The sequence below is a fragment of the Nycticebus coucang genome, chromosome 11 (genome assembly GCF_027406575.1).
Source record: "Nycticebus coucang isolate mNycCou1 chromosome 11, mNycCou1.pri, whole genome shotgun sequence".
Classification (NCBI taxonomy): Eukaryota; Metazoa; Chordata; class Mammalia; order Primates; family Lorisidae; genus Nycticebus; species Nycticebus coucang.
Genome location: NC_069790.1, coordinates 101,336,020 through 101,480,198, shown reverse-complemented (window position 1 = coordinate 101,480,198; position 144,179 = coordinate 101,336,020). Strand labels below are relative to the sequence as shown.

Here is a 144,179-nt window from a genome sequence, read left to right as displayed (position 1 = left end):
AAATAGAAAAACTAGCCAGGCATTGTGGCAGGTGCCCATAGTCCCAGCTACTTAGGAAGCTGAGGCAAGGGGATCACTTGAGTTCAAGAGTTTGAGGTTGCCATGAGCTAGGACACCATGGCACTCTCCCCAGGGCACAGAATGAGATTCTGTCTCAAATGAATGAATGAATAAAAACAGAAAAATTAGGTATGGTGACAAATGTGTATAGTCTCAAGCTACTTGGGAGGCTGAGGCAGGAGAATTGCTTAAGCCCAGGAGTTGGAGGTTGCTGTGAGCTATGATGACACCACTGTACCCTAGTGGGGATGACAAAAAAAGAATAATTTATAATACTCAATATATCTCAAATATCTCAATTATCTTCACTAGCTTCCCCAATCTACAGAGGCTCTCTTACCACCCATCACTTTCCTGACAGCAGCCTGTTTTCTTTTATTTATAGCAGCTCTTGTTACTCAAATTCATTTTTTAATTTAGTTGTTTACTTGAGGATTTCCTGTCTGTTCAACTACAACGAAATCCCACACAAGAAGGGATTTTATCTTCTCTGCCATTGCATTTCCAGTTTCTAAAACTGTCTTTGGTGCATAGTAGGTACTCAACCAATGCATGTTGAATAGTAAAATTTTTTATTAAAATTTGTATGTTTATAAACATTTTAAAAATTGGATTTCAGGTCCACAGAAATAGATTAATCCTAATTCTTGGTTAATAGCACACTCATCGTTGATCCACCCATGTCCCTCTTTTAATTATTTCTGTAGCTATTTAAATTAGATTTTTTTTTAAAGTCACTTAATAAATACTTTTTCATTTTAAAGCTAAAATGAAAGCGAGGGTACTTCATCCAAACACAGCACATTCCCCCCACCCCCATCTGCTGCCTCTCCCCATCCGAGGGAACCAGCGCTCAGAAGCCCAGGTCCTTCATTTCCTGTTGTCTAAAGTTCATCTCTCTAGAAGCAGAGCCTGAGCTTCAGATCCTTACTTATTCAAGTGGCACACTGAGGAGTGAAGAGTGAAGGAAACAGAGTGTGCCAGGAAAAAAAAGCAAGGATGATTCACCAGAATTATTTGGAAACTGTGTTCAGCCTGACACTACAGGGAAATCTGGGGCATAACTACCAATGCGTTGATCCCACCTTGAGGCAAAGAGCTAGATTTGTAGCCCTGAGCCAGTGTGTCATGGGCTGACATTTGGGGAGGTAGCGTATGGGGAAAACAGGTGCACAGCCGTCTGGGTGAGGCAGCCCCCATTTGGCCAAGGGCAATTTTCTGGATAGGACAAAACCTGGAACCCTCAGCAGAACACTCAACAGCAGCTGGAGATCCATGCATTCAACCAGGAGGGGGTCTAGGCATGGCCATTATGTCTTGCTTTCTTTTTTATATAGTTTTATCAAAAATTGTATGTCTTTCTTAAAGGCTCATTTGTATAATATATATTTTTTCAGTTGTTTGGCACTTTCTAGAAAGGAAATCAGACTAAATGTTATTTTGACTGTTATATAATAATTTAGTTTGTGACTATACCATGTTTTATTCACCCATTCTCCCACCCACAGTCTTTGTTTTTAGGTTTCACTATTTTGAACAACTGTTGCTATGAACATTCTCATAGACGTCTCCCGTTGTATAATTGCAAAAGTTTCTTGGGTTTATGCCTGAGTGGAAAAGCTGAATCATAAGGTATGAAATTTAGAAGATAATGTCAAACTGTTTTCCAAAGTGTTTTACTAATTCACCTGCTCGCCAATAATGTATAAGAGAGCCAACCAGCTACATTCTCTTCAATTTTCTGATTTTTGTAAATTGAACGAGTAGAAATTAGCATCTCATTGCAGTCTTGATTAGCATGTCCTCAATCACTAATCATTCTTTCATATGTTTATCAGGTATCCCTGCTTCCTCTTATAAAAAATGCTTGCTTGTATCTTGGCCCATTTTTCTATCAGGTTATTTGTGCTTTCTTTATTGATTTGTGGAAGTTCTTTACACAGTCTTTGTTGTGTGTACTATGAATTGTGAATATTGTTAACATCTTCTCCTAGCCTCACTTTCTAAAGGTGTCTTTTTAATGAATAAAAGTTCTTAATTTTCTTGTAGTCACAGTATCAGTCTTTCTTTTTATTGATTTTTATGTCCCATTTAAGAAATCTTCCCCTTAAGGAATATGAAGGATAATCTCCAGCTGACAGAGTGGCCACAAATGTAGCCAGGTGACAGGCAAGTCACGGCGGCAAGCATCATCGTGCCCTCGAATGCATGTCCTCTCTGCAGAGCCCTGACTAGCCAGCACAATGACCAGCTGGCCAGCTGGCAGGTGTGTTCTGGTTATAGAACTAGATATATCATCCTATTAGAGCTGGGTGCTATTAAAAATTCTAATCATAGACTTTAATTAACTTTCCTTGCTCTGACGCCCGCTCACTAAGCAACCTTCTGATTATAATTTGGCTTCCCATGTATCTTGCCTACAGGGAGAGAATGTACTGTTCAGGCCGACGTGAGGATCCAATCTACTAAACAGTTACATGCCATGATGTAAATTAATAAATTCGTATTCTCATTTTATAGCCTCATCTGAGCTCCGTAGGCGTGAGTCAGCATCCCCGAGTCTAATCAACACAGTCACTGAGAATATCAAGCTTCTGAGCTGAAAAATGAAGAACTAGACCCAAGACCAGAATGAAATCACCAGGGTAACATTGCCCTGGAGGCCTCTTGGCCTGATGAACAAGGCCTTCCTACGTGCCATGCGATTCAGACAGGGATTAAAATTGACTTTTGATTTTATATAGAGCTGCATATTCAAAACCATGGCTGGGTTCCATTCAGGTGGAGGCAAAGAATAGGAGATATGATGATCATGAGACTCGTACTGAATATTTATTGGTTTGTCAGTACACAACAGATGCTATACAAATCCTGGGCAGAAGGTTAAGATTTACAGACGTGTTTTGGGGAAAAAAGCAAAAACAAAAACAAAAAAAAACCCAAAAGGACAGATGGTACATGCTCAGAAGAAATGGAACAAGAGGCATCTGACTGGTGAATTCTTGCTCCGCTTAGGTGCTCGTGGTCCAAGATACAAAATAGAAGACAGTAACTTCAAACATACACACACCCCCACCAGGAGAGCAAACACTCAGGGAACAAGCAGAGCACAGGCAGGAATGTGCCAAGGCAGTGAGATTATCCAGGCCAGGGGAATGATTTAGGACCTGTAGGGTGGGGGCAAGGTCTTTGAAGTGAGTTCAAAAGGCAAAGAGGAGGTGAGTCCCTCAGGACAGATGGGGATAATTTAGCCAGCCTGAGACTTCCATCACCTCTTCATCCAGCCTTCCTGGGTGAGCATCCCCTAGAGGGACACAGATCCCCTCCTGTTATCCCAGTTACACTGAATCAGAAAGGCAAGACAAAGATAAGAGCTGGTATCTAGGAATTCTTAGTCCAGTGATGGGGAGTGATCCTCTACTTTGTATTCAGACCAAAAAAAAAGGGAACTGTTGAGATTCACACTGATGACCCTACAGGATTCATTGCTCTGGCAGAAGTGACAGAAATTAAAGTAAGTTCTCTGTCATCTTTCAGACCCACCTAAAGACAAGCATTGTCTCCTACAGCACCTCCCATGGGGTTTGGTTAGAGAACCATCTGCGTTGTTCCTCTGGCCTAAAAATGAGGTAGAGCCATGCTCCCAGGGAAGGGATGATCCTGAGTGTGGCTGGCCAGCCAGCCATGTGGACCGAGAGGCAGACAAAAGGCTCAGCAGCCCCCAAACCCAGCAGCTGGCACAGCACCTGTCATAGCATCTGTCACAGGGACACGCCAAGACGTACAACTCCAGGGCGTGGGCCAGAGAGGGGCAGGCCTGTGAGCTCTGCAAACCCAGAGGGTTCTGACTCACTGGGGAAGGAATGCACCCCTTTGTGGCCCCGGTATGCACACACATATGGTACAAACAAAGGTGGATAGAGTGGGGTCCTCGCCTAGTAGGGGTGGTCCCGCACGTGCTCCATGATGGTCCTCAGCCCCAGCCAGGTCTCCTCCGCAGTGGGGATGATCTGGTTGGCTGGCAGGAGGAAGCCATAGTGCCCCGTATCTCTCAGCTCAAACGTGAATGCGTACTTGATGCCACTGTCATAAGCCCAGTCAATGCTACTCCCACTGGCTGGATCTGTAAGTCAGAAAAGGAAACACTCTAGAAGCCCAGTTCCCTTCAGGCTCAGATGGGAAGGCACAGGGGCTCTGCCTGCCTGGGGCTCGGTATGGATCCAGCATTCTTTCTGCAAGTCAGCAGGCATAGAACACAAAAACATCCCTGTGGCTCAGGCCATCCTACCCCATGAGGGTCTGCTCCAGTCTCAAACCACAAGATTTGAAATTCTCATTCTCATCCTGCACTAACTCACCGTGTCCAGTCCTATAGGTCACTCAAAACCAGTCTTTAGGGTGGTGCCTGTGGCTCAGTCCATAGGGCGCCGGCCCCATATACAGAGGGTGGAGGATTCAAACCTGGCCCCAGCCAAACTGCAACAACAACAAAAAAAATAGCCGGGTGTTGTGGCAGGTGCCTGTAGTCCCAGCTACTCTTGAGGCCGAGGCAAGAGAATCGCTTAAGCCCAGGAGTTGGAGGTTGCTATGAGCTGTGTGATACCATGGCACTCTACCGAGGATGATAAAGTGAGACTCTGTCTCTACAAAAAAAAAAAAAAAAGTCTTTACAGAGACAGGGTGTGGTAGGCAGCCTCCGAGACAGCCCCAATCATCTTTGTGTCCTAGAAGTTGTCATACCTTGTGTAGGACTCTCCTACCTCACCTGCGAAACTAACAGTTTGCAGAAATGAAGCTGTGTGACCCTCAAGGCGGGCTTGTAAAAGATACTGTGGCTTCTGCCTTGTACTCTCTGGATGCCTCACACTGGGGAAAGACAGCTGTCATGCTAGAAGGACACTCAAGCACCCTATACAGAAGCCCGTGTAGTGAGGAACCAAGGCCTCCTGCCAGTGGCCAGCACAGACTGTCCAGGCACCCACGGGAGCCGCCCTGGAGCAGACCCTGACAGCAGCCCTGGCAGACGCCCAGCTGCAACCTCACCAGAGACCATGCGCCAGAGCCACCTGGCTGCGCTACTTTTGAATTCCTGCCCCACAGAAACCATGTAAGAAAAATAAATGTTTATTATTTTAAGCTGCTGAGTTTTAGAATTTTTTTCACATGGCAAGTGATAACAGACACACGGAGAAAAGAAAGCACAGCCCTTGGGATGTCCCTTTGCCAAAAGCCTCAAGAAAGGCAAGAGGGCTATTTATCTGCTTCCTTTCAGTCAAACTCTACTAGAGCAAAAACTGTTTTGAAGTGCAAAGTGTAGATGCTATGACTAAAAAGCAGCTGGCATTTACTGAGCATCTGCTGTGAGCCAGGCATTGTACTAGAAACTTTACATTTATGACCTCGTAATCGTTAAGAACCCAGTGAGATGGGTTTTATTGTCTCTGTTTCACAGAGGAAGAAATCCAGGCTCAGAATGGCCACTTCATCTTACCTAGGAAACAGGCAGAAAAGGCAGAGCTGGAACTTTTTTTTTTTTTGAGACAGAGTCTCTGTCACCCTGGGTTGAGTGCTGTGGCGTCATAGCTCACAGCAACCTCAAACTCTTGAGCTCCAGCAATTCTCTGGTCTCAGCTTCCTGAGTAGCTGAGACTACAGGCGCTCACCACAATGCCCAGTAGAAAAGATCTACTACTATCTTTTAGTAGAGATGGGGTCTCACTTTGCTCAGGCTGGTCTCCATCTAAGCTCAGACGATCCACCCACATTGGACTCCCACAGTGCTAGGATTACAGGCGTGAGTCACCACAATCAACTGGCAGAGCTGGGATTTAAAGGCAGGTCCATCTGACGTGGAAGCCTGGGTTCCTGAAGTGCTTCAAACCCATTTGGTTATTAACATGCCTGTTAAATGGAAATATGGGTTCTTTTGTTTTTCCATTGTTCCTGAGAGGGGTAGTTTGCCCTTGGGCCCCACATGAGCAACTATTGGGTCATGCTTTCCACGAACATCCTTAATACTCACCGTCTATCCATGACCCAGATGGGCCCAGAGAACTTGCTCCTAAGCAGAATCAGTGAGGAGGCAGGGAAAGGGATGCCAGAGGCAGTTTGCCTAAAAGCAGCACAAGCTACTGCTCATGGTCAGACAGGAGACAGGAAAACTTTGAAAAGCAGACACAGAATTAAAGAAGCAAAACAGCAGATGGGGCCCAATAGTCCAGTAGAGCACAGAAGGCCTTCAGGGTGTAATAACTGATGCCCACAAGACCAATTAGCCATGGAGAAAGGGGTCAAATCTCTTCTACCTGCTCTGAGAAGGCAGGAAAGTGTGAAATCCATTTTAGCGTTATCTCCATCTAAAAGGGTGAATCTAAGAAGTTTGAGGACTTGAAGGAATCAATGCCAACTGTTCATGTAGCACATGCCCAAACCCCTGGGGTTAGAGTGCTATTATGCAAACATTGATTGTTTTTTTCGGAAAGCAAGAAGGATAGACAATTCTACAAAGAATGCAGAAGATGATGGGCCCTTGAAAGAGGTAGGAAACTTTCTGTCTCCTGGACAGCCCTCAGGAAAGCCTTCATCCTCTTCTGTTGGGGGGATCTGATGAGTATTTCTTGGTTTTGGCACAGCTTATGCTGGGGAGAAGGATGCATCTGATGGGGAGGACACAACCATTATTTAAATTGCTGTTTGACCCAAAAGCCAGAACCCTGGTGACCCACGAAGATCTTTGGAGAGGACCTCCTCAGAGGGTTCCTACCAAGTCTTTTTTAACTCTCTTTGGTCCCTGACTCAGTTCTGACTCATTAAGCAGAACGTGGAGAAACTGCCCTATGGCTCCCCTGATGCGTTCTCTGAAGAGTTTTCATTTAACAACACTAATAACAATAAACCATGAATAATTAATGGGCTGTTGCTGCAATTAGCAACATAAACACCAACATCAGGCTAAATACTTTATACAGCTCAGTGAAATCCGAAACAGAGACAAGAGTGTAGAGGTTGGAGTCCAGACGAGGGCTGGGCAATCTTCCTGAACAAGCAGGTCTGCAAGGAAAGCCAGATGAGTGACTTGACCAGGACAGGACAGTGAGGTACATCATGAAGAGGAAAGAAAATAGCAGCAAGTTTGCAAGGGCTCCAAGGGTGGATCACCTGTGGGAACTCCATTAATAAAGAGGCACTCGAGGGAAAAACAAGGGAATTACCATTAAAAGAGTCACAGTTGTGCCTCCCGTATTTATACAGTCATGTGTTGCTGAAAGAGGGGGACCTGTTCTAGGAAATGTATGCATAGATGACTTCATGATTGGGTGTACATCACATGGTGCTGCCCTCATATAACCCCAGAAGGTAGCGCCTACCACTCCCAGGCTGTATGGTGTAGCCTACTGTTTTGGGCTGCAAACCCCGGCAGCACCTGACTGTACTGAATACTGCAGTCAGTCATAACACAGTGGTAAGTATTTGTGTATCTGAACATAGAAGAGGTACAATAAAAATATAATGTTGGGTGGTGCCTATGGCTCAAGGAGTAGGGCGCCAACCCCATATACCGGAGGTGGCGGGTTCAAACCTGGCCACAGCCAAAAACCAAAAAAAAAAAAAAAATAATAATAATGTTACAATTTTATGGGAGGACTGTCCTATGTGCAGTCTCTTGTTGGCCAAAACAAGGTTATGCGGCTATGCAGACACAAGAATGTGTTTATTTCCCATTTATAGCTAGAGTCTTGAGTATGATTTTTTTTCCAATAGGAACATTTAAAGACAGACTCACAGACTAAGGAAATGGGAAAGAGTTCAACAATAACTGAGTGAATTACTCAGATGAAACATTTCAGTGAGAAACCAAAATAAAGGTATTTCCTTAAAAGGAAGTTGTGGGTAATGAGCCTGAAGCCCAAGTTCAGGTATGGGGCTTGGTAGATATTTTGGCTAGATGCTAACTATCATGGGAGGGACCCCCTAACTCAGTCCCCCACCACCACCAATATGCTCCAAGGCTAACTTATCTCCCCAGCCCCACTACCAAGCACCATCCTTCTGCCAGCCCAAAGGTGAGTGTCCTCTAAAATTATGACAGGCTTGAAGAATTTATGATAAACAGTCAGGATCTTTAATGCAAGATAGAGAATGCAGACTCTACCCCTCTGACAAGACTTAACTCATCATAGGCACGTGATAAATAGGTTGATGGTGGTGGCGATGTTGAGGAAGGTGACTGCCAGCAACAGCTATCATAACGCAGGCTTAGCATAAGTTCAGACCATTAACAAAAACAATCACACAACAACATTGCGAGTCTAACTTGCAGCTCTCTTCCTACTCCAATTCAAGGTTCCTCTCCAAGTGCTTTCTAAATAACAAGTAAATTCAGAGAGTACTTACAGACAGTGGTGCAGGTGGGACCCACTTGGTACTCAGTGCCCGACAGAGAAGCCAGAGCCTTGGCCGCATGCCTGGCCACTGTGTCCTGGGAGTGGAGAATCAGTGGAATGAGAAAGAATGGATCTGGGGGCCTGCCATTCCTCAGCTGCTCCACACTGGGATGGTTTGGAAGGTTCTCGGCCCGTCCCCGGATTTCCCTCCTCGTCTCCTCTTTCCCGTCCACCCAGAGCCAAGGTGCAATAGGGAACTGAGGGATGTGGCATGGTTCTTCCAACTCCTCCCGCCATGGCCCCAGTTTAGGTAAAAAGGTAAAGGGGAGTGGAAGAAGCCTCAGCAGCATCTAGAAAGCCCGTGTGGGGTGCACCCAGGCTGGAGGAGTGGCACCTGCACTCTCCAAAGTCCTGGAGAGCTACACTCATCCTGAGGGAGGGGATGTCATATGCATGACCATGAGAGAAGGCCAAATTCAAGAGAAACCCCTTGAAGGGCTGGGTGTTCTAGTGTGCAGGGGAGACAGGACCACCGTGTATGCATGTGCCCTGCACAGAATGCCTGCCCCGAAGGGCTGGGGGTCAGGATCCAGTCCACACCCAGCCACAAGCTCAGGAGTAGCTGCATCTGTCTGGGGGATTGTGGCCCTGGCAGCGGGGTGCACTCAGGCAGACCACCACAGAGACAGCGGGCTGCAGTCACTTCACAGATGCAGCTCAGCTCCTGCCAGTGCACCCCTAATGCCTCTCGACATTCTAGGGTGAGTCACCACACATGACACAGAACACTGAGGGCCATGGCCTACATCCCCCATAACTATTCCTTAGCTAGAGTAGTCAGGAGCACCTCCCCTTGGCCATCACAGTGCCAGCCACAGTCCTGCAACATGGTAAGCAGTGGGTCTGCAACATGCTTCGGTCAGAAGAACAAAAGAGGAGAAAAGACTGGGTCAGGCGTGGTGCTGTGAACTCACGATGGGCACAGAAACAAGAGCCACTGTCTTCTTTCTGTCCCCAGCACATCCCAAAGGGCAAGAAGAGAACACTGGGCCCTTAGTGAAACCTGCCCAGGACCCTAGACTTTCCCTGCAAACTATGGAGCCTCGACATGGGCAGTGCCTGAGGGGCCCAGCAGCCCCGGGCTGGATGGGAGGCACCTGTGACTCACTAGCTCCTCGGCGTCTGGGGCCTGCTTGACCGTGTACCCATATGGGTACATCAGCAGCTGTGAGTAGCTGTGCAGGTCGATGAAGCATTTGAAATTCCCATGTTTTTGGATGAAATCTACCACCGATTTCACCTCCACTTCTGAATTGGGGTAGGGTCCGTGGTATACTTCAGAGCAAGGGTTGTCACTGGCTCCCTTTCCTGTTGGGGACAGGCCAAGAAAACAGAAATGCAGGACGCTCAACCAAGAGGAGAGGGTGAAGGTTTTCACAAGGGACAGCCCCCTGCAGGGGTGGGGGGAGAACCTAGCCTGGGTTGTATGGGGTCCGCAGGGTGGGCACAAAAGAGGCTGAGGTGTTGAGTCTGCCACCGCTGAGGAGGAAAATTGTTAGGACTCCTTTAAATGGACACAGTTGGCCTTGTATTATACTAATAGCAGTTGTCATAGGTAATTAATATCACACTTTAGAACGAGCTGTAATTAATAAGTATTCTAGATAATTAATATGAATATCAATAAATAATGAAAATGACTCCATTTATCCTGGTGTCAACTTTTTCTCTTGGTTCAGATTTTAATGGCCAAATGCTGCCAAAAATAATCTATTGTTGTGGCTAAAATCCCTCAATTATTTGACAGGTATTTAGAAATATTGCCTTCTGTATTACTTCACAGTATAGCTCCCTGAGGTATCTGGGGTGCGTGTGTGTAAAACCACCCACTTATGGGACTTGACTCTGTTGCCCTAAGTTCCCACATTGGTAGCAGCTCCTTTCCCACAGTCATTATTTTCCCCCGATGATTTTTCTGGTATTTCTAGGCAACTAAAGGAAGTCATTAAAATCAAAACATCACTACAGCCGTGGAATAGTAAAAGCGAACTCTCTGGATTTGGCATTGGAAGGTGAGTTTAAATTTGAACTCTGAGCAGCCAGATGATCTTCAGATTGTCTTCGAGTTTCAATTGTCTCATTTCAGATAATAAAATTTACCACCAGGTAAGAAGAATAAATATAACATGTATGGGAAAGTACTTGGCACGCAGTTGCCACTTTTGTGAAGATGGATTTTTAATATTTGGAACTCAGAACCCAGGTCACCTAATTCTCATTCTCCTTCTATGACAGAAGCTGCAGAGGTTCATATTTACACATCTAATAAGGGTAAACTGCTGGTGGGAATCAGTGGCTCACACCTGTAATCCTAGCACTCCAATAGGCTGTGGCAAGTGGATTGCTTGAGCTCAGGAGTTCAAGACCAGCCTGAGCAAGAGCAAGACTCTGTCTCTACCAAAAATTGAAAAGCTAGCTGGACATCGTGATGGGCGCCTGTAGTCTCAGCTACTCGGGAGGCTGAGGCAAGAAGATTGCTCAAACCCAAGAGTTGGAGCTTGCTGTGAGCTATGATGATGCCATGGCATTCTACCCAAGGCAACAGAGTGAGAGTCTGCCAAAAAAAAAGAGTAAATGGCTGGAGTTTAATTTTCACAGCATGATCCTGCCTATTTGGGTAACGATGCTAAATGGTCTCTTTTGAGTTGTCCACTGCAGTCCTTCTCTACCTGCTCATAGCTAGCCCAGCCAGAGCTGGAATGGCCAGGGATAAGGGAAGTTCTTGGGTTTGTATATCTAAGATAATAGTGGTTTTTAAAATATCAGAGTAGATTTTAATCTCGATGTAAACATGCTCTGTCCCATCATTCTCTCAGTGCAGGGCAGGAGTCCCTGAATCATTCCCTTTCAAAATTCCTTAAAAAACAAACTAGACTAAGCACCCTGGGAGGGAGAGATGAGAGGGTTGCTTTAGATCAGGAGTTAGAGACCAGCTTGAACAAGAGTGCGACTCCATATCTAGTAAAAATAGAACAATTAGCTGGGCATTGTGACATGCTCCTGTAGTCCCACAGCTCAATAGGCTGAGGAAGGAGGATCGCTTGAACCCAGGAGTTTGAGGTTGCTTTGATCTAGGCTGATGCCATTGTACTCTACCCCGGGGCAACAGAGCAAGACTCTGTCTCAAAACAAACAAAACAAGATAGACAAAGCCCTGAGGCAGAGAGAGCCTAAGGGATGTGCCTCTGTCTCTCGTGAATCCACAGTGTAACCAAAGTGGAAACTGGCCCCATCCCAGCCAGTTCAGAGCCCTGGTAGACCAAGTTATACCAGGGGGAGCAGCATTTGAAAAGTGTCTCCCCGACCTACCTGCAAAACTAGCATTCCAATTTCTATTTGGGTCTGTGCCAATGCAGGGGCTTCCAGGATTTAGGGACCGTGTCTTCCTCCATAATCGATTCTGAAAAAGCCACCAAGGAAGGAACAAATATTCAGAAGCAGATCATGGCACAGGAGAGACCTAAGATAGGGGTGACACCACAGGTGGGGAGGCTGCTTGTGGCTCTGCCTGAAGGGTCCTCTGGGCTCCAGTCCTCACTCACTGAGCAGTCAATTTGCCTCTCCAGAGAAGGGAGACTTTTCCCTTGTGACTCTAAGAGAGCAACGCCCCCAAAATTCCCAGATGAGAAATGTATATGCTAGGACCAGTCTGATATCACCTGAACCCATCAAATAATTTTTGGCTTTGGCAAAGTGGTATGAAGGGAGGTTATGGGCCTCAGTGATCATTGATGCAACTGGAAGTACATCTGTTTTAGTCTTACACAAAACCCTCACCTGCATTCAATCAAGCTCTAGCTCTGACATCAGTGAACAGAAAATTTGGGTGGATAAGGGAACAAACTAAATGGCACAACAAAGGAGCCATTTGCCAAATCTAGAATGTGAGACATTGCACAGAACAAATGACTTGGTTTCTCTACGAATGACATTTTATAAAGGTGTGTGGAGTTGCTATTGTATGATAAAAGAAACTGCTGAGATACAGCCCCAGATGCAGTGTGCAGATCTTGTTACATCCTGACTTGAACAAACTGACTTCTAAAAGGCACTTTTAAGACAACCGGGGGTGTTAGATGATATTAAAGAATTTTTGTTAATTTTTAAAGTGTCATGGGTTTAGTGGTGTCATGGGGGTTTGCAGTGTTTTTTAAATCAACATCTAGAGATGTATACTCAAGTAGTTTTGGGTGAAATAATGTGATGTCTGGGATTTACTTAAAATAGGTCAGGAAAATATGTGTGGGAGAGAAAGCAATGAAAAGAAAATTGGTAAAATGTTGATAATTGTTAAGACCCATGATAGGGAGTTCGACTAGTCTCTCTAAGGAAAAATATACCCAGTGATTCTTAGTTCTGAGAATGAATGGAAAATGCAATACCAAAGAAGTTTATAACATGTGCATTTGTGGAAGTTCTCCCCAAGGTTAGATAATTAGGTTCATGGCAAAGCCAGGAATACAATAACGTCTTAACTCCACGCCCAGCCCATTTGGGATTACTCACGTGAGTTTGAGTGTACACATATCCATCAGGATTGGCCACAGGCAACAAGAAAATATCCATTTTCTCCAAGATGGAGGTGATAGCTGGATCCTTCTGGTAATCAGATACAATCTAAGCAGAGACAACATGTTTGTCAGTTACCCTCTCACAGGCAGGTCTAGGCCATGCACCTTCCCGAGATGCTCAACATCACTAGAAGAGCACCTGCCCTCGGAAGCCTCCCTGCCACCCTGATGGGGTCAGCCCTCTGCAAGGCCCCCAGACCCCTTCAAAACCTGGGGGAACAATAGCAACTTCAATGAGCGCTGGGATGCCCACTTTATTCATTCCAGGAGGAGGGAGCCACACATCATAAGTTTTTAGGGTTAGGGACGATGCACCCTCCACATGCAGCACCCTTCCTCTCCTAGCTTGGGCTTTATTAAAACAGACTTTCTAGAAGGAGATGAGACAGCACAAGGTCACTGGAGAGCCTGCAGAGCCTCGTTTTGCTGCTGAGTTTTGCTCTGCTCCCTTTCTGCAGGTGGACTGTGGGTCAGGGCCTCGGGTCCACCTCTGCTGCTTGCCAGCTTGCTCACCTCCATGAACACACACTTTGTCATTTAGCCCCCATGGAGTGACTAAGAAGCTTCGACCATTCACTCCTGCAATCTGAAAAGTCCCCTCCCTCCCCCCCCACCAGCCTCACAGGGCCCAGCCACATGGGACACTGCAGGGGCTACCAAGGCCCACCAGAATTCTTGGCTAATACCAGGCGACATGACCTTCCTCGCCGTCCAGAGTGCCGTGGCCTGGGAGATCCACTCTCGGGAATGAATGCCCGCGTTCAGCCAGATGGCTGGCCTCTTGCCTTCCCCAGTGCTGAACTGCAGGAGGGAGAATAGGCCAGAAAGTGACCCGCCTGCCCGCTGTCCCACTCACCTCTCCTCTCCCCAGCTCACTCCTATTCATTTAATTCATTTAAGATAATTCAGAGACCAAATGTTCCAGAGGGCACCATCTATTTATCGAGCTTATCCGTGATCAGGGAGCTTAATTGGTTGGTGGGGCCAAGCTGCAGCTCCGGGCGGCCTGAACCTCTCCAGCATTCAGAGAGAATGGGAAGGGGAAACAATTGTTATCATGGATTATAATGTCAGAGCGATTAGAGATAATATTATGTCTCTTTAAAGACCTCAAGTGGTATCCCAACAGAGAGATACATAAGGGTTCACGAACTGGGCTGTTCTCGTTGATGCAGTAAATGAATTCCGTTTTAAATTAGGAAGAGGGGAGGTTCACTATAGCTCTTTGTAAATGGCACTAATGAATTCTGGCTCCTGCCTTTGCCATAGTGTCAAGCCCCCTTGGGTCAGAGCTTGGTGCTTAATGAAGCCAGGGTCTCCATCAGATTGGCAAATAATCTAAATGTAATTATTTTAGAGCAAGCAGCTCAGCGGCAGGTCTCCCCTCCCATTGGTAATTTGCCTGGTACTACAAACCTGAGTTCTTTGGGGCTTATATGAAACTAAAGCTTTGGCAAATTCTTAGCACCATCAGTTGTTCCATAGTTTATATGCCCAAATTCCTTTTTATTCATTCAGCTGGATTATTATGTAATTTATGTCATTGTTATAGTTCTCTACCTCTTTTACCAATATAGACCTGAATCTGTTAGAAATATTTGGAAATGAGGCTCTGTGCAGCCAAGGATCAGATGCTGGGCTTAAAATTACATCAAACCAAAATTTAGCTTCCTAGGTTTCTTTTCTAACAAAATACCCCTACAAGCAAAATAGAGTGTGTGGGGCTATTTCAACTTGTCCTGCTATTTACAGAAGGTGAGATGAAGGCAAAAGACTCTGGCCCATCTGAGAACTTTCTGGAATAATAATTGCCTACCCCCTCCAATCCTATCTTTCAGTCAAAACTTGGAATGGGATGTGACCCTTATAATTCCTCACACACACATTAGGCAAAAGCAGAGGACCCTGTCACACTCAGTTCTAGCCCAAGTATTATGTGTACCAAACTTACTTCCTCCCTGAAGTCAAGTGGACTAAAGAACCCTGAGACCTGGGTCCTAGACCTGAGGGCCCAGAAGCCTGGGTCCAGTCAGGTCCCTTCCAAGTGCATGGGGCCTCACCTTCAGTACATATATTGGCCGGTTTTCAAATGAATGTCCAATCTTCACTCTGCTTGCCAGGTCAGGAAAATCCGTGGCAATGCTGTCCATCTCGTGGTAAATCTGAAGCATGAAAAAGTGAACCCCGGGGTATTTTCAAAATGTGTTTACCACTGGATGGGTATCTGTGAACTTAACCTTGTGGGTCTTGGTGATTTCTTCTGGGTCCCTAACTTCAAGGTTAATCACATTATTGGCACAGAATCACTTCTTATGAGGAACTGCCTGAAGAGTCCTTTTCTATAATTTTCTAGAGAATAACACATTTTATTTGTCCACAAAATTATGGTCCAAGAGTAGAGAGACTTTTGCAGAGATTGCTGCAACAGTGTAGCCCTTTGTGCTGTACTGAACTAGACAGGCAGCAATGGCCCCATTTATCCCAGACTCTTGAAAGCAATAGTCTCCAAACTTCTATGATAACTTTCTCCATCAGAAAAAAATTAGCATGAAATATATATACAGACTACCATGCATATATTACATACATTATTTTTAAAGGATTGCATTAAATAAACATAAATACATGTCAAACTACACATAAATTGAATATGTACAATAAATAGAAGTTGTAATAGTTTCTTCCTCCAACTCAGTGGACCAGCTTGCTCACACCTGGAGTTACAGGGATCCCACTTTCCAGATGATTTCTCTAAAGGCCTTGTAAGAGCAAGTGAAGAACTATAACCAGTTGCTATGAACACTCCCATTTGCTTTCAGAAAAAACAAAAAAAAAATTGATCTAAATAGAATGTGTCCATCTCAGTTGCTCAAACCATTTGAGGGCCAAAAGAAGAAAATAAACAAATTTATCCCTTTAGTCCTTAAGATTGGAAGAAGGCGCTATACAGAGGAGGAAAATGTGCAATCAATACAGGACAAAATCAGTCATCAAGGGTTTCTCAGAATTGCAATCAATACGGCAGATGGAACAGAGGCCAGAAGCCACTCCAAAGACATAGGCAAACCAGGTAAAATACAAGGAAAATGATTCACAGCCAAGTTTAAGAGCCAAAAAATGGGAACTTACAGGTTTCAGAAATGAAGACAGAATTAACTACCCGGGTGGAGGGTAGGAGGTGAAGCCACAGAAACAACGCCCGCCTTAGATGCTGCAGGTTTACACAGACCCAGAAAAGGAGCAGAGGGCACAGACACCACATGGGGCAAGGACCTGAACCTAAGAGCTAGGAATTGGCCACAAAAAGGCCTGGAAACTCTACCCACTGTGCTCACTGGCCCTAGAGAGTGGAGGAAAACCAAGATGGCCACCCCAAGCCATCAGAGTCACCCAGGAAAAGTTAAATCATCAAGCTGTGTCCAGACATGGGGTGCAAATTCACACTGCCAGCCGCCACCAGCACCACCACCACCACACACACACACACACACACACACACACACACAAGGATCTGGAACCAGACTCTGGCAGAGACAAACATGAAATCCCCACTAGAGACCAAAAAAAGTCTGACTGGTTATAGGATATGAACTCTTAAAAGCTGTTTCTAGAAAGAACTGAATGAGATCAAGTGAGGAGAGAGACAGCAACGCCCATCAGCAGCACAGGGCCTCACGGAGAGCAAGAGACAGCCGTAAGGCAGACCACAGAGAGCACCTAAAACCAGAGAAAACCAAGGTGAGTGGGTGATAAAGTGAGGCTCCCGCAGCTGGCAGGTGAGGAGGTGGCCCCTCCAGAGTCATGGGCAACATTTTCCTCTGGTTAGCTCAGCTGGGGACGGCTCCATGTTAATGGCTCTGACGTCATGGGTTCAATCCCTGTGTGGGCCCTGAGCTCTGCTTTTGTCCGTGGCCCGAGACTGAACTCCTAACTTCATCCAGCTGTTCTGCAGATGTATGTCACTAGTCACAAGAAGGATGAAGGAGCAATGCAGTTGGATGTGTACACAGTAAACAAAGCTACCAACCACCATGGGAAAGAAGTGGAAATAGCTGGTCAACCTTTGAAGTAATCTCTCATCAAGAAGAAAAACAATGCAAAGTATATACCTCATGAAAAGCATGCCAGAAACACCATGTTTGCATATAAAAAGCAGCGTATATTAAGGTATAGGAGGGCGAACACCAGTTTGGATTTGGGGGTGTGTTGCTGAGCTAGTGGAGTTTGCTGGCTAATGAAGAAGGTACCGAGGGACATCAGAGAACTGTACTGTTCATGATGCGTGCAATTCTCTTTCTTAAGTTCCAATACCATAGGAAATTATTCTGCTCCAAGTTTTCCTTTGAAGCTTTGGCTTACCTTGAAAGTCAGTCATCTATCTAAAGTGGTTTCTAACTAAACACAGCACCAAAATGCATTATGTAGTCATGACAAATGAGGGCAAAATTTGGTTAACCTTGGAAATAACCACTTGTCTACTTGCTTGGAATAAGAAGCATTGTATACCGGGTGAATATAATAGAGGGATTATGGTAGAAAGAGGTGGAGTTACAAACTGGAAATGATTACATTATTTCACGGTTTTCTTTACGGGGTTGCTTAAGGAAAGAAAGATGGATGTGGAACAAAATGTCCGCTGTGTGTTTCACTGTGCTCTTAGGAGCTGGTAGAAGTTAAACAGCCCAAGAATTAGAAAGGCACCAAAGTGTACAGATTCTAGCCCCTCAGTGAAGTGATAATGTGGTGAAGACTAATACCTCCTGGAAGTAAAGACAGAGGTTACAAAATTCAGGAGGCAGAGAATGGTGATCTTAGCCCACTCCGAAACACTTACAGCTTCCAGAGAATGGTAAGCCCCATAGTTGAAGTTATTATCACTTCTTTCTTGCCCTTCATTGTGTCGCATTTCTTCATCTTCATTATCTAAAAGGCCCTAAAACAGATAGAGCAATGTAGGGAGGTGATCCATGAGAGATGTAGGTTCGTGTTTTTTTCTACTGTACTTTGGCACATGGGCCAGCCAAGATGGCAGCACCCTCAGCACAGCAAGCAACACATCAAGGTTTAAAAGGAGGTCCAATTTCTTTTACATCTTTATCAAGTTTTACTTCTTGGTGCCCAGTTTATAGCACCCCACTCGAAGCCCACTTACTCCCCAGAAGCAGCATATGTGCTGTTTGACTAATCTACAGCAGGAATTCTCTAGACATCAGCTTGCATCTGGTATCCAGTGCCTCTGGAATACACAGCTTGGGAAACCATACAGAAACAAAGAAATTCTTACAACCACTCATACTTTGAAGGTTCCTGGCAGATGTCTGTGACATGTGAGGATGATTAATAAGCTCACAGCTGCTCACGCCATCAGGAAACTCCCGGGCCAAATCACCAATTAGTCCATAACCCACCTCAGTGAAGGGGAGAGCACGAGCCAGACACTGTCCTAATGTTCAGGTCCAGGTCGTGAGGCTGCATGATGATGTTCTCTCTGACGGGGGACAGGGGGCTACCCCCCTTCTCAAAGGGTGCCTCGATGGCTGGTCTCCAACACCCGTCCTCCCCCCCCCCACCAGCTCTTGCCTCCTGATTTCAAAGAAGGAAATGGAGAAGGACTTATTACTTAATGTATTATGTTCCAGGGACTGTCGGGTATTTTACCTACATTTAATCATTGAATCTTCTCAGTACATCACACGACAAAGGTATCATAATTGCCATTTTACAGATAAAGAAATGGAGTCTCAAGAAGTTAATAGCCTGTCCAAAGACATAGCACTTGGCACCATTAGTTAGAAAAGTCAGGATTTGGATGCAGATGTGTGTGGTTCCCTGACCCACGCATGCCCTTTTCTGCTATGTTTGCTCCCCCAGCAAGTCACTGCGCTTTGCTTCCAGGTTCCTTGATTTCTTCATCTATGAAATGGAAACAATAAGACCAGAACTAGAAAATCTCTCCAGCCCTCTCAGGACTGGCTGCTTGGTCCTATGCATGACCAATGAGGGGCCACGGCCTTCCCACCTGCAGGTCTTCAATTGTCACTGAGTACTCCAGGCCCTGGGACATCAGGAAGGCTCTGACTGGCTGTAGACTGATAGATGGGACCAGGATATCCACAGGCCGACTGAAGGTAGAGGGAGATTTCCAGACATTGAGCTGAAGGGAACAGAAGTTAAACCAGGTTAAAGGACAGTTCAGGTAAAAGGCACAATGAGCTCTTTCTTGTAGAACACTGTCAAAAAAGCCAGAGTGATCCCTCTGGGGCTGGGCTCTGCCCCAGGACAGTTTGCCTATTTCACCAACTATGTCTGGTCAGACCTGCCCAGCAAGCAGCATCTGCCAGAGTCCAAGAAGTAATAAGTCAAGGCAGCTAGAAGGATGGGGTCCACTGCTCATACCCACCTTGTCCCAGACAACACTGCTGGGATCTACAGAGCTGCTTCTCCTCTACCAAGCCAACCCTCCCAACTGTGTGAACGGTATGTGGACTCAGACAGGGTTATACACAGAGAATCTTCGGGAATAAAAATAATGCAGGTAACTCAAGAGTCTTCTCCCACCAACATCAGAAAACATTCAAGAGAACTAAGAAGAACCAGGTACCTTTAAGTTGTCTGAATGCACAAGCTGACTCAGTTTGCTGATCTCATCTCCATTTCTGACGTTAATCCGAAAAACTTGGTCCCTGGAGAAGAAGGGAAAAAAAAGGCAAAAGATCATAGTGAGCTTTCAGCTGGCCAATAAACCCCAAGCCTATTATCCCAGACGTAACTAGGCCGAAAGGGAGGAAATGGTCTAGTCCTTGGTTATAATGTATAGCCATTAAAAATAAGACTACGTGGCAAATATGAAAAAGTGCTTATGGTATAACGTTAAGGGAAATATTAAGTAAAAGAGCAGGACACAAAATTGTACCTATGCCATGATTACAAGTATGGAAAAAGCAGATGCATTGGAAGAAAAACAGACAACGGAAATATACCAAATGCTGACAGCCCTTATGCTCGGGCCGTGGGATTATGGATGACTTACTTTTTTCCCCCTTGTATCTGTTTTCTATAATGTGGTCATATTACTTTATAATGAAAAACATATATATTTTACAAGAAGGAATGTTCCTGAGTTATATGCAAAGCTAACTCAAGACATAAAGAAGCACTTCTTCATTGTCAGGGGCCAGACCTCAACCACTGGTGGGAGCGCCATGCTGGGAAGAGCTGGAAAGGAGAACCACATCTCCTTCCTAAGTGGGACAGCTGTTGTCCTCTTAGGTAAAAGGGGAGAGGCTGGTCGCTCTCGGAATCCCTCCCAGCTCCAGCACCCCAGACAAACACACATTAACCTGGAGACTGAACACGGCTCAGGCTGCTAAGGCTGAATTTGGGATCCACTCCTCCCTGCAGGACAGAGGGCCCCTGACAGGGTCCAGGAGTGCCTGCCAGTCTCAGCTCCTTTGTTGTTTATCTTCAACTTGCTTCCTGTACATTTTTGGGCTTCCGCAGGAACGAAGGGGTAGGTGTCCCCAAAGTCCTGTGTGTGGGTGGGAGAGAGCAGGCCTGAAAAGCAGCCTTTGTGCTCTCAGCCGGCTGAGGAAGTCAGGGGAGCCATTAGTCTGTTGCTAGGTGACGGCCCAAATGAATCTGTACTTGACGCTGTCACATGCGTCATCCTTTTGACATGAGTGAATGCAGGAGAGCTGCTGTGGGCTGAAGGACCTGTTGACAGAGTAAATGGCTCTGTCACAGGGAGCTGAACGTGCAGCCTCACGTGGCAGCTCCTTATCAGAAAACCACTTCTATCTGGATGGACCTTCAGGGTTTCAGGGTTCTGGAAAGTTCTAGGGGCTCACTAGGGAGTGTAGGCCAGCCCTAAAGAGGCAAGGTATTCTGCAGAGCTGTGCCTGCTGCAGGAGGCCCATCTGGAGGAGATGCCAGTGCTGAACCCTTTCTCCCAACCCACCTGGTCCCCAAAGGTCCTGGGAGTCGGCGGATAACTACATCCCACAAGGGCCTAGAGGAGAAGCCACTGGTCGAGTGAGGGTTAGTCTGAACCCAGTAAGACTGAACCCTGCCAAAAATCGGTCTGCAGCCCTGGGAAAATGGGGAGTCAAACCATTTCCCTGACCCAGGCATTGTGAAAAAGGGACAGGTTTTAAACAGAAGGGAAATCCTTACTCCTGGCTGAAGACCAGGAGCTTCTGCTGAACCCGTGCCCTTACCCTCAATGCCCCCAACTACCTACTCCAACTACCCCCAACACCTAGAGGCGTCTCCTCTACGCCCTCCTGGGATGTAGTTACCCGCCCACCCCCAGGACCTTTGGGGACCAGGTGAATTGGGAAAAAAGGTTCAGCCCTGGCATCTCCCCCAGATGGGCCTCCTGCAGCAGAAAAAAGGGCATCTTCAAAATGGATATTTTAGAAAGATTCTGTATGTTGACATCTCTTTTGGCAAAATTAGACATTTGTAAAATATAGCACAGAGAAGGTAACAGAGAACCTATGGCCATGCCACGCTGCTCGTCAGAGCTCAGAAGCTAAGTAAGGTAGGTCCTGGTTGTTACTTGGATGAGAAATTGCCTGGAAATACTGGTGACTATAGGCTTACTTTTGTTTTTAGAACATAAATGAAATGAAAAAAAAAAAGAAGAAGAACATAAGAAAGAAGAAGCTCTTTGGAATATGAAAAACTTGTTAAGCATTCACCCAGCATGTGCATTTTATTTTTTCCAAATTGCATACTCCTGGGCAAAGCCCATGACAAAAGAACACAGTGACCCTGACTGGTCCTGAAGATGAATAAATCTGTAGCCCATTTCATCACTCTAATCAGCCAACCTACAGAGGTTAAAAAAAACATCTGTAGTGTACAGAAGAGAAGGGAGAAGGCCTAGTGCTGGGTGGATCCTACAACCATCGGTCTCTCCTCCACCTCTCCCCTCCACACCCCTGCAGCCCCAGCCCATGGACGTGGCAAATTAACCATGGACTTTTGCCCGTGTATGCCTTTCTTTGCACATGCTGTTCCTTCTGCTTTCAATCCCAGTCCTTTGCCCCATCTGTCCAGCAATCTCTCACCAAGTCTTTAGGACTAACTCACATTCCCAATTAGAGTAGGCAAAGTTAGGTACAGTCTTCAGAGAGTGCTGAAAAGCAGCAGTGGTGGTAAGGGGTAGCATGGGCCTTATGAGCATAAGCCCGTGCTAGAGGGGTAGCATTATCCTTATGAACATAAGCCCATTCATGCCTGAACGCTGGGAGAGCATTCATGGGGCTGCCATGCAAAGACAGCCTTTCTCTTGCCCTCACTGTCCTTGTCTCTATTTAGAAAATGCCCTCTCCAGGTCATGACAGGGTAGAGAGTTGAGTAAATCCTATCTCCGCTGTCTGGAAACTCATTCAAAGACTTAGAGCTCTTGCTGAAGACGAAGATTGGCCTGGGAGGAGTGACAAGTTGGGATTTGCAGGTGGCCACGTGTACCACTCCTGCTCCACACGGGTGTTTCTACAGGTCCTCTCAACCCTGGCACCCTTCAGCCACAAGGCCTGTCCACCTGCTGCACTGCAATCGCTGAGGACGCCTCTCACTCACCCTCGTGCTTGTGCTGTGTTCTTGATCGCCTTAGTGACTGGGCTCCTAACCCTCGCCCCTCTACCACATCTGCAGCCACGTGCCTGTTCCTGATGCCTCTCTCACCTGCCTTCCCAGCTGCTCTGAAGAGGGTTAAGAGATAGTTTCTCAGAACCCTTCGATGCCTGCCAGCTTCTGCGGTTGTTACAACCAGTTCTGCAACTACTTCCTGTTTTCTGCCTGCCCAACTCCTCCAGACATCTGGGCCATCATCTCATCCTTAGCTGTCTGAAGATGAAGGCAGAAGACACGGGCAGAGTAAGAGATTTGGGGAGGTAGGTGAGGTGGGGGAAGGAAGGGAGACTGGGTGACAGAGAGAAATCATTATCCTCATTTTCATCAGCCAGTCTGGGTCCTGACATCCTGACCACTTGAATGCTTAGAGGCCAGCTTCCCTTGCTCTAATATTTAGGTCCCTGGGACATGTTGATAGACCTAGGAAGGATCCACCACTTTTACTGAGTTCTTTGCTATGTGATGAGAACAGATTTGGGGGTGAGGATGACACTACTGGCTGAAACCATCTGCAATCAGCTCAGGCGCACAGCCCTTTCTGTGCAAAATTCCTGCCGTGAGCACTCCAGGGCCAGCCCAGCTGTCTCAGCCCAGGTGCCCACTGCATGATAAGAGAGGTCTGTATCCTGAGAAATAGAGATTTTTCTGCCACATGAATAGCCGCAGTGGGAGCCTGACAGTTCCATTCATCAGCCCACACTGCGGCAAGTGTAGTTATTACACACCTCCTGCTGAGCTGCCTGTGGAAAAATTTCCTTCCTTGGCCACCTGCTATGCCTAACCCCTCTGAGCTATTTGGCAGTAGAGACACAGGTGTGAACAGAAGTCATCACCATAAAAATTACTCAATCTCATGTAAGTAATTACCTCAATAAACAACCCCAAAGTTCCTTTAGCCAGATAGTAGAATAGAGAGTAAACTAATAGAGACAGCTCTGTGACATATAGGATTCTATCTGTTACAGAAAAGCGTATGGCTTTTACATTCAGAGTGCCAGCTCCCCTGCTTACCAGCTAAATGGCCTTGGGTGTGTTCTTTAACCTTTCCAAGGCTGAATTTTTTCCTGTTTAAATTGAGGAAAATAACACCCTTGCCTGACAAAGTTGTTGTGTGATCCAAAAGATAATGTACATAAAAGCTCTTTGCAAATGGCAAAGCATTATGCCGTAATGAGTTATTATAATTCAGTCTGCTAGCAGGGCACGGTGTATCCCTTTCATCTCTCCTGCTTCCCAAATGTCCTCTCCTTTGCAAGCTTCAAAGCATTCTGTGTGTAATGTGAGTGTGCATGCACACACACACCCCCAATGTACAGGTGTGTGTCCCCGCATGTCAGTTTTCATAGCTGGGGCTAGGCAAGACCTAATAAATCGTCATGTCCCAGAACCCACTGAGAAGTATTAGTTCTACACAGCCTTTGTGGTAACAGAAGTGAAACCACAAAGCCTGAGACCCAGGTTTTCCCTTTAAACATGGCAGAAATTAAAGACATGTTCTGTTAATTCTAGTAATTATAAAGTCAAGTGAGAAAGTAGGCGATGCCTAGAAATGACCTTACGGATAAGAAGTAGGCAGATTGGGGAGATGAGGAGAGATTCTGGCAACTGCTAGTCCTGATGTCACAGATGAAATCGGGTGTCCAGGATGACGGGGGAAAGCTAGGACAAGAACCCAGGTCTCCTTCCACCAAGTACCTACCACTTGAGCTATCATCAGCCATTCATTTCCAATTCCATGTGGCATTCATATGTTGCAAATAACCAAATAATAATAATAAATCTAAAAGGAACTTACCCCCAAAATTTTTGTCGGCCACAGATGCTGGTCCCAATAAGGGCCCCAAAGAACAGTATCCACCTCATGTCCCAAGGATGTCGGTCATACAGTGGCTGAGTCAAGCTGTATTTATAAGGAACCTGAGGGACACTCATGTCCTCAAAAATGCTAACGTGATTCCCAAGCACCCTTGCAATTCTGACGAGGCAACAGGCCGCCCCTACTGGTGCCTCTTCCATTCCATTCAAGTGATAAAGGCTGAGCCTCTCAATTTACAAGATCAGGAACTTGTTTTGCAGGCTAGAAAAGTCTGTGCCAAAGGTACCATATTGCTCATCACTTGGCATTTAAATAGTGTTTTTTGAGTGAATAAGAAAGTCCCACAATGCTGGGTGGAATTTATACTGATAGGAGAAGCAGGACTATAAACCTGGCATGAAGTTACCTCTAGACAAGACTGTATCAAAGCAACCCCAAGTCAACTCCAAGACCACACACTTGACCAGCCCTGCCAGAGAATTTACCAGCATAGGTCATAATGATGAGAGTTTGTGGCCTCTTATCTGAGGCCTAATTCTTATGACTCCACTAAGAAATAAAAATCTATCAAGGAAGTGGTATAGGAAGAATGTGTTCATCTGAATGAATTATCAGTGCTCTTTCGGGACTGAACTACAGGGACATCTTAGTGGTAGTATTAATAACATGACCTTTTATGTCAGCTAGAGTCTGGTGCCACCGTCAAAGAAATGGAAAAAATTTATGATCTCCAGGACTTACCCAAGTACTCTGGGCCTTTGAGTTTATCCTGGGAGTCCCAATTCTCACAAGCCTTCCCTACCTTACCTTCCCTGTGGTATACACTCTTTCCAAGACGAGTGGACACAACAAGGATAATGCCTGGAAGTGGGTTTTTTTGGTCTGTTTATTTTTTGAGAAACAATCTCACTCTGTCCTCCTAGGTAGAGTGCCACAGCATCATAGTTCACAGCAACCTCAAACTCTTGGGCTTGAGCAATCCTCTTGCCTCGGCCTCCTGAGTAGCTGGGATTACAGGCACGCACCATTATGGACAGCTGGCTTTTCCTATTTTTAGTAGAGATGAGGTCTTGCTCTTGCTCAGGCTGATCTCAAACTCCTGAGGGCAAGCAATCCACCTGCTTCAGCCTCCCAAAATGCTAGGATTACAGGAGTAAACCATCACACCCGGCTGATCAGAAATATTAAATAAAAATTATCCTGACACTGTTAAAATGGTGAGGAAGATGTTATTAAAATGATTGCAATATAGGTCATGACCATTATCACAGGAGCACTAATTGTGCTCAACTCTGAATGCAGCAAAGACAGCAAAGTGAGGGTATTAGTGGGCTGGGAAATTGCTAAGAGGAGCCATCAAAGTAGAAGGTTCTCACCAGGCCAAGCATGCTGAGGACTTATCCATCAAAGGTACAGGATGAGGAACTCGATCAAATATCCAGGTCAGAGGGATGAATTCTTAGCAGGATCTTTGAGCAGACTGGCTTAGCACCAAGAACCAGCCAGTCAAAAAGAGGGCACAGAGGCTCAGCGCCCATAGCACAGTAGTTACGGCGTCAGCCACATACACCGAGGCTGGCGGGTTCAAACCCAGCCCAGGCCAGCTAAATAACAATAACTGCAACCAAAACAACAAAATAGCCGGGCATTGTGGCGGGCACCTGTAGTCTCAGCCACTTGGGGGCTGAGGCAAGAGAATTGCTTAAGCTCAAGAGTTTGAGGTTGCTGTGAGCTATGATGCCACAGCACTCTACCAAGGATGACAGAGTGAGACTCTGTCTCAAAAAAAATAATAAAAATACAAAATAAAAAAGAGGGCACAGAATTCAAGCATGGTCCAGGAGAGAGCCTCTGTCAGGAGCCTCTATCTCCTCTTCCTCCCTCAGAGCCCTCTTGTCCTCCCCAGTTTACACCCTATTCCTAACCCACCCTGTCCACCACAGTCTGGGCTCTACTTCACTCAGATTTCAGCTTTTAAGTTAGGAGTGAGAAAAACCAAGCCCCAAATCTATGAGAGATGAGAAATGAAAGAATCAAGTACCTGGAATTCTAGGCAAGCTGAAATTTAGTTTTCATCTCTTCTCTGAGAAAAAGCCATCAGTATGAAGAAAACCTAAATTCCTAACAGAAATGAATGTCCAAAAAGAAACTGTATGGAAGCTAGGACCCAGACTTGGGGGGCCACTCAGAAAGAAGGCACGTCGCTGGTTTGGTCTCCGCCAGTTTTTTTTTTTTTTTTTTTTGTAGAGACAGAGTCTCACTTTATGGCCCTCGGTAGAGTGCTGTGGCCTCACACAGCTCACAGCAACCTCCAACTCCTGGGCTGAAGCAATTCTGTTGCCTCAGCCTCCCGAGTAGCTGGGACTACAGGTGCCCACCACAACGCCTGGCTATTTTTTGGTTGCAGTTTGGCCGGGGCCCGGTTTGAACCCGCCACCCTCGGGATATGGGGCCGGCACCTTACCGACTGAGCCACAGGAGCCGCGCTCTGCCAGTTTTTACATTGCAGCATACCAGAAACAGAAAAGCCAAAGGCAACAATGGGACCTGACACAATGCCTACCACATTGTAGCTGCCTAATTAGTATTTATGAAATAAATGACCTCAAAAGTCCACTGCTTGCTCTAAAATGCTACATTATTAAGGTGAAGGGGCTGACATCCTCTACAACATTGATGAACCTTGGAAACATTATGCTAATAAGCCAGACACAAAAGGGCAAATATTGTAGGATTCCACTTATGTAAAGCACCCACATGAATAAGGCAAATTCATAGAGACAGAAGTAAAAGAGTAGTTACTAGGGGCCAGAGGGAGAGGGGAATAGGGAGCTATTGCTTAATGGGTACAGAGTTTCAGCTTGGGATAAGAAAGTTCTAAAGATGGACAGTGGTGGCCAGACACAGTAGTTAACACCACTCTGGGAGGCCGAGGCAGATGGATTGCCTGAGCTCAGGAGTTCGAGACCAGCCCAAGCAAGAATGAGACCCCATCTCTACTAAAAATAGAAAACCTAGCCAGGTGTAGTAGCAGGCACCTGTAGTCCCAGCTATTTGGGAGGCTGAGGCAAGAGGATCACTTGAGCCCAAGAGTTTGAGGTTGCTGTGAGCTATGCTGCTACCACATTCTACCCAGGGCAACAAAGTGAGACTCTGTCTCAAAAAAAAAGATGGATAATGGTAATAGTGGCATAACACTGCGAATGTATTTAATGCTACTAAATTGTACACTTAAAACTAATCCAGGCTCAGCTCCTGCAGCTCAAGCTAAGACGCCAGCCACGTACACCAGAGCTGGTGGGTTCGAATTCAGCCCAGGCCTGCCAAACAACAATGACAACTACAACCACAAAATAGCCGAGCATTGTGGCAGTTACCTGTAGTCCCAGTTACTTGGAAGGCTGAGGCAAGAGAATCATTTAAGCCCAGGAGTTGGAGGTTGCTGTGAGCTGTGATGCTATGGTACTCTACCCAGGGCAACAGCTTGAGGCTCTGTCTCAAAAAAAAAAAAAAATAAATAATCCAAATGGTAAATTTTATTAATATCTAATTTGTTGAGTCACATGTAGACTCATCACAAGTCTTAAACATTTGTAAGACTTATCACAAGTTTTAAACTTTATTTTGTTTTTAATTAATTTTTTTTTTTGAGACAGAGTCTCACTATGTCACCCTGAGTAGAGTGCTATGGTGTCACAGCTCACAGCAACCTCAAACTCTTGGGCTCAAGAAATTCTCCTGCCTTAAGTCTCCCAAGTAGCTGGGACCACAGGCACCCATCACAATGCTTGGCTAATTTTTGTTGTTGTAGTTATCATTGTTGTTCAGCTGGCCTGGGCTAGGTTCAAACCCACCAGCCTCCGTGCATGTGGCTAGGGCCGTAACCACTATGCCACGGGCGCTGAGCCACTTTAAACATTTTTTAAAGGATGTTGGGAGCATTCCGCTCAGGATAGATCTTTTTTTCTTTTTTTTTAAGACAAAAGGGTACAGTGCAGGACTTGATGTGCTCTAGGGCAGCAGAAACCAAAGAACTGGTACTCCCAGATCAGAGTAAGAAAAAGGAATAATCACAACTCAATTTGCTTGGAACCGAAGAGATTTATTTAATGGAGTTTGTTTCCTCCTCAGGCCCCTAGTAGGGATGGTCCCTCACATGCTCCATGATTGTCTTCAGGCCAAGCCAGGTCTCTTCGGCCGTGGGCAAGATCTGACTGGCCGGCAGGAGGAAGCCATGGCGCCCTGTGTCTCTCAGTTCAAAGGCAAATGAGTACTTGATGCCAAAATCATAGGACCAATCAATGCTTCCTCCGCTGGCTTGGTCTGAAAGGCAAATGAGAATATAGTTCAATTAAGCTCTTCCCACTACTCTCACAACAATATAATCTCCCTCTAAATTCTACTGTTATCAAAGGTACAGTGAACTGTGAGAAGGGGGATAGTTTAGTAGAGGGTCATACTTACGAAAAAATAGGTTATAATTTGGAAAGCAAATGGTTACTCAAATAGACACTATACTTTTCTTTCCTTTAGTGTTCTTAGGAACCTCTAGCTTTATCCACCCACTTGGAATCCCGCCTCTTGTTCAAACTGGCATCTTCTCCACCTTATGGAAGCCACACCACTTAACAGGCACAGACATGGTTTTCTGTAGTGGGAAAGAAGGATCTCTTACAAATGGTGTAAGAGATTTGGTTCCAGCCCTCAAGGGACTTTCAGCCCTCAGGGTGGAGCAGGCTCTGCTCTGCTATCAGACAGCACACCTGGCGCCTCTGTGTGATGGGTTTAGTCAATACAGTAACGTGCGCCTGAGATATGAGTACCACTGACGTGACAGATAATGAAGGAAGATGGCATTGGCCTATGAGACAATCATGACTCAAAAGAGCTAAGCAATGAACAGCCCTGAGGCCTCTCCTGGGAAGGGCAGGTAAAGGTCACATGGAGGACATAGCTGGAGCAGAGATGGCAGAAGCCACCTACTGCCTACGAATGGGGTTGGGAAGACCAGGGAGGCTGTATCAGAAAGCAGTAGGATTAGAGATTAATACTGTGAATTAATGCTGTGAATTCCTATGACTATTGTCTTTGCCTTGATCCAGAGCAGCCATGGAGCACCTGGTAAATAACAAATCCTAAATGGGTGCCAACGTGAACTGAATCTTCCCTGGGTACCAAAATTACTAACCCATCTCTTTGGTGTGGCTAAAGGCCATAGCCAGTCCCACTAAAAGGTCCATGAGCAACAGAATACTGGCTTCAGATAGAGTCCTGCTTCCACAAATAATTAGCTAGGAGAGACTCAGCACCCATAGTGCAGTGGGTAGGGTGCCGGCCACATGCATCAGGGCTGATGGGTTTCGAACCTGGCCTGGGCAAGCTAAACAACAAAAAAATAGCCGGGTGTTGTGGCGGGCGCCTGTAGTCCCAGCTACTTGGGAGGCTGAGGCAAGAGAATCGCTTAAGCCCAAGAGTTTGAGGTTGCTGTGAGCTGTGACACCACAGCACTCTACCAAGGGCAACATAGTGAGACTCTGTCTCAAAAAAAAAAAAAAAAAAAAAATCAGCTAGGAGACCTAGGACAAGTCCCTTCTCTCTCTGAGTCCCAGATGATTCATCTGCCAATTGGGGATGTTACTGCTGCCTTGTTCCCAGGGCACTGAGAATCAAATGGGATAATACGATGGTTATGATTAGAACACTAGTTGAGTGTTTACTAAATGTGTGCAGCACTACAGTACATTGGTTCACTTAATCTGAAGGTAGTTACTAGGGATCATTTTCATTTTCAGAAGAAGAAACTGAGATTCTGAGAATTTAAGTGAAGGAGCTAGGAAAATAAGGTATGTAGATTAAGCAGTCAATAAATGTCAGTTTATGACAATGTAACCTAATCATTTGTGCCCTTATATTAATCTGAAATTTTAAAAAAGACTTCAGAAAATGTCAGTTATGATTATGACTATCATTATCAACAAATGACCAGGATGCTGTCAGAAGTCAGTCCACAGTAAGGATCAGAGGTATTGGGAGGAGAGTTCACCAGGAAACTAACAATCAGCATTTATACAGCGCTTTAGAATTAGTGAGCACTTTTATTCCACATGCGAGCTTGTGAGCCTCTCAACAACCCATTGCACAAATAAAGACACCAAGGGAGGAGAAGGGGCCAGCCCAAGGATACCTCATTCTAAAGTGGCAGTGCTACAACTCAAACCCAGGCCTGTCACCGAGATCTGTTTTCTTTCCCTTGCACCTCCCTAAGAAAGAACGCAAAGAACAACTTCTCCTGGACTAAACACCTCTTGTAGTGCAGCGCCTCAAAGCCCTTTCCAGATGGAAAGCTGCCCAGGAAATGTCTCACCTGCCACAGACGTACAGACACCTCTTGGGTGGAGTGAAGCAGGTGTTCAGCCCAGGTGCATACCAACCTGGGGCAGCAGGCAAAAGGTACTTAATTAGGACTAGTCCTTAAAGGCAGTGCTTGTCCAAGCTGGAATGGGGCCAGGATAACAGAGTCAGCTCAGCTCTGGGCAATGATGCAGCCAGAACTTGCTTGGCCATTAACAGGTTTTAAAAGATCATAAAGCAAACACTATACTTGTCTTTGTTCATTGGAAATATCTTCAATATCTGTGACACCAGCAAAGAAAACAAACTGAACCTCAGCCTTCCAAGGTCTATCTTATTTGTAAATATTTCCAGATGAGGTGGGTGAAAAACAAGATTCCTTATAATAGAAATGCTGAGATCCACATGCGGTCTCAGGGGTTGACGATACCATTCTGCTGACATTGTGAACTCCAACCTCCACTGAAAAGCTGCCAACCAGACAAAAGCACGTGTTCCTCTGTCTTGAGTAGTCATCACAGTCTCAAGCTAGAGCCACTCCTCTGTCACCCCTGCCACCACTCAGAGGGCCCCTGATGAAAGTGAAACAACTCCATGTAGAACATGGATAAAAAGGTCTCAGCAACTGTGAGATCAGTCTTCTCAGAGAACATCTAAAAAATATGTAACAAGAGCTCCAAAGCTCTTCATTCCATTTGATTTGGTAATCTTACCTTGGGAATATACTCCCAGAAGATCATCTAACAGAAAAAGGAGTTCATGGCCAGGCATGGTGGCTCATGCCTGCAATCCTAGCACTCTGGGAGGCCAAGACAGGTGGATTACTTGAGCTCATAAGTTTGAGACCAGCTGGAGCAAAAGCGAGACACCGTCTCTATTAAAAATGAAAAACTGAGGGCGGCACCTGTGGCTCAGTCGGTGGGGCACCGGCCCCATATGCTGAGGGTGACGGGTTCGAACCCGGCCCCGGCCAAACTGCAACAACAACAAAAAATAGCCGGACGTTGTGGCGGGCGCCTGTAGTCCCAGCTGCTCGGGAGGCTGAGGCAAGAGAATCGCTTAGGCCCAGGAGTTGGAGGTTGCTGTGAGCTGTGTGAGGCCACGGCACTCTACTGAGGGCCATAAAGTGAGACTCTGTCTCTACAAAAAAAAAAAAAAAAAAAAGAAAAACTGAGGCAAGAGATTCACTTGAGACCTAGTTGGAGGTTGCTGTGAGCTATGACACCCTGGCACTGTATCCAGGGTGACAGCTTGAGACTCTGTCTCAAAAAAAGAAAAGAAAAGAAGAGTTTGTATAAACATGTTCAAAGTAGCACTATATTTAGCAAAAAAGTTGAAACTATCCAAAGACTTAGTAACTGTGATATTACAATATAACGGAATAACAAATACCTAGACTGTAAATACATAAAACTACATAGAAAATGTTAACTTTAAAAAGCTGAGCACAAAATAGAACACAGACTGATGACAACTACATAAATATATTTGCACTCATTGACAAAAATCATTAATGAACTTAAAATGATAATAAAACATGATAATTGAGTTCTTTTTTCCTAAAAAGTTTTTTAAATGTATGATAAATACCAAAAAGAACAACAAAATAAAAATAAAAAAAAGACACCACCTGGGTAAAAAGAAACTTTGATGAAATGTAATATTATCAGATAAGAATTGTTTTTTTGTTTTTGTAATTTTTTTTTTTTTTTTTGCATTTCAATTAAGCATTCTGGATATAGTGAGTAAAACATCACTCCTCTCGGCGGCGGTGCCTGTGGCTCAGTGAGTAGGGCACCAGCCCCATATACCGAGGGTGGCGGGTTCAAACCCAGCCCCGGCCAAACTGCAACAAAAAAATAGCCGGGTGTTGTGGCAGGCGCCTGTGGTCCCAGCTGCTCGGGAGGCTGAGGCAAGAGAATCGCGTAAGCCCAGGAGTTAGAGGTTGCTGTGAGCCGCGTGACTCCACGGCACTCTACCCAAGGGCGGTACAGTGAGACTCTGTCTCTACAAAAAAAAAAAAACACAAAACATCACTCCTCTCCTCTCCAAGATTCCCATTAAGGAAACCATGCCTGGGGTCCTGGGGGCATGGTTCATGCCTGTAATCCTAGCACTCTGGGAGGCTGAGGCAGGTGGATTGAATGAGTTCACCAGTTGGAGACCAGCCTGAGCCAGAGCAAGACCCCGGCTCTTAAAAAATAGCTGGGCCTTGTGGCGGTGCCTGTAGTCCCAGCTCCTCGGGAGACTGAGGCAAGAGGAGTTGAGCCCAGGAGTTTAAGGTTGCTATGAGCTATGATGCCATGGCACTCTACCTAGGGCAACAGAGTGAGACTCTATCTCAAAAAAAAAGAAAGAAAGAAAAAGATAACCATGACTAACACGCGTGCATTTCTACAAATTCCCATGACTGCCCCTCCTGTGACTACAGGACTACAGCTATATCCATGCTCCACTTGTCCCAGGCTGACTGGCCACCTCTGCCTGCCTATGCCCCATGTTCTCCCCTACTCTGCCACTGTCCCCTGCACTGGTCATTTCTTCTCCCTCCTGTACCTTTCACCTCTCCCTCTCTATTGGTTCTTCTCTCACAGTCAATAAATATAACCTTGTAATACTCACTATATGCCAATAACAGAAGACAAATACTACATACAAATCATGTTTGAGCACCACTTGTAATTGCAGAAGTCAAATGTGACTTGAGTATTATAATTTTCATACAGTTTTTTTCCTTTTGAAAATGTGTGTATATTTTTTGGGCACCCTCTATGTTTAGAAAGTTCTTTGTACTAAGTATCACACAGCAAGAGTCTCACGGAAGAGACTAGACTAGACTGAGTAAGGTTGGTTCCACGCATGAAGGCCTATCCCTTTCACATCAAGGTATTTAAAAGCTTTGGCCCAAACTCACCTTCCACTTTAGTCACTCATGTGTAAAAAATTCCAGCACATCATATACTTACAGATAACTGAGCAGATTGGTCCCACTCTGTACTTGGTGCCATGCAAGCCTGTCACAGATTGGGCAGCCTTTTGGGCCACTTCATTCTAGAATGAGAGAACCAAAGAAAAGTGGATGGATGATAACTCTTGGGAGATCAGTTGCCCAACAGCAGAATATAGAATGGAAGTTCGGGTTAACTAGACTCTGGTTAATTGAGGTGGAAGCACAATACCCTTTTTGTTTTAACCATTTTCACTGAGTAGTAAGCACAACTTCACTTCTGTTGGCTTTGAAAATACAACATGAAGTCCCTCACTGTTTGATTATCCAGTTGTTTGCAGAACTCTAGGGTTCATGATTTTGCTACGAGCTGTCCCTGGTCAGTAGTGTGGATGGAAATAGAATGGGTGTAAGGGGGATAAAGAGAACATGTAGTGACCCCAGGACATACCTGGAACATTGATTTGGGGGGATTTTTTTAAGCTAGATCCCTACATTGGCTTATTTCTCTGAATTGTCTCTTTTTCTGAAAAGTAGAGCTCGGCAAAACATTTTCTGTTATTTGACAGTTTCAATTTTGACTTTACTGAGGCTTTATCATGCTTGTTAGGGATAAACATAAGGTCCTGAACTTGGGTTCAGGAAAGCAACTGTACAATTACCAGATGGGGGAAACCTGGCTGGTAGAATCCTCAGAGAGCCTGGGGGTTTCTGTCAATGAGCCCAACATGAGTCAATGGCACAGTGCCACTGCCAAAAAACTAACATGACCCTCAACCGCATTAGCAGAAGTGCACTGTCTGGATGAAGGCGTTATGATCACACTGTGCTCTGTGCTGGGGAACCCACAGCACAGGTTTTCCATTCACTTCTGAAAGCTACCTTTGAAGAACACAAACCAAAGCATGCTCAGGAAACAGCTACCAGAATAGAGAGGGAACCTAATCCTAATAACATGAGTACTTGAGGGAACTGAGGTTATTTAGGAGAAGTAGGCTGTGGTCTTTAGGTAATTAATGGATTTCCCTCTCAAAGGGAAATAAACTTGCTCAATGGAGCAGAGATAAACTTGGGCTGGTAGGTAAAAACCATAGGGAGGAGGTTTGGGCTCTCTACAAGGAACTCTTAAAAAAAAAAATGAAAATGTGTCAAACGGTCTATGAAACTAGTGTATGGTGCCCCATGATCACATTAAATGTACACAGCTATGATTTAATAAAAAATAAATAAATAAGAAAGAACTCTAACAATCAAACCCACCCAACGCTGACAGGCTCCATTGGTGGCAGGAAGCCATCCAATCACAGGCCAGATGACCATCTGGTACCAAGTTGAGATAACTTAATGACGTCTAGGTCTACTAGAAGTCTGTTTTAGGTTCCTTCCAAGCCTTATATGCTTTTCCCCTGATTTGACCTTGAAGACTAATACCATCAAAACCCTAAACCCTGAACCCCATAAATGCATCAATGTACAAAGTTATAGTTTAATAAAAAATTAATTAAAAAAAAAGAAAGAAACCTGAAAACAGGCTGAGCGTGATGGCTCATGCCTGGCATTCTGGGAGGTCAAGAGAAGCAGATTGCTTGAACTCAGGAGTTCCAGACCAGCCAATGCAAGAGGCAGACCCTGTCTCTACTAAAAATATAAAAATTAGCTGGACGTTGTGGCAGGAGCCTATAGTCCCAGCTACTCATGAGGCTGAGGCAAGAGGATCGCTTTAACCCAAGAGTTTGCCATGAGCTAAGCTGATCCCATGGCACTCTAGCCTAGGCAACAGAGTGAGAGTCTCTCTCAAAAAACAAACAAACAAGAAAAACCCCGAAAACAGGTCTACAGGGCTAAAATACAACTGATGAGATGAAGAATACCTGTGAGTTAGAATAATCTATAGCACTTCTGCCTGGGGCTGCTGACAATAATCTATTTGAAGGTAAATTGACAAAAAGGTCCCAATGTAGGCCTTATCCCTAACAAATGGGTTTCAAAAACCAAGCTTAAAAGCCAGACTGGAAATACCTGCACATTCTTTTCAGCTGGGGATAGCTCTTACTCAATTGGGAATAGCCTCCTAAGATGTCTCCATCTGAACTAAGGCTACCATCAGTTTGCTAATTTCTGAAATAGGAAAGGAAGATGGAAAGTATCGAGTTGGGGGAGCCTCTAGCCTCTAATTCTTACCCCCAACATCACACACCAGTGTGTTATCATAGGAGGTCATAGAAGGCCAAAGACCCCTGGAAAGCATGAGGTAAGTTTTGGGAAGCAGCACTGGATAGCACAGAGCATTTGACCACCCATGCAAGAACCTCAGATCTAAATCCAAAGGGTTTTTTTTTTCCTCCTTAAGAAACGAAAAGCAGGCGGCACCTGTGGCTCAGTGAGTAGGGTGCCGGTCCCATATACAGAGGGTGGTGGGTTCAAACCCAGCCCCGGCCAAACTGCAACAACAAAAAAAATAGCCGAGTGTTGTGGCAGGCGCCTGTAGTCCCAGCTGCTCAGGAGGCTGAGGCAAGAGAATCACATAAGCCCAAGAGCTGGAGGTTACTGTGAGCCGTGTGATGCCACGGCACTCTTCCGAGGGCAGTAAAGTGAGACTCTGTCTCTACAAAAAAAAGATAAAAAAAAAAGAAACAAAAAGCACATCCTGGGAATTTATGGTCAAATCCAGCTCCCACTCATCTAGATTAAGGTAACGCTAATTTCATGAATTCTATTTCCCAAGGAAACTTAATTTAGAAAAGTTTGTAACCTGTTTTTCAAACCTTTGGCTGCAGCATCACAATCTTCTCAGTGACTGAACTTAATGTCTCATTTTTTTTTTTTTTAATTTTTAGAGATGGGATCTCACTATGTTGCCTTGGCTGAACTCAAACTCATGGCCTCAAGCAATCCTCCTGCCTCAGCCTCCTGAGTAGCTGGGACTACAGGTACATACCACCAATGAACACTGGTATACAAGTATCTGAGTCTTTGCTTTTGATTCTTTTGAGTATATACTTAGAAGCCGAATTACTAAATCATGTGGTAATCGTGTGCTTGTTTTTGTTATTGTTTTGGGTTTTTTTTTTTTCAAGACAAAGTCTCACTATGTTGCCCCAGGCTATAATGCAGCCTCAGCCTACCTTGCAGTGGCCTCAGCCTACCTTGCAGCAGCCTCTAATTCTTAGGTTCAAGCTATCCTCCTGCCAGCCTCCCAAATAGCTGGTACTATAGGCACTCACCACAATGCTGAGCTAATTTTTTCTATTTTCTATTTTTAGTAGAGACAGGGTCTCATTTTGCTCAGACCACAAATGATCCCCCTGCCTCAGCTTCCCAGAGTGCTCAGTGCCTAACTTTATGACTGAAACTTTCAACACAATGGATGTTTGTTAAGCTGAAATTAAGTTTCAGAAACTCACCAGCTCATCAAAGTGATATGACTTGGTACATTTATACCCATAGGGGAACATCAGCAGCTGGGAATAGCTATGGAGGGTAATGAAGGCCTTGACTTTCCCATGGCTCTTGATGAAGTCCACTATGGATTTCACTTCAACCTCAGAGTTGGCACTGGGTCCATGGTAAGAATCAGAGCAAGGGTTGTTACTGGCTCCGGGTCCTGAGGAGATGAAGAAGTCCAGTGAGAACAATGAGCTTTAAGAAGACACTATCAGGAGAAGGCTATGATGAATTGCTAAGTTTCTCCTCTAAAAATCAGAGCAAGATTGTCATTGTGTTAGATCAAGTCTCTTCTAAGGAAATAGGGAGGCTAACCAAAGTGACTCTCTGGATACATATATTGTTAAAAAATAGGTTCTTTCTGCCATACAGAATGGCAGAAAGAACTATCAAATCATATCATCTCCTCTCTGTGGAGGCTGTTAGAAGAAAAGCTAGATTTACTATTATAGATGGAATTCCTGCATTGGGTGGGAGTGTAGCAAGTTCATTTTCTGGGATCTCATCCAATTCTTAGAGTCCAAGAGTAGAAGATTCTATGCATCTGTATTTTTTTTTTTTTTAGTAGAGACAGAGTCTCACTTTATCACCCTCAGTGGAGTACCATGGTGTCACAGCTCATAGCAACCTCCAGCTCTTGAGCTTAGGCGATTCTCTTGCCTCAGCCTCCAGAGTAACCGGGATTACAGGCGCCTGTCACAACACCCAGCTATTTTGTTGTTGTTGCAATTTGGCCGGGGCTGGGTTTGAACCTGCCATCCTCAGTATACGGGGCCAGCGCCCTACCCACTGAGCCACATGAGCTGCCCAGCATCTGTATTTCTAAATAACAAAGCCACAAATGCAAGGAACCTCTGACACCCTTTTTACAGTGAGGAAATCACAATTACATTTGACAACGATGCCACCTTTGGCCTTGATTATCTCAGCAATTAGAATGGCTCAAGACCACTGAATGGGGTCCACTGTAGGCCTGGGCTGAGTGTCTGAAAACTAGACAGAGAACCTCTGAGGGGATGGGGAGGGCTGAGATTTCCCCAGCCTGTCTAAGTGATATAGACAAAATGTCACCTTATTTTAAAATTATTTAATAAAAGTAACATTCTGGGGGGGAAAAATGTGACATTGAATTACAGGGCATTGTTCAATATTTAAGATCTAGTGTTTTGATTTTTTTTCCCTACATAAAAAAAAAAAAAAAGAAAAAATTGTAAAAACAATGAACACTGTTACCACACATCCATATCCTGTCACAATTCCCTAGCGTCCTATCTCAGTTCTGTAACTCTCTTAATTCATTTGTTTTACAAATATTTAGTGATTGCCTTCCACCATGCAGACTCTGTGCTAGGTGTTAGGAATACAGCAGCAAAAAATACGCAGCTCCTAACCTCACTACTATTGTAGCCTACTAAGGGGGAAAAAAAAAATCAAAGCATTTCAATTCTATGATTAGTGAAACATAAGTGGTTTTAACTGGTGGCTGAAAGCATAAAGCAGTCTCTAACTAGCGTGCCACTGAACTCCAAAACGTAACAGCTGCAAGTCAACATAACCAGAGCAGCAAGCTAATATTTTACCTTTGAATCGATATGGAAAATCAATTGCTTAATCCTATTTGCACTTTTTCCTTTTCTTTCTCGAAGCATCCATAGATGATGTAATGCTTCTCCTCAAAATAGATCCTAGCCCCCTCTAGTGGTCGGTTCAGGGCTTCCTGACGCCTCCCACCATCGTAAGCCCCACCAGCTCGTGGAAAAACTGAGAAGTGAGACAAAATATATTAAATGCTGTTCAGAGCTCTGTGACGGCACTATGCCCCTGTGAAGGGAATTTAGTTAAGCGTTTTTCAAATAGGTTTTTAAATGGCTTGCATCCTGAATGTGTTTAGCCCCGGCTGACGCACTCCAGAGCCAGACGGTGTCTGACAAGTCCCTGCGCTCACCTCCAAAACCCGCATCCCAGTTCCGGTTAGGATCCACACCCACACAGAAGCTTCCAGATACCTTGGACCGGGTCTTCCGCCACATGCGATTCTTCAAAATCACACACAAAAAGAATATGGAAAAAAGAAAGACCATCATTTAGCCTGGCAGGAGGGTCCCTTTAAAATTCTGTTAATTTCCCCTGCCCCTCCCGGAAAGGCCCCTTTGGAATTGCATTCATTTCCCTTGCCCCAGAGGTGTCAAACAGTCCCCAAACAGGGTTCTGCTCACAGCCTCTCTGCCATCTCACCCAGGTGAGAAGTGGATGTTCCTCCATCTCCTCAAGTGAGTGCCTTCCACACAAACCAACTCTGTTAATTGCTCACAACAAAAAGTGGGTAGAGGGGGGTTCTGTGATCTAATTTTAGAAAATAAGGGGGCTAAAGTGGTAAATGTACTTCAGATCTTTGAAGGATTTTTAATGCTTCGATGTTTTTTATAAACCCCTAAGAAAGGGATATAGTGGGTGGCATTTCCTAGACTTGACTGTGGAACCCTTTATTCATTTGGTATCTCATGAGATATCGTTAATTAGCTCTCTCCAAAAATAAATTTGAAGTTCTGATTCATTTTGAATACATGTGGGGTCACAGTTACCACAACAGTGCTTTGTAATGAGATTTTTAAAGGAAAAAAAAAGCTACATAACTCCTTTTAGTGATATTACAGGGGATTTCTTCCGCAGATTGTAAGGAAAATGCTAGACACATTGTACTGCCTACCTAAATCCTACTGCAATCTAATTGTCAGCAGGTAACATCCGCCTCCTCTTTTCTATCAATCCTACCACAAAAAAACGCAGAGATAATTGGAACAAATCTCTTAGGTGACTCACTGTGAACACAGAGCTCTAATAGCCCAGCCTAACAGCTGAAATGGGCTCTGGCTGAGGCGACATGTAAAGACATCGTGCGTCAGAATAAGAAGTGATTAGAAACACTTCTCTATGCCTCATTTTTCAGGGCCACTACTGAGAGATTAGGCATTCCTTTTAGCGGAAATCAAGAAAAGAAAGATTACTTTTGTTTTTGATGTTCCCACACATCTCCTTAGGTACTTGTTGAAGAAAAAGTCTAGACTTACTGTGGTTTGAGAGAATACGTATCCATCGGGGTTTGTGACTGGTAGTAGGAAGATGTCCATAGCGTCCAGAATGGAAGTGATGGATGGATCGTTTCCGTAATCAGAAGCAATCTAAGCAGAGACAATATACATGTCAACCTCATGCTCCCCTTTCACCGGAGAACACAAGACAAAATACTAAGGCAGTGTGTTTTTCCCAAATGTGAAGTAGGGATCACTTTGGTCAGTGAGTCTTCCAGGTGTACTGCAGTCCAGCCTCCTGCAGTGTTAATGTGTTTAATATGTCAGCGTCTATACTCTTATTCCTTGTCAGAATAATTTATTTATATTAAGTAAAAATCAAATATCACATATCCATTCTCTCTCAAGACCAGTAGCATTCTTCCTATTAATTCTGGGGAGGCATTTTGCAATGGTGGGCAATGGTATATGTGGTTATGTTAGATCAATAAACCAAAGTAATTGTTTTTAGTACTCCTTAATCCCCAACATGGGGTAGTTTTCCATAAACATTCATGAGCAACATCAGATTACTTGAATATGTGGAGACTTTGCTACAGATACGGAGAACTAGTTAAATTCCATTTTGGGAATTACATTTTTACTTGCCATCAAGAGCAGGAGAGTTGAAGTTTCTGCTGGGTTAAAATTTATTCATTTCCTGTGCTCAGCCATCCTAAAGCATTATTATTCAACTGTTAAATATCCATTTCATAATACCCTAAAGGTAACCACATTTTAATTGAAGGGAAAAATGTATCAGACGGTATGCACGTGGTTGCACATGCTTGAATGATCTGATGTGGATTGATTTCCTTTGCTCATGAATTAACACTGATTTATAGCATGTCATTTTTGAATTACTTAAGAAATACCAGACTAGGTCACACTCAGCCCCGTGTCCTGACTCTCAGGCTAGCCGACATGTGGAAAAGAGGTATTGCTACACCCTGACTTCAAAATCAGATTTGGGAAATTTTAAGAACAACCCAAACACCCTTAAATAATTCCACTTTGGAAGTGTAGGTCACAGTACACTCTTCTTGCACCTGTTCATTATTTTCTCTCTGTCCCTTTCATGGATTTTATCAATTTCTAGTACATCACGCCTCAGCCCTTAGAGTTCCAGGTAGCAAAGCGATTTTTCTCTAGTCAGTTCTTATGCTGAAATCTGACTTCCAGAGTCCTTACTTGCCACCCTTTCTAGCTCCCTGTGTCTTTTAACACAGCATGCAGCAGCCAGCCCAAGGGGAGAGGGCCAGGGTGCTGGATGGGACAATACCAAAAAAGGCTGAATGGGTCTGTTTCCTGCCTGTGTGGCAAGAGAAGGGTGCAGGCCGAGAGCACCAGCCGTCAGGACCGGAGGAACCATTGTGTGCGTAGGTGGGACTGACTCTACAAAGACAAAACACACAAGGAGTTTTAGGCAAAATAACCTTATTTGCTGTCCACAACGCAGTAGCTTGTGTAACCCACTCTCGAGCATGGATCCCGGCATCCAGCCAGATAGCTGGCTTGTCTCCTCCGGTGCTGAACTGCAAAGCAAGCATGGCAATATGAAAGGCTGGCGGCACCTCCGCCCTTCCTTCCCCCACCTCCGTCCTTCTCTGTCCCCCTTTCTGTTCTTGATGTGATTGAGACAAGAGACACAGACAATGATGCAATCGATTACCTTTACGCATTTAAGCTGGATTTTCTTTTGTTCCCTTCTTAAAATGTAAGCTTAAATGCAGGCTAATGAGAGGGACATAGACTTTTTCTCCTTTGATGTTTATAAAAAAAATTGCTGCAGATAATGTAATAACATAAAAATGTGTTCATAAATTGGAAAAAATAGGGTACAGAAATTTGTCATTTTTTTATCAGATTTTGTTCTAAATACTAAAGAAAAGACTGTTCATGCAATTATACACACACATAAATAATGAGAAATAAAGAGAGGAGGAAGAAGAAAGAAAAGGAGAGAGAAAGAAGTAAAACAACGTACAGTTGTTAATAGCTGTTATCGCATAGTTGTAAAATTAGAATTACTAGAAAGTTTTTCCTTTTTTTCTTTTTTTGGGGTCTACTTTCTAAATTTATGCAATGATAATGTTATTTTGTTATAAAAATGCTATAAAATGTTATAAAATATAAAATTATAAAAATGTTATTAAAATATAACCTTTTGAGACCTTCATAAAAGCAGCATGGAAGGCTCTGGAGGTGCTTTCCAGAGTTTAAATTTTATGATCTAAGTTGAGTTTTATTTGGAACAGTGGCTTTGCCAATTGGATCAGTAAATGGGGAGGAAAAGATTATTTTTGCACCATCAGCTTCTATCTCTGTGCAGCACTCTAAACATAGCAGATAAGGTAAATGAGAAATGCAAATCCTTGCTAAAAATTACTACATTTCACGGGTTTTGAGAGTTTTAGTTGAAATGTTTTGTGCCTTTTCCTCTAAAGTGCTCAAATGAAAAAAGTGGAGAACTTTCAAAAACACTTAAAATCTTCAACTACGAAATCACCCTGGGAAAGGAAAAGCCAGCCAGGAAAGTCTAAGGAGGGGGGGAGAATCTCGGGTTTCCCCTGTTTGGGGGTGAGGGGGGTGGAGAAAATCAAAAGAAATGAAAATAATAAACATTAGCAAATGTACCCCGGTGTTATAAAGTAGGCAAACCACTCCTTTCAGGCCTGCTTTGGGAAAAAATGCTCTGGAGAAATCATCTGTCCCAGTTAGTCAGTGGCTCCCAGCCATAAGGTTTCCAAATTTAGCAGGGAGTTGTGACATTACCTCTTCTTTATTATTATTATTTTTTTTAAACCAACTTTCTAGGAAATCTGGGGAAGTAATTTTCACTCTTTTCAGGGCAAAGTGCAAACGCTTGAAATTAACAGCACTAAGACAGGGTTACAACTGGAGCAAACCCCTAAACTAAGAAACTATCACCTAAAAGAAAAAGAGCCTTCATTCGGGACATTTGTCTTTGCGCGCTACGGGGACTCTTATTTTAAAGTGCAGCTCAGGCAATTACTCGGTGCCTTTTCTGTTTTTGTTTTCTTCTTTTTCTTTTTCTCGTTTTTTCCTTAAGAGTACAGAAAAGAGAAGATGAAGTGGAGGAAAGGGCAGAGAACTCCCACCTTGATTAATTACAGAAGACTCCCGCGTCCACCCTCCCCCTCCTCCGTTCCCATTGGTGCCTAGCGCGTCCGCGTCCCCGCCGGCACTAACTCTCTCCTGCAGACTTGCGTCAGCCTGCGCGGGAAGAGGGGTGAAGGAAAGGGTGGGAGTGGATGCTCGAAACCAGCAAGGACCGGTTAGCAAGGAGAAAAAAAAAAAAAAGGAACCGCTCTCCGGGCTGAGCTGGGACTGCGGGCCAGCCTAGGGAGCGGGAGATTCTAGAAGCGTCGGGAGGAGAAACCGCGGCTGCACCGTGTACCTTGAGCACGTCCATAGGCCGATCCTCAAAAGAAGAGCCAATATTCACTTTGCTCACTAGCCCAGGGTGTTCGGCCACGAGATTGTCCATTTCTTGAGAAATCTAAAATGTTGACAATGAAACACAGACATTTGTACGTGAACGACCCGCTGTGATGCATTCCTTCGCGGTTTTTTTTCCCCTCACCTGCATTCTTGGGCACAGTGGAGAGGGCAGAGTGGCCGGCTGGGGCCGTAGGGTCGGGGACTAAGGAGCAATTAGCTGGGACTATAGGGTGGGGTGCATCTGAGTTCCAACTAAGGTGGAATTAACAGGGACTGTGAGGTCCGAGTTCCAACTAAAGGGTAATGAGCCAGCAGGCATCTGCAGGGACTGGAAAGGAACAGCCACTCTGCGGCGGCAGTAACAGCTCTTTGCAGTTTGCAGAACAAAATGGCACTCCTCTGGTTTGCCTGTGGCTTCCCTCCACCCCTGCCTAGCTTCTTCCCCTGTACCCACAAATACAAAGCTCTCCGCCCTCTAGAAAAGGCACACAAATGGTAGTAGCCCCTCCCAAAGGATGGCTGTATAGGTGGGGGCTGCAAAATGCGGGGGAGGGACAGCTCAGGCCTGGGGACAATGAGGTGCCTGCAGCAAACGCATTAAAGCCACCACCTACTCTGACTCCTATTTTCCAAGGCTGATTGAAATTCTGTGCTTCTGGGGCACCCAAGCTGTGTCTATTGCTGGGACTGAGACACGTCCGGCCCATCTAGAGAGTTAATGGGGTGAAAACAGCCCCTCCAGCTGTTGCCAGCATTTGCAATCCGTGGGTTTGTGCAGCACCCAGGGGGAGAGAGAGGGCATCTAGTTTTCTCCACTTCTTTTCTTCTTTACTCTCTGTATTGGTCCACAGCCTCTTATCTGAAATCCTTAGGGCCACATATATTTCAAATTTAAAAATTGTTTTTGAAGAGGGGAATTTAAGAAGTAATAGGAAATATGTATTATATATTACACATGGGACATTGCTCCATATGCAAGCACATTAATATATCTGGCAGTGAAACAAATGAGTAGCAAGTCAGTTCAGGTCAGATTTTGTTCCCAAATGAGTTTAGGTCAAATCAGGTTTTGCCACCAAATAAATTAGGGGAAATTTTTTTTCAGAGCTGTTTGCATTTTAAAATTGCTGATTTGGAGGTATTTGGTGCCAGATAACCTCCTTTCTGACTGTTCTCTACTCCCAGCCTCACACCTACCTAACTAAGCCCCATTAACAGCCCTTCCCTCATGCCCCCGTTCTACCCTCTATTCCCTAGTCATTTAGTGCAGATGATTCCCATGTACCCCCACAGAGGCTCTGTGTGACAAAGAGGTAAGGCAGCACTGCCCAGGAACCTGGTAGCAGCGTGCAGTGCCAGAGGCAAGAAGGGGCCATTCTTCACAAGTTAAACAAACTCAAACTCAGGAAAGACAGAGCAGACCACATGAGGCTTTGGAGCCTTAAGCAGGTTGGAGCCAGACCCAGGTCCCAGGCTGGAAGTCAGAGGCACCAAGGTGGCCCCTGATTCTGTCTCAATGGCAGCTCTGTAGGCAGCACATGTCAGAAGTAGCAAGGGGGCTGAAGGGAATCACAGGAGCAGGAGAGGGCTGTTTGTGGCCTGGCTTTACACTCCAGGCACTTCCAAAGTAACAGGTGGCTGTTGGGATGGGCAGGTGGGCTTCTGGTCACCTAACCTAACGCAGGAGTTGGTGTGGAGCCATGACATGGATGCTAGCTATGAAATCATAGGGAAACTTGGAGAAGGCAGGAAATAGGAGAATCATTTCTAGGTCATTGAATCACCATGTGGAAGTGCAGGCCCTGTCATCAGACGAGACAATGGCCCATTTCTTTGATGTTCATTTTGAAACACCTACCTCTTCCAAGGTATGGTAGGCCCCAAAGTTGAAGTTCCCATTCCTTTCTCTTCTCTGATTAAATAGCATTTCTTCACTCTCTTTGTCCAATAGAAGCTAAGATAAAGCAATTATGCATATCTATGATTAGTTTATAGCAATGCATTTCAGTCTATAGTTGTGAAAGAAATGGTGACACTTAGGTCCCCAGTGCCAAGCTTTCCTCTTCCTGACTGGTAGCTTTTGGGGTCACGGCCTTCCCTTACTCTGGTAGTACTCCAAAAAGGGACAGAGGGTCAGTGGGACTTCCTGCCAGCCAGATGCTGCAGATGCCGAGGTGAGCTGGGAGGCATAGTCTTATGGCTCATACCACCTTTCTGGGAACTCAGGGTCTGAGTTAACCTCTAATTAAAAACCAAATCAATGAAGAAAAAGAACTAAATCAATAACCGCTTGCTTTCTCCTATTTTGACTAACACCTGTTATTTGCACTTTTTATATCATGCTGTAGCCTCTCTTTTGCCCTTTCCCTTATATTCTTTTTTACCATATTCCACTGTGTCAAATGCAAAAGGGAGAGAGACAGTGCCTCGCTACCCACCTGCAGGGGAAGCCCAGGCTGCTGGAAAGTCCCAGTACTGCCTTCCTTGGCAGATGGGACTCAAGGATGAAAGAGGATGGACATGAACTGAAGTCCACGTGGACCGGCAGTTCTGGTCTGTGGTGTAATTACCTGCACATCTTCAATCATGATGGAATAAGCAATTCCCTGGGACTCCAAGAAAACTTTGACGGCCTGGATGGTGACAAATGGAACTCGGACATGGGCTGTCTCCCCTGGAATGGTGGGAAATTTCCAAAAATCAAGCTGAAATGGATAAAAGGCCAAGCCAAGGCAATAAGTGGGCTATTCTGGGGAAACAGTTCAGCATTGATAGACCTCAAGAAACCAACTTATATATATTTTATCTTCAACCCATAGGACCAAAATCATGGCAGAATTACTACGATACTGCAATAAGGTTTTTAAAATACCCGAGCATCGGCAAATGTGTTATATTGCTCCCTTCCCCTCCTCATGACTAAATATTAAAACTAGCAGAAGAAAAAGATTATTTAAAATTATGGCAGTTTTTTTTTTTTCTTAAAATGCTGGCATCCAAGTGATCCAATTCATTTCATAATAGAATTAAATACTATAAATTATTTTAGCAGGAAAATATGCATAAAGGTATCCATAATGTTTCAAAGTAACTTTCACATCTGGTATCTCTTTGCATTCTTATAGTAAACCTATGAGATAAAAGAATGGTCTGTTTATTGCCATTACTCTGAACGGGATAGTGAGACACAGGGAAGGTAGGTGATTTGCCCCCATGTCCCGTAGTTAGGACTAGAGCTCAGGTTTTCAGAATCCCAGCTCCCTGAGTTAGCATTCCGCACTATGTCAGAGGAGTCACTATCTAACGGTGGGGTCTTCACCCTGGGAAACAGAACCCCCCCCCATACACACACACACACACACACACACGGATAGATACCTGAAGGTGTTTTTCAGCCTCCAATTGCAGCACATTTTTAATTTGTTCTTCGTTGCTTGGTACAATCTCAAGAACTTGGTCTCTAAAGGAAATTAAGCACAGACATGAACTTAAAATCCCAACCTGAACACTTTCCTACTGCTTTTTGCTCCTGTTAGTCTCTGCATGTAGCAGATTAACGCAACAGTCAATAATCTCTTTGACAATCCAGAAACTAATAAATAGCATTCTGACCCACATCCCCAGAATGAGGACGTGATAGAATGGCTTTATTTCCTCCAAGGAAATGTTACCTAAATAATAATTAAGAGGTGTACCTGCTCTTAGCAGGTAGCTTGCCATTCACGCTGCCTTTCCTCTAGCTAATGAGTATGTCAGATAACACCTGCTGCTCATAAAGTGCCAGCTTTTAAAACTTGTCTGTTCCTGTTTTTCAGAAATAAGTTTTTTGTTTTTTTTTTTGAGACAGAGCCTCAAGCTGTCACCCTGGGTAGAGTGCCGTGGCGTCACAGCTCACAGCAACCTCCAACTCCTGGGCTCAAGCTATTTTCCTGCCTCCGGCTCCCAAGTAGCTGGGACTACAGGCACCCGCCACAACGCCTGGCTATTTTTTGGTTGCAGCCGTCATTGTTGTTTGGCGGGCCTGGGCTGGATTTGAACCCGCCAGCTCAGATGTATGTGGCTGGTGCCTTAGCCGCTTGAGCCACAGATGCCGAGCCCAGAAATAAGTTTTTTATAAGTGGAATTAATTTGGTGCTAATAAAGGAGAATTGAATTCACATGTGAATTAACATAGGAATTTTTTTTCAGTTTGGGGATTAGGGGTTTTTAGTTTTGTTTTTTGTTTTGTTTTTTTTTTGTCAGATGAAAATGTATCAGGGTTTCATTTCCAAACCCCATTCATGTGACCAAAACATGGGGCATGGCCAGGGACATTTGGGACCCCAACAAGTCATGGTGTGCCTCTGTTTACACACACATACACACACTTATAATGGGAATAAAGGATTGGCAGGAAAGAGAAATCTCAAAACAAGCAAATACCTATCTTTTGAAAACAGGGTGGAAGAGCCAGACTCTGACAGCCTTTCCCTGGGTGACAGAATTCCTCCTCTATCCCTTTCTCTAAGCAGGCAGACTTCCCAAATCACGACCCCATCCTCTGATGCAGTGGGGAAGAAATTGGTACCATAAGCCATACATAGGAACCAGAATCCAGGTCTTCTGAAGCCAACCCCATGCAATTTCCAGTGAACTTTAGTGGAATATGTAAATGACAGAATGCAAACTCTTCAAGGCTTTTCTGCCGCACGTATCTGTCTGCCACAAATGGTCTGAAAAATTCTTCCATTTGAGTCTCATTACTTTTGGTTAATGCATGGACTCCTTGGAGTCCTCCTTTAAAATGGAAAGGTGCTGGGAAAAGTAAATACATTAAGCTAATATTTTCTGGTGTGTATTTTAAGGAATAGTAGTCCTTTGAGTTGCTCAGCAAAAATAAATAAATAAATAATTTTTAAAAAAAGAAGGTGGAGGGGTTAGTGATTTTTAAAAATGTGGGTCCATACATGCTTCAACCTAGATATCTTCTTATACATGCATAGATTTATAGGCACACTAATTTAGTCAAAGGTTTGTTTAACCCTCTGATTCCCAAATTTGTTTGTCCGCTCACTTTTCTGGATTTCTTTTTCTTTTTTTTCTTTTTTGAGACAGAGTCTCAAGCTGTTGCCTAGGGTAGAGTACTGTGGCGTCATAACTCACAGCAACCTCCAACTCTTGGGCTCAAGTGATCCTCTTGCCTCAGTTTTTCTATTTTTAGTAGAGACAGGCTCAGGCTGGTCTCAAACTCCTGAGTTCAAGCAATCCACCTGCCTCGGCCTCCCAGAGTGCTAGGATTACAGGCGTGAGCCACCGCACCCGGCCTTGCATTAAATTTTTTTTGACTGCTTCACTAGTTCCTTGGAACACTCTCCACAAAATGCTGCTGAAAGCCCGTTCTAGGATTGTGGAGCCAAAGAACTTTGGAGGAAAGATGAAAACTGCAAAGTCATGAGAGGAGGCTGGGTGAACAGAAGTCCCCAGCCTTGCGGCCCAACTCCATGAGGTTCCACTACCTCCACGCCACATCTGGAGATGGGTGTGACAGGGGCTGAGGTGGAGATGAAGCCCAGAAAGGTGGAAGGTGGTAGCAGCATAGCCTTGACACCTCCTGAGACTCCCGAGACAAGTGGCCAAGCCATTTTATTTCTCCTGGCGGAGAAAATGAGTAAGGCCAGAGAGAAAATAGGGTTATGTGTGTTCAGTTTTCACTTTTGTTTTTTCTTTAAATGCCATTCTTCTCTTTGTTGATCAGCCGCTCCTGTTTTTCCTACTACTGAACCACCCGCAAGTCAAAGAGAACTTTTCTGGAGACACTGAACACTTAACACCATTTACTCTGTAACCCTCAAGAGAGGCTGGGTGAATCAGGTAAATAAAATTCAAACTAGCACCAGAAAGAAAGCATAACTTACCCAACAAAGGTTTCTTGACAGTAGATATGCCCCAAAAGGGCACCAAAAAACAGAATCAACCTCATGGTCAAGAGCTTTATCAAAGTCCAGGATTCAAGAGTCTTTCCTGAGTTTTATTTATAGAGACTGCAGCTGAGGCTGGTCCGCTGACCTTGTAAGAACTCAAGTGAATTCCCACATGGTAAAATTCCCACCTGCATGTGAAATGCTCAAGGTTGTAGACACTCACCTGTGTGATATAACCAATCTGCCCATTTTCCATTCCTATGATGAGATAACAAACTTCGGTGGAAAGAAAAAAATTGCTAGAGCATACCAAGGGCGAATCATATATTTATGATTTAGAACATAAAGTGTCACGAGCTCTGCCCAATGATAGAAACCAGATTAATAGACCTAGAGGTTAAAGTCCTTTCTGGGTCTCTGACAAAAAAAGGGACAGAGCATTTATAGTAATTACTCAGGCATCCTGTCTATCACATTCCATTAGGTTGCTCATTTGTTTGTTTTTATAATGTTTACCCTGAACCACTGCAATCACTCAGTCCACATCTGCTGAATGTCCCTGTAGATGTGGCCCACTCCAGTCCTCACTCTATATTAAAACAAAACAGAAGGCCTTTTAATATTCAATTTTGCACTATCTCTAAAGTGATCCATCTGTATTTGCACCAAATTGATATCCCTGTTTCTCGGCTCTTTCCCAAAATGAAAATGTCTTTCTGATTAGATCAAAGATGTTACTTGTTATAGAAAGTTTGGATTAAAATGAAATGTTTTCTTTAATTGCCAGTAATTTCTCCACCCAAAGAAAACCATTTAGGATACGTTCCAAATTTCTTTCTATACTTTATATTTTTTCTAAACAAACATTAGCCCATAGAGCTTATTCTGTTTTTTAAACTAAGTTTTGTTTTTAACAAAGGTGATCTTTTCTTGTTTATAAACATAGATCAACATTAATCTTTGTTCTTTATTGCATAGGAAGAAATTACACCTGCTTGTTTTTAGGAATCATACTTCATTGCATTGTATTCGTTCACACACATTGTATTCAGCCCTAGCAAGAATCAACCACAAAAAGCTGCAAGGAAATTTTCATCTGTCCTAGTCCATTCTTATCTGCACGTACTTTAAATCCCTGGGTTCAAGTACCTGATTAAAGGGGAAAAGGGTATATATGTGTGTGTATGTATCTCTATATAATCAGCGTTTCTGATTTAAGAAATTTCTAAAAGGGAGGGGAGGGAGGTGGGAGGTGGGTAGAGGGAAGGGGATTGGTGAGATTACACCAGTGGTGCATCTTACAAGGGTATATGTGAAACTTGGTAAACGGTCTGTAAAGCTAGTGAATGATGCCCCATGATCATATCAATGTACACAGCTATGATTTAATAAAAAAAAAAAATTAAAAAAAAAGAAATTTCTAGATTGACTTGGTTTTTCATTATCTTTGGATTTGGAGAGAAGAAAAAGACCCAGAGGCAGCAGCCAAATGCACCCTTCCATCCCTTTCACAGCACCTGTGAAATGAACAGTAGTCCAAACATTGTAAGGGCTGTTCTTGGAGAATCAATAAAAACTTCCTAGAAACAATGTAGCTTGAGTTGAGTCTTCAGGCAGGTAGGATATGGCCAGGCAAACATGGGAAGAGCCTGGATTTCGGGTGATTGGAAAACATGAAATGGGCAGAGACCTGAGAAGGCACAGAACACACAGCCAGGTTAAGGAGGAAGCTGGCCCCACTGGAGCAGAGACTTGATCATGGGAGTAGTGGGGAAGGTAAAATAGGAGAAGGTGGGGCTGGGGGGGGGGGAGGGTCGTGGGAGTTGTCTCACAATCCAAGGAGGGTTTACACCTAATAAAAAGGAGAGCTTCAGAGGCTTCTGAGCAGGCAAGTGATTGATGAAAAGGGTAAACTTTGCATAATGCTTGTACAGCAGAGCTCCTCCAACCAGACTGCTGAGTAGGAAACTCCTGGAGAAACCCAGATTTCAGATGACGCATCTGGACTGCGTGACAGCAGTGGGCTCCCAGAGGTATTTCAGTAGAAGAATCATGAGTTTGTGGTGCCAGAATGGATATAGAAAAAGAAGTCGAGAAAAGGATACTTTCCACTGGTTACTAAAGGAGGAGCAGGTGGACACCCTCAAACCCCCCACCAACATCTCCCCACCCAAGTGTCACACTGGAAGAACTTTTGATCATCTCCCCTACTGGTAGTAGCCTTTCTTCTTCTTGTTTTTTTGTAGAGTCGAGTCTCACTTTATCACCCTCAGTAGAGTGCTGTGGCATCACGACTTGCAGCCTCCAACTCCTGAGCTTAGGTGATTCTCTTGCCTCAGCCTCCTGAATAGTTGGGACTACAGGCGCCCACCATGATGCCCAGCTATTTTTTTGTTGCAGTTTGGCCGGTGCCGGGTTTGAACCCGCCACCCTCGGTATATGGGGCCAGCACCCTACCCACTGAGCCACAGGCGCTGCCCGGTAGTAGCCTTTCAAAGAGGAATTTTTGCTGAGTAGTACTACCCAATAAATCAAATCCACAGTAAGTGTTAGGGACATGATAGCTCTTTTTTCTTCCTGGAAAGCATATTGGGTATGAACCTGGAGCTGCAGTGGGGGGTCCAAGAGAGGGCTTTGCCCTGGAAACTCTCTCCTGAAGGTAAAGAGGATTTGAGGATGACGCCCGAGTAAGGAAAATGAACATTCTCTGGATGAATGTGTTAAATGAAAATCACAGGAGACTGTTACTTTGGACTAAGTGTCTGGACTAGGCCCCAACAGACCAGACTAAAAATCAAAATGGAGTTACCCATGCCCAAGTTCCATATCACCAAACCCAAACAAAGTTGTTATCTGACCTTCCGAGAAATCAGGAGACAGAGATAATAGCAAATTTCCCAAACAGGCCACCTTCAATCTTCAATAGGCTTGAAAATGAAGTTCTCTCTGTCTTGATCTTTACATAAAAAGTGACCTGACATAACCTGATATTAACTAGTTATTTTTCTTTTTTATTTCTTTTTTTTTTTTTTTTTTTTTTGAGATAAAGTCTCACTATGTCACCCTCAGTAGAATGCCATGGCATCACAGCTCATAGCAACCTCAAACTCTTGGGCTTACGCAATTCTCTTGCCTCAGCCTCCTAAGTAGCTGGGACTACAGGCACCTGCCACAACACCCGGCTATTTTTGTTGTTGTAGTTGTCGTTGTCTGGCAAGACCAGGCTGGGTTCGAACCTGTCAGCCTCGGTTGTATGTGGCCAGCGCCCTAACTGCTGAGCTATGGGCGCTGAGCCTAATTAGTTATATTTCTATTGTTCTGTCTCACTGTCCTCATATCTTACAGGAAAAGTGACTTTGAAAAGACTGACACACTCACTATTCTTTGCTTCTGCTTTCTTCAGCTCTTCTCTGTCTTTCAAGCCAACCCCTTCTGCTCTTCTGCTAAGCACATCACAACACTTACTCTATTTTATGAAATGAAGCATTCTAGAATGAAAAATAAAGCCAACTAAGTTCTTTAAATTTACTGTAAATTATTATTATTTTTTTTTTTTTAGTATAAAAGTCGTAAGCCTGGGCACCGTAGCTCATACCTATAAACCTACCACTCTGGAAAGTTGAGGAGGAAGGCTTGCCTGGAGTCAGGAGTTTGAGAGCACCCTGAACAAGAGTAAGACCTTATTTCTACTAAATATAGGAAAAATTAGCCAGGTGTGATGGTGCACGCCTGTAGTCTCAGCTACCAGGAGGCAGGCAAATTGCTTGAGCCAGGATGATAGTACACAACTCTCGTCAGATGACAGAGGGACAGAGTGAGACTATGCCTCAAAATAAAAAAATAGAAAATAATAATTAAAAAAAATAAATAGAAGAAGTTGGAGGAGGAGAAAACACAAGCCTCGTTAGGAGGTTGTAGGAAAAACTCGAGAAAGTACCATTGTTTCTATTTCTGACACTATAAACTGATCCATATCAAGAGAAGGGCATTGTCCCTTCTACCTCCTCTTTGTTCTACAAACTGGGTAAAATCTATTTTTTAATAGTCATACTGAAGTATGCATGGCATATAATAAACTTCGTATATTTAAAATATTCAATTTTTGCATATATCTAAAATATGCAATTGGATAAATTTTGACATAGATATACACTCATGATGAAACCATCACCACAATCAATATCACATATCTATTATTCCCAATTAATTAGGGGGTTTTGAGAATCACTGAGAAAATCTCCAGTCCAAAAAACATCACGGAAGCCCTCTTGCTTTGCAGAAGAGGAAATGGCTTAAACGAAGCCCCAGAGATGGACTGGGGCAGAGCAGGCACCAGTGGCTCCATCCTCAGGCTCTGGTTCACTAGTCTGGCTCTGCACCATCTAATTATCCAGGGTAATTCTACTCGGCTCTAGGAAAAGACCGTTTTAGACCTAATATTTCTTTATCAACCTATCCCTGGGGAAGCTGTAATTCAGAAAGAGAAAGATAATCATTCTCTTCAGAAAAGTGCTCTAATGGCATGTTACTTCCTATAAGGATGATTTAGGCACACGTCTCATTTTTGCCCTTTAACTCCAAGAGGTTAGATAGCCTAACAGCAGTGTGAGTAGGACATGGGACAATTAAATCCTTCAGTAGAGTTTCCAGACTCCAAAGCACTTCTAACTCAAAACTCTGAATACCTTGGCATGTAGAAACATGGTTATTTGTACTAAAATGAGTTTTATAACATGATTAATAAACTATTAATGATGTGTTTCAAAATATTAAGAATTAAATAGACTTCAGTGCCCTGACTGGTGGAAAATACACAGTCATAGCTGGGGGAGGGATGCACTCCAGATGTCAGTCAACCAAGTTTTAAACAAAATTTTTCATCACAGGAAGATGAGACTATACATGAAAGTTTCTTCATTTTCTGGAGCACAATGAACAGGGCACCTTTATTTTCATTTATTTATTTATTTATTTATTTATTTATTTGGAGACAGAGTTTCACTCTGTCCCCCTGGATAGAATGCCATAGCATCATAGCTCACAGCAACCTCAAACTCTTAGGCTTAAGAAATCCTCTTGCCGCAGCCTCTGGAGTAGCTGGGACTACAGGTGCCTGCCACAAGCCCCGCAATTTTTAGATTCTTGCTCAGGCTGGTCTCAAACTCCTGAACACAAGCAATCCTCCCGCCTCAGCCTCCTAGAGTGCTAGGATTACAGGTCTGAGCCATCATGCCAGACCTTACAAGGCACCTTTAAAACCTTATGAGATATCTTTGTTTTGATAGATGTGCCCTGGTTATGTGAGATGTTAACATTAGAGGAAGCTCCCTAGACAATGGACCCACGTGGCAGCCTTCAGACTTGGTTTTTCCCTCTGCCAGAAGCTCTGGTGCTTTTTTACTCCTTCTGTATTCCTTTCAGTCTAATAAAATCCTACTTTACCACTGGGGGTTGGGGTGGGGATTAGGGGAAGGTGAGTGTAGGTGTAAGAGAACTCTCTGTACTAATTTGGTAACTTCTCTGTGTATCTAAAATGATTCCAAAATATAATAGAAAGTTATTTGAAAAAAAAAAAACTTTGGGAAACCACATGCAAAAATAATGACAAAGAAAAAAAAGTAGAGGATCCTCTACTAATATTAGGGTGCTAAGATTGTAGCGTATGTTATTAAGGGTTAACATCCCCCCATGTAAAGCACTAAACTCTAGAAGAAAACACCTTGTAGGTATGTGTGGTGGCTCACACCTGTCATTCTAGCACTCTGGGAGGCTGAGACAGGAGGATCCTTTTGAGTTTGTGAGTTTGAATCCAGCCTAAACTAGAACGAGACCCCATCTCTGCTAAAAATAGAAAACTAGTCAGGTGTTATGACCGGCACCTGTAATCTCAGCTGCTGGGGAGCTGAGGCAGGTGAATTGCTTGAACCTAAGAGTTTGAGGTTCTGTGAGCTATGATGATGCCACGGTAATCTAGCCTAAGCAACAGAATAAGACTCTGTCTCCAAAAAAGAAAAAAAATACCCTGGGGCGGCGCCTGTGGCTCAAAGGAGTAGGGCACCGGCCCCATTATGCCGGAGGTGGCAGGTTCATACCCAGCCCCGGCCAAAAACCGAAAAAAAGAAAAAGAAAAAAAAATACCTTGTAGAAAATAGACAATGACAAAAACAAGCAGGTCTTACACACACAGATATGACCAAATACTTAAAAAGGGAAAAAAATCAACATCCTTAGTAAACCAAGAAATATTTTTTTTAAAAGTGAGATAGCATTTTTCTTGAGACGGAGTCTCATTCTTTTAAATTTTTAGTCCTCACATTTATTTATTTTTTTTATTAAATGAAAACACATAGATCATGTATACATTAATGCATTTATGGGGTACAATGTGCTGATTTCATATAGAATTAGGAACGCTTACATCACACTGGTTAATATCTACCTCATCTCGTTTACTTAGTTACTGTTAAGACATTTATACTCTATAATAGATCCAACATGTACCCTTGCATTATGCACCATTGGTGTGATCCCACCATTCACCCTCCCTCAATCTGACCTCCCCTCTCCCTTCCCATCCCCTCTTCTCCCTCCTTCATCTTGGGCCATAGTTGTGATCTATTCTTCATGTGAAAGTGTGAGTGATTGTAAATTGGTTTCATAATAGTACTGAGTACATGGGATATTTTTTCTTCCATGAGACAGAATCTCATTTTGTCATCCTCAGTAGAGTGTCAGTGGCATCACAGCTCACAGCAACCTCAAACTCCTGGGCTTAAGTGATTCTCTTGCCTCAGCCTCCCAAGTAGCTGGGACTACAGGCACCCACCACAACACCTGGCTATTTTGTGGTTGGAGTTGTCCTTGTTGTTTGGCAGGCCGGGGCTGGATTCGAACCCGCCAGCTCTGGTGTACGTAGCTGGCGCCCTAACCACTTAAGCTACTGACGCCAAACCAAGAGCATTTTTTTTTTCACCAGTCAGATTAGCCAAGTTATTAGCTTTGTTTCTGTGGTAGATGGTTATGGGGTTGTTTTTGTTTTAATATTACCCAGCGTTGGTGAGGGTTTGAGGCAATGAATACTGGAGGTAGAGGGTACAGCCCTTTCAACAGTAGGATTTGGCGACTCAAATCCCAAAACGTACAGATACGAACTTTTGTGCTTATCACTTTATTTTAAGGAATTTATTCTAAGGAAATTATCATGAATATGCACAAAAATGTACCTAACATTTATATTGTTTAAAATAATGAAGAGGCGACACCTGTGGCTCATTGAGTAGGGTGCCAGTCCCATATGCCAAGAGTGGCGGGTTCAAACCCGGCCCCGGCCAAACTGCAACAAAAAATAGCCCGGCATTGTGGTGGGCACCTGTAGTCCCAGCTACTCAGGAAGCTGAAGCAAGAGAATCATCTAAGCCCAGGAATTGGAGGTTACTGTGAGCTGTGATGCCACGGCACTCTACTGAAGGCGACAAAGTAAGACTCTGTCTTTACAAAAAAATAAATAAATAAAATAATGAAGAATTAGAAAAATCCTAATTCTAATTAGCAGTTGGTTAAATTAAGCAGAGAAAATCCACACCAATCAAAGCTAAGGAGATCATTAAAGATGATGTATGCAAAGAGCAAGGCGTGGAGGCTCACACCTCTAATCCCTGCCAGCTGAGACAAGAGAATCCCTTGAGCCCAGGAGTTTAAGTATAGCCTGGGCAACATAGCAAGACCCATCTCTAAAAAGTGTATATAGACACACACTTATACACTATATAAAATATAATATATACATATAAAAGGATATTGGCTTGCCAGATATCCTTGATAGATATAGGCTCATTCCTATAATTCTAGCACTCTGGGAGGCAGAGGTGGGAGGATCATTTGAGGTCAGCAATTCAAGACCAGCCTAAGCAAGAGTGAGACTCCATCTCAGCAAATCAAGAGGCTAAGGCAAGAGGATCACTTGAGCCCAGGAGCTTAAGGTTGCCCGTGAGCTAGGCTGCATACTACCACCAGAGTGACAGAGACTCAATCTCAAAAAAAAGGACACATAAAAAAAGATTAAAAAAAGAAACAAGGGTGGCACCTGTGGCTCAAAGGAGTAGGTTGCTGGTCCCATATGTCAGAGGTGGTGGGTTCAGACCCAACCCCGGCCAAAAACTAAAAAAAAAAAGAAAGAAACAAGAAGAACACTGGCTCGGCACCTGTAACACAGTGATTACGGCATCTGCCACATGCACGGAGGGTGGTGGGTTTGAACCCGACCCATGCCAGCAAAAACATCAATGACAACTGCATGTAGTCCCAGCTACTTGGGAGGCTGAGGCAAGAGAATCGCTTACACCCAAGAGTTGGAGGTTGCTGTGAGCAGTGGCGCCATGGCACTCTACCCAGGGCAACAGCTTGAGACTCTGTCTCAAAAAAAAAAATAAATAAATAAAAACAACGCTGGTGGGGCACAGTGGCTCATGCCTGTAATCCTAGCACTGTGGGAGGCCGAGGCGGGTAGATTGCCTGAGCTCACGATTCAAGACCAGCCTGAGCAAGAGCGAGACCTTGTCTCTAAAAATAGGTGGGCATCGTGGTGGGCACCTATAGTCCCAGCTACTTGGGAGGCTGAGGCAAGAGAACCACTTGAGCCCAAAAGTTTAAGGTTGCTGTGAGCCGTGACACCACAGCACTCTTCTAAGGGGAACAAAGTGAGATTCTGTCTCAAAACAAACAAACAGAAACTTCAAAGACATGGAAAGATGTTCACAGAATGTTAAACTGTTTTTTTAAAGCAGCTTATAAATTCAAAATTTTGAAAGTAAAGACACCAAAAAGTTAACCCAATTTTCTTCATTTTGCTTATAATTTAAGTAACTAAAAAGAAAAGACCAAATCTCCTACTAAAGTGATAAGGAAAACCACAGGCTCCCAGCACCTTTCATTATACTTTGGTCCCAACCTGGTTTGCCTTCTCTCTTGATACTGTGGTATCTAGCCTGACTTTCCTTTGGCTCCATGAATTCCCTATTTGAGTTCACTCTAGTAATTCATTTTCCCACCTACCTGACCATTGGGGTTCTCCAGAGCTTACTACTTCAGAGGATCTCTGATGCCTCTCCTGTCACCAGCAGACAACCACTGTGTCAGTCCAACTGGTCCCAACTTACCTTGGGCTCCTTGCCTTCTTAACCAAAAACAGCCTTTGTACTTGCTTGCATCTAAAAGCCCATGACCCAGGTTCTTTTTCTTCTTTTTTTTTTTTTTTTTTTTTTTGTGGTTTTTGGCCGGGGCTGGGATTGAACCCGCCACCTCTAGCATATGGGACCGGCACCCTACTCCTTGAGCCACAGGCGCCGCCTGACCCAGGTTCTTTTTTATATTGTCAGTTGGGAAGAACAAACAGACTCCACAATCCATCTGCTGTTTGCAACACCAAGCTCAAAGACGTCAAAGTAGAATGACTATTTGTCCTGCTCAGGAGCAGGTGGACAGGGCCACCCATCACCATGTCATGATGATCCTTCTCACTCTTCACCAGTTTCCCATTCATGCTGACCCCATCCAGGATCCATGAATGGATTCCTCATTTTGTGGAGTTCCTACTGTGTGACAGGCTCTGCTAAGCTGCAGAGCTCTAGAGATGAATAAGAGATTTTTATCTGCCAGACCTCAATGTCCAGACCACAGCTGTACAAATGTTCTGTGTCTGTACTACCCAATGCCTCTTGCCAAACATGGCTATTGTGTACTTGAAAAGTGACTACCGTGTTTGGGGAACTGTTTTATTTTCATTAATTGTAACTTAAATTAAAAATCAAAGCAGTATAAAATGTTTTCCCTTTAAACATACTTCATTGTTTTGGTAGGACAACATTTTAACTGCTCAAAATTTAGCATCCAAATTGAGATATGCTGTAAGTGTAAAATACACACCAGATTTCAAAGATTTAGTATTGAAGTTAGAGTGTAAAATATCTCATTAATAATTTTTATATTGATTACATGTTAAAATGCTAATAGTTTGGATATATTGTCTGGCAAAGCAGCATGAAGGAGGAGAAATAACCTGAGCGGAAATGGTGGGAAATGGAAAAATAAAGCCGAGAAAGACAGAGAGAGACAGGATAGTGTGGGAGGACTGATGCATCTGATGGCTGCGGACAGCGCCAAACTGTGGAAGCAGCTTTATTTATAAAGTATCTTTAATAAGGTAAATATTAACACCTAAGGTAATAAGGAAAGCATGCATAGGCTACATGACTTCTGGCAGGTGACAGGAATGTTAATCTAGGAGGAGAAGAGGCTAGGGGCAGGGGTCTTTCCCTGAATGCTTCTCCAGGCTGTGAGGGGCCCTGCCACCTCTCAGCCTATTCCCCACAATACTGGGTTAATAAAAAAATGTATTATTAAAATTAATCAGCTCGGCACGTGTAGCTCAGCAGCTAGGGTGCCAGCCACATACACCAGAGCTGATGGGTTCAAATCCAGCCCAGGCCTTCCAAACAACAGTGACAACTATAACAACAAAATAGCCCGGCGTTGTGGCAGGTGCCTGTAGTTCTGGCTACTTGGGAGGCTGAGGCAAGAGAATCACTTAAGTCTAAGAGTTTGAGATTGCTGTGAGCTATGACACCGCAGCACTCTACCCAGGCTGGCACCTTAAGACTCTGTCTCAAAAATAAATAAATTAATTAATTAATTAAAAAATAATACAATTTCTTTCACCTTTTTTTTTTTTAAACAGAGTCTCACTCTGTCATCTAGGATATGATGCAATGGAGTCATCATAGCTGACCACAACCTTGAATTCCTGGGGACAAACAATCCTCCTGACTCGGCACCCTAAATAATACACGTGTGTGTCACCATGCCCAGCTAATTTCTTTCACCTTTTTAAATGTAGTTACTACACAATTTAAAATTACATACGTGGGCTGGGCATAGTGGCTCATACCTATAATCCTAGCACTTTGGGAGGCCTAGATGGGAGAATTGCTTGAGTTCAGGAGTTTGAGACCAGACTGAACAAAGCAAGACCCCATCTTTACGAAAAATAGAAAAATAAGCCTGGCATAGTGGTTGTACCTATAGTCCCAGCTACTCAGGAGGCTGAGGCAAGACAATTCCTTGAACCCAGGAGTTTGAGGTTGCTGTGAGCTAAGTTGAGCCCATAGCACTCTAGCCTGGATGACAGAGCAAGATAGTCTGAAAATATATATATAGTCTTATATATTATATATATAATATATACACACATATATGTGTAATTTATGTAAAATATGTAAATTTTTCCCTAGACCATTGCCATTCAGTAGAAATTTTCTGCAAGTTACCTATGTTATTATATATATATTATAATACTATAATATTTATAATATAAATATATAAAATATTATATATATTATATATTATATATATATATAATATATATAAAATATAATATATAAAATAACAGGTACCTTGCAGAAAATTTCTACTGGATGGCAATGGTCTAGGGAAAAATTTATGTCTAAACAACAGTTTCTGGTATCATACATAATAGCTTCCTGAAAACATGTAGAAAAGTCTAATACATAAAAAATTAAACAATAGACTTACCTGATACAATAGAGTAAGGTAGTTAATTCTTAAGTACTAAAAAATATTATAAAATGCCTAATTTCAACTGACATTAGGTATTAATAATAACATTAGATGGACACAGTGACTCAGGCCAGTAATTCAAGCATTTTGGGAGGCTGAAGCAAGAAGATCACTTAAGACTAGAAGTTCAAGACCAGTCTGGGCAATGCAGTGAGACATTGTCTCCAAAAAAATTTAAGAAAAATCAGCCAGGGTTCAGCGCCCATAACAAAGTGGTTATGGTGCCAGCCACATACACCAAGACTGGCAGGTTCAAACCCAGCCTGGACTAGCTAAACAACAATGACAACTGCAACAAAAAATAGCCAGCGAACTTGGTGGCCCCCCTGGGATTGCATGAGACCTATCTTAAAATAAGTCTCTTGATGTATATATATAAAATATATATATATTTTTTCTATATTAAAAAAAAAATAGCCAGTGTTGTGGCTGTCACCTGTTGTCCCAGCTACTTGGGACGCTGAGGCAAGAGAGTCACTTAAGCCCAAGAGTTTGAGGTTGCTGTGAGCTGTGACAACATATCACTCTACTAAGGGCAACATAGTGAAACTCTGTCTCAAAAAAAAAAGAAAGAAAAGAAAAGAAAAATCAGCCAGGTGTGGTGGTGCACACCTATGGTTCTGCTATTCCAAAGGTTGAGGCAAGAAGATTGCTTGAGCCCAGGAGTTCAAGTGAGCTATGCTCATGCCATTGTACTCCAGCTTAGGTGACAGAGACCTTGTCCTTAGAAATAATAATAATAATAAACTTTAATCTTAATTGCAAAAGTAATTAATCCTGCTAATTAATAATTAAAGGATTGGCTGGGTATGGTGGCTCACACCTGTAATCTTAGCACTCTGGGAGGCTGAGGCAGTGGATTGCTTGAGTTCAGCAGTTCAAGACCAACCTGAGCAAGAGCAAAACCCTGTCTCTACTAAAAATAGAAAATGGTGGTGTGTGCCTCTGTAGTCCCAACTACTCAGGCACTACATGAACTACATGCCTATAGTTCCAGCTACTCGGGATGCTGACTGAGACAGAGGATTGCTCAAGCCCAAAAGTTTGAGGTTGCTATAAGATATGACACCATGGCACTCTACCCAGGGCAATAGAGTGAGACTCTATCTAAAAAAATAATAGTAATAATAATAATATTATTATTACAGAAATAACTTAGGAAGTTAAGGTATTCCTCAAGAAAATTAAGTTTAATCTATATAAAAACATATTGGTTATTTTCTCAGCATAGGATTATATTGTATCTGGGGGATATAACTGGCTCTATGAACAAATTTCAATGAACTATAGTTCATTAATTATTTTTATCAAATTATTATTTTATAATATATAAAATAATTATATATTATAAATTATATATTATAATTATATAAATAATTATTAAATTATTTTTATAAACGTCTCCCTTAACTAACTACTTGACCTTTTGAGTTGTTTTCTAGAAAAGATGGATTTTCTGTAAGAAAAAGTAACTGAGATTCTGAAGGACCCTGGGCAGACTTCCCAATGTCAAGATTTATCATCCACAACCTGCCCTCAATGCTAGGAGTCCTTTGTTAGTTACTGCAAGACCTGCCTCAATGCACATGGCCCCTTTTTTAAAAGCCCAGGATCTTTGTTATTTGGAGAGACTGATCCAAGGCAGCTTCTCTCATTCTCCTTATAAGACAAGAAATCTGTTGTATTAAAAAATTCCTTTCTTTTGCCTCAGCGCCCATAGCTCAGTGAGTAGGGCACCAGCCACATACATCGAGGCTGGCGGGTTCAAACCTGGCCCAGGCCTGCTAAACAATAATGACAACTACAACAACAACAATAGCCGGGCGTTGTGGCGGGTGCCTGTAGTCCCAGCTACCCGGGAGGCTAAGGCAAGAGAATCGCCTAAGCCCAGGAGTTGGAGGTTGCTGTGAGCTGTGATGCCACAGCACTCTACCAAGGGTGACATAGTGAGACTCTGTCTCAAAAGAAAGAAAAAAAAAGTCCTTTCTTTCTTGGCAATTCTCTTTGTCTTAATAATTGGATCTTTGTGTCAAGCATCTGTACCTGGGTAGAAATCGCCTTGTGGTTTTGACAACAGGGAGAGCTGAACTGAATTTCACTATAAGGCCATACCATAATTTATTTAACCAATCCCTTATTTATGGCATATTTCACTTTTTAAAGTATATTACATACATCTGTGTAAAAACTGTTAAATAAAATTTAACAGGCCATTGTTTGGCACTGAGCTCCTATACTAGGCCCAGATGGACCAGCTCAAACCAGAATGAAATTATTCATGCTAGGTGCAGCGTAATCAAGCTAAACATAGAAATGGGCCCATTTTCCAAAAAACAGGAGATTTTTGGAATCCATAAAGGGCCAGATAACTTCAGTCAGCATGAGAAAAAAGTTCCCTCTGCTTTAACCTGACAAGGAAAGTAACTTTGAAATAACCAATCTACTCTTTGTTCCTTCTTTTTGCTCTTTTTAGCCCTTTTCTGCCTGTGAAGCCAACTGTCTCTGCTCAGCTCATCAAAGCACTTTTCTATTCCGTTGAGGGGATGCTGCCTGATTCATGAATCATTAATAAAAGCCAATTATACTGCGCAGAGTGGCTCACACCTATAATCCTATTGAGGCTGAGGTAGGAGGATTGCTTGCCCAAGTTGAAACTAGCCTAGGAAACATGGCAAGACTCTATTTCTATTCCCCACCAAAATTAGCCAGATACCTATAGTCCCAGGTACTCAAGAGGCTGAGGCAGGAGGATTACTTGAGCCAGGCGTGCAAGACCTGCCTGAACTCTATCTCTATAAAAAAATAAGAAAAATGAACTAGGCATGGTGGTGCATGCCTATAATCTCAGCTACTTGGGAGTGTAGGGGTCAGGGGAAACTTGCCCCCCACCATGTATGCTGAAAGATCAGGTCACAATTAAGGCAGATTAATAAGAGAAAAGAACTTGCTAGTTCTGCAGAGTGAATCAAACCAGGTCTACCGAACCTGAACAGCTCGAGGGTCTTGGAGATACCTGACAGGGAGAAACCAAAGAGTGATAGCCCACTTTTCCCATGGAGTTCAGATATTTTAACATGCCTTTTAGAGGGGAGGGGGAAATTGAGGAATATAGGGCTGCTAGGGAGGATGAATAGATAGGGGAGATAGATTAACTTATAAATTAACCTGAAAGACAGGTATTATGTTTTAAATGTTTGGGCCAGGTCTGTTTGTATCCTTAATTTTCAAGCTCAATTATTGGAAATGTTGTTCTTTAACACTACCTTTATAAACTTTTTATATTCATTTTTTCTGCTTCCAAGATAATATTCTTATAGTAAAAGCAGTCTCATGTAAAAGACGCAAAAAAAAATGATGCTTGTCCTCCTACTCTGTCCCAATCTAAACCTCTGGTGACAGTTAACAGTTGGGTGCATATTCCACCAGAATTCTTTTCTTAATGTGTGTGTGTGTATATATATATATATATATATTTTTTTTTTTTTTTGAGATGTAGTCTCACTTTGTCACCCTTGGTAGAGTGTCGTGGCGTCATAGCTCACAGCAACCTCCAACTCCTGGACTTAGGCGATTCTCATGCCTCAGCCTCCCAAGTAGCTGGGACTACAGGCGCCTGCCACAATGCCTGACTATTTTTTTGTTGCAGTTTGGCTGCGGCTAGATTCAAACCCACCACCCTAGGTATATGGGGCCAGTGCCCTACTCACTGAGCCACAGGCACCACCCTTTAATGTATATATTAATCAACTATTAAACTGCTTTTTTTTTTTTTACAAAATTTTAAGTAAACTGTCCAGCTTACTTTTTATCTTAAAAATATTGGGTTACTGGCTGGGCTTGGTGGCTCACACCTATAATCCTAGCACTCTGGGAGGCCGAGGCAGGTGGATTGGTAGAGCTCAGGAGTTTGAGACCAGCCTGAGCCAGAGTGAGACCTAATTTCTAAAAATAGCCAGGTGGTGTGGTGGGCTCCTGTAGTCCCACCTACTTGGGATACTGAAGCAAAAGAATCGCTTGAGCCCAGGAGTTTGAGGTTGCTGTGAGCTATGATGCCACAGCACTCTTCCAAGCATGATAGACTGAGACTCTGTCTCAAAAAATTAAATAAATAATTAAATAAATAAAAGGGCTTGACACCCTTATCTCAGTGTATAGGGCACTGGCCACATACACCGGGGCTAGCGGGTTCCAACCCAGCCCAGGCCTGCTAAACAACAATGTGACAACTATAACAAAAAGAATAGCCGGGCGTTGTGGCGGGCACCTGTAGTCCCAGCTACTTGGGAGGCTGAGGCAAGAGAATCACTTAAGCCCAAGAGTTTGAAGTTGCTGTGAGCTGTGATGCCACAGCGCTCTACTGAGGGCAACATGGTGAGACTCTGTCAAATAAATAACTAAATAAGAAATAAAAGGCCGGTCACGGTGGCTCACACCTGTAATCCTAGTACTCTGCGAGGCCAAGGCAGGTGGATTTCCTGAGCTCACAGGTTTGAGACCAGACTGAGCAAGAGCAAGACCCCATCTCTAAAAACAACCAGGCACTGTGGCAGGTGCCTGTAGTCCCAGCTACTCAGGACGCTGAGGCTGGACATACACCACATGTACTAGTACCGTAGGCCTAGTTCCTCATATTGATCGTCTGTATACATTGATCAGTTTGTTTTAGTCCCTTGGGTGGTCAGCTTACAGAAGTTCTATTTGTATTTCTAAATCGAGAGAGCAAGAGTTAAGGTTTTGGTAATGAATTCAGATAGCAAAGGATATTAAGTTTTCCCAATGTATTCAACTCAGAAGTTTCAGATAACAAACAGGAAAAGTTTGGATGAGGAGAAATGTATCTCAAAATATTTATCTGAATCTATTTGGTTCCAAGTTTGGAAATCAAAAGTTCTGATTATTACATATGTTTATGCACAAAAACGATCTGGAAATAATATGCACTGAACTGTCAGTAGTAATTATCTCTGGGGGCGGAATTTTCTTTCAGCTTTAATATAACTATGTTATTTAGATTTCTTATCATGCACATTGGTGCTCTAAGCAGAAAACAACACAATAAAAATGTCACTTAAAAAAAAAAAACAGATTCTGGGAACCTGAAAACCTAAGCACAGAAAATATTGCAGTGAATATTCTTAGGTATATATCTATATTTTTTTGTGCATCTGAAAGGATGTTGCTGTTAGGTAGCTTTTTTATAATGGAACTGCTAGGTCACAGCGTCTGAATGTTTTTAGTATTTCCAGATTGCTCTCTGAAGCAATTATAACAATTTTCTTTTCTATCAACCTTGCTTTCGAAAGGGATTGCTTCCCACATCTTCTCAATTCTGGTATCATCAAAAATGTTTAGTTGTTTTCTTTTATATTTATTTGTGAAGGTGAACATCTTATGTATTTACTAGTCAATTTGGAATTGCTCTTCTCTGAACTTTCTGTTTGTATATTTTGATCATTCTCCTACTAAGTTATTTGGCTTTATGTCTTTTTAAAAGCTTTTTATACATTAGGGAAATTAGGGTTTAGCCTAAGTTCATGTTCCAAAATTTTTCCTAGTTTGTCTTACTTTATTTGCTGAGGATGTTTTCTCTCTATAGGAGTTTAAATATTTTTATGCAGTCCAAATATCAGTTTTTCCCTTTAAAGTTTCTGGATTTTATTTATATTATGCTTAGAAAAGTCTTCCCTGCTTTTGAATAAGATTGGAAAACTTTTTATTTAAGTCCTTTTTTCTATTCTTTTATGATTTCCTTGCTTTATCTCTCAATTTTGTTTCATCTGGAATTAATTTTTATAGAGTATAAGAAATTAGTTCACATCACCTTTTAGATATGTGCTTCAGGAATATACTTTTTAGCATTTTATATGTGTTCCTAAATTTTCATTTTTTTCCACAAATGAATAGTCAACGGACTTAAGCCGGAATAGGTGATTGATATTAAAATGCACTCCTTCCAGCATATCTAATGATTTCCAGCTTTGTCTCAATTGAACGAAGTTCATAAGATTCACTCTTATCACTAACATCAGCACATTCATTTTCCTATGTGTAAATGTCAAGGACAAAATATTCACATAGACTTGCACCCATAGCACAGTGGTTATGGCGCCAGCCACATATACCAAAGGTAGTGGGTTAGAACCTGGCCCAGCCCAGCTAACCAACAATGACAACTACAACAAAAAATAGCCAGGCGTTGTGGTGGATGCCTGTAGTTCCAGCTACTTGAGAGGCTGAGACAAGAGAATCGCTTGAGCCCAAGAGTTTGAGGTTGCTGTGAGCTGTGAGGTTACAGAATCTACTGAGGGTGACATAGTGAGACTCTGTATCAAAAAAAAAAGAAATTCACATAGATGATCAAACACCAATGCACAGAGATATTGATACTGCTGAAACTAAACAATGCAGACATTTGAAATGTTCGTTCATGAGCTCAAGAACAAAAACCTAAACCCTGCACAGTTAATAGTGTAGGTGCATATGTAATGTCCGAAAACTCCTGAAATGTGATCAGTGCTACGATAGGGACAGTGGGAACCCCAGCTTTCCCGGAGGTTGGTCTCAACTCTCAGGTTGGCCTTAAAACTGAGGAGGATTTCGAGGATTCCTTAAAGAAGTGGCAACTGGTTTTTCAGGCAGAGGAACCAAGAGTATGAAGGTGGTTGGGCTAGAAGTGGCTCCTTAAGGTCCTGATACCTACCATCTTCCTCTACTTGGTCCAAACGGCTCTCAGAGAAGGGGAAGAATCTGCCCCCAGCTACTGACTCACTTTTTCTTTTTTTTTTTTTTTTTGAGACAAAGTCTCATTTTGTCATTGGTAGAGTGCCATGGCATCATAGCTCAAAGTCTTGGGCTTAAGTGATCCTCTTGCCTCAGCCTCCCAAGTAGTTGGGACTACAGGCACCCACCACAACGCTGGCTAGTTTTAAAGACTGGGTCTCACTTTGTTCAGGCTGGTTTCCAACTCCTAAACTCAAGCAATCCACCTGCCTCGGCTTCCTAAAGTGCTAGGATGATAGGTGTGACCCACCACGTCTGGCCTCAGCCACTGATTTACCAGTGGATTATTTGTCCTTATTCACAGTGAAAGTATTATCCCAACCCTATTAAGCATTGTACACCTTACCTTATCTCTAAGTGTGTAATAATTTTCCCTCTATAACTTCAAACAAAAGCCAAGCAGGTCAGGAGATTTTTACACGAGATGGCCAAGTGACCTAAGTTGGTCCTTTGCTGGTGTTGGAGTGATGGCCTAGGGTACTAAGGAGCCCAGAATGGTCTTCCTCACCTGAAGAAACGGATACTTTTCTCTTTGACAAGGGCTGAAGCCTGCCTTCCCAGGGGTCACCTTCTTCTACACCTTCCTCAATCCAAATCCTTTACTTCCTTCCTATTCCCAAGACGTACCAAGGCATTATTATGCAAAACAAATGGATTTTTTTCAGTATGATTTAAAAGCTTAATCCTACTTCCTCTACTCCCTGAGCCCGGAGACTCTGCACATTTGAAACTAATTAAAAGATTTGTATACCAGAATTTCTAAATTAGCAGCCAGCAGCATATGTCCTTGAACCTTTTATATAACTGAGATGTGTCGAAAGACAAAATTACAACACATTTAGTATAATCAAATCTTGGTTGGCTTTATTTGAGATTCTGGATGGCTGAAGAAAGCAGAAGCAAAGAAAGAAGAGTGTATTAGATGCTTTTAGACAGAACAATAGAAAAATAACTGATTTGTTAACTTCAGTTTACTCCAGGCTACCTTGTGTGTGTATGTAGGGATTAAAGCACAGGGAACTTCATTATCAAGCCAATTAAAAACTTTTATCTAGACTGGGAAATTGGCTGTTACCTCTTTCTCGTGATTTCTCAGAGGTCTTAGTGTGGGTTTGGGTTAGACCTGGAATTTTAGCATGAATGACTCCATTTTGATTTTTAATCTGGTCTGGTGAGGTCTTGTGCTGGAACTTAGTCTAAGATAATGGCCTCCTATAACTTTTGTTTAAGATGTGTTATGTCTTGTATTCTTTAGGCAGTAGTGTTCCAGAGCCATCTAGGACCGGCTCGCCAAAGCCCCACGTGCTCGTCTCTTCCCTAGTCAACTTTCAGTGATGCCTCTTTGCTACCTGCAGATAAGCCATACTGGGAGAATTTATATCATGGAAATCAGCAAGTGCCACAAAATCAGGGCCATTAACAATCAGAGCCGATTGTTAAACATTTTCCAGCACACCACTCCTTTTGGTTTCCAGTAATAGAAACTCACTTGAGCCACATAAGCAAAAAGCAGAATTTATTATTAGAATCTGCTTGTAAAGTGTCATGGTGCCTTCGAGTGAGGCCTTAAGAATGAAATGGAACCAGGGATTTGAAAACCTTCAGAACTTTCCATGTCATCTCCCATTTCTTTGCCTGTCTCTGATGCTCTTTTTCTTAAGACAGGGTCTCTTCTGTTCCCAGGCTAGAATGCAGTGACCTCATCATAGCTTAGTGCAACCTGATTCTGGCAATCCTCCTGCCTCAGCCTCCTGAGTAGCTGGGACTACACATGCATGCCGGGACTTCAGGCTCATTTTTCTATTTTTAATAGTGATGGGGTCTCACATTTGCTCAGGCTGGTCTTAAACACCTGAGCTGAAGTAATCCTCCCACCTTGGCCTCCCAGAGTGCTAGGATGACAGGCCTGAGCCACCACACCCAGCCAGACTCAATCTTTTCTTTCAGGAATAACCTGCTTTCTCTATTTCCCAATTTACATGGAGGGAACATGGACCCTGAAGACCAGGTATAGGTGCAACTACCCAGAGATAGTCTGATCTCTTTTCTGTCCCAATCCCAAACTTTGGGGAAGGGAGAATCGGAAGAGAGCCCTGCTGCAGTCAATGCCTGGTCAAGGAGAAGATGGTAGGAGTGGGCAGGGTCACCAACATTCATGAGAATCAGGGGAAGAAGAGGCTCCTGAAAAAGAAAAGGAGAGAGGCAGTCAATACAAAAAAGGGACAAAGCATTTACCAAGGCTTCTCCTCCGCTATTAACAGCTCTCCCCAGCATCACTACGCACGCAGACCCACAGGCCCCCATCAAGGAAGTATATACACTATTTCTTTAACGATGCAGGCCTTACAGAGCACTTTCTAGGAAAGGAGGTTGCTCTAGGAATTATAGAGCATAAGGAGATGACTAAGACCCTGTATCAGCTGCAAGTAACAGAAAAACTAAGGGTACAGCTCAGTGATGGAGATTTGACTACAGAACAACCAACATACCAGTGCTTAAACAATGAGATTCATCTTGCCTAGCAAGAAATCCAAAGCAGGATGGTTTCAGAATTGTTAATCCAGCAGCTCAGGACCTGTCTTTTCTGTTTCTACTGTGTGGTACTCAGTGTGATGCCCTCATGGACACCAGATAGCTGTCATGGTTCCTGTCATCATATCCGGTGACATTCACCAAAGGAAAAGGACTGTTTCTTTTTTTTTTTTTTTTTTTGGATTAGTAATCGGTGACAATTTTTTTTTTTTTTATTGTTGGGGATTCATTGAGGGTACAATAAGCCAGTTACACTGATTGCAATTGTTAGGTAAAGTCCCTCTTGCAATCATGTCTTGCCCCCATAAAGTGTGACACACACTAAGGCCCCACCCTCCTCCCTCCATCCCTCTTTCTGCTTCCCCCCCATAAACTTAATTGTCATTAATTGTCCTCATATCAAAATTGAGTACATAGGATTCATGCTTCTCCATTCTTGTGATGCTTTACTAAGAATAATGTCTTCCACTTCCATCCAGGTTAATACGAAGGATGTAAAGTCTCCATTTTTTTTAATAGCTGAATAGTATTCCATGGTATACATATACCACAGCTTGTTAATCCATTCCTGGGTTGGTGGGCATTTAGGCTGTTTCCAGACTCAACCACAAGACTCCTAGAAGTCATCAAAAAATACAGTAATGTTTCAGGATATAAAATCAATGTCCACAAGTCAGTAGCCTTTGTATACACCAATAACAGTCAAGATGAGAAGCTAATTAAGGACACAACTCCCTTCACCATAGTTTCAAAGAAAATGAAATACCTAGGAATATACCTAACGAAGGAGGTGAAGGACCTCTATAAAGAAAACTATGAAATCCTCAGAAAGGAAATAGCAGAGGATATTAACAAATGGAAGAACATACCATGCTCATGGATGGGAAGAATCAACATTGTTAAAATGTCTATACTTCCCAAAGCTATCTACCTATTCAATGCCATTCCTATCAAAGTACCTACATCGTACTTTCAAGATTTGGAAAAAAATGATTCTGCGTTTTGTATGGAACCGGAAAAATCCCCGTATAGCTAAGGCAGTTCTTAGTAACAAAAATAAAGCTGGGGGCATCAGCATACCAGATTTTAGTCTGTACTACAAAGCCATAGTGCTCAAGACAGCATGGTACTGGCACAAAAACAGAGACATAGACACTTGGAATCGAATTGAACACCAAGAAATGAAACTAACATCTTACAACCACCTAATCTTTGATAAACCAAACAAGAACTTACCTTGGGGGAAAGACCCCCTATTCAATAAATGGTGTTGGGAGAACTGGATGTCTACATGTAAAAGACTGAAACTGGACCCACACCTTTCCCCACTCACAAAAATTGATTCAAGATGGATAAAGGACTTAAATTTAAGGCATGAAACAATAAAAATCCTCCAAGAAAGCATAGGAAAAACACTGGAAGATATTGGCCTGGGGGAAGACTGTTTCTTTTCTTTGCATGTCTTTCTTAAGACTGAGGAAACTTTTCTCAGAATGCCCCCACCAGCAAACTTCCCTTCCCAGAATCAGGTTATGATGCCCATGCCTGACCCATTGGCCAGGGGAGGGTCCCACTGTGATGGGCTTAGACCACTCGGGACTGAACTCTAAGTCACGGAAGAGAAGGGCGACGACAAGAGAAAATGGAAGAAAGGATGACCATCAGGGGAGGCCACTGCAGACCCCTGTGTATCTGAAGGGGTGCAATCAGAGAAGGGACGAAAGTACTCAGGCCCTGTGTGGCATTTCTCCAGGCTCTTTCGCCTCTTCCTCAACTCTCTGGCCTGTCAGTCAGTCTCACTAACCCTGGCTATAGACCCTTCCACAGGGACTTGGTTTTTATCTCCCCATTTCCCCCTTTTGATTTATACTAATTAGTAGAAGCATTGATTCCTAGCCTGGCCTTCTCACTGCTAAATCAAGATTTTGAACATATGAAACTCCGTGGTAACAGAGGGCCCTAATAAACACAGAAATTATGGACACCAGGCCCCTATAATAAGGAATGCCTGTGAAGGAAGCCAAGCTTAGAAGATAAAAGATAAAAACTAGAAAATAGTGTTGCTCAGGATTGCAAAATCTTTGTTTAGAAAAAAGTATTTCATGAATTTCCTTTTGGGCACTGAATGGAAATCCGCAATGAGAAAGAAATTATTCAAAAAAGGACAAGTATGATTTTAATTCCCGATGTAGCTTTCTCTTGCCAACTTCCCTATGCCTCTCTAGTAACTTCCAGTCTACGTACAAAGAAAGTTAGTCTTGTTTTTCGTCTGTACTTTGTTAAATTTAGATGGTAGGTGCAACTCTTCTTTATACTAAAAAGGGCCTATGTTTAGTATCTAGTTGGTATGCAATAGAAAAAGAAAAAGGAAAAACGGCATTTTCTTCCTTTTTTGTCTCCCTTAGCCCACCCCACCCCGAGCGTTTGCGCCTGACTGGAGTTCCCTCCATCCTCCCATCCACCCTTTGACCACACATTCCTGACACATAGAGAATGTCCAGGTGGCCTGGCACTTGGAAACTTGTCAGACGTTATTCAAAGCAATAAAGAACACATCATCCGCATCTTTGGCATATTGTTACAAGGAAACCCTGTTTAGAATTCACTAATTGGGAATTTGTGATAATTTGAGGAAGGGCTGGCTGAAGTTAACCTTTGTACTATCTAGGAAAAATAAAAAGAGTTCACTCTAGCTCTGAATAGTAGTGTAAACAAGATTGGAAGGAGAATAATTACCTACTTAAAAGAACCAGTTTTTTTGAAAAGCTTTAGAAGTATTCTTTTACATACAAACAGGGTAATTATGATTTAAACAAAGGCTGGTCTGTTTCTTAGACTTCTTTGAAACGTCAATTACAAATTACTCTTGTCTATTCACCAAGGCAAAAACCTACCCGTGTGTACCAGGCGACAGTTGGGTTAGCTTGTTTCCACTTACCGTTTTTTGAAAATAATAAACTTGAAATTCTTTTAAAGTAGTATGATTTAATTCAAGCTTTTCACTAATCGAGATAGTGGAGTCCATCCCATAGTGTAGATGAGGATTTACTAATAATTGGGAATGCTTAGAGTAGCTATCACTTTCACTGACTTACTGGTATAGCTTGACAACAGGGAGAACACCCCAGAGAAAACCACCCCAGAGGAGTGACTTTTGTTTCCTATCTTGCCATAGTAAGAAATGCATTTTGCATTGCCACTCAGTGCACACAACTTAAATAAAAACAATGCTTTTATTATGTGCAATACTCTATTAGGTTCTATTTATTTAATAAATGCTACTCACACCCCACTATATTGATTTCACCATCTACTAATAGTTCACCATTTTGAAAATATACCTTGGCTGGATGTGGTGGCTCATACCTGTAATCCTAGCACTTTGGGTGCGTAAAGCAGGAAGACCACATGAGCCCGAGGATTTAAGACCAGCATGGACAACACAGCAAGACCCCATCTCTAAAAAAAATTTTTTTAAATAAGCTGAATGGGGTGGTGCATACCTAGAATCTTAACCACTCAGGAGGCTAAGGTGGGAGGATTGCTTAAGCCTGGTAGTTGGAGGCTGGAGGCTACAGTGAGGTATGATGGTACCACTGCACTCCACCCTGGGCAACAGAGCAAGAAGACCCTGTGTCACACACACACACACACAAAAGAAAAGACTCTTGCAGAGTATGTTAGAGGATAGGGAAAGGGGTGGCAGGAGGGAAGAGCTGTCAGCATTGTCTGCTTTTCTCAAGAGTGGTCAGCTCCTTATTCTTCTTCTCTCAAACCCTTAGCCATGGACCTTCCTGCTCTCGTCCCTACCATCTCTTATTCCTTTTTTTGTTTGGTTTGGTTTGGTTTTTTTGAGACAGAGTCTTATTATGTTGCCCTCAGTAGAGTACTGTGGCATCACAGCTCACAGCAACCTCAAACTTTTGGGCTTAAGCGATTCTCTTGCCTTAGCCTCCCAAGTAGCTGGGATTACAGGCGTCCGCCACAATGCCTGGCTATTTTTTGGTGCAGTTGCCATCGTTGTTTAGCTGGCCTGGGCTGGGTTCGAACCCACCAGCCTCGTTGTATGTGGCTGACACCATAACCACTGTGCTGTGAGGGCCAAGCCTGTCTCTTATTTCTTAACATTCAATGCAAATTTCATTTCTACCCTCCCAACCCTTACAGCAACTCTACACTTCCCCTTTTTCTCTTCTGGCAGGCCAGACTTAACCCGTGGCGAGGATGCAGAACCCACCACAGCTTACTAACTCTCTACTCTCTTCTGATGGCCTCCAGCTCTGCTCAGTTTCTGAATCTTTGATCTATTTTCCATTAACGGTCTTTCTCTGGTCTTTCAAGACGCAGTTCAATATTTGGTGTTTGATGTCCCAAGTTTTATCTAATTACCCTGTTAAGAATGCAGATAATGTATTATTGGTTAAAAAAAAAATCTTTGTGGTCAAACAAGACCCAAAGCCCAGCACCCTGACATTTACTGGGCATGTTGTTTAATTTCCCCAAGCCTCAGCTGCATCATTCATAAAACTGAGATAATACCTATCTTGCAGGCTTATGAAGGATAATCTTTCTTTTTTTTTGTAGAGACAGAGTCTCACTTTATGGCCCTCGGTAGAGTGCCGTGGCATCACACAGCTCACAGCAACCTCCAACTCCTGGGCTTAAGAGATTCTCTTGCCTCAGCCTCCCGAGTAGCTGGGACTACAGGCGCCCGCCACAACGCAAACGCACAGCTATTTTTTGGTTGCAGTTCAGCCGGGGCCGGGTTTGAATCCGCCACCCTCGGTATATGGGGCCGGCACCTTACCGACTGAGCCACAGGCGCCGCCCCGAAGGATAATCTTTCTAAAACATTTGCCTGTGCCTGGCATGTAGCAAACACTTTCTAAATGTTATCTATTTTCTTTCACCGCTCACTGCGTCTCCAACTCCAGGGCTCAGATGATCCTTCAGCCTCAGTCTCCTGAGTAGTTGGAACTATAGATGTGTATTACCATGCGCTACTAATTTTGAAATTATTTGTAGAGATGAGGGTCTCACTATGTTGCCCAGGCTGGTCTTGAACTCCTGAGAAGTGATGCTTCTACTTCAGCCTCCTAAAAGTGCTGGGATTACAAGTGTGAGCCACTGCAGCCAGCCACTTACTTTCCTTTTTTTTTTTTTTTTTTGAGACAGAGTCTCACTTTGTCACCCTCGGTAGAGTGCTGTAGCGTCATAACTCACAGCAACCTCAAACTCTTGGGCTCAAGGGGTTCTCTTGCCTCAGCCCCCTGAGTAGCTGGGACCACAGGCGCCCACCACAATGCCCAGCTATTTTTAGAGACTGGGTCTTGCACTTGCTCAGGCTGGTCTCCAACCTGTAAGCTCAGGCATTCCACCTGCCTTGACTTCCCAGAGTGCTAGGATTATAGCCATGAGCCACTGCCCCTAGCCTATTGGTTAGAATTCTCTCTTCCCATCAAACCTCCACACCCAATGCTGGAGGGCATATACTACTAGGTCAGACTTTGAGACTACAGTTCTCCCCCCATCCTTCAACCCCTCTCCAAACACCAGGGTATGTACTCATTCTCCGTCATATCCTTCTCAGCTGGACACTTCCCTGCACCCCAGTGCCTGGTAATTGTGATATTTGAAGTAGGGAGACATTGTCAGCCTGATGATACTTGGCTGCATGGATGGGCCACAGAGAGGAGGCAAGCCAGAGAATGTCACATCTGTCCTCAAGTGACCCACCCAAACAGGTTACAGGCTTCAACCATAAAAAAAACAGACCAGGAGGCCAGGAGTGGTGGCTCACACCTCTAATCCTAGTGCTTTGGGAGGCTGAGATGGAAGTATACCTTATCCCAGGAGCTCAAGACCAACCTGAGCAACACAGCAAAACCCTGTCTCTTCAAAAAAAATTAAAAATTAGCCAGGCACGGCTTGGCGCCTATAGCTCAGCAGCTAGGGCACCAGGCACATACACTGGAGGTGGCAGGTTTGAACCCAGCCAGGGCCTGCCAACAACAATGACAACTACAGCCAAAAAAAAAATAGCTGGGCATTGTGGTGAGCATCTGTAGTTCCAACTACGTGGGAGGCTGAGACAAGAGAATGGCTTAAGCCCAGGAGTTTGAGGTTGCTGTGAGCTGTGATGCTACAGCACTTCTACCAATGGCGAGACTCTACCATAGTGAGACTGTCTCAAAAAGAAAAAAAAAAAAAAAATTAGCCGGGCATGGTGGCATGTGCCTGTAACCCCAGTTACTTGAGAGGCTGAGGCAGGAGGATCCCTTGAGACTAGGAATTCAAGGTTATGGTGAGTGATCACACCACTGTACTCCAGCCTACGTGACAGAGCAAGACCCTGTCTGTAAAAAAAACAAACAGAGAAGACCTAGTGTACCTTATCCAGCAAGGAGAGACTGAGAACTGAAGAGGTGACTATTACACAGCCCAGTGGGCCCACCCCAAGAGCCCACACCAGACTCTGCATAAAAGCAACATCCAGCATGACCAGCCATCTCCTGCATCACCCACTGCTCTAACCCCGACGCACCTGGCCATGCTTTGCTCCCCATCCTACCATGGCCTTGCCTTATCCCTTTTATTGGGTGCAGTTCTGTCCTTGGCTCTGTCCTCCCAGCTATAGTTAGTCTTTGTTTCTGGTTTCATGTTCTCACAAATTATCCTGGTTAGCATCCCCATATTTATAGGATTTATAATCCCCCACACTCAACCCTGATTCCTACTTCCTATAGGCAGCGTCTTCTACCCCCAACTCAGGCTGCTTCAAGTTCCATGGTTGAGACCAGGAAAAGTAGCAGTTGATATAAATGTCTCTTTGGGTAATAGTGTCGTTAGTTTATATTCTGGATGTACAAACAACACACGTGGGCCTTACTCTGTAATCTGGAAAACGGCTATTGTCCTTTTCCAATAGACCCTGGTGAGTTTGTATCTGCCTGGATATCATTTATGCCTATGTGGGAGGTGATGGTTAACTTACCTTTTAATCAGTATCTTCTGTCTTCAGAGTATAATGGTAACTGGGCACATAAAAAAATTTCAATGAGCCCTATGTTTTTTTTTTTTTTTTGCAGTTTTTGGTGTGGGTTTGAACCTGCCATCTCTGGTATATGGGGCTGGCACCCTACTCCTTGAGCCACAGGAGCCACTCAGACCCCTGCGTTTTTTTATAATCCTCTTCCTTAACTAGCTACTTGACCTTTGAGTTGTTTCCCAGAACTACTAGATTTTCGGCAAGACAAAGGAGCTGAGATTCTGAAGACTCCTAGGCAGACTTCCTGATGCCCATATTCACCATCCCCAACAACTTACCCCCAATGCATGTAGCCCCTTTAGTTACACCGAGACCCTCCCCAAGGCACATGGCCCCTCCTTTAAATGCTCGTGATCTCTACTATTGGGAGGGATGATTTGAGGCAGCTTCTCCCATTCTCTCTGCAAGACATCTTTTGTGGCCATCCCTAAAAATAGCCGGGTGTTGTGGCGGGCACCTTTAGTCCCAGCTACTTGGGAGGCTGAGGCAATAGGATCACTCAGTTTGCTGTGAGCTATGATGCCATGGCAGTCTACCAAGGGCAACAAAATAAGACTCTGTCTGAAAAAATAAAATAAAATAAAATAAAAACAGAAAAAGACATCCATTGTATTAAAAAAATTTTCTTCCTTGGCCATGTTCATTGTCTCAATAATTGGATTTTTGTGTGACCAGCAATTGTAGCTAAACTGAAATCCCTTTGTGGTTTCTACAATGTAATGATTAAGATTATAGCAATTAAGAGCCCAAGCTCTGAAGCCAGATGTCTTAGGTATAAATCCTGCCTCTGTAATTTACTACTATATTTTGAACTTGGTTCTTTTTTGCTTTGTTTTATGAGTGAGGATACTACATGGATAAACAGAATAATTTAAGCATCTTGATCATATCGAACTGGAAATATCGGAATTATTCACTAAGTTGTAGATACTGACCCCTGCCCTGATTCCTCCATCTGTTTCCCCAGCTCCCTCCCACTTCTGCACTTATAAACTCCTTTGTACGTTGATTCAACTGCATTATTTACCTGCCACGTTGTCTGGCACTGTGCTAGGCTACAGAGAGACAACGGAGACAATCATGGGCTCTACCTTTAAGGGTGGTTAAATACATACAACCGTCAGAGACTTGCAAACAAATACATTCATCAAATTGTCAAAAGTGCTGAGATACTTTATAGGGTACAGTGGAGCATTAAGAAGGGAAGTTGAGTTCTGCCTGAGAAAAAAAAGTAAAGGAGGTTGTCAGGAATAGGGAAAAGTCTTTGTGGAAAGGTCGATGTTGTCCTGCTTTTCTCCTGTGCTTTCAGACCTATTCTAATCCTGAGACCATCTGAACAAGATATGGTGTTCAAAAACAAGCTCAGTAATGTTACCACATGTCCTGAATTCAGGTGGCCTGTCCCACTGGTTAGGGCTCCCACATTGCCTCCCAGGTCTCTCTGTTGCAATCAGCTAAGGAATCTGCTCTTATCAGGAATGACTCCTGGCCAAAGTCATAGGTCTCTGGCCTCTGTCCCCATACCCTTCCTGTCACCCATGAAAGACTCAGTCTTTACTAGGTTGTAGTCTTAACCCATATATAGTAACCAAATCCTGCCCAGCACTTGAGCCCTTCTTCAAACTCCGCCCCATGACCAAGATCCCAGCTGCTTTATCTTGTTCTTGCCATTCCTTTCCTCTGGGATCTGGATCTTGTTTTATTTCCCAATGGGGTCCTGCCATCCAATAAAAGAATGATCTCCAGAATGGCCAACCATCTGCCTAGGCCCACTTGAATTGCCCACAGCTGGTGTTCCCACTCCCTGAAAAATCTAGCCCAAATTATCCCTGGATTGTGGGTAACTTATGACAAAGACTCTCTCTTTGACCAAATTTGAGTCAGGTTCTCCTGAGCCCTCTTTTCAACTAGGGCTCTACCTCGGCCTTGGCCTTTCTTTGCCCAGCTTTAGCGAGAATACTGCTTTTAACAATCTTCTATCCTGGGCGGCGCCTGTGGCTCAGTGAGTAGGGCGCCGGCCCCATATGCCGAGGGTGGCGGGTTCAAACCCAGCCCCGGCCAAACTGCAACAAAAAAATAGCCGGGCGTTGTGGCGGGCGCCTGTAGTCTCAGCTGCTCGGGAGGCTGAGGCAAGAGAATCACGTAAGCCCAAGAGTTAGAGGTTGCTGTGAGCCGTGTGACGCCACGGCACTCTACCAGAGGGCGGTACAGTGAGACTCTGTCTCTACAAAAAAAAAAAAAAAAAAAAAAAAACAATCTTCTATCCTCTGATGCCTTCATTCTGGCTCCTTGGCTAGAAATTCCCACTTGCCCCTGTTGTATTTGGAGTTGAGTGGATTCACATTCCCTATTGCAATAAAGTTGGCCTCTACTACAATAGCTTGAGTAAAGTCTTCCCTTACCATGTTAAGTGTCAGAATAACTTTTTCTTTAACACTTGCCATGCCCTTTGAACAACCACCGTGAACAGCCTACAAACCAACTGCCCTTCGAGGTCATGCGACCACCCCTCCCTACTCTTCCAGGCTCTTGAGCTCCTCCCCCTCCCCAGCCCCTAGCTGACAAATGTAGCAATACTATTTTGGTGGAGTCACCTGAAAATATAAACCTAGAGAGGATCAGGTAATTGTATTCCCACTAATTCCACCTGGCTCATTCAGTCAGATAATCAAAACATATGAATAAATTTAAACAGTTTCTCAATATAAGTAATATATTTTCAATGAGCCTTCTTATTTGTATTACAGATATAAACAAAATACATACACTCAAGGCATAAAATATCTGTCTTGTGTTCTTTTGAATAAAAAAAACATAGTGGATACAGATCTTCTGTGTTCCAGTGGTGCCATACACAAATTTGCTGCTGGATGTTTTTTGAACAAAGAATTGCCTGAAATTTTTACCTCTTGGGTCCCAAGTATGTCTTTGTTGTTAGTTGAGACACGTTATTATAAAAGTCTACTCGCCTACACCTCTGGTGATTTTTCGTGTATTATTCATCATTTTCATTTGGCTTCAAGTAAGGTAAAGACTTGATAAAATTCAAAATTTACTGAATTTTGTGTTAATGTCAGGTGTGGCATTTTCCTCTTGAGGCTCCCCTTTCATTGGGGGTGTTACTGAAGCCTTTTGTGGGAAATGGCGTGTCAACCATTCATTGGTCCTCATGGCTTTGCAGTGGAGGCAGGGCTTTTCTCTGATTTGGTTATTTCCAAGACTCCTTTGCCTCTGAGCTGTTTTTCTCCTCTTCATACTGTCTGGTGATGGGTGATGTTCACTTTCACTCTCCTTCCACGAGGAGGCTCCCGAATTAGACTCTTCACTGTCACACTCAGTAGTATCGCTGTCTTGCGGGTTCTGATTCACCTGGTTAAACTGAGAAAGACGCCTGGCTCGTCTCTGTTCAAGATAGGCATTGACCAAGGCCACTTCTGAGTCAGTTATAGGGGTAAACTGGCTCTGCTTTGGTTTCTTCATCATCTGTGAAGGGTCCCAGGTGCCATCTTTGTTTTGCCGCTTATTAGAAGTATTTTTGCTTGCTAACAACCAACAAAAATAAATCAACAAGTTAGGCACAAGTTGTTGATTACCATAACTGCACATTACTTCATGAAGCCTGTGTGTGTGTGTGGGCTCCTCTTAGTGGTCTGTTGTCATGCCCCTGCTTTTTAGTAATTTGCAAGTGCTGGCATCTAATTGCATTTTCCAGCACAGCACCCCATCTCCTACAGACCAGAGGACTTAGATAAAGGCTTGACATACCACTTTTGAAGCTTTGTGGCCCCTGAATATAAGAATAAAAGATCTCTAAAGTTTTCCAGAGAAAGATGCTTTCTTCCTTTGAAGATTTTAAGTCTTAAATGTTCAAGTGTGTATATGAATGTGATTTGGATAGCAGAAAGGGAGATCTTTGTTTAAGTGATGTGCTAGAGTGGGCTCACAAGAGCTAATACATTTTCAGAAATTTTGTGATATGGTTAAACATGGCTATTATCAAAAATCAAATTATACAAACTTACAATAAAATCCATTCACTAAAAATAAACATAATGAATACTTAAAATCCACCACTTTCTAATGATCTTAACACATTTTATTATGTATCCTCTTGAAGTTTTTTTATCCTCATTGTATCTGGATGTTTGAAACACTTTGTAAGAACATGCAATTGCTCATCTTTTCCCAGCCCCCATGTTCAGTAATAATAATGTTAGTAGCTTAAAACCAGCTTCAAGCCTGAGCAACATGGTGAGACCCTGTCTCCAAAAAAAATTAAATAATCATGTGGTGGCCCAAACCTGTAGTCCTAGCTACGTGGGAGGCTGAGGTAAGAGGACTGCTTGAGCCCAGGAGTTCGAGGTTGCAGTGAGCTATGATCAGATCGCTTCACCATAGCCTGAGCAACTCAGGGACATCCTGTCTCAAAAAAACAACAACAAAAAACAAAACCCAGGGCATGATGGCTCTCGCTTGTAATCCTAGCACTCTGAGAGGCCAAGATGGGAGGATTACTTTTTACTTGAGACCACCCAGAACAAGAGCAAAATCATGTCTCTACTGAAAATAGAAAACCTAGACAGGCGCTGAGGTGGATGCCTGTAGTGCACCTACTCAGGAGGCTGAGGCAGAAGGATTGCTTAAATCCAAGAATTTGAGGTTTGCTGTGAGCTAAGTAGATGTCATGGCACTATAGTCTGGGCAACGGAGTGATACTCTGTTTCAAAACAATTTTTTATTGATATAAATGATGTATATCATATGATTTATAAATAATAAAATATAAAATACTTTCTTTTCTTTTTTTTTTTTTTTGAGACAGAGTCTCACTCTGTTGCCCTTGGTAGAGTGCCATGGCATCACAGCTCACAGCAACCTCTAACTCTGGGGCTCAAGCGATTCTCTTCTCTCAGCCTCCCAAGTAGCTGGTACTACAGGCGCCCACCACAACACCCGGCTATTTTCTTGTTGCAGTGGTCATTGTTGTTTAGCTGGCCCAGGCTGGGTTCGAACCCCCTAGCCTGGGTGTATGTGGCCGGTGCTGTAACCACTGTTCTACAGGCACCAGGCCAATATACAATACTCTTCATGGTAAATTTCACGTAGACAAATGATTCTCACAAAATGCTGTTGATTTTTGCCAGACCATGGTATCCTAGTGCCAACCATGGCTGCAACTGCTGAACAAGTATCGTTTCAGCATGAATGTGATTTTCCTCTAAGTTAAGGAGGAAGATCAAAGTGAAACAGAAGATGTATGTTGGAACTTAAGATGGTTGTCAATGATGTGAGTGACTTCTTTGCTGAAAGGGATAATAGTTTTAGAATACTGGAAGATTATTTCCTCATTTGGGGAGTGCTATTCTCAATGTGGTGGCTACAGGCATGGCACTGAAATATAATCTGCATAAGTAACAGGTTCATCATTTTCTTAAGCTTAGGCAATCAACAAAACCATACATTAAGCCCTGATCTTCAGTATTTGCTGATTTTCATGATATATAGCACTCTTACTAAAGTTGGTTTGGGTTTTTTTTTTGTTATTGTTGTTTGTTTTTTGGTTTTGTTGTTCTTTGGAGGCAGAGTCTCACTCTGTTGTCCCAGGCTAGAGTGCTATGGTGTCAGCCTTGCTCTCATCAACCTCAGACTCCTGGGTTCAAGTGATCCTCCTATCTTGGCCTCCCAAGGAGCTAAGACTAGAGGCCTCCACCACAATGCCTGGCCAAGTTTTCTATTTTTAGTAGAGATGGGGGTCTTGCTCTTGCTCAGGCTGGTCTCAAACTCCCAACTTCAAGGAATCCTCCCACTTCAGCCTCCCAGAGTGCTAGGATTACAGACATGAGCCACTACATCCAGCCATATGTCAGTAAAATTTTTTTTTTTTGTAGAGACAGAGTCTCACTTTATTGCCCTTGGTAGAGTGCTATGCCGTCACAGCTCACAGCAACCTCCAACTCCTGGGCTTAGGTGATTCTCTTGCCTCAGCCTCTCGAGTAGCTGGGACTACAGGCGCCTGCCACAACACCTGGCTGTTTTTTTGTTGCATTTGGCTGCGGCCAGGCCTGAACCCGCCAACCTTGATATATGGGGCCAGCGCCCCACTCACTGAGCCACAGGCGCCACCCAGTAAAATTTTTAATAAATATATGTAAACACACAATTTGGACAGCCAGTTGTTAAACATTTACCAGCACCCCACTGCTTACACTTATTGAAAAAGCTGCTGCATAGGGAGCCGTTAAACTTGTAATAGCATTAATAATGAAGGTCGTTACATGAAAATTATTTTATGCAAAAAAGGCAAACTTCCTTTGGGTTGAAAAGTACCATACTTGGGTATTTGTAACTGCAATCTGAGATCCTTGGTTCATTCTTTTCCTAATATCTGATCTCAACAATAGTGGGCAAGTATCTCTAACAAGGTACATCTTTGCTTTTTGGGTTACATCAACCATTCTCCGAAAACCTTGAGCACTTTTTAAAGACATCGCCCCACTTTTTATTGTTTCTGGTTAATTGAAGGGTACAAAGAATTAGGTTACAATGTTTGCATTTGCTAGGTAGAGACCCCTTACAGTTGTGTCCTGCCCAAGAGGTGTGCCTTACCCCTAATATTGTGCCCATTAAGTAGGAGCACACCTACCCCCTCCCTTTTCCCCTCTCACCGCTCCCTTGTTCCCTCCCCCACCTTGAATTGATTTGAGTTTTTCTCTTATGTGGACATGTATTAGATCTACTGGCTTCATATTAGTATTGAGTACATTGGAAAATATCCCTTTTTTAAAAAACGCATTTGGCAAGAAGGCTTAACTAATCCGAATGTACTGAATTGAAGGAAGGACATGTATGTAAAGGGAGAGCTTGAGCTTCGAACCATCCTGCTAAAGCAGTTAAGCAGTCCTTTTGCACTAGGAAATCAAAAGCAAGGAGCTCAGCCAAAAAAAAAAAAAGCTGTTTTTTTTTTGCTGTTTTTAACATCTGTGCTGGAAAGAGCGTCTGACACTCTTCACTGTTCACCTCTGTAGTTCATTTCCCACACCAGTGCCTGTGTCTCTCCCCACACTCAATACCAAATATGGACCGGCTCTTACCTTTACTTACTGAAGTGCTTGCCCCACTGTCTTCATCCTTTTTAATTTCAGACATCTGTTTCAGAAATACAGATTAGTAACAGTGATCTCAGCGGTCATTCACCAATATCTACTTGTTAACAAACACTATTGCTGCGGCCCTGAAGTGTTTAAAATGTCTAATTTTAAACACTCGGTTTAAGTAAGTGCTTATTGAGTTAACTAATAAGTTAAATCGGGACTTATTGAGTTAAATAATAAGTTGAATAAATACTTATTGAGTTCCTGTTTATAGTGATCCTACTTCTGCTTTGACAGGTCTATCAAAATGTTTTCAACGAAGAAAACTGAAACAAAGACTGGAGAGAAAATAATACAAATAAGGAGCTATAAGCTATAAAGTTTTCCTGTATCCTTTAAATTGCAGAGAAACAGTATTTATTTTTTGTTGTGTCTTTTAGAGTCTCATCTCACTTTGTTGCCTTTGGTAGAGTGTGGTAACATCATAGCTCACAGCAACCTCAAACTCTTGGGCTCAAGCGATTCTCTTACCTCAGCCTCCCAAGTAGCTGGAACTAAAGGCACCTACCACAATGCCTGGCTATTTTTAGTAGAGATGGGGTCTTGCTCTGGCTCAGGCTGGTCTCAAACCTGTGAGCTCAGGCAATCCACCCACCTCCCAGAGTTCTGGGATTACAGGCGTGAGGATCAGGTAATATTATTTGTAATATTATTTGTAGTTCTTTAAGATGTCTGATGTGAAACATTTATATACACAAAGATCTTTAACTGCATTCATGGACTTAATATCTCCTTAATTCTTCAGAAAGTTTCATTCAAAATACAACTGTAATGTTATTTATGAATATGGCACCAGAGGAAATGATTTTTTAAAATAGTTCCAATTTCAAATATTCTGCCTTAACACACCATGAATATATTTGTCCATTTTTCAGATTAGTGTCCCGCTTTCTGATGCTGAAAATGCTTCTGCCTAAAGATACATATATGTATATCTTTCAGAATGTATCAAAAACTTTAGAAATTTTCTTTAACACCTTTGACACTTAATTCTTCCTCTGGCAATCTATTATGAGGAAGTAACCAACCCACAAAAGAGAGAAAATTTTGTACACAGAAATATTCTTCATGGTGTACTTAGGATAATATAAAATTCAAAATTCAAAAGTAGACAATGGACACTGGTGGTCCATTACAGGCTCACACCTGTAATCCTAGCACTCTGGGAGGCCAAGGTGAGTGGATTGCTTAAGCTCATGAGTTTGAGACCAGCCTGACCCTGTTTCTACTAAAAATAGAAAAACTGAGGCAAGAGGATTGCTTGAGCCTGAGTTGGAGATTGCTGTGAACTATGACACCACAGCACTCTACTCAGGGTGACAGCTTGAGACTCTTCTCAAAAAAAAAAAAAAAAAAGTAGACAATGGTTAAGTAAATTATGGTACGTTCATATGATATATAGTAGTAAAAAGTATAATAAAATTATAACATGAGGAAATAAGTATTTTACAATACTGGTTAAACATCAAGATGCACATTTGTATACACAGCATGACAAGTTAGCTAAAAATATTGAAAAAAATAATAAACAAGTGGCAGCAATGGTTGGCTTTCAGGGATAAAACAGAATTTTTTTCCTTCTAATGTTTTAAAATTGCCTGCAGTTAGGAAAAACATTATTTAGAGAGTCTAACTTCCTTTGGGTTGAAAAGTCATACTTGGGTATTCATAACTGCAATCTAAGTTCCTTAACTCATTATTTTCATAATATCTGATCTCAAACAATGGTAGGCAAATATTTCCAATGAGTCACCTCTTTGGTTTTTGAGTTATAGAAATCATTCTCTGAAAACCTTCAAAGTGGACTTTTCTTTTATAATATCTCTTTTTAAAAAATGCATTGGGGGCTTAAATATTTAAAATGTATGTATTAATATAAATTTAATATGTATAAGAAACATTATTAAAAGATTGGATGCTTATAAACCTAAAAGTTAACAGTAGTTGGTTATTTCTTTATAATCCAGAGTGATTTTTATTTCTTTTTGTCTACGTTCCTATAATTTCCACATTTTCTTTTTTTTTTTTTTAATTTAATGCCATGTAATTTCCACATTTTCTAAGTCCTTTTGTGTTGGATAGGGAAGGTGTTTGAAAACACTTGCTAGGGTGGTGCCTGTGGCTCAAGGAGTAGGGCGCTGGTCCCACATGCTGGAGGTGGTGGGTTCAAACCCAGCCCTGGCCAAAAAAAAAAAAAAAAAGAATGCTTGAAAACACTTGCTAGGTTTTTGTCATTTCCTCAGAAAGCTTACACATTTGATGTTAAATCAAAACAACCACAAAATCAAAAGAAAAATTTTGCATTAAGCTAAGTGGAGTCATATGAACTGTGGTTACAAAAAGCATTTTATTAACTCTCTTTGTGTGTGACTTGGTGAGTGAAAACAGGGCAGGGTAGAAAATGTGGGCTGTGGCTCTGTGGTTTTATTAAGCCACTTAACACCTCCTAAGCACAGTTTGCCCATATGCAAAATAAGGAGTTTGGACTAGTATTGTCCAGAAAAATAACATCACTAGCAATCTGAATAAACACTAAACAAACATATAAACTAAGTATAGTATTTATAGTCTCTGAAAGCAAAAGGGTAAATGCATCTTAAAAAGTGGAAAATGAAGAGGCAATCAGCCAGCCTGCTTCATGTTGGAAGATAATTATCACCATATTTCCATCATGCTTTTATCATTACTTCAAGGTTTGTAAATAAAGACTCATAATTTAACAGAGAAAATGAAGAAGTTCAAAGTGAAGGAAAAAATCCATCCTCCTTCACTAGCTCTCATATGGTTCTCAGATTTCAAATCTGGGACCTTTCAGAAGAAGCAGTCCAGCCGATCGTGGCTGCCATAAGTGTACAGAGCGTAAAACGAAACCTCTAAGATAATTAAGGTTTTAATCAGCACTGAGTAGGTTTAATTCCACACTACAAACTATTTTGAAGCAAACAAGTAATATGACAGGACATCTGGGTCTAGTCTCCCTGTCACTAACTACTTGTGTGACATTAGACAAGTCACTTAACTTCTTTGGGCCTTATCAGTAAAAAAAAAAAAAAGCAGGGAAATGCATAATGGTATTTCATTTGCCCACAAAGAGGAGACTAGGCCACATGCTCTCTTGAGGTTCTTGAAGCTCAGGGCTCTATGACTCCAAAGAGCTGATGCAAGCAAGGGAGCAGAAGAATAGCTTGGACCTCTTAAGTGATATTCATGATGAAATTGCAGTGATCAATTTCAATTTTTTTGTTAATTTTCTAAAGTAGCTTTTCTTGCCAGGCAAGACAAATTCAATATACTTAGCTAGGGAGTTTAAGACACACATAAGCTATCACTATTCCAAATCTCCTTTTGGCAAAGTATTTACTGTAAGAAGCATTAGGACTTTAGATGAAACTTTTTGGGCAGGAGGTGGTGGGGGAGTCTTTGATTATTATAATGGAATCTAGCTGGCATGGACATAACAAACCTTCTCTCCATCCAGAGCTGACCTAGCACTAAGTCTAACTGACCACTGCCAGCCAAAGGCTGGAATGCTAATATGGTAATTTGCTTAATCATCTGCCTGGTAATAATGGCCAGCAAGGATTCCATATCCACAAATTATAAGAGCTTGGTTACTCATAGTATCTTGGGGGGATAACAGTCCTGATAAAGTGGGCTATCTCACTCTTAAGAAGATGGCGTTTTCTTCTGGTGTCAAGAGTAGTGACTTTAGAATTACTTTATTTAGTTTTGCATCTTATTCTATGTAGAAAGTATATTGCCTGGTACCAAAACCCTCAAATCCTACAACTTGCATCCTATGAACGTGTCAACTTTGTATCTTTGGTTAGAATTACATGGATACAAAAAAAAAAAAAATTTTGGAAGTGATTAACCAGCAGGGAAGTTTGTCCCAGCATTACATAGCATATGGACCAACTGCAAACAAGTCTAAATGTTTCAGAATTATACATTTTTTTATGGCACAACCAAAAGACAGAAAATTGTGCAGTCATTAAAATTGCTGCCAGATGAAAATAATTTGGAGAAGTATTTATATTACTAAGTTTAAAAAAGCAAGGATCAGGCTCAGTGAGTAGGGCGCCGGCCCCACATACCAAGGGTGGCAGGTTCAAACCCTGCCCTAGCCAAACTGCAACAAAAAATAGCCGGGTGCTATGGCAGACGCCTATAGTCCCAGTTACTTGGGAGGCTGAGGCAAGAGAATCGCCTAAGCCCAAGAGCTGGAGATTGCTGTGAGGTGTGACGCCACAGCACTCTACCAAGGGCAACAAAGTGACACTGTCTCTAAAATAATAATAATAATAAATTAAAAACCAAGGATATGAAAATATATACAATATAATGTAAACCATGAAAAATCAAAGATAGAGAGGTGGAGAGAGAAAGATTGAGAAAGAAAGAAACAATTAGAAGGATATACTCCAAAATGTTAACAGTGGTTATTTCTGAGAACTAAGATAACTAACTTTAAATTTTCTTCATTTTTTTCTATATTCTTTCGTTCTCTAAAATAAGACTGCATTATTTTTAAAACTAAAGAACTTTTAAAAAGTAGTTTCATCAGAGTAAAGTGAATTTATTTTACAGAAAATCTCCTAGTATATAATAAACATATTAGTTAAGATGAGAAAAGATATCCTACCCAGACAGAAGTCCGAGAGAAGACCATCAGGACCAATAAAATGACAAAATACCAAAGCAGAAAGTTCCCTATTGTCCCACAAGAGTCTTCCTTCCGGCATTCATAATCCTGATTTGGAATAGCAAAACTTAAAGGCATAGGCGGAGGATCCACCTCCCAAAACAAGGAAAAAAGGTCCCCCATGATGGCTTCTTGCTTAGAAAATAAAACATGCTCAAAGGGATGAAGATGTTGGGAACTACTTCACTCCATGATATATGACAACTTCCTTGGCAACCTATTATGACATACACTTAAACAACTGTTACAGGAACTGACAAACATTTCTTGGATTTCTAAGTTTTTGGAAGATTTATCCAAATTACTTATATGAAAGTTAATGATATTTCCCACCATAGTTCAATACAATACATTCTGCCTTAATCTTTTTTTTTTTTTTTTTGTAGAGACAGAGTCTCACTTTGTCACCCTTGGTAGAGTGCTATGGCATCACGGCTCACAGAAACCTCCAACTCGTGAGTTTAGGCGATTCTCTTGCCTCAGCCTCCCAAGTAGCTGGGACTACAGGCGCCTGCCACAACGCCCAGCTATTTTTTTGTTGCAGTTTGGCCGGGGCTGAGTTAGAACCCATCACCCTTGGCATATGGGGCCGGCGCCCTACCCATTGAGCCACAGGTGCCGCCCATCTTTCTTTTTTTTTTAAGACAGAGTCTCACTATGTCACCCTTGGTAGTGTGCCATGGCATCACAGCTCATAGCAACCTCAAACTCCCGGGCTTAAGGGATTCTCCTGCCTCAGCCTCCCAAATAGCTGTGACTATAGGCACCCGCCACAACACCCAGCTATTTTTGCTGTTGTTGTTGCAGTTGTCATTCTTTAGCTGGCCAGGGCTGGGCTCGAACCCACCAGCCTGGATGCATGTGGCCAGTGCCCCACCCACTGAGCCACGGGCACCCCCATGCCTTAATCTTTTTTTACTAAAATTTATATATAATGTATTTTCATATCTTTACCTCTAAGTGTCCTTTACATTATATATAATGTATTTTCATATCGTTACCTCTAAGTGTATTTCCATATCTTTACCTCTAATTTATATATAATGTATTTTCATATCTTTACCTCTAAGTGTCCAAGGTATCCACTTATTTTGATAGTCTCTTTTATATGTATCATACCATTGTAAATTAAGATACATCATTCAAATGTATTGCAGACTAAATTGTGTTCCCCAGAATTCATATATTGAAGCCTTCACCCCCAATTTGACTGTATTTGGAAATAGGGCCTTTATAAAAGTAATTAAAGTTAAATGAGGTCCTAAGGGTTGGGCCCTAAGCCAATATAACTGATATTCTTATAAGAAGAGGAAGAAACACCAACCAAAGATTCAAGAGCACAGAAAACAAGGCCATCTGAGGACTTGGAGAAGGTGGCCATCTGTAAGCCAAGGAGACGGACCTCAGAAGAAATCAACTCTGCTGACATCTTGAGGACTTCCAGCCTCCAAAATTTTGAAAAAGTGAATTTCTGTTCTTTAAGTCACCCTGTCCATGATATTTTGTTATAGCAACGCTAATGCAAAATGCCAACTATCTATCAAATTTGGTCAGTAGTGTTCTTTAGACCTTGAATAAATGCACAATAGCTTACAGATTACATTAAGTGGGGAAAACATAGATGTGCCTATAATGTACTACATCAAGTGTCTATAATTTCTTCTTAGGAAAGAGTCAGGCATGGGAGAGGTGGGAACCTGTTATTCTAATTTTGACCATATATTGAAACTTTTCACTCTGAACACTTTTCAAGTTAGTTCATATCTAAATCTAAAATGAGAACAAAATATGTTGCTCCTAAGGGTATCTAAAAATGATATATCTCCTTTAAAAATCTGTAAGATCATTAAGGGCACAGCATACCTGCAGATTTTCATTAATATGCGATCTGAGAAAACTTCGTTTTCTTTGATTTGATCTTGGAATCATTTTAGGAAAAATTTTGGTCATTGGCCATCCATGATGTAATGATCCACTAGCTTATTTATTATGACAGGGCTTAATGATTTTATCAGGAGGCACCCGTTTCTTCCTATGTGGAAAAAAGCCCTAGGATTTTTGAGTTCTCGGGTCCTGTGGTTCCTTGCAGTTGGCCATCTATCTTGGGGGGCTGGGGTGTCACCTCTTCCAGGTAGCTTGCCGCCTTGGGGCTCCTCTGCCACTTCACCTGCGCACCTACTTTGCCTGTGGGCCTTCCCAGATTGAGCTCCTCCTTGCAGTAAACCAAAAGCTCTTATTTTCATTATCTCTGAGCCTGGCTCAGTGGCACACTGTAGGCATTTGTATTTGTTAAATAAAACCGAACTCAACTCCCTTATGAACCTTTTCATTGGGATTAGTTCTCCCAAAGAATACACAGGAAAACGTGTTATTATTCTTTAACCTCAAAACCACTAGCAACTTCAATAAAATAAAGTTTGGGTTTGCTTGCTACTGTTGCGCCCTCATTACTTGGATATTTAAGAATTTACATCGAGTCAGATCTCTTGGCCATATTAGAAAGGGAAAAGAAATGCTTTGTCATTGCCAATAATGTCTGGACACATTATCTTGCACTGTGTTATCCAACAATTAGCCACCCTGCTTAATATGCTTACAAATATGAGTCCATAAAGGCCCTAAGGAAGTTAGAAATATATTAACATATACAAAATTCAGCTTGCTATAGTTATTACTTTTTACGTGGAGTTCAGAACCTGGTCTGAATTTTGCTGCTCAGCTTTCTCCCAGCAGCTCAGTGGGAGCCACAAATCCGAGAGCTGTTTCCCTGGTAACGCTCCTAGCCTCCTGTCCCTCCGGCCTCTCCCTTTCTCGCGAGAAGAGACGACCCTGTTCTTCCGGTAACTGTAATCTCGGCAGCCGCTCGACTCTACCATAGAACTCAGCTTCGCGCATGTGCAGTAGAGAGTGGCGCGAGCCCGCGGCTTCCGGCTGGAGAGCATGGTGCGTTCCCGGGGTCATTTTTGCGCTTCCTGGACGTGGAGTCTTCTCAGGCTGTAGGAGTTCCGCACCTGCTGATCTCCACGGGCTTCAGCCACGGGAGGATGTGGCTGGGGGTCCCGCCACCCGTGGTAGAACGGAGGAAGGAAGCCATAGTTAAAGGGTGTGCTGAGTGAGGGAACCAGGGAGGAAGCTCTCTGGACTAGGAAGTTTGGGCGGGGGGCTAGGTGGCGGGAAGGGTAGCACTCTGTGCTCTATGTCTATAAGACTTGTCTACAAGACAAGTAGGTGGCGGGAAGGGTAGCACTCTGTGCTCTATGTCTACAACACTTGTCTACAAGAGTTGAGCCTAGCAAAACAAAGGAAATATAAGTCCTAACTTGGAGTAGAACTTAAGGCACACTTTCCCCACTTTCTAATCCCTTCACACCTTGAGTACCCGCCTTTCTAAAACTTAAACCATTGTTCTTTGTTGGCACACAAAACGGAGATCCCTGGCATACAGCAGTCCAGGTGTACAGTTGTTTTAGGTTTAGATAGTAATGGTTTCTGCATAAAGCTGTAGAAGTCTTTATGACTTATAGCATATATGGAATATTTTCTCCCCAAACTTGATTCCTTGAGTTTCTGAAAGTAGCCCTCTGCCTAGTCCTTGCGAAATAATCGCCAGCCCTTAAATAACAAAATAACTTTTTTTAATTAGAAGTACTAAATTGTTCTCTGAAATATCCAGCCAGTTTTCTGTTGATTACGCTGTGATACCAATGAAGATACAATTTAGCGTTCTCTTTTACTATACTAAAAATGGAGAAAGTTTTGGTAAGACATTTTAAAGTTGAGGGAAGGTGTGTGTCATTTTCTTTACCTTTATAAAGGACAAAAATTTTGATTTCTTGAGAAATAATTTTCTTTTGATTATTCCTGTGCTTTTTGTTTTTGAATAGATGCAAGAGGAGCCAAACCCTAGTGCTTCCCTTATTGACAGGACCATCAAGATGAGAAAAGAAACTGAAGCTAGGAAAGTGGTTTTAGCCTGGGGACTCTTAAATGTATCTATGGCTGGAATGATATACACTGAAATGTAAGTTAATCAGCCCCCAAAGTGAAAATGTAAGAAGCCATTGACAGGTTTTTGAGTTTGGTTTTGAGTGTTTTTAAGTTACTGAAAAGACTTTCCAATTTTTTCAGGACTGGAAAGTTGATTAGTTCATATTATAATGTGACATATTGGCCCCTCTGGTACATTGGTAAGTAATTTTCACTGTGGTTTAGATTTACAATCAATGCAAAACTGCTTTTAGGTTTAATTCAACTTAGCATTCATTTCTTCATTCAACAAATATTTGAATACCTACTTTGTTCTAAACAGCTGGGGTACAGAGGAAGGGAGCACAGTAAAACCTCCTTATAGAAGGAACATTCTAGTAGCAGAGACAATCAAATTAATAAATAATATAGTTAACAGGTAATTATGAGTTCTGTGAAGAAGAACCAAGTTTGGGCACAGTGAGATTTGTATTTATTACTCTCCTGAAATGCCCTTTTTCTGTCTCTTGCTTTTTCACCTTTCAAGACTAGCCCACTTATCCATTCTGTTGGTGCTTTCCTCTCTTCTGTCTGCTTGTCATTATGGATGTTAACTAAAGTTTGTCATTGGGAAATGGTGTGGCAAATGGAAGAGCAAGGGATTTGCAATCTGCTGACCTTAGAATCATGGCTTCTATATCTAGCTACGTGCTCTTATAAAAGTTTCTTGGCTTCGTTTATTGTTGATTTATCTTTAAGATGAAGGTGAAAATATTTATTGTATGAGATTGTAAGGATTAGTAATATTTGAAAACTCACTAGTAAATTTCTAGACATTAAATGGGAGCGGTTAATATTAGAAGGAATAAGAAAGTAATGTTTAATTTTTTTGTTAATTTGCTGAAGTATGGAGGGTTTTCCTGTCCCCCCCATTAAGTGACCTCCATGTACTCTTTTTTTAAAAAAAAAAAATTATTCTCTTCCAGAGCTTGCCCTTGCATCTCTTTTCAGCCTTAATGCCTTATTTGATTTTTGGAGATATTTCAAATATACTGTGGCACCAACAAGTCTGGTTGTTAGCCCTGGACAGCAAACACTTTTAGGGTTGAAAACAGCTGGTAAGTGTTTTATATCTCTCGTAAAGGTGGGGAGAAGGTTGGCAATAAATCTTCCTCATTTAATTTTCTCTTTTCATAGACTCTGAGCTGGAAGGTACTTCTAAAGCCATCTGGTTCAATTATATTAAGCAGGTCTACAATAAATTATCTTAAGGCGGTGCCCATAGCTCAGTAGGTGGGGCGCCAGCCACATGCACACAGGTTGGTGGGTTCAAACCCAGCCTGGGCCAGCTAAACAACAATGGCAACTACAACAACAAAAAAAAGGTATCCAGGTGCTGTGGCGGGTGCCTGTAGTCCCAGCTGCTTGGGAGGCTGAGGCAAGAGAATTGCTTGAGCCCAAGAGTTTGAGGTTGCTGTGAGCTATGACAGCACAGCACTCTATGGAGAGTGACATGATGAGACTCTTGTCTCAAAAAGGTAAATAAATTATCTTGAGATCCATGATTATCATTCTTATATAAATTCAACAACTTCATGGAAGTTTGTTCCATTATTCAGTTAAAATCAAAGGTAAAAGACTTACTCTTGGGCGGCGCCTGTGGCTCAGTGAGTAGGGCGCCAGCCCCATATGCCGAGGGTGGCGGGTTCAAACCCAGCCCCGGCCAAACTGCAACAACAAAAAAAATAGCCGGGCGTTGTGGCGGGCGCCTGTAGTCCCAGCTACTCAGGAGGCTGAGGCAAGAGAATCACGTAAGCCCAAGAGTTAGAGGTTGCTGTGAGCCGTGTGACGCCACGGCACTCTACCCGAGGGTGGTACAGTGAGACTCTGTCTCTACAAAAAAAAAAAAAAAAAAAAAAAAAGACTTACTCTTGTTGTACTGAAGCCAATTTCTTATTTTTAACTCTGGGAAATGATAAATAAATAACTTCTGCCTTTTGTTAATAATACTTTATGTAATTTACCAAGTTACTCTGTTACTTTCTTTTTTCCTGAAGAAGGCTTAGTTCCTTAAATATGTTTTCATAGAAATTTAGTGCGTATATGTGTGTGTGTGTAAATATATGTATATTGTATTTCTTTTTTTCTAGTTGTACAGACTACTCCTCCACATGACCTGACAGCAACACAGATCCCTCCCTCTCCACCTTCCCTTTCAATTCAGGGTCAAAGTGTATTGAGTTATAGCCCATCCCGTTCACCCAGCACCAGTCCCAAGTTCACTACTAGCTGTATGACTGGATACAGCCCTCAACTACAAGGTCTGTCTTCAGGTGGCAGTGGTTCTTACAGCCCTGGAGTGACCTACTCACCCATCAGTGGTTATAATAAGGTAATAGCTCTTCTCTCTTGGCTACTCTTATTTTAGAATTGAGAGGTACACTAAAAATCATCTAGTGAGTTAACACTCCTTTTATCAGTGAGCAAACTGAGTAATAGAGGCTAATTAACTTGCCCAAATTACCCATTTAAGAGCCAAGAATAGAATACAGATTTTCTGACACCTAGTCGGAAGTTCTTTACATAACGTCTTAAAATAAAAGAGAAAAAAATTAGTTAGCATTTGCAAGATGATGAACCGGGATTTACTATCTAAGACCTTTCAGCAGTCTTTAAAACAATTTCAAACTATGATGATTTGGTACATTACTTTCCTTCATTCATGTTTCCCCTCTTTGTTTCTTTATGTGAAGGCTTTGGATACCCTTGTAAAATTTTAATGCTTTTTTTTTCTTTCTTTTTTTTTTTTTGGAGACAGGGTCTTACTATGTCGCCTTTGGTTGAGTGCCATGACAACATAGCTCACCGCAACCTCCAACTCTTGGGCTTAAATGATTCTCTTGCCTCAGCCTTCCAAATAAAATTTTAATGCTTTTTATCATGTTGGAGTATCTCTAAGCTAAAAACTGGGATCATCATGTAGTTTGATTCTTGAGTATGGACATTTTCCATGGGATGAGCAGAAACCTTCCTTCCAACTCCCACAGTAATGTGGGCTTTTGTTCTAATTTTCAGGTTTAATAAAAGCAGAATTGACAGATTGAAATTTTGATTGCTTTCTGAAACATACAGTTGAAAAGGGGCATTACAATGAGAGTGGTCACTTCGGGTGCTCTTCCTATTGTGTTGGATTAATATCTCTATAGCTACTAATTAAAAGAGGAATGTCTAGAAGTGAAACCAGTACCCTGTCTCCCCATCCTCTTACGTAGTACTACTTTGTAATGAAATGTCATGCTACTGGTTACCAGTATTAAAATTAATTTAGTAAGACTAGGTGTGGTGGTTCACACCTGTAATCTTACAACTCTAGGAGACCGAGATGGGAGGATCACTTGAGGCCAGGACTTTGAGATTGCTGGGGTCTAGGCTAAAGCTATGACACTCTAGCCTGAGCAACAGAGGAAGACTCAAAAAAAAAAAAGAAAGAAAAATGAAAAGTCTATTATAACCACTTATCAGGTAGTTCTCATTCTTTACCCATTTGTGTTTTGCATCTGTCCTCTATGATTTTTTCCCTTGGGTTGCTATTTAATTTTTTAATTGAGACTTTAAAAATATATATTAATACATAGAGCTGGGTGTGGTGATGTGTACCGGTAGACCCACTTGCTCAGGAGGCTGAGGCAGAGAATCACTGGAGCCCAGGAGCTGGAGGCTCCAGTGAGCTATGATCATGCCACTGTACTCCAACTGGGAGACAGAGCTAGCTAGCTAGCTAGATAGATAGATAAAACAAGCAAGCTAAATAAATGTATAGATAAATAAATGAATAAATAAAATGTAGGAATGGATTATATTATCTTTGAGTGGCAAAGACATAGATGTTACTTATTCTTTCGATTTTTAAAAATATGCATGTGTTGCTTTTCTCCCCATGCTCTTTCATTTTTAGAGTAGGTTCACAGCAAAATTGACATATCCATAGCTTCCCCTATAATCAATATTGGCACATTGGTTAAAATTAAAGAACTTCCATTTACATGTCATTGTCACCTGAAGTCCATAGTTTACATTAGAGCTCATTCTGGTTGTTGTACACTCTGAATTTGGATGAATGTTCAATGACATGTGTCTACCATTATAGTATCATACAGAATAAAAGATCTCTGGTGCTGTACTTATCCCTCTTTCCTTCCAAATTCCTAACAATCACTGATTTTTTTTTAACCTCCTTCATTGTTTTATTTTTTCTAGAATGTCATGCACTTGGAATCATAGTATGTAATCTTTCAGATTGGCTTCTTTCACTTGGCAATATGTACTTAAATTTCCTCCATGTCTTTTCATACCTTGATAGCTCATTTCTTTTTAGCATTAAACAATGCTCCATTGCCTGTATGTGCCACTTTATTTACCCATTTACCTACTGAAGGATGTCTTATTTGCTTCCAAGTTTTGGCAATTAGGAATAAAGCTGCTATAAATATTATATGCAGGCTTTTGTGTGGACATGTTTTCAACTCCTTTGAGTAAATGCCAATGAATACAATTGCTAGATCATATGGTAAGAGAGTATTTAATTTTGTTAGAAACTGCCAAACTAGCTTTCAGAGTGGCTGCATCATTTTGCATTCCCACTAGCAAAGAATGAGGATACAAGTTCACCAGCATTTGGTGTTGTCAGTGTTCCGGATTTTGGCCATTCTGCCAGGGTGTTATTGAAAGTCAAATAGCAAGACAAAAATAAATTTCAGTTAAAAAAATAAAACAGAATTCTTTTATTTTGTATAGTTGGTGAGCTTTAGTCCCTCTCCTCCTTCATACCCTACCACTGTTGGACCAGTGGAGAGCAGCGGGTTGAGATCTCGCTACCGTTCTTCTCCCACTGTCTATAACTCACCTACTGACAAAGAAGACTATATGACAGACCTACGGACTTTGGATACTTTTCTTAGGGGTGAAGAGGAGAAACAGCATAGGGTTAAGCTGGGTATGTATGTATTTTATTTATATCTATTTTTATTGTCACTTCATGTAATCCTTAACCTACTTGCATTATTTTGATGCCTGCATGTAAAATTTTAAGTCTCTTTTACACATTGTGTAGCTTAGGAAATACATTTTATTTTACTTTATTACAAATTTTATGCAGTTAGAGTTAAGTTCACTAAATTTAAACAGTGATACATATCTGAACTGAGAAATCTTGAACCTGGGTCTACAATAAAATTGAAAGCTTAACCATGCAATTTAAGTTACAATTTCTATTTAAAGTTGAGGCTACATGACGGCTCTTGTAGCTCAGTGGGTAGGGCACCATTCACATACACCGAGGCTGGTGGGTTTAGCTGAATCTGGGCCAGCTAAAACAACAATGACAACTGCAACAAAACAAAACAAAAGTAGCCGAGCGTTGTGGTGGGCACCTGTAGTCCCAGCTACTCAGGAGGCTGAGGCAAGAGAATCACAGCACTCTACCCAGGGTGACATCTTGAGACTCTGGTGTCAGAAAAATGAATAAATAAAAATAAATAAAGTTGAGGCTACAAAATAATGTTTTTGAAGCAGTGCCTAGTGAACTTACTCAGATAATAGCTGTTACTTTTCAGTAGTCCTTTGTGAGGTTAGTGTCACAGAGCAGGATGAAGGAGAAAGCATGAATTTGTTGCTGTTTGTCAGGCTACAGTGCCATGGCATCAGTATAGCTCATAGAAACTTCAAACTCCTGGGCTCAAGCAATCCTCCTGCATCAGCCTTCCATATAGCTGAGACTACAGGTGCCCACCACAATGTGCAGCTATTTTTTTTCTATTTGTAATAGAGACAGGATCTCACTCTTGCTCACGCTGGCCTTGAACTCCTAAGCTCAAGCCATCCTCCTGCCTCAGCCTCCCAGAGTGCTAGGATTACAGGTATGAGCCACCACATCGGGCCTATCAGAACATTTTTAAACTTGTTTTTTAGTTAGTCTTTTAGTCTTCCTTAAAGCCTATACTGTATCTTGGGAAATAATGTTAGCAAATCTTAATGTATTTGGAGTATATTTGATTATAACAAAATCAATTATTTGTAATGAAATCAGTTTACTGAACTAAGTAATGATTTTTCCCCCTCAAGAACTTTCATGGAAAGTACATTAGGTCCTAGTGCTAGCTTGGCCACGGTGAGGAGGCCAGTTACTAGACCATGACTGTGTTGCTTGAAATTTTTCCAGTGATTTTTAATTTGGTTTTTCCTGAAAGTACCACAAATGTCAAAGAAACAAATCAGTATTATCTTGTTATTTTTGATAACATGCTTTTTAAAATTTTGAAATATTTCAAATCTATTGGAAATAATACAGAGTATAATACAAAGAACAAACTATATCCTTTACATATCTATACCAAGATATTTTCTGACTTCATTTTTATTACTTTGCCCTATAGAGTTTTTTAAGAAGTAATGTTATTGTTTGTGGATGCTATGGTTGTTGCTTTTAATTTTGGGCTAGAAGAGGCTTAGTTCTTTTTTTTTTCCTCCCCAGGTTAATTATACTCTGGTTAGAGATAACTGATCTGTACTTAATAATTTGGGAGGGTTATTGTTTGTTTGTTTAGAGTTGATTTTAGGTCTGCTATATGATTGCTTTTGTTAAATTGAAAAAAATGGAGGGTCTTTTAAAGTTTGGGTTTCATGTTTATTTGTGGAATTAAGCTTCTTCATGGTGTTCTTAAATTAATCTTAGTAATTTTTAGCTGTTTGACCTAGCAGTTGTTAAGAAAGTGTCTGAACTCAGACTGATTATATCCCATTAAATGTTTCTTTGTAATTCTGTCAAATTTGCTAAACATATATGAGATTATGCAAAGTACATGTAAATTCAGAATTGTTGATAGTCTGGTAAATTATGTCCTTTATCTCTTAGCCTTTTTGCCTTAATGTCTATTTTAGTGACTAATTTTTTTTTAGTTAGTGTTTGCCTGGTTTTTCGATGTTTAACCCTATAGCTTTACTCTGTACCTGTAGGTCTTAGGTAATTAAGTATTTTCTACAAATTAGTTCATTACTGAGTATTTTGTGGGGAGCTACACTCAGACTACATAAATATTCTGCTTCTCATCAAGCTTTAATTTGTTAGTTTTAGCATCCTTTCAAGATTCTTTTCCAAATTAATTATTATTGTGTTGGTTGTCATGGGGATTTTCTAATTCCATCATTCCTTCTGTATATGTGGGTCATTAACAAAAGTTTTGAGATACACAAAAATCAAGAGACATAAAATCCGCATGGATGGTAACAAATGAAGCCCTCCCAGCAATAGCATTAAACTGAGCAGGTTGAAACTTGCACAGATCAGTCAGAAAGGACATGAAACCTTGGATAGTAGACCATAATACAATGACCCCTATCCCTTTTACTTTTTTTGAGATAGGGTCTTGCTCTGTTACCTAGGGGTAGAGTGCAGTGGCATCAGCAGAGCTCACTATGACCTCAAACCCCTGGGCTCAAGTGATCCTCCTGCCTCAGCCTTCCAGGCAGCTGGAACTGTAGGCCTGCACCACTGTGTTCAACTAATTTTTTCTTTTCTTTTTTTTTTTTTTTTTTAATAGAGACAGGGCCTCTCAGTATGTTGCTTTGGCTGGTTTTGAACTCCTGGCCTCAAACAATCTCTTACCTCAGCATCCCAAAGTGCTAGGAGTACAGGCATAAGCCACTACACCTTGCTTCTTTTACATTTTTTTTAACTTTTTTTTGTAGTAAAATACATAAAATTCATATATTGTGTACACATAAAATTCACTATTTTAACCATTGTAAGTTTATAATTCCATGGCATTAAGTAGATTCACATTGTGTAGAACCGTCTTTTACATTTATTTGTTGGTTTTCTACTGTAAGATGAAGATTTTTCTTCTATTTGTCTCTGGTTTTGATGGTTGGATTGTCCCAGATTTAGCTAGTGGGATCCTCTTTAAGCTGGCTTCTGTGTTCTTTTGACACAACACTATAATTCTGTGAGGACACCCGCTTCCACCCCCATGCTTCGCTTCCTAGCACCACCGAATATTTGAGGCACATCTTGTACTTTCCCTGCTAGCTCTGGAATCAGTTTCCCCAAGGGCCCCAAATCCTTTTAATAGAGATTGATATTTAGAAATTAATATCTGGGGTGGCGCCTGTGAATCAGGGAGTAGGGCGCTGGCCCCACATACCGAGGGTGGCAGGTTCAAATCTGGCCCCAGCTGAACTGCAACCAAAAAATAGTTGGGCGTTGTGGCGGGCGCCTGTAATCCCAGCTGCTCGGGAGGCTGAGCCAGGAGACTCGCAGAAGCCCAGGAGCTAGAGGTTGCTGTGAGTCCTGTGACATCATGGCACTCTACTGAAGGCAGCAAAGTGAGACTCTGTCTCTACAAAAAAAAAAAAATATGTGGGTACTAGGCACACTGTTGTTACTGAGGTACATGTATCGTTACTCTAGGTCTTCAGCATACAGCTAGGAAATTTATATGGAGGTACATACTGAAATTTATGTGCACATTTCTCTATCCACGTATATATAATATTAAAAGCCGTGAGTTCATGTTGATGCCTCCAGTAATAGTCCAGCTACACAGGACTTATTCTGTCCCCTGCCCCTTTTCATATTCAGAGCTCTGTTCTCCCGTAGTGAGAGACCAAGCCCTTATTCATTCTCTTTCTCTCACATACACACACTTTTTTGCTGAGCCATTTGAAAGGAAGTTACAGATAATCATGGCATTTCATTCCTAAATATTTCACATGCTTCTCCAAAGAAGAAGATACTTTCCTTTACAGTATGATTGTCATACTTAAGATACTTGGTTATGGTTATTCTTACTGACATTTTCCCAGTTGACCTAATCATGATCTTTATAGCTTTTTTTTCCCTTTTACTGATGCAGGATCCAGTTAGAGATCATATATTATATGTAGATGTCCTGCTTCTTTTTTCTTTAATCTAGAACATTGGTGGGCTGTTTTTTGTTGTTATTGTTTTTCTCTTTTATGACATTTACATTCTGAAGAGATCAGGCTATTGTTTTGCAAATTTGGATTTGTTTGCCATTTCCTCATTACTAGATTCCGATTAAATATTTTCTGGGAAGAATACAACTTAGGCAGTGGCACACCCCTTTCAGTGTGTCATATCTGGAGATATATAATGCTGTATGTCCATTTGTTGGTAAAGTAAAATTGGATCACTTTGTTAAGGTGATGATAACCAGATTTCTTTTTTTGTTTTTTTGACACATCTTATTTTATACAGGTAACAGTCTGATCACACATGGTCCTCTCAAATAAGTCAAATGTAATCAGATATTAAAGCTTGGTCTTCAAACATTATAGCCAATGATGATGCCACGCTTGCCTATAATCTCCCCTACAAAACCACATCCACACCTCAGTGGCCACCAAACCATTCAGCACAATTTCCTTAACTGTGAGCTGTTTGAAGCTACCAGTTTGAGCACTATTGACTATTTTTTTCAGGCTCTGAAAAGCTCTAGGGATCTCAGTAGGGGTTGGAGGAATCAGCTCAATTTGGCATAATACCAAAATGTGGCCAATCAAGGCTTCGAATAAGTCACAGCAGCGTTCACCAGCGCCAGAGCCTTTTCTGCGAGGTTACAGACAAATTGAGCCATGGTGCTAGGATGGAAAGACAGTCGCCCTGAGCCTTCTTTTTTTTTTTTTTTTTTTTTTAAGACAGGGTCTTACTATGTCACCTTCAGTAGAGTGCTGTGGTGTCACAGCTCACAGCAACCTCCAGCTCTTGGGCTTAAGCGATTCTCTTGCCTCAGCCTCCCAAGTAGCTGGGACTATGCAGGCACCCGCCACAACGCCTGGCTATATTTTGGTTGCAGTCGTCATTCTCGTTTAGTAGGTCCTGGCCAGGATCGAAGCCACAAGCCTCAGTGTATGTGGTTGGTGCCTTACTTACTGAGCTATGGGCACCAAGCCCAGATTTCTTCATAACAGTTTTTCTGTTTGTATCCTGTTCCCCTAACAGCCTTTCAACCTGTGATTTTAGCATCTATTGAATGATTCTTACCTGAGTGAGTTAATAAGCGGTGGTTACAGAATGGAGACTTCCTAATTCATTCATTTTTTCTACATTTAATAGTTTGGCCTTCTTTAAATAAGATCATTCTGTTTTACTCCTCATCTCAATTTGTTTCACTTGGAGGCATTTTCAGCTTTCTTTTTAGCTCTGTCTAAGCTATTGTTTAGCTTGTTGTGTTTTTAAAGTTTAGTCACTTTTTTCATTTTCTAGTTTTATTTAGTTCTTTTCAAATATGTTTGATTTTGTTTTCTTGGTTTTTGTTTGTTTTTGTGGTTTAGCAGGCCCTGGTTGGGTTCGAGCCCGCCACCCCTGGTGCACAGGGCCGGTGCTCTAACCATTGAGCTATGGGTACCCAGCCACTATGTCACCCTCGGTAGCGTACCATGGCATTACAGCTCACAGCAACCTCAAACTCTTGGGCTCAAGTGATTCTCTTGCCTCAGCCTCCCAAGTAGCTGGGACCAGAGGTGCTCGCCATAACACCCCGCTATTTTTTGTTATAGTTGTCATTGTTGTTTAGCTTGCCCGGGCTGGGTTTGAGCCCGCCAATTTTGGTGTATGTGGCTGGCACCGTAACCACTGTGCTACAGGTGCCGAGCCATATGTTTGACTTTTGTAGACTTTTATTCTTATGTTTTCAGTTCCTTTTTTAATATCAGTCATTTTAAACACACTTTTAAAAAGTCTTTGTCCAATAGTTCAATGTTTTAAATAAAGTTTTTGCATGTTAAATACTGACTTTTTTATCCTCCAAACACACTTGGAGGATTGCTTGTTTCCTTGTGGTTGATGTAATTTTTGGTTTTGGTAAGCTTATCTTCAGTAGAGTTTTGTCAGTGTTTTGTTAATCCTGGGAAGGTTGGGTGGATACCTTGTCCCTTGCTAGTCATCTTATATTTGCCTCTGCCTAAGGACATCATTGACCTTGAGGTAATTTAAGTAATTTCTGTGCTTAGACATTCCTGGACCTCATGGGCACTGAAATGGACACTCTAAACCCAAATGAAAGTGACTCTATGATTTTTAAATCACAGGATTTTAGCCGGTCATGGTGGCTCATGCCTATAATCCTAGCACTCTGAGAGGTGGATTGTTTGAGACCAGCTTGAGCAAGAGAACCCATCTCTGCTAAAAATAGAAAAATAGCTTTTTTGTGGTGGGCACCTGTAGTCCTAACTACTTGGGAGGCTAAGGCAAGAGGATCACTTGAGCCCAAGAGTTTGAGGTTGCTTTGAGCTGTGATGCCAGGGCACTCTACCCAGGGCAACAGCGTGAGACTCTATCTCAAAAAATAAATAAATAAATAAAATACATAATCACAGGACTCAAAACTTTCCCAGCAACTTAAGACAGATGTGCTTCCTTTATCTCTTCGTGCCAGTGGACAGATTATTTTTCTTATCTACTCAGAATGTGGCCCTTTGGAATTCGTGGTGCTATGCTGGGAGCAGGAAATGGGGGTAGAATAAAGATCTTACTTAATCCAACTCTTTTACTTCTCCCAGGCCCTAATCCTTATCTCCAATTCCCACTTGGACACTAAAGTCCAAGCTGATAGATTTCTCAAGGCCTAGAAGATTCTCTGGAGCAGCCACAGCATTAGCTCACTGGCTATTCATACCCTTACTTTTTGTAGCTCCATTATTCATTTAAATAATTAGTTTTATTTAGTAAACCTTTTAAGATATTTATATTGAGAGATCTTTTAGATTGTCTGGTTTGCTATGTTGCCAGATTTCCAACTCTCTGTGCTTTGATTCCTAGGTTTTTGAGGTTCTCCATGTATAGGTTTTGTGCTGTTTTCGTAATTGGTGATGGTGGTGGTAGTGTTTATCACGGAAAGGCCCTATTTTGTCACTGTTTGCTATATAGATTTTTTATTTACTTGAACTAATAATGCCTAACAGGTATTAAAACTTTCTGTTTCTATCCATTATCTAAGGCCAGTCTTCAATGATATTTTTCCAAGTTCAGTTTTTTTCACAGAAAGCTCATCATTACTAAAGTTAATAGTCAAAATGATTAATTAAAGTAGGATAACTTTGTACTCTTATCATGACTATATTTCCTACATTCCATTTCTGTTCCTTATTTATTAAATTATTTGTGTTTGTGTATAATTTCTTTTCTTGACATTAATTCATTCCCATAAGTCAATTTTGTCAGAAGTCCTACTTGGAAATTTAACATATAAAATTATATTTCTTGACATAAATATAAATATATATTTCTATGAGGTAGGGTTAGCATGAAATATAACATATTCACCATAGCTCCTAGCACAAAACTAACCCTCGAAGTTTTGATGAATTTAAAAAATTGCTATATAGGCTCGGTACCTGTAGCTCAAGTGGCTAGGGCGCCAGCCACGTACACCAGAGCTGGTGGGTTCTAGTCCAGCTGAGGCCTGCCAAACAACGACAACTACAACCAAAAAAAAAAAAAAAAATGGTCTGGCGTTGCGGCTGGCGCCTTTGGTCCCAGCTACTTGGGAGGTTGAGGCAAGAGAATTGCTTGAGCCCAGGAGTTTTGAGGTTGCTGTGAGCTGAGACACCTTGACATTCTACCGAGGGCAATGGCTTAAGATTGCCTCAAAAAATAATAATAATTAATAAAAAATAAATAAAAATTTGTTATATATTCCTTTCATGATTTCTCATCCTTTGTGCCTATAAACATCACAAGAAAATTAGTTTTGTTATTTTAGAAATTCTGCTAAAATAAAGAGTAAGCTTCTATTTGTGATTTTTGTGAGAGCATAAAGTATCAATTGATATTTTTTGTATCAGTTAAACCCTGAAAAACTAGCCCTCCATAAATACTATTTGTCATTGAAAACTTGCTTATTCAGGTACTATGCTAGATGTTGGGGGGAAGATACTTCCTACCCTCAAGGAGCTCAGATTCTGTTTGGGAGAACAAACTATTAACCTTGAAGTGTGATAAGTACTTTGCTACAGCCGCCCCCCCTCCCCCAATAAGAGTAGATTCTTAAATGTAACATTTTATTTGTATATTAATTAATTAATTTAGAAGGATAGAAAGACAGAAACAGTCTTGCTCTATTACCCAGGATAGAGTGTATTGTCCTGATTATAGCTCACTGCAGCCTTGAATTCCCAGGATCAAGGAATCCTTCTGCCTCAGCCTCCTGAGTAGCAGGGACTACAGGCATGTACCACCACTCCCAGCTAAGTTTTTTATAGAGAACCAAGTTTCCCTGTGGGCTGGTCTCTAACTCCTTATTCAAGCAATCCCCTTCATCCTCTCAAAAGGCATGGACCACTGCCCCTGGCAGTTTTATAAATTTAGAATTGTAATCAGGGCTGGGCTGGTGGCTCACGCCTGTAATCGTAGCACTCTTGAGAGGCTGAGATGGGTGGATCACCTAAGCTCAGGAGTTCAAGATCAACCTGAACTAAGAGTAAGACTTTGTCTCTACTACTAAAAATAGAAAAACTGGCCAGGCATTGTGATGGGAGCCTATAGTCCCAGCTACTTGGGAGGCTGAGGCAAGAGGATTGCCTGAACCCAAGAGGATACGTTTGCTGTGAGCTACATGGCACTCTACCAAGGACAACTAAGAGAGTCTCTGTCTCAAAAAAAAGTGAAAAATGTAATCAGCAGATGGTCTTTTAATATAGTACTGGAATTACTACATGCTTTTATATAAAACATAGTAAAGTGCAGAGATGAATAAATTTAGCCTATAGCTCAAGAGAGAGTAGTCTATAATAGGAAGCTGTGGTTATCCCATTCAGGAGAAACTTCGAAAATTTTGATCAGGGAGCTTGCTTAGCTTGTTTATTTCCTGGAGAAATTTATCTTTTATTTATTTCTTACTGAATGGTTTTAAAGTCAGAGAGAATAAAGTAAGTTTAATTTTACAGCAAAAATATTTGTAATTTTTCTTATGGTTCTTAAATTGGTACTGCTCAGAAAATGTCTCCTTTAATTTTTAATACAAGCAGTCCTTGGGTGTTTTTTTTGTTTGAGACAGAATCTACCCTGACTCTACCCTGTCACCCTGGGTAGAGTACTATGGCATCATAGCTCACAGCAACCACAGACTCTTAAGCTCAAGCAATCCTCTTGCTTCAGCCTCCCAAATAGCTGGGACTGTAGGCGCCCCCCTCTATGCCCGGCTTTGGCTAGTCTCAAAGCCCTCCTGAGCTCAGGAGATCCACCTACCTCAACCTCCCGGAGTGCTAGGATTATAGGCTTGAACCTAGATAGCCACTATTCATGTGTTAACTGTGGATGTAAAAATTACTACAACAGACTTACACTGCTTAAATTAATAATTGTAGGGAGCCCAGATTCTACATCTCCTTCGAGCAGTCCTACTTTCTGGAACTACAGTCGTTCTGTGGGGGATTATGCGCAAACTCTGAAGAAGTTTCAGTATCAGCTTGCCTGTAGATCTCAGGCCCCATGTGCTAACAAAGATGAAGCCGATCTCAGTTCTAAACAAGCTGCAGAAGAGGTAAATGGAAAATAAATACAACTTAATATTTGTGGCTTATAGATTGCTAGAAAGTCTTGAACTTTGGGCATTTTTTTCTGTAATCTTCATTTTTACTGGATAGAAATGTAAGTATGGCACATGTTAAACACTAGAAAAACTTCTCTCTTTTTGTACTTTAAATTATACTGTATATTTTACTCTGTGATACATAGTTGACGTTAGTACCCCACCTGAGATATCTTTCTTTATTTATTATCAAAAGGCTTTCAGGTATCTAACTGGACTTAACATATACAAGATTCTTGTTTATAAAATACATTTGGATTAGGCATCACCTGTAGCTCAGTGGGTAGGGCGCCAGCCACATACACCTAGGCTGGTGGGTTCAAACCTGGCCCAGGTCAACTAAACAGCAATGACAACTGCAACAAAAAAATAACTAGGCATAGTGGCGGGCGCCTGTAGTCCCAGCTACTTGGAAGCTGAGGCAAGAGAATCGCTTAAGTGCTGTGAGCTGCCATAGCCCTCTACCGAAGGCGATATAGTGAGACTCTGTCTCAAAAAAAAAAAAATACATTTGGATTAGAACACTTGTCAGTCTATAACTTTAATTTATCAGTTTAGTACCAAACATAGGATTTTTAAATGTTGTTCTTAAAAGCAAGAAAAACTTTTTTATTAAATCATAGCTGTGTACATTAATGCAATCATGGGGAAAAGAAAAACTTTTTTTAAACATTGTAATATAAGAAACTTTTAAAGATAGACCTGTGCATGAACAGCAACTATAAATGGGTAATAAAATTATTGAATATTAACCAGATGAATATTTATATTGGAAGTTTTTTTTCAAAGTTCATCAAAGTTTTTTAGGGTAGAGTAGGAAAGATTTTTTTCGGCAGGACTGTTTTCTCACTTGTCCATTTTAAACATGTTATTTTTAATAGGTATGGGCAAGAGTGACTATGAATAGACAACTTCTTGATCATATGGATTCATGGACAGCTAAGTTTAGAAATGTAAGTTCTGACATTCTTTGGATAATTAGTGCCTCAATATGCAAAGTATGTTATTAGAATATCAGGTTTGTTAATTATTTAATTGGGATATTAGAATTAATATTATTAAAAGTACAATGTGAATGGTACATATATAAGAATAAACATGACATTTACTTTATAGTGTCCATTTTCATAGGAGTTCCTCCCCAAAGGAACGATGTTTGGTTAAGATATAACCTTTTCCTCACAAAATAAGATGAATAGAACACTACAATACTTATCACTTGTCTCAATAAATGTTAATGGCTTAAAAAAAAATAAAAAAAAAAGATATAACCTTTTCTAAGTGGCACCTGTAGCTCAAAGGAGTAGGGCGCCGGCCCCATATACTGGAGGTGGCAGGTTCTGACTTCTTGATTTTATTTTCTGAAGAGATTTTATATCAGATTATGTACTTTGAATTGTGAAGGAAACAAAAATGGGATCATTGTCCTCAGAAAACTTAAGAATTAGGGATATAAGAAAATAACATATGTTTGGAGGTACTGCAGAACATATATAATTTTAGTATTTCCAGAGAAGAACCCTCTTCCATATGCAGAGTGAGTGAGTTCCTTTGTTTCTGACTCTGCCTCTTTCCTCCCACACTCTGTAGCACCAGAGTGTCCCTGGTTTTGGTGAGCAGACTGTCTCCTTCCTCCACTGCAGATAGCTCTGATAGCTCTGTTGATGTTCTGTAGACCTTGTTGCTTCTACTGTTTGATCCCTCAACACTCATCCATCTATGCTGCATCTTCTAGAACTATGTTGAAATCACTTTTACTTTTTTTTAAATTCTTTTACTGTAATTTACATTGAGTATCAAGAGGGGTGGTAAATGCTGGGCATGGTGACTCACACCTGTAATCCTAGCACTCTGGGAGGCTGAGGCAGGTGGATTGCCTGAGCTCAGGAATTCGAGACAAGCCTGAACAAGAATGAGACCCTGTCTCTAAATTAGTCAGGTGTTGTAGTGGGCGCCTGTGGTCTCAGCTACTGGGAGACTGAGGCAAGAGAATCAATCACTTGTGCCTAAGAGTTTGAGGTTGCTGTGAGCTATGACGCCATAGCACTCTGCCGAGGGTGACAAAACGAGACTTTGCCTTCAAAAAAAAGAAGAAGAAGGGTGGTAAAAATGGTGGCCTGGTTTCTTAAACTAGAAACCTGGAAAGCATTTTGAAAATAAAAGTTTCTGAGTTCAACCCCAGACCTACTCAGTCAGAATTTCTAAGGGTAATGCCTAGATCTCTCCCCTGGACACCTTAAAGCATTTTGTTACAGTCATAGAGTGGCTGGCAAGTAGGAGCCATGTAATAAATGTTGGAATAATGAGTGAGTGAAATGATGTCCTGGAACTGTAGTATGTTGTAGTTTCAATTATAAGGTAGTCTAAAAATGCTAATATATTGGCGGCACATGTAGCTCAGTGGTTAGGGTGCTGGCCACATACACCAGAGCTGGTGAGTTCAACCCAGCCCACGCCTGCTCAACAATAATGACAACAACAACAACAACAAAACAGGCCGGTGTTGTGGCGGGTGCCTATAGTTGTAGCTACTTGGGAGGCTGAGGCAAGAGAATCGCTTAAGCTCAGGAGTTAGAGGTTGCTATGAGCTGTGATGCCATGGCACTCTACCCAGGGCAACAGCTTGAGACTGTCTCAAAAAAAAAAAAAAGAAAGCATGGAAACAGAAGTGGTAATTGAAGTTGGTACGAACACACACACAATAACATGCAAACCAGCAAGGACTTTCCTTAGACAGTCTTTTCACATCCTACAATTAATTTGATATTAGCCATATAAAAGGAATTTGACATTTCCAGTCCTAAAACAATATTATAATATTTACAAACCAGTTTCAAATACAGTAAATCTCTGTGGTTAGGGAATTAGGAAAGCCTACTGAGAGTTAATTACCCTGGAAATATAAACTGAAGATTATCCTTACAGATGAGGATAATCATAGAAAAAAAATTTTTTTTAATTTTATTATTAAATCATAGCTGTGTACATTAATGTGATCATGGGGCACCATACACTGGTTTTATAGACCATTTAACATATTTTCATCACACTGGTTAACATAGCCTTCCTGGAGAAAAAAAATTTTTTTTTTTTTTTTTTCCAGCAAATTTCTCTTTAATGCAATTTATTCTTTTTTTTTGGCCGGGGCTGGGTTTGAACCCACCACCTCTGGCATATGGGACCGGCGCCCTACTCCTTGAGCCACAGGCGCCGCCCGAGAAAAATATTTTTAAGAAAAATTTAACGTATAGCTAAAAGTTGTATATTTTCTTCAGGAACAAACAGAGACATATCATTTAAGAATATAACTTAGAGGCCTGGAGCAGTGCCTCATGCCTATAGTCCTAGCACTCAGGGTGGCTGAGGCAAGAGAATCCCTTGAGCTCAGGATTTCAAGATGAGCCTGAGTAAGAATGAGACCCCATCTCTATTAAAAATAGAAAAATTAGCTGGGCGTTGATGCCTATAGTCCTGGCTACCTGGGAGGCTGAGGCAGGAGGATCGCTCAAACCTAAGAGTTTGAGGTTGCTGTGAACTAGGCTGGTATCATGGCACGTTAGCCTGGGTGACAGAGTAAGACTCTGTCTCAAAAAAAAAAAAAAAGAAAAGGGAAAGAAAAAAAGACTATAAGTTAGTTAATTGACACGCCAATAGCATGTTTACTTAATTCTCTTGACTTCGGGTAGCTGCTACATCCATTCTCTTTCAGAACACTTTATGACTCTTAATATTCAAGCAAAGGACATTGAAAAAATTCTTAGAGTTTCTTATAAAAAGAAAGATAATTATTTGAGAAATACCTTGGAATTATATATGCAAAAATCTATACCTCATTTTTTCCTAGTGGATCAATGAGACAATATTAGTGCCGCTTGTACAAGAGATTGAGTCTGTCAGCACACAGATGAGACGAATGGGCTGTCCAGAGCTACAAATAGGAGGTATGTGAAAATAGAACCCACCATTTGATTTACTGTCAATAAATCTGCCAAGTGGAAAATTTCTTCTTGTAATGGGCTATGTAACAACTTCTTTGGTTATCTTGAGGTAAAGATAAAAACCCAAATGTCTGTAATAACAATTTTTTCTTAAGTGTAACAGCTTTGAGATGTAATTTACTTACCATACAGTTTACTCATTTAATGTGTACAATCCAAAGATTTGAGTTATTTGTATTTTTAGTTGTAGATGTTCTTTATATGTTACAGATAAAAGACCAAGACCCTTAGTGGATATTAATTACAGAGTTGTATACAGCCTAGAGCATAAATTTCTCTTTGAAACAAGTTAAGTGCTTTGTATTGCATGTTGGCACTTTCCATTTGCTTTGTGTATGTTTGTTAATTTTCATTCTCTGGACTAAGAATAGAAATGTACATCCTTAAAGTGGCTCAATGTATTCAGATGTTTCATATATAATATAATGAACATAACATTGACTTTAATCTTGAAAGCTGGCTTTGTTGCCCCATTTTATAAATGAGGCTACTGAAGGTCAGGATAAGTAAATAACTTGCCTAATGCACAGAACAGTGATTTGAGGTCACTGATTCTAAAGCCAGAATGGGTAATGTTATTTGGTAATGGTAATGTTATTTCAAGTGCTTGTCCTATTTGAGTTTTCTTTATGAGATATGAAAATATCTATCTGCCAGATGTAGTGTCACGTGCCTGTAGTCCCTGCTAAATAGGACTGTGAAATAGGAAACTCGCTTGAACCCAGGAATTTGAGGTTGCTGGGAGCTAGGCTGAGGCTATAGAACTCTAGCCTTAGCAGCACAGTAAGGCTCTTGTCTCGGAAAAAAAAAAAAAAAAATCATTTAAAACATTTTACTAGGCCAGGTGTGATGGCACACTCTGGGAGGCTAAGATGGGTGGATTGTTTGAGCTCAGGAGTTTGAAACCAATCTGACCAAGAGTGAGACCCTGTCTCTACTAAAAAAAAAAGGAAAAACTAGCCAGGCATCATGGCAGGATCCTTTAGTCCCAGCTACTTGGGAGGGTGAGGCAGGAGGATTGCTTCAGCCCAGGAGTCTGAGGTTGCTGTGAGGTAAGCTGATGCCATGGTACTCCAGCCTGGGCAACAGAGTGACACTCTTGTCTCCAACAAAAAAAATAAAAACAAAACCTTTTACCACGGTGATGTGCTTTTTAAAAAATAACATTCCTTTGTTTTATGATTACAAAAGTAATATACATTCATTTTAGAAAATTTGGAAAGTAATAAAAATTATTTTTGGAGAAAATGTTGTGACATTAACTATATACAGTCATGCATCACATAATGATGTTTTGGTCAACAACAGACCAAGTATACATGTATGTGGTGGTCCCATAAGATTATAATGGAGCTGAAAAACTCATATCTCATAGTGACACAGTAGCTGTGATAAGAGCATACAGCAACACATTACTCATGTGTTTGTGGGAATCTGATATTAACCTACTGCACTGCCAGTCATAAAAGTATAATGCATATTGTTTAAAAAGTTTATAAAGTAAAAATGTTACAGCAAGATTATCTTCTTTTTTTTTTTTTGCAGTTTTTTTTTTTTGGCTGGGGTTGGGTTTGAACCCGCCACCTCCGGCATATGGGGCTGGAGCCCTACTCTATTGAGCCACAGGCAGCGCCCAGCAAGATTATCTTCAAAGAAAAAAAAATTTTTTTTTTTTTTTTGACACAGAATCTCACTATGTCACCCTTGGTAGAGTGCTATGGTGTCACAGCTCACAGCAACCTCAAACTATTGGGCTTACGCGATTCTCGTGCCTCAGCCTACCAACTAGCTAGGACTATAAGTGCTTGCCACAACGTCCGGCTACTTTTTGTTTTTGTTGTCATTGTTGTTTTAGCAGGCTCAGGCCTGGCTCGAACCCGCCAGCCCTGGTGTATGTGGCCAGCGCCCTAACCACTGAGCTATGGGCGCCGAGCCTAAGAAAAATATTAAATAAATTTAGTGTGGCCTAAGTGTACAGTGTTTTTGAAGTCTGCACTAGTGTACAGTAATGGAGGCATTATAAACTAAGTTTTATGGGCTTTCTCATTCACTGACCACTCACTCAGGTAGAACAACTTCCAGTCCTACAAGCTCCATTATCTTTTGTGTTATATTTTTAGTGTACCTTTTCTATGTTTAGATATGTTTAAGTACACATTTACCTTCGAGTTATAGTTGCCACAATATTCAGTACAGTAGTGTCCTAAACAGATTTGTAGCCTAGGAGCAAGAGGCTATACAGCAGCAGTTCTCAACCTGTGGGTTGCGACTCCTTTGGGCGTCAAACAACCCTTTCACAGGAGTCACCTAAATACATCCTGCATATCAGATATTTACATTACAGTTCGTAACAGTAGCAAAATTACAGTTATGAAGTAGCAACAAAAATAATTTTATGGTTGGGGGTCACAACATGAGGAACTGAATTGAAGGGTCGCAGCATTAGGAAGGGTGAGAACCACTGCTATCCAGGATAGCCTAGGTATGTCAGTAGGCTATGCTATCTAGGTTTATGTAAGTGAACTGTGATGTTCACACAATGACAAAATTGCCCAACCACACACATTTCTCAGAACATATCCCTGTTGTAAAGTGATGTGTGACTGTTTAGCAATCAATTATGAGTGACACTTAAGAAATGTGAAAAGTGTATATTTAGGAATTGAGGAAATACAGGCATATATATGTATGTGGATATGCACACACAGTGTCCATAAAGTCCTTGTGCAATTTTAAATTGCACACTATCTTAGTGTGCACATGAACTTTATGGTCACCCTGTATTTTTAACGAGATTGACATCATACTGTTTGGTTGCCTATTTCACTTCTCCCACTTTTTCCATTTTGTTAAATACTCTCTAATGTTATTTTTATGGCTAGATTATCTTTCTTTTTTTTTTTCTTTGAGTTTTTGGCCAGGGCTGGGTTCGAACCCGCCACCTTCGGCATATGAGGCTGGCACTCTACTCCTTTGAGCCACAGGCGCCACCCCATATCTTTTTTTATATATGTAATATACTATCTGTGACTAATCTTTATTATCTAGAATTTAGGAGTTTTTTAACTGTTACTAATAATGCTGCAGTGAATGTCGTTTCATCTAAATTATTTCATTAGGAGAATTTCTTAGAAGTAGAGTCATTAGTTCAACAAGTATGAATATTTTTAAGGCTTTTGATGCATATTCCCTTTAAAAAGCTCATACCCTAGCATATATGATACCCGGTCACATGTATAATACCTTTTCCTGACAATGGATATTACTTGTAAGGCTGGTCATTTTATAATTTTTTAAAAATTTCTTTCTAGGGCGGCGCCTGTGGCTCAGTTGGTAAGGCGCCGGCCCCATATACCGAGGGTGGCGGGTTCAAACCCAGCCCCGGCTGAACTGCAACCAAAAAATAGCTGGGCGTTGTGGCAGGTGCCTGTAGTCCCAGCTACCTGGGAGGCTGAGGCAAGAGAATCACTTAAGCCCAGGAGTTGGAGGTTGCTATGAGCTATGTGATGCCATGGCACTCTACTGAGGGCCATAAAGTGAGACTCTGTCTCTACAAAAAAAAAAAAAATTTCTTTGTATAGTTAACTTTCATGATATGATAAGGGAAATCACTGTCAAAAAGTTTCTGTTTGTCCTGGCATAATGGACAACTAATTGTACCTATTTTGAAAGCTATTGTGTATCTTTTTTTTTTTTTTAATTTTTATTATTATTTTTGTTGTTGTTGCAGCTTTTTTTGTGTGTGTCTGTGTGTGTGTGTGTTTTTGGCTGGGGCTAGGTCTGAACCTGCCGCCTCCAGCATATGGGACCAGCACCCTACCCCTTTGAGCCACAGGCACCGCCCTATTGTGTATCTTTTTTATATACATATATCCAACAAAAATTTTCTGGGCGTTATTTGTTTATAGATTTGCCAAAATGGATTTGGCTGCTTCTTTGGCAGTATGGAGAGGGATGTTGTAAATTTGGCCATCTTGCCTAAAAGGATAGATATTATATAAAGCAGATAATGCAAATTAAGATAAGCTTTACTGCTTTCATTTATTCCTTCGTGCAACTGTTGAGTGCCCACTCTCTCCTAGGTACTATTCAAGATACTGGGGGCAGTGAGCAGAATGATCAAAATCCTTGTCCTCCTTAAGCTTTCATTCTAGTAGATGAGACAGACAATAAACAAGATAAAGGAAGTACATTGGAAAGTGGTTAGTGGTAAGGAGGAAAAAAATCAACAGGAAGGCATTATTAATGTTTAGGAATTTAAGATAGGGTGGTCAGGGAACTTGTGTAAATGCCATTAGGAGCCAGGTATATGAACACAAGAGGAAGAGCATTTTACATTCTTTTGGAGACCCACATGAAGGATAATTTGTATTTTCTGTTTTCTTTTTATCAGAGGCTAGTATTACTAGCTTGAAACAAGCTGCCTTGGTCAAAGCCCCTCTCATTCCGACTCTGAATACAATCGTGCAGTATCTAGACCTTACACCAAATCAGGAATACTTGTTTGAAAGGATCAAAGGTAACTATGGATTTGAAGAGAGAAAAACAAGAGCCTTTTTGATTTATTGGGATTTTATGTATAAATAAAGGTTAAAGGAAAAAGATTTTTTTAATTGAAAGCATAACTATAACATAATACTTTATAAAGATGTGTCTAATTATGATTTAATGAAGTCTTATACTGGAATAGCTTTGAAGTCTTTTTTTTTTCTGTATCAATATGAGGATACATATGATTAGGTTATATTATTTGCATTTGTAAGGTGAAGTCCAAGTTGTAGTTGTGTTCTTCACCCAGAAAGGTGTCATTTACCCATCCATTGTACCCGATAGATGAGAACTTACCAAACCTTCTCACTCTTCCCCCTTCTTTAATTGTGTTTTTCTCTAATGTGGGCCTGTAGTTGTTAATTTGCTAGTTGTAATTTAGTATTGAATATGAGGGATGCTCCATGTTTCCATTCTTGTGATACTTAGGAGAGTGTTCTCCAAATCCTTCCAGGTAAATATGAAAGATACAAAGTCCCCATCTTTTTTATGGCTAAATGGTATTCCATGTTATACATAGGCCACAGTTTATTAATCCATTCATAGGTTGATGGATGGCCTCTTGGGTTGTTTCTACATCTTTGCAATTGTGAATTGAGCTGCTATAAAATTTTGAGTGCAAATGTCTTTATGATAGAATGACTTTTTTCTTTTGGGTAAATACCTAGTGATGGGATTGCAAGATCAAATGGAAGGTACACTTTTAGTTCTTTGCGGAATTGCCATACTTTTTTCCATAGAGGCTAATACTGGTTTGCAGTTGACCAACGGGGCATGAGTGTTCCCCTCTCTACACTCACACCAGCATCTACAGCTTTGGGACCTTGTAGTGTGGGCCATTCTCACTGGGTTAGATGATATCTCAAAGTGGTTTTGATTTCCATTTCTCTAGTGATTAGGGAAGATCACCATTTTTTCATGTGTTTGTTGGCCATTCACCTATCCTTATGAGAAAATATTCTGTTCCTGTTTCTTGTCCAATTATTGATGGGGTTGCTCTTTTTGTATTGATTTGGTTGAGTTCTTTGTAGGTTTTGGTTGTTAGCCCTTTGTCAGATTCATAACATGTGAATAGGTGTTAGGTTTTACATGCTAAGAATTGTCAAGTAACACGAACCTTGAATATGTGAATTTAATACTGTATAAAAGGCTTAAGTAAGCTGAATAGGCTCCAGTGAATTATTTCACTTATTTTCTTCTCTTAGAGTACCAAGAATGAGTACCACTATGACATTATTTATAATTTCACAGCATGCTGGTTCTTACTTCTCTTAATTTTTATAATTCCTCTTTAATACATAGCTTCCTTATATGTGTTGTATATCCTTATTATTGGGGGGAGATGTGATCTTACAAGAAGGCTGGCTAGAGAATCAGGACGATTATCCTTCCCGGCACTCCCATACATTCTCTTTATGCTACTTTACTTAAGGAGCAATTCATAAAGTTAGAATTTTTAAAAATTTGGACAAATATAATGTTCTCATCAATAAAACAAGTTTTATAGTATTCAAGTTGGGCGGTGCCTGTGGCTCAAGGAGTAGGGCATCAGGGGTGGCAGGTTCAAGCCGAACCCTGGCCCAAAGTGCAAAAAAAAATAGTATTCAAGTTTATCATATATCTTAATTGGAAAATGTATGATGCTCCCCTTTTTTCCTGGGTTTGGGTTGGGATTCAGGAATAAGCATTTTCTGTGACTTTTTAAAGACTTGTTATATAAAGAGAATTCCAGACAAACACAAAACTGGACAAAGTAGTATGCATAACCTTCTTATATACACATAGTATACCCATCACCCAGCCCTGGCAACCATCAGTCTCTAGACAACCCCTGCCCTGTCCATATTTATCTACTTCCTGTATTATTTGAAGCAAATTCTATATATCATTATGATTTTTTCTGTAAATAGTCTTATTATGTTGCCTTCAGTAGAGTGCTGTGGTGTCATAGCACACTGCAACCTCAAACTCTTGGGCTTAAACAATTCTCTTGCCTTAGTCTCCCACATAGCTGGGACTACAGGCACCCGCCACAACACCCAGCTATGTTTTGGTTGTAGTTGTCATTGTTGTATAGCAGGCCGGGTTCGAACCTGTCAGCCGTGGTGTATGTGGCCAGCACCCTAACCACTGACCTATGGGTGCCAAGCTTATCTATAAATATTTCCTTGTGTGTATCTAAAAGATAAGAACTTTTTAAAAACTGTAATATATGAGCAGCACCTGTGGCTTAGTGAGTAGGGCCCTGGCCCCATATAACAAGGGTGGTGGGTTTGAACCTGGCCCCGGCCAAACTGCAACAAAAAATAGCCAGGTGTTGTGGTGGACACCTCTAGTCCCAGCTACTTGGGAGGCTGAGGCAAGAGAATCGCCTAAGCCCAAGGGCTGGAGCTTGCTATGAGCTGTGACGCCACAGCACTCTACCAAGGGCAACAAAAGAAGACTGTCTCTAAAAAAAAGAAACAAAACTCTAATACAACCGTATATAACCACAATACAACTATCCCTAATATTCTTTATATTGTGAATATCCAGCTATATTCAAATTGCCAGCTACCTCATAAAATACATAATTCCTTTTTTTAGTATTGTTTGTTTGAATCAGAATTCAAATATTCTCACATCTTGTGATTGGTTATTTAAGTTTCTTTGAAGCTATAAGTTTCCTGTCCATCTTGTTTTTTTCCTTTGCAAATTATTTATCAAAAGAACTGGATTGTTTGTCTATAGACTTTTCTATGGTGTGGGTTTTGGTGAATCCGTCCCCATAGTATAGTTTTACATGACTCTCTGTCCTCTGTATTCCCAGTAAATTCAGGTTTGAATTTTTTGTGAAGATGCCTCATAAACAAGGTATTTGTGCATCTAAAAAAAATGTATTTCTCTGTGCGTATATACATACATACAAAGTATATGGAAGTAGTATATGAAATATACAAAAAACAATATAATGGACACTGTATTGTGTTCTAGATTGAATAAGAGCAGTTTGCCATATTTGATTCTCTTTCTCCATATACATGTACACGCTTTTTTTCTGTAATATTTAAAAGTACATTGTAGACATCAATACATTCAGCATGTGTTTTCCTAAAAATAAGAGCAGTCTCTTATATAACCACAATGAGATTATCACTCCTTAAACATTAATAATAATTCTGTAATGCCATCGAATATATTGTCCATATTTAAATTTCTCAATTGTCTAGTCACTGTCTTTAAGAACCCAGAATAGTAATCTTATCCCGCATTATTTTGGGTTTATCTGATTTCTTCATGGTGCTGTGTAACTTGAACTTTAATATCTTATATTTCTTTAGGTTTAGGTGTATTGATCAGGTTTTTAAGATAATGTACTTCTTTTATTATAATCTCTTAGCCTTTTTTTCTGTTTTCCATATTCTTGGTTTTTTGGGTTTTTTTTTTGTGGTTTTTGGCCAGGGCTGGGTTTGAACCCGCCACCTCCGGCATATGGGACCAGCACCCTACTCCTTGAGCCACAGGCGCCGCCCTGTTTTCCATATTCTTAGCTTTTTAAAATTTCACCTTTATTGCCACAGAACTTTCTCAGGGAGGTTGCATGAGCTCATTCCGATGGAACAGAGGTGGAGACTTCAAAGGACGAAAGTGGGACACAGACCTGCCCACTGATTCTGCCGTAAGTGTCTAGATTTATTTTATTGCTTTTTTTTAATTTATTTATTTTTATTATTTATTTATTTATTTTGAGACAGAGTCTCACTCTGTCTCCCTGGGTAAAGTACCATGGTGTCATCGTGGCTTACGGTAACCTCAAGTCTTGAACTCAAGCAATCCTCTTGCCTCAGCCTCCCCAGTAGCCGGGACTATAGGTACCTGCCACAACATTTGGCTAGTTTTTCTATTTTTAGTAGAGATGGGGTCTCCATCTTGCTCAGGCTGGTCCCAAACTCTTGAGCTCAAGCAATCCACCTGCCTTGGCTTCCCAAGGTACTAGGATTATAGGTGTGAGCCACCTCGCCCATCCCTTATTTTATATTTTTAGTGTAATGTTTATATGTTTAGTGTAATGTTACTGGATTTATGTGTTTTTGTTTTTCCATTATAAGAATAAGTATTTAAGGCCGATGTGTTAGCTCATGTGTATAATCCTAGCATTCAGGGAGGCTGAGATGGGTGGATTAGTTGAGATCAGAAGTTTGAGACCAGCCTGAGCAAGAAGAAGACCTTGTCTCTACTAAAAACAGAAAAAATTAGTTAGGCATGATAGTATGGGCCTCTAGTCCCAGCAACTTGGGAGGCTGAGGCAGGAGGACTGATTGAACCCAGGAGTTTGAGGTTGCTGTGAGCTATAATGATGCCACTGCAATCTAACTACCCAGAGCAACAGAGCAAGACTCTGTCTTAAAAAAAAAAAAAAGATATTACGAAGTATTTCTAAAATAAATTAGAAATAATGAATTATAGGCTCGGCGCCTATAGCTCAGCCACTAGGGTGCCAGCTACACGCACCAGGGCTGGCATTTCAAATCCAGCCTGGGCCTGCCAAACAACAATGACAACTACAAAAAAAAAAAAAAATAGCGGGGCATTGTTGGGGGTGTCTATAATCCCAGCTACTTGGGAGGCTGAGGCAAGAGAATCACTTCAGCCCAAGAATTTGAGGTTACTATGAGCTGTGACGCTACAGTACTCAACTGAGGGCAACATAGTGAGACTCTGTCTCAAAAAAAAAAAGAAAAGAAAGAGTGGATTATTATAGTGTCAACATCTTAAGCCAATGATTAATCATATTTTTCTATATTTTATTTTTGGTGGTGCTATTTTTAAATTTTTTTATCGTAGTTGTAATTATTCTTTATGTAAAATTATATATGTGTGTATGTTTGTGTATATATATATATATATATATTTTTTTTTTTTTTTTTTTTTTGAGATGGAGTTTGTTGCCCTCAGTAGAGTGCCCTGGCATCACAACTCATAGGAATATCTGCAAACTTGTGGGCTCAAGCGATTCTCTTGCCTCAGCCTCCCAAGTAGCTGGGACTACAGGAGCCCACAACACCCAGCTTTTTTTTTTTTTTTTTTTTAGAGGCAGAGTCTCACTCTTGCTCAAGCTGGTCTCGAACCTCTGAGTTCAGGCATTCTACCCGCCTTGGCTTCCCATAGTGCTAAGATTACAGGCGTGAGCCACTGCACCTGGTCTAAAATTATGTATTCTCCTTTTTTTCACTTTTGTAATGTTTGAGTATTATTCTATATTGGACCTAAACTTTGGAGAAAATTATGATAGAGAAGGGACTTTTATTTGTTTTCCTATCTTAATAATGTGGAAAGCAATATCGTGAAGTATATTTCTTTGTTATTTGTGATTATCACTTTAAGAAAATTCCTAGAGGGGTAGGGTGCTAGCCCCATATGCCGGAGGTGGCAGATTCAAACCCAGCCCCAGCCAGAAACTGCAAAAAAAAAAAAAAGAAAGAAAAGAAGGGATAAATAAATATTAAAAAAAGAAAAATTCCTAGAATTAGAATTTATGAGATCAAAGAGTTTCAAAGTTGCTTGACGGGGTGGGATGGCTCATGCATGTCCTATAACTCAGGAGGCTGAGGTTGGAGGATTGCTTGAACTGAGGAGTTTAAGACCAATCTGAGCAAAAGTGAGACCCTGTCTCTACTAAAAATAGAAAATAGAAGCCAGGCATCATGGCTACAGTATTTAAACTTTTTCTTTCCATCAAAATATAGATTGATTTGATGGCAAATATATTTTTCTATTTTACATTTTGAGTAGATTATATGAATTGAGCTAGCTTCCTGTCTTACTTAAACATAATGAATTCATCTATCATTTAAGAAAGGAAAATATCCTATTAGTGAATTCCTTATCTTCATAGGAAGTAATACTTTGGATTAAAAGAATAGGTGTATTGCCTAAATTATGTGATTTTTAATCTTTTCTGACTAAAAAGATTATAGAATGAAAACTTACATAAGTTGAAAGCATTTTGCTAATTCTCTTTAGGAAAAAATTTTTAAAGTGGAATAATTATAACTATAGATGTTTTTAAAGATCTATAGCCATGCTAGAGTTTCACACTGACTTTGAAAAATTATTTCCTCATCTTCAGATCATCATGCATGTATTTTGCACCTACCTTGATTCCAGATTGCCTCCACATCCTAAGTACCCCGATGGAAAAACATTTACTTCTCAGCACTTTGTTCAGACACCAAATAAACCAGGTATAAACCTCTCCTAAAAGAATGTGTTAAGATTTTCACATGAAATATCTCTGGTGGTTTGGTTTTTTAATGTAGCATATTTCCATTACAGATATTACAAATGAGAATGTTTTTTGCATTTATCAGAGTGCTATCAACTCTCCCCATTATGAGCTGATATACCAGCGCCATGTCTACAATCTTCCCAAGGTATTTTTATATGTAAAAGTTGATACTCGAGAATGTTATAGATGACTTGCTTCAGTAATGTTTTTAAAAGTAGAATTTCTTGTTTATAGTACAGGTAGTAAATTTTAAGTTAGGAAAAGTGTGTTTCTTGTATATTCTTTTTTTACTGTAAAAGTAATATGCTCTTAATTTGGAAAAGTATAAAGAAAAATCACTCATATCATTATTCCAAGATAGCCATTGTTAACATTTTGGTATATTATTGCCTTTTGGTAAACTTCCTTTTGGTCTTTCTTTGTATTTTTAAGAAGGTAAAATTATATTATTTATGGAGCTTTATATGTTGCTTTTAAAAATTAACTTTATAACATTATTTGCCATACTATTAAAAATGTATAAGTGAAGCAGGAGGATCGCTTGAGCTCAGGAGTTCAAGACCATCCTGAGTACAAATGCAATCAGTATAACCTAATTTTTGTGCCCTCAATGAATTCCCGCCCACGCCCCCGAAAAAAAAGACCAGCCTGACCAAGAGCGAGATCCCCTTTCTACTAAAAAAAGAAAAATTGGGCAGCGCCTGTGCTCAGTGAGTAGGGCGCCGGCCTCATATACCAGGGGTGGCGGGTTCAACTCGGCTCCTGCCAAACTGCAACAACAAAAAAAAAATGGCCGGGCACTGTGGTGGGCGCCTATAGTCCCAGCCACTCGAGTGGCTGAGGCAAGAGAATCGCCTAAGCCCGGGAGTTGGAGGTTGCTGTGAGCTGTGTGACACCATGGCATTCTACTGAGGGTGAAAAAGTGAGACTCTGTCTCTACAAAAAAAAAAAAAATAAAAATAGAAAAATTATCAAGGTGTTATGGCAGGAGCCTGTAATTGTAGCTGCTCAGGATGCTGAGGTAGGAGGATTGCTTGAGTCCAGGAGTTTGAGGTTTCTGTGAGCTAGGTGGACTCCATGGCACTCTGGGAGGCCAAGTCAGGTGGATTGCCTGAGCTCAGGTGTTCAAAACCAGCCTGAGCAAGAGTGAGACCCCATCTCTATTAAAAATAGAAAAAACAGCTCTGTGCCTGTGGCTCAAGCAGCTAAGGTGCCAACCATATACATCTGAGCTGGCGGGTTTGAATCCAGTCCGGGCCCGCCAAACCACAATGACGGCTGCAACCTAAAAATAGCCAGGCATTGTGGCAGGCACCTGTAGTCCCAGGTACTTGGGAGGCGGAGGCAGGAGACACTCTTGAGCCCAGGAGTTGGAGGTTGCTGTGAGCTGTGATGCCATAGCATTCTACCCAGGGCAACAGCTTGAGTCTCTGTCTCAAGAAAAAAAAATAAATAAATAAAAATAGAAAAACCAGCCATGTGTTTTGGCGGGTGCCTATAGTCTCAGCTACTCCAGAGGCTGAGGCAAGAGGGGTCTTTTGAACCTAGAAGTTTGAGGTTGCTGTGAGCTATGACACCTTGGCAGTCTACCCAGGGTGACTAAGACTCTGTCTCAAAAAACAAAAAAAAAAGAAAATATATATATTAAAAAAACAAAGCTGGGCGCAGTAATAGAACCCTATAATTCTAGCTACTCAAATGGCTGAGACAGAAGGATAGCTTGATGAGCCCAGGGATTTCAAGGCTGCAGTGAACTAGGATTGTACCACTGTACTCCATCCAACCAGGGCCACAAGTGAGACCCTGTCTCTCAAATAAAAAGAGAGATCATAACATAATTTTCGAGTGGTGCCTGTGGCTCAAAAGAATAGGGCGCCAGCCCCATATATGGGAGGTGGTGGGTTCAAAACCCAGCCCCAGCCAAAAAAAAAAGAGGTACATAACATAATTTTCAACTCTTCTTCTAGTATTGACTTTCTTTTTTTTTTTTTTTGGAGACAGTCTCAAGCTATCACACTGGGTAGAGTGCTATAGTGTCATAGCTCACAGCAACCTCCAACTCAGGCTCAAGCGATCCTCTTGCCTCTGTTTTTCTATTTTTAGTAGAGACAGGGTCTCACTTTTTGCTTAATCTGATCTCGAATTCATGCGCACAAGCAATCCACCCCCTCGGCCTCCCAGAGTACTAGGATTACAGGCATGAGCCACTGTGCCCGACGAGTATTGGACATTTTGGATATTTCTAATTCCTCATTATTGTAAATCCTGGTGAATATTCATCTTCATACATTTATCTATCTGCATTTTGGATCATTTCTTTAGTCCAGAGAACCAGAAGAACAATAGAATTCTAGGCCACAGAATATTTTCAAGGCTTTGAAAATACATAATGCCAGTTACTGTATTAAAAAGATTATTATGCCAATTTATACTTCCATATAGGTATTTTACTCTTCATTGCAAATATCAGTTCTGTTGATGACCTTTGCAGTTATTTTTGTTACAATATCATTTCTGAGAAATTTTATATTGGCTATAATTTTTTTTTTTTTTTTTTTTTGAGAGAGAGTCTGACTATGTCACCCTCAGTAGAGTACTATGGCTTCACAGCTCACAGCAACCTGTAACTCTTGGGCTTAAGCAATTCTCTTGCCTCAGCCTCCTAAGTACCTGGGACTATAGGCACCCACCACAATACCCAGCTACTTTTTGGTGCAGTTTCTCTGGGGCCAGGTTCGAACCCGCCAACTTTGGTGCAGATGGCTGGTGCCGTAACCAGTGTGCCAATCATTGGCTATAATTATAAATATTAATTTCATTCAAGTTTGAGATTTATCTTTGTAAGTGTATAGATATTTTGGCTATTGAAGTTCTATTAAGTATTTATTCATTATTCGTGCAAATCCTTTTTTCTTTCTTTTTTTTGGGGGGATGTGAGTGGAGACAGGGTGTCACTGTTGCCAGACTAGAGTTCAGTAGCATCACTGTAGCTTCAAAGCTTACTGCAACCTCAATCTCCTAGGCTCAAGTGATCCTCTTATCTCAGCCTCCTGAGTAGCTGGGCCTACAGGCATGCACCACTACACCCAGTTAATTTTTTCTCTTTGTTCTCAGATTCTTGAATGAAAACACTAAGTCAAACTAAACAGGCAAAAGTTAATCATTACATTGAAAATATGAACTAGGAACTGTTTTTATAGACCAACAATTACATTTAATAGTTTGATTTTAGATGTGGCAAAACATTGCCAAGTAGTCCTTTATAAACAAAATAAATTTATATCTAACATGTTACTTACGAAGTATATTGTAATATTTTTTTGAAGTATGGCTACAAGCTTTAATTCCATCACTCTAAAGCTTTCAGTTTTAGGGATAGAACATGTTCTGTATGTAATGTATAGAGACACCAACCTCAGAATAGCCATCTTCCAGACCAGCCATCCCCAACCTTTTTGGTACCAGGGATTGATTTCGTGGAAGACAACTTTTACAGAACAGGGGGAGAGGATGGTTTCAGAATGATTCAAGCACATTACATTTATTGTGTACTTTATTTCCATTGTTATTACATTGCAATATATAATGAAATAGTTATACAACTCACCATCATGCAGAATCAGTGAGAGCCCTGGGTTTATTTTCCTGCAACTAGACAGTCCCATTTAGGGGTGATGGGAGACAGTGACAGATGAAGCTTTACTCACCTGCCACTCACCTGTTGTGCAGCCTTATTCCTAACTGGCCACGGACTGGACTGCTCCACAGCCCAGGGGTTGGGGACTGCAGTTCCAAATTAAAATCTTTCCCTTGGGAAGATACTCCCTGCCTCACCAGTCTAGGTTAGATACTATACCTTTGTATGTTCCTGTACCCACCAATCTCACAGCATTCTTCACACATTTTTACACTTCTTAGTTTACTACTGCCTTTCTCACAGACTATTGAGCTCCTTGATTACATGTGTCCTTTCTCTCTTTTTTCACCACAATATTCCGGCTTCCTAGCACAAAGTATAGGCACTTTGTTGAGTGAATGAATGGTCTGAATTACATGGAATTTTGAGTTAGTAGGATACTAATTAGAGGATCTGCATTTACTCATCAGAGTGAGTCTTTTTGGTTTGGTTTAAATCTTGTCTTTTTTGTCTTTGTTTCAGGGCAGAAATAATATGTTTCATACATTGTTAATGTTTCTCTACATCATAAAGACCAAAGAGTCAGGAATGCTTGGGTAGGTATTTATGCTTCAAAAACATAAGTATATGGTATATTAAATGATTTTCTTCCTATGTTAAGATTCTTCAGGAGGCAGCCTATAACTAAAAAGATTTATAGACTGAACAACAATAGATACGGCTTCCAGTACTAGCTTGGACCTGTCACTAACTAGCTCTGCTATCTTGGGCAAGTCCTTTAACTCCTTATAACTTCCATTTCCCTATTGGTAAAAGGCAAATAGACCACATCATTGACTTTTTTTCAGGCTGTTCCATTTCAGACACAAAGCGTTCTACAAATTGGTTATACTTCCAGAAAAACTGAGTCAATATCCATTCCATAATGTTGTTAACCAGAATAGAGAAGTAATCAGTTGAAATTGTTTGCATACTTCGTAATAAAGTTCACATATTCTGGTTGGGTGTGGCAGCTCAGGAGTTCAAGAGCAGCCTGAGCAAAAGTGAGATACATACACACACCCCTACTAAAAATAGAAAAACTAGCTGGGCATTGTAGTGTAGCTGTAATCCCAGCTACTCAGGAGGCTGACGCTGGGGGATCGCTTGGACCTAAGACTTTGAGCTTGCTGTGAGTTGGAACACCACAGCACTCTGCCCACGGCACAGGGTGAAACTCTTGTCTCTTTTTAAAAAAAGAAAAAAAGCTCACTTATTGTAACATTCAAACTTGTGGGAAGACATTTGATGATATAAAATTTTAGCGTGTCAAATAACATTTGAAGTAAGTAGACCCCAACTAAAGCTAGGAAAATCTGGTAATGCCTGGGTTCAGCTGAACCGGAGTTTAACTCTGCCTACTGAGTAACCTAAGGCTCATAAGATGTAAAGAGAAAGACTTGGAGTGGAAGGGACCTGTGGTCAATTCGTCTTCTGATATGTATGCCTCTAAGTTTGAGTATCTTCTGTGTAATTTAGAAATATTTGTTCTACAGTTGTGTTGTGCTGTCTAGCACAGTAGCCACCAACCACAAGTGACATTGAGCTTAATGAAACATGACTAATCTGAAGTGAGATGCACAAAAGAGTAAAATATCTACCAGATTTCAAAGACAATAATGTAAAAAATGTAAAATATTTCCTTAATAATTATGTAAATTGGTCACATGCCAAAATACTATTTTGGATATACTGGAGTAATGAAATATATTCTTTTTTTTTTTTTTTTTGTGGTTTTTGGCCGGGGCTCGGTTTGAACCCGCCACCTCCGGCATATGGGACCGGCACCCTACTCCTTGAGCCACAGGCACCACCCCGAAATATATTCTTAAAATTAATTTTACTGTTTCTTTTTGACTTTTTTAGGTGTCTGTTAGAAGATTTAAAATTATGCATGTGGCTTGCATTTGTGATGTCACTCTATTTCTATTGGACAGCACTGCTCTAGGGAAACCAAATCTTCTGTCCTTAAATATATGCATATTAGATCTAAAGATTAAAACAGACATGAACAAAAATTTGTATTGTAAACAAATAGAAACATTTATCAGTTTTTTCCCTTTTTTGAGACAATGTGTCACTCTGTTGCCCCCACTAGAGTGCTATGGCCTCAGCCTATGCAACCTCAAACTCCTGGGTTCAAGCGATCCTCCCAGAGTGGATGAGCCACCATGCCCAGCATATTTTTTATTTAGTTGACTCTTTCTTCAGTCTTACTAAAATTATTTTGAAAGCTTCACGTCTAGATTTGGGTTTTGAGCACAGTTAAGAAAGTAATTACTGTTACTATTAATAGAATTCACCTAATAAACCTTGTGTGACTTAATTCATTGCAGAAGTACATTAAATGTCATCAATTAAACATGTATTACTCACAAAGATTCTTATTTCAGTTATTGGAGAAAGACTTATAATGCTTGGAAAACAACTCTATTAAAACTTTTTCCCTTCCCTCTTTTTAGGAGAGTTAATCTTGGTCTGTCCGGCGTGAATATTTTATGGATTTTTGGCGAGTAGTGGGTCATTTCCAAACATTTGGACTTTTGTTTCACCGAACGAGAAGTTGAATCTAAGCAACTCTGAGCCATTTATTTCTATGAAATAAGATACACATGTGTATATGTTACAGACTCTTCAGATTTAAGGACAAGATGGCTATTATGAAACTCCCTTGCAAGTGTGTACTGTATCTTCTACACCAAGAGATACTATCTTCAATTTTACAGCACATTTTAGAAATTTCAGTTTACTTTAGGTTTTTGGTTTTTTTTTTTCTTTTTACTATAGGTTTGTATTGACCCAATCAATGCCATTCCTTCTTAATTAGAGTCCTTTTTCATTGTATCCCTCAATGGAGAGTCATCCACCTGACTCCTCCACCATAAAAAGTGTTTTTTTAACTCATGTTATTTAGTAGTGTGAAGTACTTAGAAAGAAAATTGCTTAGTTTTTTTTTTTTTACTCTTATTTCCCCAGTGTTCTGTAAGTCAGCCCAAAGCCCATATTGAAAGAAATGAGGCTAACTCCTAAATAATATATTAAGTTCATGGATGTTTATAAATGTTACTAAAGAAGCTTGACAGTTTGGGCATTTGAGAAGTCAATTCTTAGATTAAATTTAGCTGGTAGAATTAATCTATTTGGGTTTTAGCTAAGAGTCTGAGGCTATCAAGAAAACATTTTACTGCTTCAATTTTAGCAACTCTGTTTCACTGTTTTATAATACTGTGTTATTTTTAAAATTCCCTTTATGATGATAGTGATATCCTATCCATTTAAATTTTTTAGATATATTCAAACTATCTGGAGAGTGAGAAGTTAACAAATTTGTAAGTTTTGCTTGACTCTCTGTCTTTATTTTCTATATGTGTGTATAGTAGCCAGAATACCATATATTTTCTTGATCAACATACTAGAGACTGCTTTCATTGCCTCATAAAAATCTGGAAACAGCTAAAACCAGTATCTTCAGAAAAAGTGTATGTTGGTATTTATATATGCATCCCATTTTGTATAATTTATAAGTTCCATTTTTCAAAAAGTTGTTCTGTTTTTAAAAGTTGATGTCCAAAGGAAAGCCACTCCCTTCTCTTAACTGCTTTTGGTATATGCTAAATGTATTTGCTGTGATGTTTGGGGAAGAAAAAAATCTGTTATTTCAAAAGTTACTGAGATGTCATGGAGTAACAATTGCTATACTGTTAAACTGGTGTACAGCTGCATATACTTTATTAAAAGCATTCTGAAGAAAAATTTTAATAGTATTTAAGACACATGGTATTTTTTGCTTTATAGGACTTCAGATAGTTTTCTTTTTCTTTTTCTTTTTTTTTTTTTGTGATTTTTTGGCCGGGGCTGGGTTTGAACCCACCACCTCCAGCATATGGGACCGGCGCCCTACTCCTTGAGCCACAGGCGCCACCCTTCTTTTTCTTTTTTTTTTTTTTGAGACAGTCTCAAGCTGTCACCTGGTAGAGTGCGCTGGTGTCACAGCTCACAGCAACCTCAAACTCTTGGGCTTAAATGATTCTCTTGCCTCAGCCTCCCAAGTAGCTGGGACTACAGGCGCCCGCCACAATGCCAGGCTATTTTTTTGTTGTGGTTGTCATTGTTGTTCAGCAGGCCTGGGCCTGGTTAGAACCCACCAGGCTCAGTGCATGTGTCTGACACCATAACCACTGTGCTACGGGCACCAAGCCTAAGATACTTTTTATTCCAAAAATTTAAAGCTGTTATATTCTTTAGGTTACTATCAAAAAGTACAATACCCAGTAAATTATATATATGTAAAAATACTAGGAATATACACTAAAAAAAGATGTTTTATTTGCATTCTAATGTCTAGTACTGATCACCACACTCTGGGCAGCGTTCCTCATTGAGATTTTTTTTCTGAATGTTAAAATCAGTTGATACTGAAATGTAACTTTTATTAAAAATACTTTGGTGGTAGGTCGCGCCTGTGGCTCAACAGAGTAGGGTGCCAGCCCCATATGCCAGAGGTGGTGGGTTCAAACCCAGCCCCAGCCAAAAACTGCAAAAAAAAAAAAAAAAAAAAAACTTTGGTGAAAGAGTTTTAATTTACCCTTCAGGAAGATAGCACATTGCAAATCAAGCAAATTTTTTTGGTCTTTATGTTAAAGTGAGTAAATCCCTCCAATCAGATGTATTGATGGGGTGTATGTCACAAGTTTTTCTTCTCATTGTTTGACTTATTACAGGATCAGATCTACTAGTCTTCTAGATTATATTTACTGTCTACCTTCTTCCTCTATAAACATCAGCCTGTACTTAAGCCACATTTCTTTTAGAGGCATACTCAAGTGTTTATAATTTTGTTCCTACTGAGTCATAAAAATGCTGTGGTGTTTGGCTTTCTTAAACTAATATGTACTTTAGACTGTATTTTAGCAGTGAAGACACGTAGCGTGGAGAGTGGTGCTTTCTGGACTTGGCTTTGTAATATAAATCCTTTAAATATGGACATTCCTCAAAGGCCAGTCTTTGGTTCTTTAGTATTTGCTTTTCCTTAGAGATCACATTCATTCCACAACTTTATCACATTTCTGCTTTCAATTCCCAAATTCATCACCAAATATAATGTCTGTCTCGAGCTATAGTGTTAGATTTGCAGTTACCTGTCAGACAGTTCCACTTGGATATCCTGCAGACTCTTCTGTGTCTGGAACTAAATTTGCATCTGCTAAAATCAGCTCCCTCTTCTTACATCCCTTTTTCTGTTCATTGTACTAGTAGTTGCCCATGCTCAAAACTCTGGTGTCGTCTTTGATTCCTGGTGCTCCCTGGGTCCCCAATCCAATCAGCAGCAAACCTCATCCATTCTTTCTTAACAATGTCTCTTGCATCTGTCCCTTTCCATTTCTGCCACTACTATGCTCATTTACACCCTTATCAACTCACACAGGACTATTGCAACAGCCTAATTAATCTCACAGCCTCCTAATTGTTGCCATGCTTCCAGATTTTCCAATTCATTCTGCACATTCTCTTCAAATTCATCTTCCTAAAACACCTGTTTGATCATTTCATTCCCCTGATAAATTCCTTAGCCTGACGTTTAAAGCCGTATACAATCTGGCCCCAACCTGGCCTTACACATCTAAATCCTTGGCTCCAGGCAGTGCAGGCTGCTCACTGCTTGCTGGGACCTCTGCGTGCCACCTCCTGCTCATCCTGATCACTCTCCAGGGATACCCCCCCTCCCGTTCTGCCATCTACCCCTGCCTTGAGACTTCACTTTAATTAAACCTGCTATTTGGAGCTGGTCCTGACCACGCCAGATGGTAGTCACTTCTCCCCTAGAGTGATTAGATCTATGCCCCTCCTTTGGCACTCAGCAGCCATCTGAATGGATTCAGAAGTGACTTCTCGTCTCTCTAACAACCTTCATATCTTGTCTCAGCCTCACGCAAGAACTGAGTTTTTACTAGTCTGAGATATGCTGCTGTTCAGGAATAATTGTCGATGGCTGAAGTTAACTTATTTGGGAAAGGCTTGTATTCTCTTCTGTAAAGGACACCTTTTGAGGCAGCCAACAATACGCTAGGCCTCAGCAGGAGGAAACAGTCTCCCCAAGGCTGGAACAGGTGCAGCAGGGAAAGTAAGCATGAAAAGTAAAGGTGTTAGTACACTGATTTCACGTACTGTTTGGGGTCTTCCTTCGTGATCTGGGGGTGAGGCCTCTGTTCCTGTGGGCATATGCAGCAGGGATCACTGAGGGATCAGGTGAGGCTGGCATCTCTCTAGGTGGCTTTAGTTGCAGCTGCCGCTGGACTGTGTGTTGTAGCAAAAGTCTTCAAAGATAAGCAGTCCAGGGCTGGGCCCTTCTGAGAGGGATCTATGCAGGGCCTTATCTGCTGCCTTAGAGTGAGATGGTTGTGTGCAAACAGTAGCTGTGTTTCTTGGGCCCGGTGACCTTCCACGTCTCCCTGGGTATGCCAGGATTGTCAGACTGTGAGGCACATCTCTAATTCAATCCGTGGATAGTCACCATGAAATCCATTTTCACATTGAATGAAAGGCACTGACCATGGGACAAGTTCTGGATTCTACAGAGGGTGACCCCTCAGGGTTAGGAAGAGGAGTCCAGCATAGCAGGGTAGGTATGGAGAACACAGCACCATAGGTCAGGGTGCCACAGAGGACAGCAGTGACCCTGAAAATGGCTATCTCAAGCACTACTGGAGATGAAGGTTAAAGATAAAAGTTAATCTTTTTCTGCCACCAGACCAAAGTGAATGTTCCGAAGTCTGGCTAGAAGAGCTATAGATCTGAATGGGCAGCGACATGGAGAACCAATCCTGCCTGGGGCAGGGCAAGTAATCTTTTACTCTGATTTCTGAATATAAAATAAAGATACTCTTCATACCTCAGAGGTAATTGAGAAGCTAAAAGTGAAAATGAATCACAGTGTTTATAGGGGAAGAAAAAAATGGCTTTAAAATTTTTCAAAAGAACAAATTGGTATAAAATAGGAAATGCCCCTTTCAGCACTATAAAGCCACTGTGTCATCCTGGATCGCACTGCACACACAAACCTATCCATGCCAGCCCCACTGAATCTGTCTCCTGCTTCCTCTTGCATTCTGTCCTTCCCTCCTGCCCCAGAGCTGGCCAACCCTCAGTCACAGACAGTATCCTTGAATCCTGAAGGCTGGGCCTCTGGAATACCAAGAAAACACTGTCTCCTTCCTTTTTCATTTGTAAACTAGAAGGAAAAAATAACAACCCTGAATCAGAGTCTGTTTTCATGAACTGCATCCCATAGGAAAGTCAGAAGGTGGTGATCAGCTCCGTTGGGGGCAAAACTTGTTTTTTCAAGAGCAGCAGCCAGACATGATTCTTCTTCAAACATGTGGTATGTAGACTGGGCTCAAGCAGCTCTGATAGTTTTGGCCCAGAATGCAGGCCCCAGCTTACTCCAATTCCAAAGAAATACCCCTTGTGTTCATAGTGGGGAGGAGTATCATCCACCGGGCAAGCCTGAGTCCAGCTTGCCTGTGAAGGAGACTTGGCAGAGGGAGACTGAGCTAATAACATGAGCCCCGAAATCTGGTGGTTTGAGAAGGTATGGCTTCCATCTCAAGAATAAATTCAGTATAATCCTCTGCTTCCAGTTGAATGTTCTGCATGAGTTCTTTAAACATTTTTTTTAATACCATCTTGAAAATTCCTAGAGTTAACCACCTTAAATTAGTGGTTAGACTCCACTTAAACCAAGTGCCTTAGACCAAACTTGGAGGCAGATCCACATCCTAGAATACAGAGTCTCTCAAGGCACTAGACACTAGATATTTTCTGTGTAAGCCAGGGAAGTTATTGTATCTTTTAACTGCTTATGGTAACGCTCTGAATAAATTAACTGCTTTTTGCCAGGCACAGTGGCTTATGCCTATAATCCTAGCACTTTGGGAGGCCAGCGCAGGAGGACTGCTGGAAGCCAGGAGTTTGAGACCAGCCTTGACCAAACACAGATCCAATCTCTACAAAAAAAATTTAAAAAGTAGAAAAATTAGCCAGATGTGTTGGCACACACGGTTACTCCCAGTTACTCAGGAGACAGAAAGGAGGATTGTCTAGAAGTTCAAGGCTGTAATGAGCTAAGACCGCACCCCTGCACTTCAGCCTGGGTGACCTTGTTTAATAAAAAGCAAAAAAAAAAAGAAACTTACTAGTTTTCCCCACTTCACATTTCTATTTTCCACAAACACATTCTTCACTAGTTCCCTCCCAGTGGCTTGTGTTGGTGAGACATCTGCCACTGTTGGCTGCCTTGACAGGTGCAAGGCTGGGGCAATGTGAGGATAAACACCCATGGAAAACTGAAAGCCTCTCAGCCAGGGGGAGCATCTGTAAACACTGGAGCTTTTATCAGACTGGCTTTCTTGAGGTCTTTGGGTGCAGGTGTGTGTTAGGTGCTCAGTAAATATTTGTTGAATTAATCATTGAGTTAGGGAGAATTCACTTGAAAACCTTTTCTTTCTTTGCACTGGAATTTTTGGTGAGTGTGCCTTCAGTGCTGAAGACCATGGAGGGCTCTTTGGCTGATGGGTAGAAGTTTGGGCAGAGAAGAAAAAGAAGCAAGAAGCTGACAATTAGGTGGTCAAATCTAAAGAGATCGAAAGGCCAGAGGCCTCACTTGACATTTCCATGAGGCTCTCCTCTTTGTTAAACTATACAAAATTTTTTCACTAGGTAAAGGGTGCGTAAACAGCTAAAGCCATCTAGATGCACATCTGCCAGTTTCTAAGTAGGATGCAAAATTGGTAACTTACAAGTCCTCCCCATTAGCGCGTGTGTTGGGGTGGATGCAAAGTATGAGGGCTCTGGTCACAGGACACCATGATTCTGTTCCTTGAAACACTGGAGAGTTTTCTCCAAGTATTTGTCTAATTGAAGTAGAGGATGTGTTTCTAGACTCTGCTTCCTCTAATGAGGAAGCCAAGATAGTCTAACCCACAGTCATAGGCTGTGTCTCCTGGTCAGGATGACAGACAAATGCATACCCTAATATCTGTCCCTTCAACAAATGTACAAACATTTACTCCCAAGTGCTGCCTATGAGCAAGGCCCTGTGCTGAGAGAGCAATGTATCCACTTCTAAACTGTCAGTCCCCTAGAACAGCTGATAGTTTAGAAGTGGAGATGAGATTTGGAGAGATAAGTACCCCCAAAGAAACCAAGCTGTACTGCTCGTGAGGTTGTGAATCTGCCTTACCCCTCTACTGCTGGTGGCATCATGGAACGACATGGATGGCCACTCATTCCAGCAACATAACAAGTTGTTCCAAAATAATAGTGACCATTTAGTATCTCTCTCCTAGAGACAGGAATTCAGAGAGGGCACAATGGGGATGGCTTCCCTCTGTTCCAAATGTCTGGGATTAGAAGATGGAGCAGTTGATGCTAAGTATTAACTGGGAGCCTAACTGGGGATGTCAGTGGAATGCCCATACTTGGCCTCCACAGATGGCATGGGCTTCCTTATAATATGGTGGCTGAGTTCTAAGGGCAAGTATCCTGAGAGAGAGAGCAGCAGAAGCATATTGCCTTTTATCTATAACCTAGCTATGCAAGTTTCACAACTTTTCTTCGACTGTATTCTATCAAGGCAGCTACAAAGAACTGGCCAATTTCAAGGGGAGGGAACACAGACCCCAACACTCAGTAGAGGAATGTCCCATGTCACAGCATGTAGGATGGGACATTTATTGGCATGACTATTTTGGGAAAAGACAATCTGCCGTAATGTGCAATGGCCCCCAAAATATTAATACTTATTGATCCCAGGAAACTATATCCTAGGAAAATACTCAACAGAAAAAATAGTTATGCCTAGAGGTGTCCATCGTGTACACCTAGTCACTCATCAATCCATTTAATGTTGATTGAAGTATTTTTCTAGATACTAAGAATACAAAGAGGACAAGATCAACATATGTATCTTTTTTCCTCTCATAAATAGTCCAGCTAAAATAAAACCCATCCAAATGTCCAGTGATAAAAAGGTTTAATAAATTACAGTGTATAAGCTGTGAGATCTGACCTTGTGATGCTATAATCATTATAAAGACTTTTTCTTCTGACCTTTTTTTAAAACTTCAACTTTGAAAAGACTATGTAGAAAGATGGGGAAAATGTTGGCTGGAAGTGAAAACAAATCAAAGTTGTATGTCTACAGTGATTACAATTATGTAAAAATATGCATGCATATCGCCAAGGACTAGAGGAGGATATCCAAATGTGAACTCACTTGTTGAAGTGGGAATATGGATGATTGTTTTCTCATTTTCATTTTTTTGAAGTACTTTTCAATGTTATATTGCCTTTACAATGGAAAAGGCCCGGGGTGGGTAGGTGGGTGGAACTAAAATTGTGCAAATAAAATTGTATAGGTCAAAAGGAAAGAAAGAGCAGCTGAGCAGGAAGCTGATGGAGAGACTTCCTAAGAGAGGTGGCAATGAATTTCAGTAGGAGGAAGAAGCAGAAATAAAGACACAAAGGTAGGAAAGGAAGAACTGTCTTGGGAAAATGGTGAAGAATCTACACAGATGCGTTTGGAGGAGGAAGGGCAGATAGGACTGGAAAGAAGGGTGGGTCTTGGGTGCTGGGCTTAGGACTTCACACTGTGTGTGTGTGTGGTACAGTACCCTCCATAGAGTGCTGTGTCATCATAGCTCACAGCAACCTCAAAACCTCAAACTCTTGGGCTCAAGTGATCCTCTTGGCTCAGCTTCCCAAGTAGCTGGAACTGCAGGCACCTGCCACATGTCCAACTATTTTTACAGACGGGTTCTCGCTCTTGCTCAGGCTGGTCTTCAACTTGTAAGCTCAAGCATTCCTCCCACCTCAGCCTCCCAGAGTGCTAGGATTACAGGCGTGAGCCACCTCGCCCGGCCAGATTTCACACCTTATTCAGAGACTCTGAAGGTTTTTGAGCAGACCATTAACTTATTCAGAACAGGGCTAAAAGGAGGTAACTAACCGCAGTCCTGGGGGTGGACAGAAGCTGGAGCAGCTGAAGGCAGGAAGACCCATGAAGAGGCCCCTGCAGTAATCTGGGTTCTGGTCTCCACAGGTGGCACAGATGATTAGAGAGCAGTTGTAGAAGAAAAGTGGTCACAGCTTGGGAACTTAGTGCACACAACTCCCAAGATTACAGTGTAGGTGACTGGGAAGAAAGTGGCACAAATAACAGTACTAGAGCAGTAAAGAAGAGGACCTAGTTTGGAACAGAAGAAAGATTTTTTTTTTTTTTTTTTTTGAGACAGAGCCTCAAGTTGTCGCCCTGGGTAGAGTGCTGTGGCATTACAGCTCACAGCAACCTCCAATTCCTGGGCTCAAGCAATTTTCCTGCCTCAGCTTCCCGAGTAGCTGGGCCCACAGGTGCCTGCCACAATGCCCAGCTATTTTTTGGTTGCAGCCATCATTGTTAGGCGGGCCTGGGCTGGAGTCAAACCCACCAGCTCAGGTGTATGTGGCTGGCGCCTTAGCCGCTTGAGCCACAGGCGCCGAGCCCAGAAGAAAGATTTTAAACACGTTGCACGTGAGCTATTGGAACATCCACGTGGAGACAACAATAGATAGTTGGAAACAGAAGTCTGAACCTCATATGGGAGATCCCTACTTTTGACAGAACCACTAGAATGTAATCCCTTGGAATGTTCCTCTCTCACTGGTCTGTAATAGCGCCTTTCCTGTCTTCATTAAGATCCCTGCTCAAGTATCACCTCTTCGTACCCTTTCTTGCTACTCCTAAAATTGTGCGCCCGCCATTCTCCATCCACGTCACCCTGCTCAGCTTTCCTCCTTTGCACATTCCTAAGGTTTTACTTAGTATATGTGCTCCCCCCACCACTCACACACACTGAGCTGGAACACTAGTCTCACCCTCCTGTTTGAAGAACTGAATGCCAAAAGACCAACTCCGTGTCAATTCACTCTTGTCCAAATTTATATGGTGAAATGATGCAATAAATAGTGCATATACTTCCGACTCCTCTAGTCTAAGAAATTAAAACTTGCCTGCTGGGCGGCGCCTGTGGCTCAGTCGGTAAGGCGCTGGCCCCATATACCAAGGGAGGCGGGTTCAAACCCGGCCCCGGCCAAACTGCAACCAAAAAATAGCTGGGCGTTGTGGCAGGCGCCTGTAGTCCCAGCTACTCGAGAGGCTGAGGCAAGAGAATCGCTTAAGCCCAGGAGTTGGAGGTTGCTGTGAGCTGTGTGATGCCACTCTACCAAGGGCCATAAAGTGAAACTCTGTCTCTACCAAAAAAAAAAAAAAAACAAACTTGCCTGCTATGTTATAGATCAAAAATACAACTCAGCGTTGTGGTGGGAACTTGTAGTCCCAGCTCCTAGGGAGGTTGAAGCAGGAGGATTACTTGAATCCAGGAGTTTGAAGTAGCTGTGAGCTATAATGATGCCATGACACTCTAGCCTGGGACAAGAAAGTGAGACTCTGTCTCAAAAAAAAAAAATAATAATAACACGAACTCAGAAGAGAGAATATGTACCAGCTGTTTCTTTTTTTTTTTTTATGGCTGGGGCCGGGCTCGAACCCACCACCCTTGGGTTATGGGGCTTGTGCCCTACTCCTTGAGCCACAGGCACCGCCCTGTACCAGCTATTTCTTTTTCTTTTTCTTTTTTTTTTTGTACCAGCTATTTCTTAATGAAAGTCTTTGAGGCTGGGCATAGTGGGAGGCTGAGGCATGTGGATTGCTTGAGCTGAGGAGTTCAAGACCAGTCTGAGCAAGAGTGAGACCTTATCTCTACTAAAAATAGAAAAACTAGCTGGGTCTTGTGGCAGGTGCCTGTAGTCCCAGTTACTTGGGAGGCTGAGCAAGAGGATCACTTGAACCCAAGAGTTTGAGGTTCTTGTGAGCTATGATGACAGCAGGGCACTCTACCCAGGGTGACAGAGTGAGACTCTGTCTCAAAAAAAAAACAAAGGAAGGTCCCTGAACCATAGCAGATGCTTCCATGTACATCCCATTGGCCAGCACTTAATCACATGCACACATCTTGCTGCAAGGGAATCTGGGCCATGGCCATGGCCAGCTAATAATTCTAACAATACAGAAGAAGGAGAAAATGGATATTAGACAATAGCAGCAGTTGGCCGCTGTAGGAGGCAGGAGGCACCTGATTAAATCCCCAGAGCCTTGGCTACACCTGACTCCGGGGGATGGTAACTCCTGGATGTGGAACTCATCAGTCCCCTGGGAAAATTTAACTCTCATCAGGTGCTTCCTTAATTGGCTCACCCTTCCCTTCCCCAGGCGCTGGAAACGAGGAAATGTTCGATATTTCCGTATTCCACGCACCAAAATCCTTAGAGCAGAAACATTGCTGATATGCCCACAGTGCGTCTCCTTGACCAGCATACTAAGGATTTTTAGCACTGGCTACATAATGTGTGGCACCCAGAGTGAAATGAAACGCAAGGCCCCTTGTTTAAGAGCTTCAAGGCAGCCATAGCAGAGCGTTAAACCGAGCTCCTGGGCCCTACTCAGGGCAGAGGCCAGTGAGACTGCCTGGTTGAAGCCCAGCTGTGAGGAGCCTAAGGCAGTAAAGGCCCTGTTCACTGTATGAAACACTACCTGCAGGGAGTGTTAGCTTTTCCGGCTGCTTCAGCTTTTAGGTGAGATTTTTTTTCCTTTTTGTCATGGTTCTGAAAAACTTAGAAGTGGTCTTGGAGATCACACTGTTGGATTGTCTGTTTTGCTGAAGACCCAGGTGCCCAGAGTGGGCCAGTGGGTGCCCTGAGCCTGGCTTCGTGCTGGTGTCAGAGGGCTGTCTAGAATTGTGGCCTCCAGACTCTGCCCACATTTTCACTCTGCTCAGTTTCTCCTCCCCTCTCCTTTTCCTCTGTCAGGCTGGCGCTGGTGCCAGGTCATAGGCCTCACCTGTTGCCTCCCAGACCTCCTGTTGCCTACTTGGGTTAGACTCTTCCAGCCTCTGCTCAAAGCAGAGACAGGCAGCCCCCTGTTCTCGCCCCCCTTTAGGGAGGGTCACCGGCCAGTCCTAATGGAGGCCTGACAAGGAAGAGTGTGGCCACTGCACCCGGATGGACGCCTCCAGGGTGGAGTTATCCTGTGGTGCTGAGGTGGATGGAGAGGTTGTGGGAGGACTTCTCCACTGGGCACACAGCCCACCTGCTGGGCACCCGGGGCTCACCCCAGTGAGCACACAGGCCAGTCATCCTGGTGGAGGCTGGAGCAGGAGGAGCAAACACAGGGTATAGGGGCCCGTGCAGAGCAGAGGCAGTAGCAGGACAGATAAATGTGTCCCTGGGAGCGGGGGCGGGTAGGGAGGCGTCAGATGGCAGCTTCTCTCCAGGGGCAGGTAGGCTGTGCACCAGGCCAGGCGGAAGGAGGGTGTGATTAGCATAGGAGCCGGTCATGCATCCTGTCCCCTGGGCAGCCGCGGGCAGTGTGGGCTCTCGTGGGCACCGACTCCGTGCCAGACTGCACAGCTGGTACCAGGAAAGGTGCCAGGGCTCCCAAAGGGCCTCAGAAGGAGGGGGCCAGGAGCTGGCTTCCAATGGCCACCTGCTCCCAGCTTGAAGCAGAGTCGGCTGCTGGCCCAGCAGGACTTGCTTGTCCACAGAGCTGCTGAGCGGGTCTGACCACATCCCACTGCCAGCCCCTGCCCCACCATTCAGGGAGGGACTCCAGTTTCTACAGAGAGAGCTCCCTGCTGGAAGGGAGGCAACAGCTGCCAGGGCCTGGGGTACCTTTGCTCCCTGGTCACCCTCGAAGGCGCTGCTCTGAGGCAGAGGACAAAGCCAACTAGTACCCAGCAGGGAGCCCAGGACAGGTGGTAATGCAGGGCCCCTCGGCCTGGAATAGGGAGCGTCCTTTCCTATCACCCTGAGGTGCCATGCCCTGCCTCCCCAGGACTCCTGGACTCAAGACCACTTGTTTTCTGTAACCTGGGGAGTTGAGGACAACTTCACCCTCCAAGAGCTCCAGAGCTGTGAGTCATCTGTGGAGCGGCCAGGGCCCCGCATCCTGCAGGCACCTGGATTCCCGCAGCCTTTACTGTCCAGCAGACTCTGCAGCCCCTTCCTCTAGATTAGAAGATGTTTCCTAAAGAAGGGGTGGACTCTGTGTCGGGAAAGAGGACTCTGTTCTCTTCTTGGCCCACCCCAGGAGAGGGAAGAGTCAGTGTGGTCAGGCCCTGCCAGCTGACTGCTTCCGACTGCCCCGGGGAAGGAGGACTCTGGCTCCCAGAAGGGCAATGTTCCTCCCCGCCTCTGCATCAGCCAGTGGATCTATCGAGTTCTGCCCAAGGCTAGCTGCTGTCACCTTTGGCATTTTTCTGCCCCATAACCATCAGTCACTCTGGACACTGAGGGAGAGGTGGCCGGGGCCTCTGTGTCCCTGCACAGCATGGGCTACAAGAGGCAGGGCTGCAGAGGGAACCACTGTCACAGCTCCTCACTGCCCACTGCCTCCCTGTGTGGGTGATACACTTGTGTGCCTCGAGTCCCAGATTTTTTTTTTTGAGACAGAGTCTCAGTATGTCACCCTTGGTAGAGTGCTGTGGTGTTGCTCACAGCAACTTCAAACTCTTGGGCTCAAGTGATTCTCCTGCCTCAGCCTCCCGAGTAGTTGGGACTACAGACGCCTGCCACAACGCCCGGCTGCTTTTTGTTGTGGTTGTCATTGTTTGTCTAGCTGGCCCGGGCCGGGTTCTAACCCACCACCCTCGGTGTATGTGGCTGACGCCGTAACCACTATTCTGTGAGCGCTGAGCCTTGAGTCCCACATTTTAAGTCCCTATCACAGACTCCTGCCAGGGCCAAGGTGAATGGGCCCTGGGTATACCTGGAGTGTGTGTGTGTGTTGGACGTGTGTGGTATATGTGATGTGTGTGTGCGTGTGGCGTGTGTGTGCAGTATGTGGTGTGTGTGCTATGTTTGTGGTACAGGGTGATGTGTGGGGTGTGTTTGTGGTAGGGGGTGGTGTGTGGGGTGTGTGTGGTATGTGGTGTGTTTGTGGTAGGGGGTGGCATGTGTGTGGTATGTGGTATGGCCTGTGCACACTGTGAGTGGCAGTGGGTGAGGGGAGGACTGGCCCCTCACCCTCCGAGGCTGCTCCCACCAGTGCTGCAGAGTGGAGTCACAGCCCCTGCTGTGCAGCAGAGCCATCCGGGGCCTTACTAAACATCAGGTTTGGGCCCTACAGGTTTACTCCACTAGAACATTGAGGGCTGGGGCCTTGTCACCTGCACTTTTTTTTTTTGAGACAGAGTTTTAGTCACCATGAGTAGAGTGCTGTGATGTCACAGCTCCCAGCAACCTCAAACTCTTGGGCTCAAGCGATCTTGGCTCAGCCTCTGGGTAGCTGGGACTACAGGCACCGCCACAACACCTGGCTATTTTTTTCTATTTTTAGTAGAGACCGGGTCTTGCTTTGCTTAGGCTGGTCTCATACTCCTGAGCTCAAGCAATCTATCCATCTCAGCCTCCCAGAGTGCAAGGATTACAGGTGTGAGCCACCACACCTGGCTCACCTGCACTTTTAACAAGGTCCTCAGGTGACTCCTGTGAGAGCCACTCCTGCACCTTTGAGTTCACACCAATACCCACCTATGGGGTGAGTTGGCCTGTCTTTGTCACCAAGGTGGGGCACTTTCACAGGTGGTGGGATCCCCTGGTCCCTGTGTGCTGGCCTTCTTGAACTTTTTTTTTTGTAGAGACAGAGTCTCACTTTACTGCCCTTGGTAGAGTGCTGTGGTGTCACACGGCTCACAGCAACCTCCAGCTCCTGGGCTTAAACGATTCTCTTGCCTCAGCCTCCTGAGTAGCTGGGACTACAGGCGCCCACCACAACGCCCAGCTATTTTTTTGTTGTTGCAGTTTGGCCGGGGCTGGGTTTGAACCCACCACCCTCGGCATATGGGGCCAGCACCCCCTTCTTGAACTTTTAATGTCACCTCTGATGAGCCCCATCGGCCCCATTACACACTGCCCTTTTGAAGCCCTCTGGTTTGAGTAGCATAACGTTCACTGCCCACTGGGTGTGCTTTGTTCTCAAACTGTTTTATGGGAAGAATTGTGTTTTCTAACCATTTTATAATATCCTTGACAGAAGACATGTTTTCTGTTTCCTTTTTGCTCCCAAGGTCTAATGTGGGTTCTGGTCTTCTGGGGGGGTTTCGTTTGGTTGGTTTTTTTTTTTTAACAATTTTATTTATTTATTTATTTATTTTGAGACAGAGCCTCAAGCTGTTGCCCTGGGTAGAGTGCTGTGGCATCACAGCTCACAGCAACCTTGAACTCCTGGGCTCAAGCGATTTTCCTGCCTCCGCCTCCCAAGTAGCTAGGACTACAGGCGTCCACTACAGGTCCAGCTAATTTTTGTATTTTTAGTAGAGATGGGGTCTTGCTCTTGCTCAGGCTGGTCTGGAACTCCTGAACTCAAGGGATCCTCCTGTCTTGGCCTCCCAGAATGCTGGGACTACAGGCGTGAGCCACTTCACCTGGCCCTAATGTGGGTTCTGTACAGCAGTCTGTGCCAAACTGCTGGCT

At 42.1% G+C, this 144,179-nt stretch overlaps 4 protein-coding genes and 1 pseudogene across 9 annotated transcripts; 1 reads left to right on the top strand and 4 right to left on the bottom strand.

Moving 5' to 3' along the window:
• Positions 1–3,886: 3,886 nt before the first annotated feature.
• On the bottom strand, positions 3,887–24,580 carry CPA4 (carboxypeptidase A4). The gene is made up of 11 exons (XM_053609150.1): positions 24,513–24,580; positions 19,677–19,758; positions 19,095–19,229; positions 17,910–18,008; positions 15,136–15,237; positions 13,775–13,876; positions 13,011–13,121; positions 11,814–11,904; positions 9,613–9,812; positions 8,455–8,539; positions 3,887–4,183 (listed from the first exon to the last, which is right to left on the bottom strand). Exons 1-11 carry the CDS (start codon positions 24,578–24,580, stop codon positions 3,996–3,998), a joined length of 1,263 nt encoding a protein of 420 aa, XP_053465125.1. The 3' UTR covers positions 3,887–3,995.
• A 4,034-nt stretch (positions 24,581–28,614) lies between these two features.
• On the bottom strand, positions 28,615–49,770 carry CPA2 (carboxypeptidase A2). Its single transcript, XM_053609061.1, has 11 exons — positions 49,703–49,770; positions 47,187–47,268; positions 46,379–46,513; positions 45,667–45,762; positions 43,765–43,866; positions 41,780–41,878; positions 40,344–40,454; positions 39,221–39,311; positions 37,236–37,435; positions 33,851–33,935; positions 28,615–28,856 (listed from the first exon to the last, which is right to left on the bottom strand). The coding sequence occupies exons 1-11, from the start codon at positions 49,765–49,767 to the stop codon at positions 28,669–28,671; spliced, it is 1,254 nt and encodes a 417-aa protein (XP_053465036.1). The 5' UTR covers positions 49,768–49,770; the 3' UTR covers positions 28,615–28,668.
• Positions 49,771–80,744: 30,974 nt separating this feature from the next.
• On the bottom strand, positions 80,745–89,678 carry SSMEM1 (serine rich single-pass membrane protein 1). The gene is made up of 3 exons (XM_053553403.1): positions 89,496–89,678; positions 84,791–84,845; positions 80,745–81,241 (listed from the first exon to the last, which is right to left on the bottom strand). Exons 1-3 carry the CDS (start codon positions 89,676–89,678, stop codon positions 80,745–80,747), a joined length of 735 nt encoding a protein of 244 aa, XP_053409378.1.
• A 2,754-nt stretch (positions 89,679–92,432) lies between these two features.
• Positions 92,433–130,420, top strand: TMEM209 (transmembrane protein 209). Of its 6 annotated transcripts, none has more exons than XM_053553397.1 (15): positions 92,433–92,498; positions 93,440–93,576; positions 93,684–93,742; positions 94,508–94,639; positions 95,672–95,913; positions 98,316–98,514; positions 107,904–108,079; positions 109,009–109,080; positions 111,972–112,068; positions 116,519–116,644; positions 120,234–120,331; positions 122,783–122,897; positions 122,989–123,086; positions 127,101–127,174; positions 129,080–130,420. In XM_053553397.1, the coding sequence occupies exons 1-15, from the start codon at positions 92,496–92,498 to the stop codon at positions 129,132–129,134; spliced, it is 1,683 nt and encodes a 560-aa protein (XP_053409372.1). In that variant the 5' UTR covers positions 92,433–92,495; the 3' UTR covers positions 129,135–130,420. The 6 variants fall into 6 exon arrangements, with proteins under 6 accessions (XP_053409372.1, XP_053409373.1, XP_053409375.1 ...); XM_053553398.1 differs by lacking the exon at positions 92,433–92,498 and adding an exon at positions 92,512–92,658; XM_053553396.1 differs by lacking the exon at positions 92,433–92,498 and adding an exon at positions 92,718–93,314.
• LOC128559999 (ATP synthase subunit g, mitochondrial-like) lies at positions 102,777–103,186 on the bottom strand (annotated as a pseudogene).
• Positions 130,421–144,179: the final 13,759 nt, after the last annotated feature.

Bases quoted from the DNA above. Each gene is read 5' to 3' on its own strand.
- SSMEM1 (XM_053553403.1), bottom strand. From the start codon at position 89,678: ATGGGGGACCTTTTTTCCTTGTTTTGGGAGGTGGATCCTCCGCCTATG. The intron at 84,846-89,495 runs GTAGGATATCTT...TTTCTGAAACAG, and splicing joins TCTCTCGGACTTCTGTCTGG to ATGTCTGAAATTAAAAAGGA. The intron at 81,242-84,790 runs GTAAGAGCCGGT...GTTGGTTGTTAG, and splicing joins AAGCACTTCAGTAAGTAAAG to CAAGCAAAAATACTTCTAAT.
- CPA2 (XM_053609061.1), bottom strand. From the start codon at position 49,767: ATGAGGTTGATTCTGTTTTTTGGTGCCCTTTTGGGGCATATCTACTGT. The intron at 43,867-45,666 runs GTAGGTGTTTCA...TCAACATTTTAG, and splicing joins CCTACCATACCTTGGAAGAG to ATTTCTCAAGAAATGGACAA. The intron at 40,455-41,779 runs GTTATTTTGCCT...GTCTCTGCTTAG, and splicing joins CGTTGTGGACAGCAAATAAG to ATTGCTTCTGATTACGGAAA.
- CPA4 (XM_053609150.1), bottom strand. From the start codon at position 24,580: ATGAGGTGGATACTGTTCTTTGGGGCCCTTATTGGGACCAGCATCTGT. The intron at 13,877-15,135 runs GTGAGGCCCCAT...TCCCTCCTGCAG, and splicing joins GGCCAATATATGTACTGAAG to TTCAGCACTGGGGAAGGCAA. The intron at 13,122-13,774 runs GTCATGTCGCCT...GTCTCTGCTTAG, and splicing joins CACTCTGGACGGCGAGGAAG to ATTGTATCTGATTACCAGAA.
- TMEM209 (XM_053553396.1), top strand. The intron at 94,640-95,671 runs GTAAGTGTTTTA...CTTTTTTTCTAG, and splicing joins TTTAGGGTTGAAAACAGCTG to TTGTACAGACTACTCCTCCA. The intron at 109,081-111,971 runs GTAAGTTCTGAC...ATTTTTTCCTAG, and splicing joins GGACAGCTAAGTTTAGAAAT to TGGATCAATGAGACAATATT.